Below are 144179 nucleotides of genomic sequence, written 5' to 3' on the forward strand. Positions count from 1 at the left end.
AACTAGTCTGGTCAAAACTAAGCACAGCTTCATATTGGACAGCCGAGAGGCTGCATGTGAGTTGGCTAAATGAGTGGGTGGGGATGCAGGCCATATCAGCTGGACAACTGAAAGGAAACCTCAGCAGACAGCATTGACAATGTTAGCGCCCTGAAATATGAGGTTTTGCTAAATGAAGGCTCAGCATGCAAAAGAGAGTGCTTGCACATGGCTCGCAAAGACCCTACCACATACCCTTCTCCCTGCTGATTTACTCAGGGGTCAGGGGTCAGCAACAAGAGGTGTGTGATCCGAATAATTGGATAATAAGGATAATGTTGAAACAAGACCTTATTGAAGTGAAAGCGATCATATTTACATAGCTTCTAATTGTGACAATCATTTGTTCCCTCATGCAACCAGTTGTGATCAACATACCTTTATTTTCCTTGGTCCACTATTTTGTTTACATACTCCTCCAACATCCACAGCAGGGATGAAGGCAGCATGCTTATTCATTTGTTCCATTGCCATGGATGTCTTGGCAGCCACCCTCAGGACTCCCAAGGCCTGGAAGGCCCCGGTTTACTTTGGCTATCTCCCTGTGGGTCAGCTGCTCCATCTGCGTTGTCAGAGGACGAGGTTGCAGGGGTCACAGGCTGAGGGGATTTGGAAAGTCCAGGCAACCTTCGGAGTGGAAGGCCAGGGTATCCAGCTGCTGCTCCTCTTTCCTCCGGATGCCCGACGACTTGAGCCTGACTCCTTGAGGGAAAGGGGCAGCCGAAGGGAAGTCAAGGTGCCATGGCTCCGCCTCATGCCAATTGCTGAAACTTCCCCATGGCTATTGCAGTGTAGTGCCGGTCTGCGCGCATGGAGTGCACCAACATCCTAATGAAGAGGAACACACGTGTCAGCACCACTTAATCAGAGAGCAGGTGGACAGACTCCTCCGACACGTGTGCCGCTCTATTGAGGACCTCCAACCCCTCTGCCTAATGTCATTCAGCCTCCACTGTTAGTTGGAAGACCGATTCCGAAGGACCCGGGCATAGCAGATGCCTCTTCCCCAGCAGTCCATAAATGCCAGAAAGCTTGGCTGACCTTGTCACTTCCTGCTGCAGACATATGTCTGTGTGGTGACCACCAGCACATGAGACCTTCCTGCACTAGAGCTCATACCCACTGAGGGGTGTGTTCCTAGGCTGGCAGAGGGTGCAGGTGTCTGCTGTGATGCCTCTCCAGGTACACATCACTTCTCTTGTATGCACTCCTGCCTCCTCTCTAGGCTAGGACTTCTGCTGAGGCCTGACAGGGAGTCCACTGCCTTGGACCTTGCCCTCTTCCTGGCGGCACCTATAAGTGAGAGAGGAGAGCGTGAGTGACAGTATGAGCTGCCTTCAACATGGAGACACACGTGGTCCTCAGGTTCCTAGACCATGGGTGGGTCCTTACTGAGTGGAAGTCTAATTCCAAGTTCCCCATTGCCAATTGCCCAGTCCTGCCCCATGCCTGCCAACTGAGCTGCCCGCTCTTCAAATTCCATGAGAGGCCACAGGTATGAGGCCTCTTCTCCTTTTCTTGTTGGTTGTACCTTAGCTTCTCCTGCTCAAAGACAACAGAAAAGATAAGTTTGAGAGGAATTGTTGCAGCCAATTCTACGTTGAAATTTCATGTTCACTTTTCATACTTCCACCCTTTGAGATAACCCTTTGGATTGTGTGGCATGACATGGATGCTCTGCAAGTTGTCCAGGAGGGTTGTGGGCCAGCTCCCTCCAGAGCGCCGAGCCCATCCACATGCAAGGAAAAGGTTCAGAGAAGCATCTGATTTGGGGAGGTTACTGGAGCCAACTGCCCCTGAGCCCATTTCCCGGCCCTCTCCTCAGCCCCATCCTTATCTTCCATAGAGCATTGATCTCTGTATGTGGAGGGGTGAAGAAGGCACAGTGGTCACTCAATCCACCACAGAGTGGATGGACTGCATTGGGACTATGAGGCATGACTATGCATCGAGGCCCATGTACCCTTATGTTAATTTGTGTTGTTGTACTTCCTGGGAGCAACTGAAGCTTTACTTACCCTGGCAAAGTGACTGATGTCATTGATTCTTTTCCAGCATTGTATAACTGACCTGTGCTGGACAGCCTGTGCACTTACAGCATTGGATACTTGCGCCGATACAAGGATGGTTTCCTTGTTGGCCCCCCCTCCTCTCATCAGCTCGGTAGTGTCATGGTCGACAAGGGCGCACAGTGAGGCATCACTGAACTCGAGTACTGGATCTTCAGTTCCCCTTCCTGACATCTCAGCAGGGAGAGCTGATGATAAGGATATCAAGGCGCCTTTTAAATATGGCTCCCGCATATGAATGCGAGGCGCATGGCATCCAGCCCGTCCCGTCCCCCCGTGCTGGCTGTCGTGAAGCCCCGACCACATAACTAATGACAACAGGCACACAAGATTCCGCAGGATTTCAGGTTGGGAAGCACTCCCCATCCCTGCACCTGCCACAGGATTTAGTTCCAGATGGGAAATCCCGCCCATTGTCTCAGACAGCCTCCCCACCACCAGGGTAAACTGAGTGGCCAGTAGTTACTGGTCTTTAAACCCTTTTTTGAACAAGGAGGTGATATTTTCAATTCTCCAGTCCTCCGACACCCGTCCTAAAGAGGGGAACTTGGGGCGCGGTTCTCCGACCCCCCCACCGGGTCGGAGAATCGCCGGGGGCTGGCGTGAATCCCGCCCCCACCGTGTCGCGAATTCTCCGCCACCGGTGATTCGACGGGGGCGGGAATCGGGCCGCGCCGGTCGGCGGGAATCACCCGGCGATTCTCCGGTCCGCGATGGGCCGAAGTCCCGCCGCTGTCAACCCACGCCAGCCGGCGTGGATTGAACCACCTTTGGGACGGCGGGGGACGGCGGCGCGGGCGGGCTCTGGTTCCTGGGTGGGGCGCGGGGTGATCTGGCCCCGGTGGCCTGGCCCGCGATCGGGGCCCACCGATCCGTGGGCGACCCTGTGCCTTGGAGGCACTCTTTTCCTTCCGCCTTCACCATGGTCTCCACTATGGCGGAGGCGGAAGAGACCTCCTCCACTGCGCATGCGCGGGGATGCCGTGAGCGGCCGCTGACGCTCCCGCGCATTCGCCGCCCGGCAAAGTCATTTCCGCGCCAGCTGGCGGGGCACCAAAGGCCTTTCCCGCCAGCTGGCGGGGCGGAAATCAGTCCGGCGCGGGCCTAGCCCCGCAAGGTAAGGGCTCGTCCCCTCAAGTTGTGGAGAATTCCGCACCTTTGGGGCGGCGCGATGCCGGACTGATCCGCGCCGTTTTTGGCGCCGGCCGGCGGACATCGCGCCGATGTCGGAGAATCCCGCCCATGATGTGCATTTCCGATGTTTTAGCATGAAAAGTGGTTTCAGTACACATTTATACACCAAAAGCACGAACATAGCTGGGTTTTGATTTCATTCCCAGTGCACTGAAGCCAAGAGGGGTGAGGCCTCTGGGCAACATCCGGCTTTGAACCGGATGGAGTGGAAAAACCAGCATAAAATCTGTTTGATGTTGGGACAAATCAAATGCTCCTGTCTGTTCCCTTGTATAACATTAAAAATGAGCTCTCCAGGGAGCTCAGCTCAGCTCATGTAGCCGAACATGGACGCACAGTGCTCCTTTGTTGCTGAGTTCAGTGCCACCCACAGCGAGGTGCAACTCACAGCCCGATTTACACTGCTACACGATGCAGGACTAGTCCAGTGCTTCCCAAACGTTTTCCCACTGTAACTCCATTTCTAGCTTTGAAAATTGCTGTGAGGCCTTCGTGGGAGCTGTGGGGGTGGGATGGTTGGCGGTGGAGGGTAGGGGGCCGAGACTGGTGAGAGATGAGGGAAGTGGGGGGAGTGGAAGTGGAATGTTTTACCCTCAGGGATTTTTATAAACCTACCTTTTCACTGGCTCCTTTGGAGTAGGAATTGGCTCTAAAGCATCAGTCATTTTAGTCACACCCATCCTGAAAAAAAAGGGATGATTTAAAGGGACTTCACAGCAGTTAACATTCAGTTAGACCTGCGAAGCTTCCATTGCACTTCAGAGCTCATGATCCCAGAATCACGTCTCGTGACCCCCTAGGGGGTCACCACCCCCACTTTGGGATGCACTGCGCTAGTTTCAGACTAGTATCTCAGGTATAAAATAAGCCTACAATTTGAGGTTACACCTCATTTCTCTCTTCAGTGCTGTATTCCTATCTGAAAAATATCCTCACTAAATAAACAGAATATGCTTTTTTCTATATTCATTCATGGGATGTGGGTGTCGCTGCAAGGCCAGCATTTGTTGCCCATTCACAATTGCCCTTGTGGGCAGTTAAGTGTCAATTACATTGCTGTGCGTCCAGAGTCACATGTAGGCCAGACCCGATAAAGGTGGCAGATTTCCGTACGACATTACCGAACCAGATGGGTTTTTTTAAGACAATCAATCATAGTTTCTTTGCTTTCAATTCCAGATATTTTTCTTCAATTAATTGAGTTTATATTTGCTGTGGTGCTATTTGAATGCATGTCCCAAGGCACAAGCCTGGGCCTCTTGATTACTAATGAATTGCTGACTTCAGCACCATGTGGAAATTCATCTTGAAGGTTAATCCTTATTAATTCATCTGAAAGTAGAGTGCTCCAATACATATGTTGTAATCAGATCCCAAAAGTAGGTCTCAGAAATCAACACCACATCATGCAGGAGTGGAAATACTTGCTGGGATATGTTTAAATGAGAATTTGTTTCTAACAGTTCCAGTGAAAACCAGTCTCAAACTAAGGAACATATACACTTCTGCTTCTTGATCAATAATTCAGACTTGCACCTGAGGCTCAACTATTAGCAAGTCTCTTCCCGAGATTTTAAGGGGCTAGGGGAGCCTCGCAGCTTACCGTGGATGCCTCCAACTACCATTCCTGAACTCAAGATTTGCAAAGGTCAAAGAACACTTTTTTGGTAGCTTCTTGACTAGCGATACAGAGCACAGTGGAACGCAAACATTTAAAAAATGGCAACAAAATCTGAGAGAAAATGCATCTTAAAATAATTTTAATATTCTATAAAATCAAGGTTGTGAAAATCCGCTTTGACAGCTGCTGAGATAGAATGGGTTTCAAAAGGAAACTCTCATGTGAAATAGGATCACATGCTTTCCTCAAAAAGGCTGGCAACCTATCTGCATTCCAGCCCCTTCTCATCAGAAAGCAGGGAATAAATCACCAGCGCAAATCCTCCTGTGATCATACATGGAAAAGCTGAGCTCCACAGATGGTTCTGGGGAGTCAGAACTCCAATTTCACCAGCTGGCATGTGTGGAACAGCTTGACTGCGGACATAGGAAACAGGAGCAGGAGAGGATCTTAATGCCGGTCGAACTTGCTCCATCATTCAGTATGATCATGCCTGATGTCTGCCTCGGCTCCACTCTCCTGTCCAATCATCAGATCTGATTTCCCTGAAAGACCAAGATTATCACAGTCTTAAACATACTTAAACCTGGAACATCCACGCCCCCCCTGAGACAGAGAATTCCAGAGATTCACAACAATCTGAGTGAAGATGTTTCTCCTCATTTCAGTCATAAATGATCAACCCCTTATCCTGGCAACGTGCCCCCGTGTTCTAGATTCCCCCGCCAGGTGAGGCACCTCTCACTGTCTGCCCTGACAAGCTCCTGCAGAAACATAAATGTTTCAATTAGATAGAATCATAGATAGAATCATCGAAGTTTACAGCATGGAAACAGGCCCTTCGGCCCAACCAGTCCATGCCGCCCAGTTTTTAACCATTAAGCTAGTCCCAGTTGCCCGCACTTGGCCCATAACCCTCTATACCCATCTTACCCATGTAACTATCTAAATGCTTTTTGAAAGACACAATTGTACCTGCCTCTACTACTACCTCTGGCAGCCCATTCCAGACACTCACTGCCCTCTGAGTGAAGAAATTGCCCCTCTGGGCCCTTCTGAATCTCTCCCCTCTCACCTTAAACCTATGCCCTCTAGTTTTAGACTCCCCTACCTTTGGGAAAAGATGTTGACTATCTACCTTATCTATGCCCCTCATTATTTGATAGACCTCTATAAGATCACCCCTAAGCCTCCTACGCTCCAGGGAAAAAAGTCCCAGTCTATCCAGCCTCTCCTTATAACTCAAACCATCAAGTCCCGGCAACATCCTAGTAAATCTTTCTGCACTCTTTCTAGTTTAATAATATCCTTTCTATAATAGGGTGACCAGAACTGCACACAGTATTCCAAGTGTGGCCGTACCAATGTCTTGTACAACTTCAACAAGACGTCCCAACTCCTGTATTCAATGTTCTGACCAATGAAACCAAGCATGCCGAATGCCTTCTTCGCCACCCTGTCCACCTGCGACTCCACCTTCAAGGAGCTATGAACCTGTACTCCTAGATCTCTTTGTTCTATAACTCTCCCCAACGCCATACCATTAACTGAGTAGGTCCTGGCCTGATTCGATCTGCCAAAATGCATCATCTCTCATTCTTCTAAATTCCAGAGAATAGAGGTCCAATTTACTCAATCCCTCATCAAAGGACAACCCTCACATCCTAGGGGCCAATCTGGTCAATCTTTGCTGTGTTGCCTCCTTAGATATATGCAGGTCAATACCGGACAGTTCTCCAGCTGTGGTCTCACCAGAGTCTGATACACAATTGTAGCACAGCTTCCTATTTTTGTACTCCAATCCCCATGCAATAAAGACCAATAAGCTATTTGCTTTTCTAATTGCTTTCTGTATCTGAATGCTAATTTCCTGTGTCGCTTGCACGACACCCAAATCTCTCTGACCATCAACATTTTGAAGTTTTGTGCCTTCCGAAAAATATTCTGATTCTCCATTCTGACTACTAAAATGAATAAGCTTACACTTCCCCCACTTTATAGTCCATCTGGTACCTTATGTGTTAGGGTGGTGTGTGTGCATGTAAATAATTGACCACTCATCCCTCAATCAGGCAGGCTCCGGGGTCCTGGGGGAGGCGCGGGGCGATCTGGCCCCGGGGTGTGCCGCCACAGTGGCCTGGCCCGCGATCGGGGCCCACCGATCCGTGGGCGGGCCTGTGCTATGGGGGTACTCTTTTCCTTCCGCCTTCACCACGGTCTCCAGCATGGCGGAGGCGGAAGAGACTTCCTCCACAGCGCATGCACGGGGATGCCGTCAGCGGCCGCTATCTCCCGCACATGCGCCGCCCGGCAATGTCATTTCCGCGCCAGCTGGCGGGGCACCAAAGGCCTTTTCCGCCAGCTGGCGGGGCGGAAATCAATTCGGCGCGGGCCTAGCCCCTTAAGGTTAGGGCTCGGCCCCCAAGATGCGGAGGATTCCGCACCTTTGGGGCGGGGCGATGCCGGACTGATTTGCGCCGGTTTTGGCGCCGGTCGGTGGACATCGCGCCGATACTGGAGAATTTCGCCCAGGATGACCAGTAAGCACACAACACAGTGCAGCCAATCACCAGACAGGACACTACCACTATAAAGCCAGAGGGCACTAGGTTTCCCACTCTCTCGGGACCCAGCCACTGAGACAGTCAGAGTCCACGAGCTAGCACAGTGCAAACACTATGCGGTAGCCAGTAAGTCTGGTCAGGCTACTACAAGGTCTCCAGTCAGTTCAGTATAGTGTCGACCCACAGCTGAATATGTATATCAGTTCTATCGTTGAATAAAACAGTGTTGGATCTTCTCCAGTGTTAGATGTCTGTTTCTAGCTTCCCTGCATCGAGTGCAGTCCACATCTAACCTACCTGCCTAACACATCACACACCATTTGAGGTAGGGCATCATTCAATTGTTTGGGGGCATTTGCCTGAAACTTGAATCATGCTCACCGCTGTTAAGCACTCTGCTTATGCAAATCAAGGGTTTACACCTGCTTCAGGCCCCATTATGAAATTTATTGACAACCAGCGGCAGCATAAGAAGTCAAATGTTTTTATGCTTTCTTGAATGTGGAAGTCAGGAAATGCAGGCCTGCCTGAACCCACTCCCTCCCAAAGCTATCAACTGAGATCAGTGACCCATGTACATTTAGTTGTGTGCAGAATGCACTACATCCAGTTCACAACCTCATTTTCTTGCGAGACTGGGGGACCTAATTGCAGCTGTTAATGCTGGATGATTTTCCAAGTTTTAACCTCGCACCTGATGACATTGAAGAAAACACTAATTTTACGGCAAAACCCTGCCCAAATGTCAGGATGAACTTTATTGCCGTAATATTATTGTAAGCTAACATACCTTTTCTGCCCCTTGTTCCGGAACAAAAAAAAACAAAAAAAATGTGCATACCTTCATTCGCCCATCTTTCATTTTTCAGGTTGGAGCAACTTTTTAAAAATCGGCTTTGATTGATTGCATGAGGCTGTTTTCAATCAATCCAAACATTTACCTTCGGAAATGCTCTGAAAAGTTTACTTTTCCGCTCCCACAAATTGAATCCAGAATCATTAATCATACGTCTTATTTCATAGCTTCCTTGGCATGATAGTCTCATGAACCTTTATATTCGGCACATCATCTTATTTATGTAAGATGTCCTTTCCCTCATTGCCCTCATTATTAAAATATGAATTATTTTTTGTGTGGATCTATTCTACACTTGTTATTTGCTATGGGCCAATATCTTGATTAATATCCTTTTCTATTCACCTCAAAAGTTTAAAAGCCTGCCTCATGGCTCCTTGCAAGGTTTCTTCCCCCTTGACCCAGCAGCCGATATCGTGGACCTACCCGGTGGCTGGACGGCCTCAGGATCATGAGGACCTGCGCTGATTTCCCACCTGGAACAAGTCAAAAGTTGACTGGTGCATTTAAATGAGGACCAGCAGTTAAATTACCCAGCGCTTCTTTTTCTCCAGCGTAGATGAGGTTTTGGACTGATATCAAAACTCCCTTGGTTACAACAACAGTTTGTGGAGTCTTTAATGTAGAACAAAAACATCCCCAGGCACTAAACAGAAGTGGAATCAGTAAAAAATGAACATTTGAGTCAAATAAGGAGATATTGGCTTTGTCAAAGAGATAGATTTTAAGCAGTGTCATAAAGCAAGACAGAGTGACAGAGGTGGAGGGGCTTAGGGAGGAAACTTTAAAGCCTGGGGCTTATGCAGCTGAAGGACAATCACCAGCGGTGTTGGGTGCTCTGAGGTACAGACGAACCAACACGGTTGCGATTGGTACAACGCAGTTTTATTCCAACTAGTTATTTACACATCTGACTTTGTACTCAGCACGTGGTGACTGTGTGAGTGTCTTGTTAATGAGGTCCTGGCCTTGTCCTGTCTCCAGATGGACTGGCCAGCAGGTGTCGTGTTTCTTGTCTTATACTGTGTCTGCTCTTGTCTGTGATTGGCTGTCGTGTTATGTGTGCTAATTGGTCTGTTGGTCTGTCTATCATGATGTGTGTGTTGTGATGTGTGTTTGAATATCATGACAGGGTGGATATCAATGCACAAACAGCAATAGTTAGAGGAATGGCTGTAAATTGTTACAGATATAAGGAGGTATGAGGCCAGTAAGTGGGGTTTAAATTGGAGACATTGAAGCACCGGGAGCCAATATAGATCAACAAGGAAAACGTTGAGGGGTAAGTGGGATGGACAGGGATATGAGCAGCAGAGTTTTGGATGAGCTAATGTTGACAGGACATGGAAAAAGGAGGCTGACCGGGAGGGCATTGGAAAAGTCCAGACATGATAAAAGGATGATGGTATAAGATGGACAGAGGGCGACATGTTATGGAGGTGGAAGTAGCCAGTCTTTATTATGGAGAGGATATGATGTTGGGAGCACAACTCAGGGTAAATAGAGTTCAAGCAAGTTTGTTCAACCCGAGACAGTGGCAGGAATATGGAATCTGTAGCAAAGGGAGGAAGTGGTCGAGCAAGGGAACCGTGGTTTACTAAAGCAGTCAAAACACTTGTCAAGAGGAAGAAGGAAGCTTATGTAATGATGAGACATGAAGGTTCAGTTAGGGCGCTCGAGAGTTACAAGTTAGCTAGGGAGGACCTAAAGAGAGAGCTAAGAAGAGCCAGGAGGGGACATAAGAAGTCTTTGGCAGATAGGATCAAGGATAACCCTAAAGCTTTCTATAGATATGTCAGGAATAAAAGAATGACTAGGGTAAGAGTAGGGCCAGTCAAGGACAGTAGCGGGAAGTTGTGCGTGGAGTCTGAGGAGATAGGAGAGGTGCTAAATGAAAATTTTTCGTCAGTATTCACACAGGAATAAGATAGTGTTGTCGAGGAGAATTCTGAGATTCAGGCTACTAGACTAGAAGGGCTTGAGGTTCATAAGGAGGAGGTGTTAGCAATTCTGGAAAGTGTGACAATAGACCAGTGAGCCTTACTTCTGTTGTGGGCAAAATCTTGGAAAGGTTTATAAGAGATAGGATGTATAATCATCTGGAAAGGAATAATTTGATTAGAGATAGTCAACACGGTTTTGTGAAGGGTAGGTCGTCCCTCACAAACCTTATTGAGTTCTTTGAGAAGGTGACCAAACAGGTGGATGAGGGTAAAGCAGTTGATGTGGTGTATATGGATTTCAGTAAAGCGTTTGATAAGGTTCCCCATGGTAAGCTACTGCAGAAAATACAGAGGCATGGGATTCAGGGTGATTTAGCGCTTTGAATCAGAAATTGGCTAGCTGGAAGAAGACAAAGGGTGGTGGTTGATGGGAAATGTTCAGACTGGAGTCCAGTTACTAGTGGTGTACCACAAGGATCTATTTTGGGGCCACTGCTGTTTGTCATTTTTATAAATGACCTGGAGGAGGGCGTAGAAGGATGGGTGAGTAAATTTGCAGATGACACTAAAGTTGGTGGAGTTGTGGACAGTGCGGAAGGATGTTACAAGTTACAGAGAGACATAGATAAGCTGCAGCGCTGGGCTGAGAGGTGGCAAATGGAGTTTAATGCAGAAAAGTGTGAGGTGATTCATTTTGGAAGGAATAACAGGAAGACAGAGTACTGGGCTAATGATAAGATTCTTGGCAGTGTGGATGAGCAGAGAGATCTCGGTGTCCATGTACATAGATCCCTGAAAGTTGCCACCCAGGTTGAGAGGGTTGTTAAGAAGGCGTACGGTGTGTTAGCTTTTATTGGTAGAGGGATTGAGTTTCGGAGCCATGAGGTCATGTTGCAGCTGTACAAAACTCTGGTGCGGCCGCATTTGGAGTATTGCGTGCAATTCTGGTCGCCCCATTATAGGAAGGATGTGGAAGCATTGGAAAGGGTGCAGAGGAGATTCACCAGAATGTTGCCTGGTATGGAGGGAAGATCTTATGAGGAAAGGCTGAGGGACTTGAGGCTGTTTTTGTTAGAGAGAAGAAGGTTAAGAGGTGACTTAATTGTGGCATACAAGATGATCAGAGGATTGGATAGGGTGGACAGTGAGAGCCTTTTTCCTCGGATGGTGATGTCTACCACGAGGGGACATAGCTTTAAATTGAGGGGAGATAGATATAAGACAGATGTCAGAGGTAGGTTCTTTACTCAGAGAGTAGTAAGGGCGTGGAATGCCCTGCCTGCAACAGTAGTGGACTCGCCAACACTAAGGGCATTTAAATGGTCATTGGATAGACATATGGATGATAAGGGAATAGTGTAGATGGGCTTCAGAGTGGTTTCACAGGTCGGCGCAACATCGAGGGCCGAAGGGCCCGTACTGCGCTGTAATGTTCTATGTTCTATGTTCTAAAGGGGTGAAAGTGCCGGTGGTAGTTCTGACTTTGGTACATAGTGTAAAATGGGTGATATTGAATCAGCCACAGGTTATACATCTCCGGATTTTCAATTCTTCACCCATCCCATCTCCAAGAAAACACCAGGGGCGAAATTCTCCGTAATCAGCACGATGTCTGCCGACCGGGACCAAAAACGGCGCGATTCAGTCCGGCATCGCGCCGCCCCAAAGCTGCGGAATCCTCCGCCCCTTCAGTGGCCGAGCCCTAACCTTGAGGGGCTAGGCCCGCGCCGGACTGATTTGCGCCCCGCCAGCTGGCGGGAAAGGCCTTTGGTGCCCCGCCAGCTGGCGCGGAAATGACATTGCCGGGCGGCGCATGCGCGGGAGCGTCAGCGGCCGCTCACGGCATCCCCGCGCATGCGCAGTGGAGGGAGTCTCTTCCACCTCCGCCATGGTGGAGACCGTGGCGAAGGAGGAAGGGAAAGAGTGCCCCCACGACACAGGCCCGCCCGCAGATCAGTGGGCCCCGATCGCGGGCCAGGCCACCGTGGGGGCTCCCCCCGGGGCCAGATCGCCCCGCGCCCCCCCCAGGACCCCGGAGCCCGCCCGCGCCGCCTTGTCCCGCCGGTAAGAGAAGTAATTTAATCCACGCCGGCGGGACAGGCATTCTAGCCTTGGGACTTTGGCCCATCCGGGCCGGAGAAATGCCGGGGGGGGGGGGGGCGCCAATCGGCGCAGCGTGATTCCCGCCCCCGCTGAATATGCGGTGCCGGAGAATTCGGCACCCGGCGGGGGCGGGATTCACGCCAGCCCTGGCGATCCTCCGACCCGGCGGGGGTTGGAGAATCTCGCCCCAGTTCCACAATCCTTATTGCCACTGTTCTGATTACCATTCAATCACTTTCCTTCAGTACAGACTCACATGTCTTGCCCTCAATTGACTAAAGAATTTTGAGGAGTTGGGTAGAGAATGACAATTTAAAAGGAAAGGTGAGACGATTAAATATGCTGAGGTGGTCAAATGAGGAAAAGGTACTCGAGGGTTAGGGGAGACATCGTATGCCGTTGAATTCTCTCACCAAATGCATTTTCCTATTTATTTCCCTGTTCCCCTTTAAGACCATTCTTAAATTCTATTATTTTTGATCTCCCCTAATAATTACTCCCTCCTTAGCTTTGTATTAATTTTCCTCACTCTTGTGTGTAAAGCTTAGGGATTGTTTTCAATACTAGTGTTGATTTGTATTTATATGAATTATTTTCTTAAATTAATTTAAAGTACCCAATTCTTTTTTTTTCCAATTAAGGGGCACATTTTTGGTTTGTGGAGGTGAGACCCACGCAGACACGGGGAGAATGTGCAAACTCCATGGACAGTGACCCAGGGATCGAACCAGGGTCCTCGGCGCCATGAGGCAGCAGTGCTAACCACTGCGCCACTGTGCCGTCCCGTATTTATCTGAATTATTGTTGTTGTTCTGTTCTCTTGAAAATTGGCTGTACTTACTAAGGAGAATTCAATTGCACCATTTAATCCAATATGAATGTAGAATGGGTCTATTGTGGTGGTAGGAGGTGATACTTAGACAAACCTTAAGATATAGAACACGAGTTCTCTATCTGTTCACACTGGCGGGATATTCTGGTCCTGGCAACAGTGCACCAGTGGGTTTTCCAGCAGCGCAGGGTGGGATTAATGGGGAATCCCATTGACAGCAGTGGGACCAGAGGATGAAAAATGCCACAGGGAGGCTAGAGAATTCCCCCCATCATTTTGGAAAAAGAATAATGACACTTTCCTCTTACTCGCAATCCCTTAATCACCATTTATCACCTTTGGTTTATATTTTTGGTTTCTTTGGAAGATAAACATCAGTCATCTTGCTGCACGAATGAAACCTAACCTCATCCATGAAGAAAATGTCTAGGGAGTCAAATTGTGCAGTTGAGTCGATGGTAATTTGCCTTAGCTTTAGTTTAACCTCCTCTCATGTATCCCCATCACACAGACACTTTCCTTCCTAACCTTTGAGTTGACTCTTATTCCACATTTTTGACAGCACCATTAGTCTATCGACAAAAAACACACTTCTGCCTGCTGCACAGTCAAAACATCAGTAGTTGCTTTAATTTTTTTTAACAGTGGGTAGTGCTGGATTTGAACATTAGTCTAACTTTATGCAGAGCAACAAAGCAGGTCTGTTGTAAATCAAAGTTTCAGTTAGGAAGAAGTTCTGCTTAGTAACCTCTACAGGGAAACCAGAAGCAGCAAACATCCATGGGAACTTTTAAAGAGCCAACTGGGGCGCATACTCGTCCCCACTAACTCAATTTAAAATGAAGATCACATTAAAGTAAGAAAGTAAAAAGGACCTAACTTTCTCAGCAGTTCCACTGGACCCCTGCCACAACAATTGTGGCGACACATTGGAACAACTTTGACAAGTACCAGGACTCAATTTTGCTGGGTCTCAATCTTAGTTGGGAAATCCCGCAGGCGCATTAATAGACCAGCCATATTACAAGGGAGAGGTTGTGAGACGCAGTGGGTAGCATCCCTGCTTCTGAGTCAGAAGCGCTAAGGAAGGTGCAAATAAGAGCGGGAGAGACTCCGGGTCAGACGTACTTCATGCGGAGCTGTGCCCTTCAAGCTATAAACCTGTGGTGCCAGACTAGCAATCTGTTCCAGGAAAAACCCGTTATGGGCACAATCTGCCTCTTGTGTGAAGAGAGACAACATGCTAAAAGGAGGTGAGATTCAGCTTTCCCCACCCAGTATAAAAGTCAGTGCATTAAGTAAGATGGGTCCTTCGGCCTACGTGTCAGGCCTCAGAGAACTGGAGGTTTCTAGCAGTATGGGGCAGGCAAGTGCCCAAGAGTGCACAAGTGCCTGCCAGTTCCTCGCAAATGAAGTTCCTTCCTATCAGCTCTGGAGGGCACCAGTGTGCATGGTCCTTACTCTGTTTGATACTGATATCACTGCCTTAATGGCACATGCATTTTTGGAGTCACAACTATTTAAGCACAGTTAACATAATCACTCATGAATTGGCATTTTGGGTGCAAGGAGGCTTATGGGGAGCGTAAGCACTGGCATGAATCTGTTGAGCTGTGTAGTCTATTTCTGTACTGTAAAAACTTTGCAATACTTTTAACTTTATATTGTTAAATGAAAATATTGGTGAATACTCAATCATACCAGGAAGATCTCAAGCACAGATCTTGTCCAATGTAAATTGTGTCAGCTTGATTCAGTGATAAGACTCTTGCCTTTAAGCCGCCAAATCATTCAATCAAGTCCACTCCCAAATTTGAACAATTGGGCTAGGAGATTCCTCACATCTGATCCTGCTGCCCCACAAATAGGGCAGGCTGTGGCATAGTGGTATTGCCACTGGATTTTTAATCCAGATACTCGGGGTAAAGCTCTGGGGTCCTGGGCTCAAAACTCACCATGGCAGATTGTGGAATGTGAATTTGAATAAAAGTGTTACCTTGGCCAGAGTGTCAGGTTTACACTTCCAGAATGCCATGGTAGTACTGCCAGGGTACCTAGGCGACACTGCCAGGGTGTCAAGTTGGCAGTGCCATGGTACCTGGGTGCCACCCTGCCATGTCCCTGACCACACGGGAGCCTCTAATGCCATGCAAAACCTCCGAGCTGCAGCTGCCGAGAATCACCCCGCTAAACGTGCCCGAAAGCGGACATAGTGTTAAGTTCGCTGAATCACATCCAATCTTCAAAGGCAATTCATTGGCTGTAAAATGCTTTAGAACATCGTGTGATGATAAAACTTGCTGCATAAATTGAAGTTTTTTGTGATTTGGAACAAGTAAAGATGTTGAGCTCATTCTTTTGGAAATAAGTGACTTGGAAATCGCCTAGTTTGAATGTTTCAAAAGAGCGAAAAGAGTGACAGAGTGCCCGAACAGGCAGTGGCGGACCTACATTTTTGGGCCCCTTCGCAACCAGCAACGAGGTCTGGGTAACCACTGTTATCTTCTTCAATGGGGTTGTTCCACGACAGATCACCACAAATGTTTTTAAAATGTAACCACTACATCTCAGATTTTGATTTAAATTGCTGTACTGGATTATCTCACATGTCAAAGTCACTGGTGTGAATAAAAATTTCCAATGCCATATGGTTTTCGAGTTATGGGGGGATGAAAATTAGGGAAATGTTATATACATGCATGATGCATCATAGAATGATGAAATAAAACATAGAAAAGACCACAGTCAATATAATCTTTTATTTTAGACACCTATAAGAATACATACTATATGAAGCACATTTTACAAAATACTCTTTTTTCTGTTTTTTCTAGCAACATATTCACGTACAGTTTTGTCAATGAGAGCTTCCTTGCAATGTCATTTTCTGGAGACAATATGCATAAAGAATCTAAGCGCTCTTCAGTCATGGTAGACCGAAATTTGTTCTTTATAAAGGATAGCTTTGAAAAATTCCTTTCTGCTTCACAGCTCGTGATAGGCATTGTCAAGTACAGCTTAAGCGCAGTAGTAATACTGGGGAACACTTCAATTAGGTGTTGCTCACAAATAAGCTGAAGAACATCTGCGCATTGCATTTTAGATGGCGCGTTTTCTTCTGTGTTCTGGGATTTCCTAAGGTCCATATATTCTTTGAACTGATAACACTCGTTTACTATTTGGCGGTCAATATCATTTTTGTAATACGATATTATCAGTTTAATACTGTCCTCATCAATTTCAGAATTGTTCACCAAATCTGAGAGGAACTTGAACCTTTTCGCAATCTGCTCATATGGGTCAATCCTCTTGCGTAACTGGATTATCAAGCAGTCATAGAGTTGATATAGAACTTCTATCCTAAATTTGTCAGCTCCTTTCAAAGAAGCAATACCACTTGTTCCATCTGAAAGTTTCCTTGTAACAATGCGTTTGGAAGCATCAGAATAACTTGAGGTGATATCTTCACACAAACCTTTTGCTTCTGATTCACAGTGTGCAATTCTATCGGCTGAATTTTCTCTGAGTTCTTTAACAAACGAAAGTAAAGATGATAGCAGAAGATAACCTTCAGATACATCACAACCAGGGGTTTGGAGTTTCTTACTTATTTTGTTGAAACGCTCCAGCACTTCTTCCCAAACGACTGTTAAAATAGCATATTCCAGCTTTACCAACTTGTGGTTTAAATTCTTTGCAATTCGTTTATATTCAGGCTTCTCTTCTGAGTCTTTAAAAATATGTTTGAGAGTTTGTAAAATACCCATATATCCATTTTTAATTGCCCGGACTGCTTCATAGTGTGCAGGCCATCTAGTTACACTTAAGCTCTTTAGAGAAAAATGTAGATTGCCCTGTGTGTTTAAAATCCCCCATCTTCGTGGAGATCCAGAAAAGAAAACATACAGCTCCTGCAAAATGCCAAAATAGTCAACAACTTCAAGTACAGTCGACACTACCTTTTCTCCAACAAGGTTAAGTGAATGGGCTGCACATGGTACATAGTCTGCGTACCTGTTAATGTTTTTAAAGAGTGCTTGCAGCCCTTTCTCCAAGCCCTTCATGTTAGATGCATTATCGTAGGACTGACCACGGATATTTTCAACTGAAAGCTTATGTTCACCCAGGACTTGTTGTATTTTGTTGAACAAGGTCGTGGATGAATGGTTTTCCATCGTTAAAAATCCAGAGTTAAAAATGTTAAAATGTTAAAAATCTCTCACAGGGTTTTCCATTATAGCAGTATCGAACCACAATTACCAGCTGGTCAACATGTGTCAGGTCAGGCGTACAGTCAACAATAATAGAGTAGTATTTGGTGTCTAGGTTGTTGATTTGATTCACAATTTCATCTTGCACATGTTTTCCCATGATTTTTATCAATTCTTCATACACGGGTTTGGATAGGTAAGTAGCATTTACTTTTTCATTTTTACATTTCTCGAGATGTTCATGTAAAAATGGGTCGAACTCTGCAATAAGTTCAATGGCCCCCATGAAGTTTCCATTATTTGGTGAGCCCCACTTCTCCTCATGACCTCTAAATGCCAAACCTCTTTCACTTAAAAACTTTATAACCGCTACAACTCTTTTCAGTACTTCAAAATAGTACTGTACGGTTTTTCTCATCTGTTCTTCAAGTTGCTGATCCACAGTATTTTTATTTGACTTTCTTGTTATCCAACACAACATCGCACTCTTATGTTCCACACTGTCTTCATGATTCTCCAGAGTTCTGAGTACATACATCCAGTCAGAAAACCCACCTGTTGTAAGTGATGTTTGGCATTTAGAAAAGAGTTTGCAAACAAAACAGTATATACAGCCTTTGCTCTTTGAGTAAACTAACCAGGATATCATCACAGTCTGGCCATTTTTCAATCTTTTTTCAAAATATTTGTTTGAGAAACATCTGTTTTGCTCCTTGTAAACCCTGCTTGATTCGGTATATACATCATCTGGTTTTTTATTTTGAAAAAAACCTATGTCTTGCATTAAATAATTCTGTATGAAATCATTATCAACTGTTATGGGCCAGTTTTCGAGGTCACTGTGTTCTTTGAAATCACTAAATTTGCTTCCTGTTTCATGTTTCTGCTCAGTCTCTGCTTGTTCTGCGGTACTTTCATGTTGACCACTGTGATCGTCATCTGTATCAAAAGCGTCAGCAGTGGGTTGAATATTGCTGGAAAGAGCTCCCACAGTTTGTGTACTATCACTGGCTTCAATGGTGTTTGCTTGGCTTGTTTCAACTGTAGGTGTTGACAAACTTGACATTGCAAAATAGTTTGTTAGTTTTGACATTTAGAAATTTCGTCAGATAGCTTTTCATTGAGTTTGCGTTTTTGGTATCCGCTTAAGTACTTTCGTGAACTCATTGTTATTCCTCTAGGGTCTTGACCTCTGTTAAAAAGTGAAAAAAATTACATTAGCCACAGCAGAACAGCCAACTTACCGCGACACTCCACTGTTACAACATCTGTGCTACTGACTCTCAAACTTTGGAATTGTTGAAATATATACAACAAAAAATTAATCAATTTGAGTCGTGCGACTATTGTCGCATGTTTTGAAAGGAAAATGTTTTAGGTCTACTTGCTGAGAAAGGGTTTGTTAAAAACCCCTTCTTAGAAAGTAAAGCGTCATTTTTAAAGATTTATAATAAATAAGCTAAATAGGCTAAACTAGGCTATGTTCAAGCTAGCCTACGCTAGGCTAGCCTAAGTTAGGCAAGACTAGGCCACCAAAACCCATAGGCTAAGGTAATGTAACACAATTTTACCATTATTTGAACACTTTTCATAATAAACACCTGTGATTTAACACAAATTCACCCTTTTATTACTTTTTCATAAATACTTGTAATATAGTATTAGCCTAGGCTATGCGGTCGTAGCCTACCTTCCGTTCACCTCTTCATAAAAACAATAGGCTTCGGCTAATCTAACACTATTTCACCTTTATTACTTACCTTACTTTTCTAAATATAACATTTATTTTTGAGTAGGAGTAATTAAAATATTGTATCCTTATGAACACTATTGAAACAAATTCTTGTCTAGATCACTATCACGAGTGCTATCACGTTGAAAATTCACGTTAGCATTGTGATTGCATTTTCAACGGCTCCCCTTTTTTGTTACGACATGTCATCTACTGTTTGTATTTCTGTCATAAATGTTAATAGTGTTTTAAATTATTTATAATTATTTTATATTAAATATATTTAGAATGAAACATCCTTAATTTGAACGTTTTTTTCGTTTAGGGCTAGTCTACATGATACTTTAATAACCTTTTAATTTTTATTTAAACTATTATTTTGTATTGAATTACACTATATTATTAATATTATTATTTTTTAAAATCCTTCTCATACTGTAGACCCAAAGTTTTTAAGCGATGTGGACTAAAGTCGCTTCTGGGGCCCCTCCGGGATTAGGGGCCCTGAAGCTGAAGCTTCATTAGTTTCATAGTAGATCCGCCCCTGCGAACAGGTGCCGGAATGTGGCGACTAGGGGCTTTTCACAGTAACTTCAATTGAAGCCTACTTGTGACAATAAGCGATTTTCATTTCATTTCATTATGCAGTGTTAATTCTGGCAACTTATTCAGTGTGACAAATGTTTCAACTATTACGGGCACAAGTTAAAAAGAATTAACTAGATTAAAGAAGGGAGTCAAAGGGCATTTTTTCAATTGTAAGTGTAGATAAAGGTGAAATAAGTTGCCTGTGAAGATCAATGAAGCAATCATTGCAAATAATATTTTGAAATATAGTAAATTAACAATTTGAGATTTGACAAATGAGGAGCTGGATTCTCCGTTTGGGAGACTATGTGCTGACACCGGCGTGGAAACAGTGGTGTTTTACTCCTGGAAAAACGGCGCAAAAGCTGCTCCGATCCTCTTTCTGGTGGGGGGCAGTCAGCCCCCAGCTCTAGCTGCGGATACGGCCGGAGAATTGGCAGGTCCGTGGCTGCGCATGCGCACGGCGGCCTGCAGAGGCCGCGCCGTGAAACATGGCGCCGGCCACACGTGGACCCTGCCTGACAAATAGTGGCCCCCTTTGGCCAGGCTCGCCACCCCCGGACCACCCCCAGCAGTGTCCCCAGCCCCCCCCTGCCCGCAGATCAGCTCCCCCTCCCCGCCTTGCTGGGTTCCCGAAAAGAATAGCACAGGCGCCCCACGCCCTCGGGAACACGGCCCATCGGGGATGGAGCATCGGGGGAGGGCTTCAGATAACACCCTGAGGCCGTCCCAATGCCGTGATTGAAGGGGGTGGAGCATCGCAAACGCGGCACCGTCCCTAATTTCAGCGCCAATGGGGATTCTCTGGCCGATCGCCGAACGCGATTTCGGCGTCGGAGACCTGGAGAAACCCGCCCGAGAAGTGTAGCCTGCTTGGGAGAAATAGATAATTTGGGATCTAAGTTCCCAAAAATGTTCAAGGTTTTACCTTGGGATGGATTATCCATTGCCTGCTGCCGTCAGCGGGTTGCCGATCCACTGGGAATGTGGTGCTCCAATCTCCCGCCGGGAACGGCAGCAAGCTAAACGCCCTGTGCCAGCAGCACCATGCAAATCTACAACCCCATCCATTCTAATATAATTAATGGGCTGGAAGATTGAATCTCAACACTCCTGTGATGCTCCAGCCCTCTCAGCCTGGGGTCACGCGGGCGTGAATTGGTGCACGTATTTCCTAGCAGGCCTTGGACACCATGGCCAATGAGGGGGAGCAAGGAAGTAAGCAAACTTGCTGGAGATTGTATGCCTGGACCTTAGGGAGTAGCGGAGAGCAGCTCGGTGACAAGTCCATGGACTCGGGATGCCCCCCTCGAGATTGGGGTGTCCAGCCGGAGACCCCCATTGCTGCATTAATTCATTTAAACCCATCCCCTACCTGCAACTTACGGGCTCCTGGTTGCTGAGACTGCAGATTGCTGACTGCTGACAGTATCCTGCAAATGCTCTGAGGGCCTCTAGTCATGTGGAAATCCACCCAGCCCACCCATCAGGAAACCTCATACCCCAGCAGTATCATCAAGGCGATAGGCATGGCCATGCTCAATCGCCGGCCCACCAGGCATTCTCAACACACACCTCAGAAGCGCAGCCCCACAGCAGAGAAGCAGTGGACACATGCACCATTGCCGCTGGAACCCTCCCTGGCACACAGCCTTTCTCAGAATAAAAGCCTCACCAGTGACACTATCAGCGAGCCCACCCCTGAGGATCACAAGATATCTCCAAGCCCTACCTGTCCACCATGCCCCTGTCCCCATCCATCCCGCTCCCAACCAGGTAACCTAACCAGCTCGCTGTCACAGCTTGTGTGTAAAACCCAGGCTCCACATAACACTGCAGCCAAGTTCCCAGCAAACGCACAACATCCCTCGCTCACCCTTATCTCAAGGACCTGCCCGCACACCAGGCTCTTAGCATGGAGACAAATGGCTGCACAGTATGAACATCTTCACCACACAACCAGGTGCCATCCTCCTGGTGGGATAGAACAAGGCTCACGCAGTGAGGAGACAACAGTAGACCACACTGGGAGAAACAGGACAGGGGCCACAGAGCCTATTGCGAACACCAGTTATGGCAGCCACTAGTACCCCTGTTGGCAGGGATGGGTGGTGAGGATAGATTCACCACATCACAGGTCGGATGCAAATCACTGGGGACAGGGGTGCAGTGCAGACTACATCATCTCAAAGGGGTCGAGGGTGGGTGTGCGGTGGGGGGATATGTTGAGGGTGGTACAGCAGTACAACTCAGGGTGACCATGTAACCTGGTGGCATTGTATGGTCAACGGAATCCTCATCTTGCTGACATTCTCTGTCTCTACCCCTGCCCTGGCACAGACATGGATTTCAGACTGTAGCCAGCTTTGCTATCTACCTAGCCGTTGCTGCCATTGCAGATGCATGATGTATGGCAGCGAGAGTGCCAGGTCAGCCCAGGGAAGACTCTGCACAAGAGGAGCCAGACCTAGAAGAACAGGGACTAACCAGTGAGGCTGAAGTGCCGGCCGTCCAACAGGCCGAGGAGGGGATGCGAAGGAGGTGCCGCATCAGGCATGTGTATACCATCGGCACCTGTCCTTCGAGGAGCCACCGGACCAGGGATATGGCCGCACCTGGCACCTCGGGGGTCTGGAGGGGAACACCCACTCCTGGTGCCCGTCAAGGTGACAAGTCGCTCTGAACCTTTATGTTTTGGACATAAGCGGCGGCGACCTGTCTGGGATCTTGCAAACATCCATGCACAGGTTCATCTGCAATGTCACAGATGCCCTATGGGCCTGGGCATTGAACTACATCACCTTCAACCTGGACCAAGTCCAACAAGATGCCTGGGCAGCAGGAAGTGTGGTCATCGCTGGCATGCTCCATGTCAAGTGGGCGATCGATAGCACACATGTCACCCTTCAAGCACTGGTTCGACATCAGGGGCGAGTTTTTCCATCCCGCCTAGCCAGATTTCTGTTTCAGCACGCCGTCGGGATTCTCCGTTTCGCCGGCTGATCAATGGGGTTTCCCGTTGTGGGGCAGCCCCATGTCGTCGGGAAACACCCGGGCTGCCAGCAAAACGGAGCATCCTGACGGCAGAGAATTCAGCCCCGGGTGCCTCAACGGGAAGGGCTCCCATTCTATGAATGTGCAGTTAGTTTGCGATTGCCAGCCGCACATCATGTACGTCTGTGCCCGATACCCGGGCAATGCGCATGAAGCATACCTTTTGCCGCACTTGTCAGTTACCAGCACCTTCGAGGCCCTCCCTCAGGGGAAGGATTGGCTACAAATGTTACCCACTGAGGTCATGGCCAACGACACCGGTGTGGAGGCCCTAGACCCAGGTGGAGAACCATTATAACGATGCTCACGCAATAACCAGAAGCATCATTGAGCATGCTCAAGTGCGCTTCCGATGCCTGAACCGCATTGGTGCGGTCTGCAATATAGCCTCCAGAGAGTCTCGACCATCATGTGGCCTGCAGTGTCCTTCATAACATCATGAAGCAGGCTGACATGCCGGAGGAGGAGGAAGAACGGTAGGCCTCATCTGACGAGGGCAGTTCCCAGGGAGACCCAGGCGTGGAGCCTGAGCTAGCATGACTGATCGCCAACTTTTGATCCAGGGCAGCCGCAGACGGGACAACCTCATCACCTCCCGATTTAATATAGGATGCCAGGCCATTGGCAACTCTGCCGCTCTGACCAACATCTATCCCCCTCTCCCTACTTCAAACATCTCCCTGCACAAAAAATCCACCCTCACCTGAGATTCTCAACCCTTTCCTCTTCCTTAATCCATCCACCCCTTCCCTTAGTCCTTCACTCCACCTTCCCCCCCCAGCCTTTCATTCCTTACCATTACCACAGATCCCCCTCCCACCCCGAGGGTCAGACCAGCATCACCACAGGGTGTTGGCCCTGGGTTGGCAGTATCAGTGGGTCTTGTCCTTTCGAGGAGGATGATGACTCGCTGTGAGATGAGCTCTGCTGCTCCTCATTGTCTGACAAAGTCTGACTCCTGCCTTAAGGATAACAAGCCACTGGCCGCTCGGATGATCCCTGCATGTATGCCGGCAATTCCTTCTCACGGGCCAAAAAATGTTGCGGGAAGGGTGGGTTTTGGGGAGGGGAGTTTGGGGGGATATTGCAAGAGATGATGAACAGTTACGGCTCACTAACGGGGAATGCTGTGATGCACGCCAGACTCACTCTGCTGCCACCATGCCATGACACTTCTCAGTGGGAATGCAACCATGTGAGATGTTCATGTGTTACAGGCACCTTGTTCCCCACTCGCCCTTCCAACTGGCCTACCCGGCTGCCACACATCACCCAGCCCCAATCCATCCTTCACAACCATGAGATAGAAGTTAGAGGCAGATCAGTCTGCCACCAACACCCTACTTAACCCCATGCCTCCACCCTATCCCCGTAACCCAGTAACCCTACCAAAACCTTTGGACACTAAGGAACAATTTGGCATGGCCAATCCACCTGACCTGCACCTCTTTGGGCTGTGGGAGGAAACTGGAGCACCCCGAGGAAACCCACACAGACACGGGGAGAAAGTGCAAACTGCACACAGACACTCACCCAAGGCCAGATTTGAACCCGAGACCCTGGAGCTGAGAGACAGCAGTGCTAACCACTGTGCCACCGTGCTGTCGACTCCCTTCCTCAGCGAATGAGACATGTCCCTCATTGCCTCGGTTATTCCCTCTGGGACTGTGTCATGTCCCTTTGCGATTGGCTGTGGTCAGGCAATCCCCAGCCAAAACTCTCGATGCCCTCAGCCATGCCCCTTTGTGAATGGGCCAAGTACTGGAGCATCAGAGCAAGTCGATGTGTGCCTGGGACACGTTCGCCTGTGATTGGGCTCTCCTGTCCTGCGCTCAGCCATGGACAGCACAGTATGCCCCAGTCTTGGACATTCTGACACATGGCTCTGAAATCGTGCCCCAGGCTTTCCACTGTGGACATCACCCTTTCAGTGTTGGCATAGGTGACACGCATTGTCGGCACCATCTCCTGGGCGTGAGGTGGCTGGACTCCTCCAGCTGTAGTTGCAGGCGCTGAAAAGCTGTTGACATCCCTTCCTGTTAATTCTGGTTCTGCTTCTCCATCTGCACCAATGATCATAGAATCATAGAATCTACAATGCAGAAGGAGGCCATTTGGCCCATCGAGCCTGCACCGGCTCTCGGAAAGAGCACCCTACCCAAGCCCACACCTCCACCCTTCCCCCATAACCCAGTAACCCCACCCAACACTAAGGGCAATTTAGCATGGCCAATCCACCTAACCTGCACATCTTTGGACTGTAGGAGGAAACCGGAGCACCCGGAGGAAAGCCACACAGACACGGGGAGAACGTGCAGACTCCGCACAGACAGCGTCCCAGCCAGGAATCGAACCTGGGACCCTGGTGCTGTGAAACAACTGTGCTAACCACTATGCTACTGTGCTGCCCACTGGGGTCATCTTTTCCATTAGCGCAACATCTTTCAGGGGGACAGCTGTTCCCTGGGATCCGGTATCCTCCTGACCGTCTGCTCACCCGGGAGCCCCTACCTCCACCTGATATGCTGCAGCATGTTGTGATGCTCACCAGAGGATGACCCAGGAGCCTGATCGCTAACATTACGCACCGAGGTGACAGTCTCTGTAATGGTGGATGGTGCAGGTGAAAGTAGTGGCGAGATGTCTTCTCCAGAGTGGTCCTCCGGGTGTTCTGAGGGTCTGGGTGGGGTACAGCGACCCTGGATGGCCCGGCCTCATCTGATGGTAATCCTGCAAGTCAAAAGACATGGGGTGAGATCTTGGGAACGACTGGTCTTTGGGAGAGGGGTGGCTCACTTGCTATAGGGACATCTGCATTGGACTCTCACTTGTTCGCCATATGTTGACCTCTATTTCAGCCACTTCCCTGTCCTCGACCTCCATTCCTAAGTTGCAGGGCCCTTTCCTTCGAGGGGGTGTGGACCCGAATATCTGGAATGTGCCCTCCTGTTCTTTGGCTCTCTTGGTGATTATGGTCTGCCTTATCCTAGGGGACCTACCGCTGAGGAGGGCGGAGGGGAGCATTCGGTATCTGGGGATCCAGATAGCCAGGAGTTGGGGGGCCCTGCATAAACTGAATCTGACGAGCTTGGTGGAGCAAATGGAGGAGGATTTTAAAAGATGGGACATGTTACCGCTCTCATTGGCGGGTAGAGTGCAATCGGTCAAAATGGTGGTCCTTCCGAGGATTTTGTTTGTGTTTCAGTGCCTTCCCATCGTGATCACTCAGGCCTTTTTTAAGAGAGTAGGCAGGAGTATCATGGGGTTTGTGTGGGCGAATAAGACCCCGAGGGTAAGGAGAGGGTTCCTGGAACGCAGTAGGGATCGAGGACGGTTGGCGCTGCCAAACCTGGGAGCGACTACTGGGCAGCAAATGTGTCGATGATCCGCAAGTGGGTTATGGAGGGAGAGGGGGCGGCATGGAAGAGGATGGAGATGGCGTCCTGCAAAGGAACGAGCCTGGGGGCGTTTGTGACGGCACCGCTGCCGCTCTCGCCGACAAAGTATACCACGAGCCCAGTGGTGGCGGCAATGCTAAGGATCTGGGGCCAGTGGAGACGGCACAGGGGTGCAATGGGAGCATCGGTGTGGTTCCCGATCAGGGGTAACCATCGGTTTGTCCCGGGGAAGTTGGACGGGGGGTTCCAGAGCTGGCATCGGGCGGGAAAAAATTGCTTTCATCTTTTCAAAGAATCAAAAACCATGTGCCAAGTTTCCCAAAGAACGTGTAGGGAGAAGAAGTGTCTGGCATGGAGAGATGAACACAAGAGGAGACGGAGCTTTGGAGAAGAGGACATTACTTTTTCTCTTTCCTCAAACAATCACTTGTGCAAACAATGTGACAATCTAGTGTTGCGTTACTCTTACCACTCATCAGTTATTGCTTACCATTCCAATGATGTCCTGCCATTGGACCCTCTTTTTGAAGTTTATTGAATGACTTGATCGAGGGCAACCTTCCAAAAAAATGCACCAGCACTCACTTTTATCTATGCAATTCCTGACCCAACGCCCGAGGTGGACTGGTTAGACTGAACCACCTTGCAGCTGATTCCGCTCCAATACTGGAATGTCACCAGCAGTTCCACAGAAACTGTGTTCACACCAGCCTCTTTAGTCAAGCACAGCCTCATCCTACACATTTGTTTCTCAGTCAACAGGAGGCAAGCAACTCTGGACAGGGTAAAGGTGCCTGGGTAAATCCCTCCTTCCTCCATATTTTCTTAGCAGCTCTAATTGCTGCTCCCCGATGGTCAGCTGCCTATTGCTAAGACCAGAATGGAGTGGTGAAGTTAACTCTCATGTTCAGCAGCAACCAGTACACCGCAGAGATTCCTTAAGGTTTTGAAGCAACTTGAAGAAGTGCAGCAATTTCCAAATAAGAAAAACCTTTGTATAAATCGAGCAATGGTTTGTTTCAAACAGGACCAGAGTAGTTTCAGGTCAGTGTTCCTGTAAAAGTGTAAAGAGCGTCGTGAGTGACCATTATGCACTAGTAATACTAAGCAGGTCTGGCACTTTACTAACTCACCCGGAAATTCCATTGTTGTCCGATTTATATCTTCAATTTACATATTGCAATAAGGTCATGCCATCAGGCAATCCAACTCACTAAATTAAGTGGGACAGTAAGTGTTGTACCATTCCTACTCCAAAACTGGGTAAAAAATATCCCCTTAGTATCTGAGAATGGAAATTTTATTTGTAAGTGTCTTTTGCAGCCAGAATTCTAACATATTTGTTCCTGTTATTGTCATCTTGGAAGAGTAGGTTGCTGACTCAGAAAGTGGCCCAAACAAATCTGACTCCTTACAGTAACCTGCATTTTTCTCATCGGCATTTGGAAGCATTAGTGCAGCCATTGAATGATGGAGGGTGCATTTAATGGTCTTCATGAGTTAGGGACCAGTTGGGGCACAACAACAAGTGGATTTATCCTGGAGGAGGAGCGGGAAGCTAGTTCCTGATGACCACATGGGTGTCACTGATTATTCCCAGATCCGTGGCCCATCCTGCAAGTGAGAGGCATTGGAATGGCTTTTGTGATGAACGGTTACTGCCTTGTCATCATGTGAGGTGATGTCCCCTTTAAGACCGGGCTTGGAACCCTGGGGATTCCGCCTCTGGCTCCGCCCATCTGTGAGCCATATATAAGGGGCTGCCTTGTGGGCTGTGCAGCAGTTAGCACACGTCTCGACTCTAGCATAGTTCTTAGTCTATTCAAGCCTTCTTTACCGTTTACACTCTAAGCGTCGTTATTGAGGGTACCACAGCTTTGCATCACAGAGTGAGGCAAACTGACAAAGTCCGTTACTTTAATGGGGTAAACAGCAATAAATTGCTTGAGGCATCAATGCCCTGTTAATGCAGTAATGTTGTTAGTTGTTACTTTCACCACAACTGACATGGCAGAGGCTGACTGCAGGTTTGTTTCCAGCTGCTGATACCTGCATCACTGATTCTCTGTCTAGCTGCTGAACTCTAGAGATCAGGGGCGTCATTCTCCGACCCTCCGCCGGGTCGGAGAATCCCACCCCCGCCCCCGTCGAAGTCTCCGGTACCGGAGATTGGGCGGGGGTGGGAATCGGGCCGCGCCGATTGGCGGACCCCCCGCTGGATTCTCCGGCCCGGATGGGCCGAAGTCCCGCCCAAAAATTGCCTGTCCCGCCGGCGTAAATCAAACCTGGTATTTACCAGCGGGACCAGGCGGCGTGGGCGGGCTTCGGGGTCCTGGGGGGGGGGCCACGGGGCGATCTGACCCCGGGGGGTGCCCCCACGGTGGCCTGGCCCGCGATCGGGGCCCACCGATCCGCGGGCGGGCCTGTGCCGTGGGGGCACTCTTTCCCTTCCGCCTCCGCTACGGCCTCCACCATGGCGGAAGCGGAAGAGACTCTCCCCACTGCGCATGCGCGGGAAACTGACAGCGGCCGCTGACGCTCCCGCGCATGCGCCGGGAAACTGACAGCGGCCGCTGACGCTCCCGCCCATGCGCCGCATTTCCGCGCCAGCTGGCGGGGCAACAAACGCCATTTCCGCCAGCTGGCGGGGCGGAAATCCCTCCGGCGTCGGCCTAGCCCCTCAATGTTGGGGCTCGGCCCCCAAAGATGCGGAGCATTCCGCACCTTTGGGGCGGCGCGATGCCCGTCTGATTGGCGCCGTCTTTGGCGCCAGTCGGCGGACATCCCGCCGTTGGGGGAGAATTTCGCCCCAGAGTTCTCTTCACATAGTCCCAAAAAAGGAACTCTGAACTTTGATCAGAATTGTGTGGCACAATGTGTTTGCATGTGTCAATTGATTAGGGCGTGGAACACATCTGGTGCCTTGCTGGAATTCTTTTGTTTTTCTTATCCTCCAGAAAACACAAGGACAGAGGAATGCTGAAGGATATACCAATTTGACAACTTAAGCTGCAGCCCTCTAAATTGTAGCAATTCCCCTTTAAAACGTATTCCCTCAAAGACCAGAACACGACTGGTCTATAATACCTATTGGATAGGGTAGGACTCTGCACACAGCGGGAATCTGACATTGAGAACAGCAAATCACAGGAGGTTTCATTTGCTTCAGACTGAATCTATTAATGGAGATCTTGCATATTCTGTGCAATAGTGTTCTCTCCCAACACAAAAGGCCGACAATGGAGAGAGGAAAATGAATGCCTTGCTATTTTCCAGTCCCCGCAAACTTAAAACTTGCTGTTAGGACTGATCCTGCTTGGCAATAAAGTTAACCCCTGGTGAGAAAGCAAGTAGATGGAAGTATGATCAATCAAAGAGCACAAACCTGTTGGGTCAAATGGTTTCTTCAAGAACTCAAACATTCTTACATTTTTATTTTATCATTCCTTTTTTCTGAGCATTGTACAGCAATGGACTACAGGGCCCCAGATGTCCAACACTGTCTCGTTTAACAAGGTAATTTATTTTTACCAAGATTTCCCATCAGGACCAAATGTCAGTGAATCACACTGGCTTTTTACTGATTTTCCTGCTAGACGTCCTCACTGTAAAATTATTTCCTGATATCCTGGGGTAAAACTACTGTTAGTAATTTATAGGTAATGTGAACAATCTTGATAGTTTTCCTTTTATTCTGGTTGTAGTATTTCATTCCAGAATTTTTAAGAAAAATTATTTTGCATATAAATAGTTTCAGCTGTCTTTCTTTAACTCCTAACCTGTCCCTTGAGGAAGCACAAAAGGCATAAATTGTGTAAGGGGGTGAGGGGAATAGTTCTATTCTACATTCACTGACTCCATTTAGTGTTCTGTTAAAGATACACATTTATAATAAATGCTTCAAAGCCTTTTACTTAAGCTAATTGTAATGTGCTATTATCATCGCATGCATATGTGGTGTCTCCCTACTCATGATCAGTGAGTAACATAGATATTTAACGCCAGTCCAAGTTTATTGTACTCAAAGAAAAACAATGAATTTGAAACATTTTTTGGCTTTGAGTGTATTTTTTTGTCTCAGCCAGGTATATATGGTTGTCATTTTTCATTTGTGTGAAATGTTATGGTATGAGCCCTGCTATGTACTGAGTTAAATGATGTCAGCCATAGTACTAGCGTAAGGACCACAATTGGCTTCAATGTTGTTAGGTTAAGGAGATAAATCATCAGTCATGAATCAAGCTCCTAATCAATAGAAGTGGCCATTATTGAAAAGTACAAAGCTGCGGACATTAGATAATGTGATGGACAGAATGTAGCTGCTCTCTTACTGCCTGTAATCAGTATGTACTTTATGGAAAGAATGTGTGTCTTTTCGTACCTTTGGAGTGTGTATTCTAATTAAATAATTCAGCAGCAAGCTTTTGTGAGTTTAAAATAAAAAAGATAACCCCAAAATTAACGCAATGACATGCATTCGGTCTTACACAGAGACACACACTCACACTCCACACTATCACACTGACAGGCCAGGCACACAGAGATGGGAAAATTCCCAACTCTGTGAACCCGACCTGTCCCGCAAAATGATTGTGAAGGCTGATTGGTGCAAAGGCAGCCTCAGTGCTCCAGCATTGCAGTTTGTTAAACTAATAAAATTGAAATGCCCCAGCCCTCACCTCCTTACACCCCACACCCCATCTATACCAACCTATAGCATTTTGTGTCCTGCACTCACCCCCCATAGCTCCCTCACACCCCCTCTTCCAATCCACACCCCTCTATACACCCCTCATATCTCCATTCTAATCCCTACCCTTTCACCTACCCCCTCATATCCACTATGCCCCCACATCAGTATTTCTCTAAATAGCCCCTAGGCCAACTTAGTGGCAACACATGCCACCCATTCCCCCACTCACCACCCTTTTGCCATGTACTCCTCCATGCCAAGCCACCTAGTATCCTGTTACAGTTCTTTGATAACTTGTTCTTTTGACATCTCTGACAGTTTTTTGACAGATTGACAGGTTTTTGACTGCCTTGGCAGCATTGACAGTTCTTTGACAGTTCCAATGAATTTATGCACAATTATGTTTACTTTTAAAAAAAATTCAGAGTGCCCAATTCATTTTTTCCAATTAAGGGGCAATTTATTACAGCCAATTCACCTACCCGGCACATCTTTGGGTTGTGGGGGCGAAACCCATGCAAACACAGGGAGAATGTGCAAACTCCACATGGACAGTGACCCAGAGTCGGGATCGAACCTGGGACCTCGGCGCCATGAGGCAGCAGCATTAATCACTGCGCCACTGTGCTGCCCTTTAGGTTTACTTTTAATAATCACAAATGGTGCCCTCCCTTTCCGAAAGAGTGCCTTACCTCTCCCAAAGGTGTCCCAGGTCCTTCTCCAAAGGGGTACCCTAACTAGCCAAATGAATGCACCAAGTTCAGATCAGCTTGAATCTGGTCTAATCTGCACACTGCACATTCCTGGCCAACCAAAACCCAACTTCAGTGGAGGCAGCTGGTGGTTTTAATGGTCAAGTACCTCCATAAACCACGCATTTGTGAACCCTGGCCCAATTCCAGTCCCACTTCATGAGGTTCTGCATCATGGCAAAAATCTTGGCCAGATGGTAAGCTTCTTCAGATTGCAGTTATTTTAATTTATGATTTATGATTTCCAGTCTCTCATGTGGCAGGCCTATGGTTTCTTGAATGGATTTGATGATGTAAAGTTGAAGTAATGATCCTCTAAGGGAAGGACTCACAGGAAATTGAGGTTTCTTATAGTCTAACATCTAAGAAGTTGGTTCTCAGACTGGCCGATGACTGATGGTCTTGATGGATCTGCTGGCTGCTGAGTCAATAAGGGCTCAGTCCCTGAAACCAGCTTCGATCATATGACCACTGCATCAACAATTCTGAAGCCCACCAGGTCCAGTTTGGATGGGGGAGGCCATCATTATATAATCTGAAGTTGATAGTGGCAATTGAGTTTTGATCGTCCCCTTTGTCCATTATGGAACACGGAGAAAGGCAATCTGGTCACTCCACAGTCTTCAGGTGCTGGACCATCTTTAAACAATGAGATGTGTGAATTCCACAAACAGGTACTCTCATCTGTGCACATATTTAATTAGGTATCACTGGAGATTTCGATATGATCCATAGATTCCATACAGTGCAGAAGGAGGCCATTTGGCCCATCGACCCTGCACTGACTATCTGGAAGAACACCCCACCCAGGCTGACTGCCCCACCCTATCCCCATAATCCCAGTTAACCTTCACACCTTTGGACACTAAGGGACAATTTAGCATGGCCAATCCACCCAGCCTGTGCATCTTTGAACTATGGGAGGAAACCCTAGCACTGGAGGAAACCCACGCAGACACGGGGAGAACATGCAGACTCCACACAGAAGGTCGGAATCAAACCTGGATCCCTGGTGCTTTGAGGCAGCAGTACTAACCACTGTGCCACCATGCCACCCGAACCTGATATTGTCTGTAGTTCAAATGCCAAAAGTCATATGATTTGCGGCAGTCACTTTAACAGTTTATTTGTGTCCAATCTTAAATATATTGACTGAAACTTCACAATATGACATGCCTGTACTGGGCATGACAATGGGGACAGAATTAGATTGGGCTTTGATGTTGGGAAATATTGACAACTGTGATGAGGATAGTCTTGAACTTCTAAAGGACATAGAAATGTTGATGGATTGGGCAGACAGTGGCCGATGAAGCTCAATGCATGGAAGTGTGAGGTGATTCATTGTGGCAGGAAGAATATGGAGAGACAGTATAAAATAAAGTGAGAAATTCCAAAAGAGGTGCAGGAACAGAGGGACCTCAGTGTATATGTGCATAAGTCATTGAAGATGGCTGGGCATGTTGAGAGAACAGTTAACAAAACATAGGTGTCCTAGGTTTTATCAATGGGGCATTGAGTACAAGAGTAAGGAGATCAAGTTGACATTGTTTCAGACACTAGTTAGGCCTCATCTGGAGTATTGCAGTTGTGTGTGCTATGCTTAAGGAAGGATGTGAAGGCATTGGAGAGAGTAGAGGAGATTCACAATAACAATCCCAGGGATAAAGAACTGTAACTATTAGGATAGGTTGGAGAGGCTGAGATGGTTTTCCTTGAGGAAAAGAAGGCTAATAGGAGACTTGATACAGCAACCAAGATCCTGAGGGATAGGGACAGGATAAAGAGTGAGAAATTGTTCCCAAGGCAGCATCAAGAAGTAAAGGGCACATAATCAAAGTAATGGGCAAAAAGAGTAGAAGTGATGTGAGGAAAAATGTTTTTCACTCAGAGGGTGGTTGGAGTCTGGAAAGAGCTACATGAAAGGGTGGTGGAGGCAGGTTAAACCGAGGTATTCAAAAGGGAATTGGATTGCTGTCTGAAAAGAATGTGCAAGAGAGCCATTGAAGATGTGATGGGCTGAGTGGCCTCCTTTTGCACTGTAAAGATTCCATGATCTGATCTGTGACTAGTCTGACAGAACCCACTACCTCAACTCACACGGGAGGAATAGTTATTTGGGGGAGATAAATGAACCATTGCATCATAATTCAACCAGAGTCAGCACCTTCTCAAGAGGAAGAGACAAAAGGAAACATTTCCATAATATACATAAATGAATGCATTATACTCATTTATAGTCGTCATGGTATAATTCCTTGTAAAGATTCTATGTTACAAATGACCATGATAATAGTACATGTCGTGTCCTATTATTTCCTTGATGATGAAAGTATCTATAGAACACAAAGATGTAGTTGCTACAAGTATTTATTCTTCGCGGTAACCGTGCATTTCTATGTACAAACAATTCCGTCTCCGTTACTGTGATCTGTACTCTTGTCCGTCCTGCTACCAAGTGTCTGGTTCCCGTCCGTCCTCTGATATATATACAGCTAATAATAATAATAATCACTTATTGTCACAAGTAGGCTTCAATGAAGTTACTGTGAAAAGTCCCTAGTCGCCACATTCCAGCGCCTGTCGGGGAGGCTGGAACGGGAATTGAACCATGCTGCTGGCGTTGTTCTGCATTACAAGCCAGCGATTTAGCCCACTGTGCTAAACCAGCACCTGTCCGGTCTGGTTCCCCCTGCTGGTGGGAGTTTATAGCTATCCCTACATGTATTTGTCATTGTCTATGAACAGTGGCACTATTATATATAAATATATACATTGGTACAACTATGTACAATTATACATAAATATGCCTATACACTTATCACCACAGTGCATACTGGAATTTCCAAAATACTACTGACTTCTAGAATCCCTGCACTATAGTCGGAGGGCGAGACAAGACTTTCATTACAAACGCTGAACTTCATCTAAACAAAATAAAGAGATCATTCTTAATGGTTTGAGGGGAGGAAATGTTGTGCAGTATGATGATCCAATATCTCGAATGGTTAGAGAAGGGCATAGTAGAGAGTAAGTGGACATTTGCAGTGTATATGCCAATAATTTTCTAGAATGTGCAAATGTAGTGCATAAGCAGGAGTCACTTTGTGCCCCAGTGATGTCAAGTTACTTCTGATGCATCTGCTTTTATTGGCTAGAATATCCTGGAAAAATGTACAAATTACTGACTAATTGTCTTTTGAGTGTTGAACTTCCGGCTTATTACGTACATCGGACACTAATGGCATGGCCGACTGGGACCCGCCCAGCCATCAAGGTGTCCTCCCCCAATTGGACAGAATCGATCAGGGTGATCGAGACCCTATCGATCCATCGGACCTTCACCTAGGACCACCGAAAAGGACATGAAAGCTAGAAGAATAAATGGTACTGCGTAGCCCACCACTCGCTCCCTCGACTGCAGCCTCGACAGCCAACAACAATTGTGAATTCATCACCAGCCAAGAAGAGAACCATCCACGCCATCCACAAAGGGACCAGAACATTGGGACCAGACCACCTACAAGAACTCCAGCACTGCCAGGCTGCCTGATCTCAGATAAGGCCTTATCTGCTTTGTACTTGCCAGTCACCTGGAAGTTAAGTTAAGGTCGTTTATAGGCCAATGTGCATGAACGTGTGATTGATTAAGTAATTAACCTTGTGCATGTTAATAAACTATTTTTGCGGGCAGCAAGGTGGCGCAATGGTAGCACTGCAGTCTCACGGCGCCGAGGTCCCAGGTTCGATCCCGGCTCTGGGTCACTGTCCGTGTGGAGTTTGCCCATTCTCCCCGTGTTTGCATGGGTTTCACCCCCACAACCCAAAGATGTGCAAGGTATGTGGATTGAACACACTAAATTGCCCCTTAATTGGAAAAAATGAATTGGGTACTCTAAAATAAAAAATAAAAAAATTAAACTATTTTCGTACGAAACAACTTGTGTGATCATTTGTCCACTGTATAGGGGTTAAACACACACTGTGGTTTAGATAAAGAAAGGTGCAACAGCATTCTTTGAAACCTTATCATGTATTCATCCACCTTTTGCAATACACTTTGCAATAACAAATCATCCACCTGATTCGGTCTGCTGTGTGGATTAAAGTAACCACGCTCCTCATTTTCTTCACCATCACCTCCTTTCGAGTTGCTTTCAGCTTCTTTTGAAGGAGGCCAGAGGACCTATCTATTCCCTGATGGCCTGGCCAATATTTCTCCCTTAGCCAACATTACTAAAAAAGGTAATTTAGTCATCATTATAGTGCTGTTTGTGGTTGCTTGCTGTGTACATATTAACTGCCGTTTCCTAAATTATAACATTTCCAGAGTAATTAATTGGTTGTAAAGTGCTTTGGGGTCTCCTGAGGTCATGAAAGATACTGCATAAATGCAGATGTTTCTTCGGCATGCTTGCCTTCATTGGCCGGGGCATTGAGTATAAGAATTGGCAAGTCATGTTGCAGCTGCATAGAACCTTAGTTAGGCCACACTTGGAGTATAGTGTTCAATTCTGGTCGCCACACTACCAGAAGGATGTGGAGGCTTTAGAGAGGGTGCAGAAGAGATTTACCAGAATGTTGCCTGGTATAAAGGGCATTAGCTATGAGGAGCGGTTGAATAAACTCGGTTTGTTCTCACTGGAACGAAGGAGGTTGAGGGGAGACCTGATAGAGGTATACAAAATTATGAGGGGCATAGACAGAGTGGATAGTCAGAGGCTTTTCCCCAGGGTAGAGGGGTCAATTACTAGGGGGCATAGGTTTAAGGTGAGAGGGGCAAGGTTTAGAGTAGATGTACGAGGCAAGTTTTTTACGCAGAGGGTAGTGGGTACCTGGAACTCGCTACCGGAGGAGGTGGTGGAAGCAGGGACGATAGTGACATTTAAGGGGCATCTTGACAAATACATGAATAGGATGGGAATAGAGGGATACGGACCCAGGAAGTGTAGAAGATTGTAGTTTAGTCGGGCAGCATGGTCGGTACGGGCTTGGAGGGCCGAAGGGCCTGTTCCTGTGCTGTACATTTCTTTGTTCTTTGTTCTTTGTTGTTCTTTTTGTTCATCACCCACTGAGCATGCATCCACCAGGTCACTGATACCATTCTCAGGAAAGGGAGAGTACCGAGGATAGTCCCAAGGTAGGCTGCTCCTCTGGATAGACCCACAATGGTCTGTTTCTCCGGGCTTGGAATCTTTCACCATCTGCTCTGTAGACATCCTTCCACCTGTGAAAACATCGGAAGGTTCTGCCAGCGAGCTCTCGTGTGCTGCTGCCCTAAGGGAAGTCATGATAGCTCTCTATGCCCGAATAAGCACATTTTTTTTGTCATTGCTTCGCAGGAAAACGGACTTTATGAAATTAATATTTTTTTAAAAAATGTTTTTTATTACTTTATCTGAGTTACAAAGCCAGAGCTCAGAGCGTGGACAGGGGCACACCCCTAATCCAGCTCCTTGCCTGCTGCAAAAAACAATTCAAACTGAATCCAATTCATGGTCCCCACAAGAGAGACATACCAGACCCAGGCATTACACCTGCCCTCGCGTTCATCTTAGCCAAAATGCCGAGAAGCGATTTATGAAATTAATAATAATGAAGACGGTCTGAAGATGAGTCATATGGACTCGAAACGTTAACTTTATTTCTGTCTCCACAGATGCTGCCAGACCTGCTGAGCTTTTCCACCATTTTCTGTTTTTACTTCAGATTAACTGCATTTTGCTTTTAGTTATAAAATCAATCTTGTCGAATATCTCTTAATTCCTGGGAGAGCATCCTGCATAGTATCCTGCAAAGTCTCCAAAATATTACCCTGGAGATCTCGTAATCCAGCAAAAAGCGCTTCCACTGTTCTCTCCCACAACCCATGAATCAAAGCCTGCATTGATTTAATAGAGGTTTTAAACTCATGGAGCATTAGAGCTATTTCCTCCGGTTGGGGTGTCAATAATGAAGGGGTCATCAATTTAAAACTGTCAGTGAGAGTGAAGAGAGAACTAATAGGAATTGTCATTACACAGCAGTCGGTTGGAGCATGGATTGCTTCACCACAGGGTAAAAGCCATTTGCTTCTTTCAAGGGAAAAGTAAATAATTTGAAGCAGAGAAGATACCGTGAGGAGAGAGCTCAGCAGACTGCTTCAATTTGAACCACTTTCTTCCACAAGCCACACAGGCATATTGGACTGAATTGGCTTCATTAGCTTTGAAGTTCTAGTTCTTCATGCAGGTTATTAAATGTTGCGTTTTGATGTAAGTTTGTCATTGCATTATGTGTTCACAAATAAACAAAACAAGAATACCATCTGATTGAACCAGCCAATCAAGATGCCATTAAGGTGCTACAATTAGCCTTAGTGTGCCCAAGAAAGGGAGAGTCGGGCTTCCTATGCGCCCGGACTTACCTGAGTCTGGTATCCATGCTGTTTTGATTCACATGGGGCGACTTACAGTTCCAGCAACACTCACTCCTGAGTTCCAGCACTGCCGGGACTGCACGAGCTCTCGGCTAATCCGATTGGCCTGCAGCTCTCGAGGGCGGGATGTCATTCAACTGAAGGATGGAAGCCCCCGCTGGGCTTGTTAACGCTGCCCTTAGTGTATTATTGCTGCGGGGCAGCTTTTTTAAAAGTTGATTAGTTCGCGAATGGCTTGCCACCAGCTGTAAAATGCACTTAATGTTTCAGGGCAATAACCCTTCATCAGAAAAACTGTAATGACTTAGACCAGGCCTTTGAGATTGGCCATTTGGAATACGAGTTCTCTGATTAGTGACCCAATCAGGGAATCTCTTCTCTGTATATAACAGGGAGTGTCAGATCCTCTGCAATCCCAATATAGACAGCAAAGTGAATGCACATGGTTGTATTGCTGTTGGTTTTGTTAATAAAATAACTGCCTCCGTGGACTTATTACACAACATCTGCTGGTAGACTTGCCCATTAGGATCTTACACTATGTACTGAAGGTATTAACTGATAAAGACATGGGGCGGGATTCTCCCTTACCTGGCGGGCGGGGGCTCCCGGCGGGATGGAGTGGCGTGAACCACTCCGGCGTCGGGCTGCCCCAAAAGAACGGATTTCTCCGCACTTTTAGGGGCCAAGCCCTCACCTTTAGGGGCTAGGCCTGCACCGGAGTGGTTGCCGTCCCGCTGGCTGGCGTGGAAGGCCTTTGGCGCCATGCCAGCCAGGGCCGAAGGGACTCAGTCGACCGGCGGAAGTCCGCGCATGCGCGGGAGCGTCAGAGGCTGCTGACGTCAACCCCGCGCATGCGCAGGGGGGAGTCACCTCCGCGTCGGCCATCGCGGAGACCTACATGGCCGACATGGAGGGGAAAGAGTGCCCCCACGGCACAGGCCCGCCCGTGGATCGGTGGGCCCCGATCGCGGGCCAGGCCACCGTGGAGGCACCCCCCAGAGCAGATCCCCCCCAGGACCCTGGAGCCCGCTCGCGCTGCCTGGTCCCGCCGGTAAGGGACGTGGTTTAATTCATGCTGGCGGGACCGGCATTACAGCAGCGGGACTTCGGCCCATCGCAGGCTGGAGAATTGCCGGGAGGGGGCCCGCCGACCGGCGCGGCGCGATTCCCGCCCCCGCCGAATCTCCGGTGCCGGAGAATTCGGCGGCCGGCGGGGGCGGGATTCACGCCGCCCCCCCAGCGATTCTGCGACCCAGCGGGGGAGTCTGAGAATCCCACCCATGGTGAGAGAAACATGAGTGAAGAGTGCAAAGAACGAATCAGTTTGAAGGATTGTGAAATGAACAGGCTCGCGTGTGCCGTCCCCCACCCGCTGTTGTTTGGGCAGGGGAGGCATGTGAAACATGAAGGATGGCTAGTGGTGAGCCACCATCTTGAACTGCTGCAGGTCATGTGGTGCAGTATTTCAACTTGAAAATTACAGGAAGCGTCATTAAATTTGACTTGATGCCATATAGTGTGGCCCATCTTAGGTGCCTCGACACAATTGTAATTCTTTTGATATTTTCAATGTACATTCCATGTCAGGCATGCAGACTGGAGGCAAAACATTTCAAATTGAAAAATTACAGAAAGTGCGATGGAATTCAACTTTCCTTCATCTAACATGTTCCTTTCTGAGGTGCCTCAATACCATTTCACTACGCCTGTATTCACAAGGTATATTTACTATCTTGCACATAACCAAAGAGATAATACTGGTTTTCCAGCCCCTCGGTGCACTATGGTTCAAAGGCCTTAGACAGCAACCTTTCCCCATTGCGTCTCTGTGGTGGCTGCCCCAAGCTTTAGTGTATTCCTCAGCACTGGAATGTGCCAGTCTACAACACTCAGTCGGGTCGACACTTTGCCCTGGAAGACCGGCAGGTTTCGGGCAGATCAAATAGCATCGTTCACCAAGTTGATAATCTTCCAGTTGCAGTTGATATTTGTCTCGGTGTCCGTCCCTGGGAATAGCCCGTAGAGCACAGCGTCTTGCATCACAGAACTGCTTGGGATGAACCTCGACAAAAAAACAATACATCTCTCTTCGGACTTTCTTTGGAAAGGTGCATTCCAGAATGAGGTGAATTGTGGAATGTTCTGCCTGCGGAGGTGGTGGAGTCAGAGTCATGAGGGACATTTAAGCGACTCTTAGGCAGGCACATGGACAGCAGTAAATTGAAGGGGTGTAGGTTAGGTGGATCTTAGATTAGGATAAATGGTCGGCACAACATCGTGGGCTGAAGGGCCTGTACTGTGCTGTATGTAATGTTCTATGTTCTATGTAATAGTCGCTTACTCGCCACAGCCCCCTTGAGGGCAACGTGTATATGAGCTGTGCCTCTGGGGATCTGACAGGGCGGCCATTTCTCATCACCGGCCAACCTATATTTTGGTGCTCGCTTGAAAGTTCTGGCAATGAGATGTTCTGCCAAATGACTTTGACAGTCTACTCAGGGGACCCCTGACAGGATTTACATCTCTATTTTCCTACAGCGCTTCCAGCATATTACGTGCAGACCACTGCCTAATAGCACAGTACGAAGTCTTACAACACCAGGTTAAAGTCCAACAGGTTTGTTTCGATGTCACTCGCTTTCGGAGCGCTACTCCTTCCTCAGGTGAATGATGAGGTATGTTCCAGAAACAAATATATAGACAAATTCAAAGCTGCCAGACAATGCTTGGAATGCGAGCATTAGCAGGTGATTAAATCTTTACAGATCCAGAGATGGGGTAACCTCAGGTTAAAGAGGTGTGAATTGTCTCAAGCCAGGACAGTTGGTAGGATTTTGCAGGCCAGATGGTGGGGGATGAATGTAATGCGACATGAATTCCAGGTCCCGGTTGAGGCCGCACTCATGTGTGCGGAACTTGGCTATAGTTTCTACTCAGCGATTCTGCGTTGTCGCACGTCCTGAAGGCCGCCTTGGAGAACGCTTACCCGGAGATCAGAGGCTGAATGCCCTTGATTGCTGAAGTGTTCCCCAATGGAAGGGAACATTCCTGCCTGGTGATTGTCGCGCGATGTCCGTTCATTCGTTGTCGCAGCGTCTGCATGGTCTCGCCAATGTACCACGCTTCGGGACATCCTTTCCTGCAGCGTATGAGGTAGACAACGTTGGCCGAGTCGCACGAGGATGTACCGCGTACCTGGTAGGTGGTGTTCTCACGTGTAATAGTGGTATCCATGTCGATGATCTGGCACGTCTTGCAGAGATTGCCATGGCAGGGTTGTGTGGTGTCGTGGTCACTGTTCTGAAGGCTGGGTAGTTTGCTGCAAACAATGGTTTGTTTGAGGTTGCGCGGTTGTTTGACGGCAAGTAGTGGGGGTGTGGGGATGGCCTTGGCAAGATGGTCATCTTCATCAATGACGTGTTGAAGGCTGTGAAGAAGATGTCGTAGTTTCTCCGCTCCGGGGAAGTACTGGACGACGTAGGGTATTCTGTCGGTTGTGTCCCATGTTTGTCTTCTGAGGAGGTCGGTGCGGTTTTTCACTGTGGCGCATTGGAACTGTCGATCGATGAGTCGAGTGCCATATCCCGTTCGTACGAGGGCTACTTTCAACGTCTGTAGATGCCTGTTACGCTCCTCCTCGTCTGAGCAGATCCTGTGTATACGGAGAGCTTGCCCATAGGGGATGGCTTCTTTAATGTGTTTAGGGTGAAAGCTGGAGAAGTGGAGCATCGTGAGGTTATCCGTGTGTTTGGGGTAAAGCGAAGTGCTGAGGTGACCGTCCTTGATGGAGACGAGTGTGTCCAAGAATTCAACTGATTTTGGAGAGTAGTCCATGGTGAGTCTGATGGTTGGGTGGAACTTATTAATGTCATCGTGTAGTCGTTTCAGTGATTCTTCGCCGTGGGTCCAAAGGAAAAAAATGTCATCGATGTATCTGGTGTATAACGTCGGTTGAAGGTCCTGTGCGGTGAGTAGGTCCTGTTCAAACTTGTGCATGAAGATGTTGGCGTATTGGGGTGTGAATTTGGTCCCCATGGCTGTTCCGTGCGTCTGGATGAAGAACTTGTTGTCGAAGGTGAAAACGTTGTGATCCAGAATGAAGCGGATGAGTGCAGAATTGCGTCTGGAGATTGGCAGTTGTTGGTGTTGAGTACTGAGGCTGTTGCAGCAATGCCGTCGTCATGGGGGATGCTGGTGTAGAGTGCCGAGACGTCCATTGTGACGAGGAATGTTCCTGGTTCAACTGTCTATATATTTGTTTCTGGAACATACCAGCTGCGGAACACCGCCAAACAGATGGGACAACAATACTATGCCACCTATATGCATACCAAGAACAGAAAGCTTGAGAAACTTGGCATCACCACCGGCAGCAACCAAGCCACCCCCGGTGCCACAGTAGAAAACAATACAGGGAAATCTATTGTCAACTTGTCAGACTACACCCTTCAACCAGACGAAATCAAAGTCCTCAGCAGAGGGCTCAATTTCTGCACCACCACCAAAATGGACCCCATCAGTCTCGCGCCAGACACGGAGGAATTCATCAGGCGAATGAGGCTCCGGGAATTCGTCCACAGACCCCAAGAGGCCAACAGCGAACCCAAGCAGACTATCAATGAACCGGAAAAGCAGACCGTATGATCTGCGGTGCGGCAACCGAAGAGGAAAGAGTCGAATTGGACCCCTCCGGAAGGCCGCTGCCTTAGACTCGACATGTATGCTCAAGCCGTCAGGAGTCGCGTCAATGTCAGATTCATCAGTCGCATTCACAAGACAGCCCCGAACGTCACCCAAGCACAACACAATGCCATCCGCGCTCTCAAGACCAACCGCAACATCGTCATCAAACCAGCAGACAAAGGAGGGGCCACTGTCGTACTGAACAGAACTCCTACTGCAAAGGAGTATACCGACAACTGAACAACCAAGAACACTACAGACAGTTACCCGCAGATCCGACCAAGGAACACATCCGCCAACTTAACAGACTGATCAAGACCTTGGATCCAGATCTTCAGAGCACCCTACGTGCTCTCAACCCACGTACTCCCCGCATTGGAGATCTCTACTGCCTCCCGAAAATACATAAGGCCAACACACCAGGCCGCCCTATCGTTTCAGGCAATGGGACCTTGTGTGAGAACCTCTCTGGCTACATCGAGGGCATCTTGAAACCCATCGTACAAGGTACGCCCAGCTTCTGTCACGACACGACGGACTTCCTACAGAAACTCAGCACCCATGGACCAGTTGAACCAGGAACATTCCTCGTCACAATGGACATCTCGGCACTCTACACCAGCATCCCCCATGACGACGGCATTGCTGCAACAGCCTCAGTACTCAACACCGACAACTGCCAATCTCCAGACGCAATTCTGCAACTCATCCGCTTCATTCTGGATCACAACGTCTTCACCTTCGACAACAAGTTCTTCATCCAGACGCACGGAACAGCCATGGGGACCAAATTCGCTCCCCAATACGCCAACACCTTCATGCACAAGTTTGAACCAGACTTCCTCACCGCGCAGGACCTTCAACCGACGTTATACACCAGATACATCGATGACATTTTTTTCCTTTGGACCCACGGCGAAGAATCACTGAAACGACTACACGATGACATTAATAAGTTCCATCCAACCATCAGACTCAGCATGGACTACTCTCCAAAACCAGTTGCATTCTTGGACACACTCGTCTCCATCAAGGACGGTCACCTCAGCACTTCGCTTTACCCCAAACACACGGATAACCTCACGATGTTCCACTTCTCCAGCTTCCACCCTAAACACATTAAAGAAGCCATCCCCTATGGACAAGCGCTCCATATACATAGGATCTGCTCAGACGAGGAGGAGCGTAACAGACATCTACAGACGTTGAAAGATGCCCTCGTACGAACGGGATATGGCACTCGACTCATCGATCCGACAGTTCCAACGCGCCACAGCGAAAAACCGCACCGACCTCCTCAGAAGACAAACATGGGACACAACCGACAGAATACCCTTCGTTGTCCAGTACTTCCCCGGAGCCGAGAAACTACGTCATCTTCTTCACAGCCTTCAACACGTCATTGATGACGATGAACACCTTGCCAAGGTCATCCCCACACCCCCACTACTTGCCTTCAAACAACCGCGCAACCTCAAACAAACCATTGTTTGCAGCAAACTACCCAGTCTTCAGAACAGTGACCACAACACCACACAACCCTGCCATGGCAATCACTGCAAGACGTGCCAGATCATCGACATGGATACCACTATTACACGTGAGAACACCACCCACCAGGTACGCGGTACATCGTTGTGCGACTCGGCCAACGTTGTCTACCTCATACGCTGCAGGAAAGGATGTCCCGAAGCGTGGTACATTGGCGAGACCATGCAGACGCTGCAACAACGAATGAACGGACATTGCGCAACAATCACCAGGCAGGAATGTTCCCTTCCAGTCGGGGAACACTTCAGCAGTCAAGGGCATTCAGCCTCTGATCTCCGGGTAAGCGTTCTCCAAGGCGGCCTTCAGGACGCGCGACAATGCAGAATCGCCGAGCAGAAACTTATAGCCAAGTTCCGCACACATGAGTGCGGCCTCAACCGGGACCTGGAATTCATGTTGCATTACATTCATCCCCCACCATCTGGCCTGCGAAATCCTACCAACTGTCCTGGCTTGACACAATTCACACCTCTTTAACCTGGGGTTACCCCATCGCTGGATCTGTAAAGATTTAATCACCTGCTAATGGTCGCATTCCAAGCATTGTTTGGCATCTTTGAATTTGTCTATTTTTGTGTTTCTGGAACATACCTCTTCATTCACCTGAGGAAGGAGCAGCGCTCCGAAAGCTAGTGACATCGAAACAAACCTGTTGGACTTTAACCTGGTGTTGTAAGACTTCGTACTGTGCTCACCCCAGTCCAACGCCGGCATCTCCACATCATGACTGCCTAATAGACTTGTGGTCAAAGGTGTTTTCCTGCATAAACTTTTTCACAAGGGTTTGGTGGAGCTTTGCATGGCAATGTGGATGGACCCATCCTTTGCAACGTCAGGGACATGTAGAATCTCAGCAGATAGTGACATATCCACCCCGACACCAACTCTCCATTTGGCCCTAACCCTCCCTTCAACCCCTCTCCCTTCAACAACCCTTCCTTCACACCACCCTCCCTCCCACCAGTGTGAATCACGCGTGTGGCTAACGATGCCCTCTCTGTGTCTCCTCGGGTAAAGCTCTTCCACAATCGACGGGAGAGGGCGTGACTGGCGGAGGCATGCCGGACTTAAGAATCCTCACTACCTTCGGGGAACGGGCCCTGGACGTGGGTGGCCGAGGACAGAGTGATCACCAACACGGAGGTTGGCGGAAGTCGCAGAAGTGAGGAACCACTGGGCTCCACCCGAGAACCTGATGTTGTTATCGCCTTACTGACTGACCCATCCCTCCCACTGACCACATGTCCATTCTCCCGCAGGTCCTCCAGCCGACGGTGCCGGCCCATCCTGGGTGGCCCCCTCTCCAGACTCCCAGGAGAACACCTTGGAGGAGAGCTCCGAGGAAGACACGATCGATACATCACAGCTGTCATCCCTACCTTTCACCAGCGCAGACACACGCACCTCGATGGGGAACATTTGTCAGGCTCCTGGGGCACAATCTGATGAACACCACACAGCTGCTGAGACACATCAGATGGAGACAGGAACTGGCAGGCGAGACAGTGGTCGGAGGTACCCAGCTGGATCCCAACCTAATGCTGAGCCTGTGGTACGGGTTTACCCAAAGCTGATGGAGACGTTGGGGTGCGGCTGGAACATTCAGAGGGAGATGTCAGCGACACTCCAGCAGGCCCATAGCTGCTTGGAGGAGACCGAGAAGCTACAGGCGCAGGGCATGCCGCCGGCAATGCATGGCACCGAGGCCATCACTGCTAGTGTGATGACCGCAGTGGAGGGCCTGCTGCATGATGTCAGCACCATACTGGGGGTGCCCTGGGTGTTCTCTAGTCGGTGACGGCCATGGCTGAGGGTCTCGGCAGAATTTCCAACTTGCTGGGGGATGTTAGCCAGTACCAGGCTGACCTTGATGAGGTGCTGCGGGACATTTCCCGCTCTCAGATGGGAATGGCAGAGGTGCTGTGGAGCTTTCCAATGCAGGTGGGCATTGCTGAGGTGCTGCAAAGCATGTCCCAATCACTGAAGAGCATTGCAACACCATGGTGCAAACATCAGGGAGCCGCCAATGCTGACAGATCCGAATGATGCAGGGGCAGCCGGGGCTCGAACCAGCTGCCCCTCTGTCCCGAGGTAAACCCCACGGCCCCATGGGCATCGGGCGGGAGGAGAGGGCGCTGGATGCCAACCCGGATCAGTCCCATGGAATGGGGATGGTGGCCACCAACTCCCCCGAGTTCCACTCCTCTGATGAGGCCACTTCTTGAGGTCAGCACATGGGTTAGAGTGGCATGTCTGTGCATGTGCCGTCAACAAGTGCACTGGGGCCCCCAGATGATGCCCGCCAGGTGCAGCCGCTAGCTGCCTTCATCTCTGTTGTACGTCCTGGGGACACACCTAGATGCAGCAGTAGAGGGAGGAAGGCCAAATACATTGAGAATCACTGAGGGCACCGGAGGAGGGAGGAGAGGGCGGTGGGGTAGGTCGGGGGGATGCGAGTAGGTGAGGGGGTGTGGGGGGGGGGTTTGGGAAGAGGGTGGTGGCGCCATCGGGAGAGTGGGGAATTGTATGACACTTAAAAAATCCTTGAGCACAACCAGTGTGCCCACCTGTCACTTTCTACTGCAATGCGGGCTGACCTCTGAACCCTTGGCCCATCTCTCCAGGCTTCCCCCCGGCACATCACGTGCAGGTGATGGATGTGAGCGAGCACCCAGCAGACAGGCGGGGGTCAGATTATGGAATATATTGAGGAGCACCAGCGCTCAGCACTCTGCGGGGTATCATCACCTCTTGTCCTCGACAGTGACCCGCTGACGGTATGAGGGCCTCCCTGGCTCTCCGGGCTTGCTGGGCCCTTGCCACTGCCACCGATCCTGCAGCCTCCGGCTGGTCCTCCAGTTATTCCCTGCGATCGTCCTCCAGCCCTTGCAGACCCAGCACCACCTCATCATTGTCATACCTGCTCCTCATCCTCCTCCTCCTTGGACGTGGCCACATGTTCCTCATCACCAATCTCCAGCTCATCGCCCTGCTGAATTGTATGGAAATGGGGCTTAAGTCATGATAATTGGTTTCTCGCCATGTTACGGCGACATCCTGATTTCGCCTATGGGAGTGGGCCGGTTGCATCGCAAACTGTTTGATGCCTATCGTGGTTCACGTTTTCGGCCTCTCTCGCCATTCACCGGCCTCGTTTCGCTCGAACGCGAGGCCCTTGTCTTAAGGACGTGATAAAAGTAACTTCTACCTTTAGCATGAGTTGCTTTGCTACTCAAGATAGGTGGTGAGGAAAAATGGATGGAGAAGTAAACAAGTTTTGCCAATGTGCTTTTCGAAAGGAGATACTTCTTTAAATATAGTACTTTCTTAAACACAGAAACATTCCTATTTATTTCCCTTGGCATATAGTGCACTTGGATGTACAATGTTAAAAGTCCTTTTTTGGAGGAAAATGACTTCAATTGGCCAGAACTCTCTTTGGTCATCTGGTAGTTTTTAAAGAAAATTATTTGTATATATAAAACATATGCCTGTGCGAATAGAAACAGAACTCTGTATTCTGTTCCAGTGTAAAGCAGGGCTGCTCAATGTTCCAGTTATATGAATTTGTGTATTTTGTGGTGGAAAATGAGCTAAATGTATCTACAGGCTTGGGCTTTTGAATTTAGTAATCATGTCAACAACACTGCACTATATTAAAGGCCACCAATATCCAATGGATTTCTTTCTATGACATTAGATTCACTGGGAGTTAAATTGAATAACTAGGAAAAAGGGTGTAGAATTCGCACCCGTAAATTGAAAAGCAAGCAGGATGCCAACATCATGCTGTATGCTCATTTTTATGGTTTCTGTACATAGCCAGAACTTTCCCCACTGATCATTGGCCATGTGCATCAGTAGTGAACCCAACTAGCACGACATAAAGCTCACCTGCACAACTTTAAAGTGACTGCTACAGGTGCTGGGATCAAGAAGAATGGTGCTGTTCAATAAAGAATAATGGAGGCTCTCCAGGCACTTGCTCAGAAGCAGAAGCAAGAGACAGCCACAGTGGTCAACGCCAGGGATATTGCGACAAGAACATAGATGCAGTGCAGGAACAGGTTGGATGATGTCGTCTATAGAAACATAGAAACCAAGAGCAGGAGTAGGCCATTAGGCTCTTCGAGCCTGCTCTGCCATTCAACATGATCATGGCTGATCCTCTATCTCAATGTTATATTCACACTTTCTCTGCATATGCCTTGATGCCACTAAAATCTTTAACAAATTACCTATCTCTTTCTTGAATACATTCAGTGACTTGGCCTCCAGAGCCTTCTGTGGTAAAGAATTCCGCAGGTTCACTACCCTTTGAATGAAGAAATATTTCCTCATCTCCAGTTCTAAGTGATCTAACCACTATCCTGAAACCGTGGGCACGGTTGAACGGCCTCGTCACACCTGACTTGGTGATGGGACGAGGCCGTTAAGTCTTGCGAGAGTCCTCTCGTGAGATTTGCGATCTTATGAATGCCTCGTGAGATCTCGTGAGACGTCACAACCTGATTCACATATTTAAGAGAGCTATTAGGCTGGTGGAAGGTGGGGGTGACAGCTGTCATGCCTCGATGGTGGTCTCCTCGCAGCCCTCCTCTGAGGTGTTCTCGTGGGTGGTCACCCCGGATGGCCTGGCCCCATCAAGTGGAGATCCTGCAGGAGAAGGGACATGTGGTCAGTGAGAAGGGGGGAATCATTTTGGCTCACTGACTTGAGGCCGGTCATCTGGGTGAAGGGGCAGTGGATCAAGGACCAGTGGATCCTCACCTCTGCGGTGCCGGCCAACCTTGCTGTCGGTGACTGCGCTCTCATCGATCAACCCTGCAATCTCCAGGGCCAGCTCTTCGTAGGGGGTGAAGACTCTGATATCTGGAACTCTGCCGCACATCTGGGCCCTTTCTTGCCTATTATGGGCTAATGTCTCCTGCGGGGCAGAGAGGGGGGCATTGCGAGACGCGCGTTTGGTGCATCAGGGGGTCTATGGCAGGTGGCATGTGTAGGCACCGCACTTACACATGGGGTGGTTTAGCACAGTTGGCTAAACAGCTGGCTTGTAATGCAGAACAAGGCCAGCAGCTCGCGTTCAATTCCCGTATCGGCCTCCCCGAACAGGCGCCGGAATGTGGCGACTAGGGACTTTTCACAGTAACTTCATTGAAGCACGAGGGGACATACCTTTAAATTGAGGGGAGATAGATATAAGCCAGATGTCAGGGGTATGTTCTTTACTCAGAGAGTAGTAAGGGCGTGGAATGCCCTGCCTGCAACAGTAATGGACTCGCCAACACTAAGGACATTCAAATGGTCATTGGATAGACATATGGACAATAAGGGAATAGTGTAGGTGGGCTTTAGAGTGGTTTCACAGGTCGGCGCAACATCGAGGGCCGAAGGGCCTGTACTGCGCTGTAATGTTCTATGTTCTATGTACTTGTGACAATAAGCGATTATTATTATCTGGACTTGGCGGCTTTGTGCTTTTGAATGCCAGGTTGTGCTGGGGCATAAGCACAGTGATTGGATTTTGGTGGGGGTGGGGGGGGTGGGGGGGTGGTGCAAGGTGCCAGCATATGACTTGGTGGAGGGGGGATGGGTTGGAGGTCAGAGGGTGGCAGAAACTGATGCTAGGGGGCCAGTGATAACTTACCCTGCAGTTCGGTGGAAGTCATTGATCTTCTTCCTGCACTGTACGGTGCTCCTCCTGGTCCCGCTTCCAGAACCAAGAGCCACTGCCTCCCAGGCGGAATTTCCAGCTCTGCTGCTGGTCCTCCGACATCCTCGGGGAACAGGATGTTGCAACCATGGCATCCAGAAGCCTGGCTGGGTTGGCATGTTTGTGTGCTAGCTGTGAGTGAGTTGTGATGGGGACATTTAAAAGTAACTCCCGGGCAGCACGGTGGTGCAGTGGTAGCACTGCAGTCTCACGGCGCCGAGGTCCCAGGTTCGATCCCAGCTCTGGGTCACTGTCCATGTGGAGTTTGCACATTATCCCTGTGTTTGCGTGGGTCTCGCCCCCACAACCCAAAGATGTGCAGGGTAGGTGGATTGAACATGCTAAATTGCCCCTTAATTGGAAAAAATGAGTTGGGTACTCTAAATTTTTTTTTTTTCTAAAAGTAGCTCCCCCTTGTCAGCGGAGATCTGCCGAGGCGTGGGGCTGCCGAAGCAGAAGGCAAGACAGCCAGTGATGGCGTGTAGCTTGTGGGGTCTCATTTATGGCGATCTCGCCAACGCGGCCATTGGGAAACACCCAGCCAATCGCACCTGAAATAACGCTTAGAACTTTTTCCGTTAAATCGTACCCAGTGGGTCTGATTCTGATAAATTGGGGATCCTATATTTCCCCCAAGTGGGGAGTTTAAAATGGAAGCCATTAAATGTACAGCACCAAAGGCAGTCATTTGGCACATGATGCCTGAGCTGCCCTTCTGAGCGTGTTATGCAATTTCCCTTCCCTATACCTTCAGTTTTCTTTTTCAAATATTTATCCATTCTCCTTTTAAGAGTGTATATCGATTCTGCTTCTGCTATTATTTCTAGTAGATCAGTCCATGTCCTAACAACCATCTTTGTTAAAAGAAAAAATCTAACTTCTAACTTTTAACTAGTGATAATCATAAATGTACACCCTCCAATTACTGACTCACCGACAAGTGAAAATAGTTCTTTCCCATTTCCATGCCAGATTGGATTAGTGCAAACATGCTGACCTTTGACTTAGCGGGTTATGGGTGTCAAACCTGACTGCAAGACCTAACCACATAATCGAGGCTGACACTTCTTTATAATAGGGGAGGAATGTTGCATTATCAGAGGTGCTGTTTAAGAAGAGTATGGGAGCTCTCACAGAGTCCTGAACAGTACATCCCTCAACTCACATCACTAAAGCAGATTAACCAGCTAAATAAAAACAGACCTCGAAGATATCCTTTTGACCTTGTGTTCTAATGAGAAGAACTCGCATTTCTCCAGTTATTTTCTCGTAACAGACCCTTGGAATTGTTGCTATCATTTTAGCGAATCTCTTTTGTATCCTTATCATGGCCTTGACATCCTTCCTCAGCTAAGATGGGCAGAATGTGCACATTATTCAAACTGGGTCCTAACTACTCATTTGTATAGGTTCAGTATTACTTCTTTGTTTTGCATTCTATGCTGCTTATCATAAAACCTAAAATCCCCAAAATTATTTTTATTACAGCTTTATTATATTGTTCTCTGAGTTCTAATTGTCTGCCTTTTATCAATTAGTCCATATGTCCTCCCGATTTTTATTCTCCAATTGCTCATATTTCTTCAGATTACATTTTGTGATGGTACAGAACCTAACCCTGCATGTTTTTATAAAAATACATCCTTGTGGCTATTTTTTGTAAAAATGTGTTCATGGAATGTGGGCATCGCAGGCTGTGTCAGCATTTATTGCCCATCCCCAATTGCCCTTGAGGAAGCAGTTAAGAGTCAACCACATTGCTGTGGGTCTGGAGTCACATGTAGACCAAACCAGGTACGGATGGACATTAATGAACCAGATGGGTTTTTATGACAATTGACAGTGGTTTCCAGATTTTTGTTGAATTCAAATTTCACCATCTACAATGGTGGGATTTGAACCTGGGTCCACAGAGCATTACTCTGAATCTCTGGTTTACTAGTCCAGTGACAATACTACTATGCCACTGCCTCCCCTTAAACCATTAGACTACACTCTACGACTGAACAAGGATGCCACGCCAAAGATGGCTGACCCTCTCTCTGCGAGTTATCATTTGTGAGTCTCCAGAACAAAATAACTCACTTCTCATTTTCGGGAATGCCATCACCTCATTGTGTCCATAAAGGAGCCTCTACCAGACCATTTGGGGCTGCATAGCCCAATTTCAAAGGGAGCTACCAGAAGATCATTTGCATTTGACAAATCACACTTGCTAGCAGAGTCTGTGAATGTACAAAGTCTAATGGCCATAACTTCTACCCAGCGGTGTAAAGCCATTAGAATTACAAGAATATAAAGCGCACTTACCTGTTCTGGAAAACTTCATTGAAACGTCCAATGGCTGGAGCTGCTTGGTACCTGCAGCGAAACATGCACAGGGCGATGCAATACTGGTGTGTTTGGAGAGGCCACGCCCCACTTTTGTTACTGCACTGGCTGCTGGAAAGCAGGTAGATTTAAAGGACCCAGTAAAACTGACAGGCCAGGGAGAATGTAACTATCCAGGTAAATGGATGAATTTGGCAGGTTGGGGTGGGGGTGGGTGTGGAGCGGGTTTTGGGGATGGGGGTGTGTGGGGGGGAGGGGAGGGTCAGATCGGGGAGGGACAGAAGTCACGTTGGATCAGTGGGGAGTCAGGTTGGATCGGGGGCCGGGTGTTCAGGTTGAGGGGGCTGAGTCATGTCTGGAGAGGTGGCTCGGTTCAGGCCTAGGGGGTGCAGGGCAGAGGTGTCCCCTACTGGGCTCGGTCCGGGTGTTTCAAATAGTTACGCTGAAGTTAGAAGTGGTTATTGGTGTAAAGCTAATAGAACCATCCTAAGTTAGCAATTTAAATTGTTTTGTCGGATGGTTTCCAGTGCAGCACAATCGTCCGGGGAAATGAGCCCTTCTGGACAATTGTCGAATAGACCCTTACCTGGGAACTTCTGAGAGGGATTCCCCACTGCATCTTCGGGGTAATTCCCAAATCCAATGTGGTGGAGACAGGAATTTAGGGGACATTACTCCCCAAACACCAGACCCTCACAAAATAGGGAGGATGTTGCAAACCGTCCTTTGTGTTTTTTTTTTGAATGTATGCAATAAATTAACTTTCTGAGTTAATCCAACCTCATTTACTATGGGGTTATTAGTAGAATTCAGAACACACAAAAATCAAGGGGTTGGGAAATACGCCACCACTTATTTAAAAGAAAAACAATTCAAAACATCCACGACAAGTGGTAAGAGGAAAAATCAGTGTCTTGAACTAATCCCCCCCTGTCAACAACAATTCCATCGTTATTTTTTATTCAATCTACTAACTTGTCTATGGCCTCTATCTGTTCATTGCAGTGAAACACGCTATTTATTTAATTGCAATTTTATAATTGTGCCCGTTAATCCCAAAGTCAGATAATTCATTTATATTGAAAAAAAATCAATGGACCCACAAAGATAGGAGTCCAGCACACCAGGTGCAAAAGATAAGGTTGACGTATTTGCAACAATCTTCAGTCAGAAGGGCCAAGTGAATGATCCATTTCAGCCTCCTCCAGAAGTTTCCAGCATCAGCAATGCCAGTTTTCAGCCAAATGGAGCTTAGCAGCTAGACAGGCTGAACTCCAAAGATGAAGTGAGAGTGACTGCTCTTTACATCAAGGCAGCATTTGACCATGTGTGGCATCAAGGAGCCCTAGCAAAACTGGAGTCAATGGAATCAGGTGGAAAACTCTCCACTTGTTGGAGTTATACCTACCACAAAGGAAGATGGTTCTGGTTGTTCGAGGTCAATCATCTCAGTTCCAGGACATTACTTCAGGAGTTCCTGAGGGTAGTGTCCTAGGCCTAACCAATTTAGCTGCTTCATAAATGACATTCCTTCCATCATAAGGTCAGAAGTGAGGATGTTCACTGATGATTGCACAATGTTCAACACCATTCATAATTCCTTACATACTGAAGCAGCCAATTCCGAATGCAGCAAAACCTGGACAATTTCCAGACTTGGGCTGACAAGTGGCAAGGTACACTCAGACCGCAAGTTCCAGGCAATGACCATCTCCAACAAAGGAGAATCTAACCATTGCCTCTTAAAATTCAATGGCATTGCCATCACTGAATCCCTCACTATCAATTCCTGGGGAGGTTACCATTGACCAGAAACTGAACTGGACTAGCCATATTAATGCTGTGGCCAGAAGTGCAACCCAGAGACTAGGAATCCTGTAGCAGGTAATTCACCTTTTCACTGCCCAAAGCCTGTCCACCATCTACAAAGCACAACTCAGGAGTGTGATGGATTACTCTCCACTTGCCAGGATGAGTGAAGCTGCAACAACATGCAAGAAGCTCCAAGACAAAGCAGTACGCTTGATGGGCACCCCTTCCACAAACATTTACTCCCTCCACTACCGACACACAGTGGTAGCAATGTGTACTATCTACAAGATTCACTGCAGGAACTCACCAAGCATCCTTAGACAGCACCTTCCAAATCATGACCACTACCATTTAGAAGCATAAGGGCAACAGATAATTGGGAACATCACCACTTTGAAGTTCCCCTCCAACCAACTCACCATCCTGACCTGGAAATATATTGCCGTTCCTAACATCACTGTGGGTATACCTACACTACATGGACTGCAGTATTTCAACAAGGCAGCTCACCTCCACTTTCTCAGGGGCAATTAAAAATTGGCAATAAATACAAGCCTAGCCAGCGACTTACACATCTCATAAATGAATTTTAAAAAAACTATGCTTCTTTTTATTATGAACCTGTAAAGTGGACAGGCAAGCAAAGACCAGCCTGTCCATCAAGCTTGCTCCACGCCATGATGCTCGATCCAGAATGATTCTTGATATATGGCATCATTACAAAGGCCAGCATTTATTGTCCATTTATATTGATCTATGGGAAACAGTGCTGCTTCTGTTATTCTTTCCCAAAGATCGTTTATTATGGATTCTTCTCTGTTGTGCAACCTTTAACCCACTTCTTAATCATGTTGTGCATTTTATTTAATGCTTTACTGAAGTCCAAGTAAACAACATCCACTGCCCTCCCCTCATTAATCACCTTTGTCACCTCCTCAAAATACTCAATCAAGTTAGTGAGGCACGACCTCCCCTTCACAAAACCATGCTGTCTATCACTAATGAGTCCATTTGTTTCCAAATGGGTATAAATCTTGTCCCTGAGAATTCTCTCCTCTGCCATTGAATAAGGTCATGGCTGAACAGTTTGTGTTTAGAAATCCATTCCCATCTTTTAGCCTCCCAACTTGGAAAACTTTAGCTGGTTCATCTGCCATTTACAGCAGGAGGGTGATGCCAATGCATGCTCTGTGGTCCCCATCTGATCCTTGAAAAAGTTGGTGGGATGAGTGGTACAGGTGCAACAATCCAAAGGATCACATCTTTGAGGAAAGCATTATGTTGCCAACAATTAAAGCACATGAGGTACCCAGAAGAAAATGTTTACAATAAGTCTTTCTCTTCATCTCATCTATACCTCAGGAGAATGCACAAACATGCTCAAGTTTTTAAGTACTTATAGAGTAGTTTTAAAGATTGTAAAAGCATGTGCATATGATGAAATATTCTGGCATCATCACTGCACTGTTTGCAATCTGTATTTAATTTCTGAGTGGCATGATAATGGGCTTTCAGCATAAAATCTCATTGACTCAGATGATCAAGAATCCTCCAGTCGAACAATCTATACAATCCCAGTGGAAGCCAACAGATGCTTACCAATATCTACACACAGCCAAGTTTCTACATACATTCTGGTTGTTCCAGTGCATCAGAATGTCCATTACCTCAATGGCAATCCAGATGTTAAGTTATTTAATTCGTCATACAGAGGTATCTCAATATTTGTAATAAATTCAGTTGTGTAATATGACATGTAAAGCAGCTGTATCAGAGGAAGGGAGGTCTGCTGTATCGTTGCACATGGAGCACTCAAAACAAGTCCAAATACTGGAGGACAGTTCTGATCACTATTTTCAACAATCTTTTTACGTAGAATTATATAGGATGTACAGCACAGAAACTGGCCACTCGGCCCAGCCAGTCCATGTTGCTGTTCATGCTCCACTTGAGCCTTTTTTTCATCTGAATCTACCACAGCATACCATCGATTCCCTTTGCCTTATGTGCTTGTCCAGTTTCCCTTCAATTGCATCTGTACTATTCACCTTAACCATTCCGTGTGGTATCAAGTTTCATCTACCTCTCTAGACTTGCACCTTCCAAATCATAAATGACCTCCCTATTTTTCCAACCAAAATGTAATAACTCACATTTATCTGTTTTGAATTTCATTTGCCAATTGCTTGTCCATTCTGCAAGTTCATTAACATCTTCCATTCATTTGTTGCAGTCCTCCTCAATATGAACTATCCCCCACCTGGTATTATTCCAAATTTAGAAATGGTGGGTGGGATTCTCTGTTGGCTGATGCCGAAATCAGGAAACGTGATTCGGCAGAGAATAGGTTTTCAACGGCTAAATTGTGGCAGACGCCAATTTGATGCCAAATCGCAATTCTCCGTCACCTCGACAGTGGTGTCAATGTGGTCCAGAACGCATGTGCAGTAGACACCGTTTGCATGTCATTAGCGGTTCACTTGTACTTTTAAAAATCATGAAACTTGCGTTGAGGCTGGTGAGGGAGAGAGAGGGTGTACGAAAAGTGTCCAATATCGCCATAGTTTGCTGACAGTTATGCCGCTGGCCAGGGGGCTCCTGCCAGGGTGGGGGGAGTAGCAGGGGGTGGCCAGGAGGTGGGCTATGTGGTCGGGGTGGACAGGCACGGAACACCATTGCCACAGCCGAAAAGGCAGCCATGCAGCTGTGCACACTGTTTTAAGAAAATACATTTTTTTATTCTCCTTTTTCACATTTTCTCCCAAATTTACACCCACCAGCAATAAACAACAATCAGTAACAAATATGTCAATCCCCATATCAATAACAACAATCCCACCCTCCCACCAAACCCCAAACATTAGCCTGCATGTTAACACAAACAACTGACAAAAAGGAATTAGGGATCACCCAAAGTCGCCATTAACACACACAGCCCCCCTCCCCCAACCCTTCCACCCACCCGCACCAACTAATGTTCGATGTTATCCAGTTCCTGAAGGTGCATAATCAATAATGCCCATGAATTGTAGAACCTCTCCATCCTTCCCCTCAGTTCAAACTTAACCTTCTCAAGAGTCAAGAATTCCAACAGGTCCCCCCACTATGCCAGGGCACAGGGGGGAGAGGTTGCTCTCCAACCCATCAGGATCCACCTTCGGGCGATCAATGAGGCGAAGGTAACAACATCTGCCTCCACACCCGTTTCCATCCCTGGATGGTCCGACACCCCGAATATGGCCTCCTGAGAGCCCGGGTCCAGTTTCATGTGCACCACTTTAGAAATTACACTAAAAACCTCCTTCCAGTAATCCTCTAGCTTTGGACAGGACCAAAGCATATAAAAGTGATTAGCGGCCCCCTCGCAACGTTCACACACGTCTTCTACTCCTTCAAAGAATCGGCTTATCCTCGCCCTCGTGAGGTGTGCTCTGTACACCACCTTCAGCTGTATCAGCCCCAACCTCGCGCATGAGGTGGAGGCATTCACTCTCCAGACCACCTCACACCAGAACTCCTCCATATCCTCTCCCAACTCTTCCTCCCACTTTGCTTTGATCCTTTCCAGTGGTGCCTTCTCCTCTTCCAAAATAGCTCCGTAAACTGCCGACACTATCCCCTTCTCCAGTCCCCCTGTCGTCAGCACCTCCTCCAGCAGGGGCCGACTCCACCGAGAAGCTCTGTATCTCCTTTCTGGCAAAATCTTGAACCTGCATGTATCTAAACATTTCCCCCTGCTCCAGCCCATACTTCGCTTCCAGCCCTTTCAGTCCTGCAAACCGACCCCTAAAGAAATAAATCTTTCAGTGTCTTAATCCCTTTCTCTTGCCATTTCTGAAAATTTCCATCCCACTTCCCTGGCTCAAATCTGTGGTTCCCCCTAATCGGCATTTCACTTGACCCTGCCCCCCAACCCGAAGTGTTGCCGAAACTGTCTCCAGATTCTCAATGAAGCTATTATTACCGGACTCCCTGGGTATTTCCCCGGGGCCATCGGGAGAAGCGCTGTTGCTAGTGCTTTCAATCCCGACCCCCTGCACAAACTCGCCTCCATTCTGACCCACTGGGAATCAACCCCTCTGATCCAGCTCCGCACCTTTTCCACATTCGCCGCCCAGTAGTAATACATCAGGTTCGGAAGACCTAAACCCCCTGCCTACTTTCCTCTGTAGCAGCACCTTTCTAACTCTGGCCAACTTCCCTCCACATATGAACAAAGTAATACTTCCCTCAATCTCTCTGAAAAAGGCATTTGGCCGGAAAATCGTCAGGCATTGAAAAATAAACAGAAATCGCGGCAACACGTTCATTTTAACCGCCTGTACCCAACACGCCAGTGACAGAGGGAAACCATCCCACCTTGCCGGATCAGCTTTCACTCTCCCCACCAAACTAGAAATGTTGTACCTGCGGAGCCCCCCCCCCCACTCCCGGGCAACCTGCACCCCTATGCCCTACGGAATGGCAGCCCCCCCACCCCTGCCCCCATCCCCGGCCGAGACATCACAAAATACTCACCCTTGTCTAGATTTAGTTTGTACTCCGAGAAAGACCTAAACACTCGAAGCAGCTCCAATATTCCCCCTATCGACACACTCGGTTCCGACACGTATAACAGCAAGTCAATGGCATATAAGGACACCTTATGCTCTATCCCCTCCCCCCCCCCTCGCACTATTCCTTTCCATATCCCCGCACTTCTTAATGCGATGACCAACGGCTCAATCATGAGTGCAAGCAGCAGGGGGGGACATAGGACATCCCTGCCTAGTCCCACGGTGGAGACAAAGGTATCTCGAACTGATGTTGTTTTTGCGGACACTCGCCCTCGGCTCCTTATATAGTAGCTTTACCCAGTTCACAAATCTTGGTCCAATCCCAAACCGCTCCAGAACTGCCATCAAGTACCCCCATTCTACCCGGTCAAACGCCTTCTCAGTGTCCAATGCCACAACCACCTCTGTTTCCTTCCCCTCCGCCGGTGCCATAACGGCGTTCAATACCCTCCTAATGTTTGAAAAGAGTTGCCTCCCTTTCACGAACCCCGTCTGATCTTCACCTATCACCTTCGGGAGGCACTCCTCCAGCCTACCCGCCAGTACCTTCGCCAATACTTTTGCATCCACATTCAGAAGTGATATGGGCCTATACGACCCACACTCCGTCAGATCCTTATCCTTTTTTAGCAACAGGGAAATTGATGCCTGCCCCAAAGTTTGTGGTAACACTCCCTTCCCTATCATCTCTTCAAACATCCCCACCATCAGGGGTGCCAGCTTATCCTTGAATTTTTTATAATCTTCCACCGGAAACCCATCCGGCCCTGCCACCTTCCCTAACTGCATCCTCCCAATCGCATCCTTTATCTCCTGCTCCACTATTGCTCCTTCTAATGTAGCCCTGTCCCCATCCCCTAACCTCGGGTACTCCAACCCATCTAGAAATTCCTGCATCTCCCGGCCTCCCCAGGTGGCTCTGACCTGTACAAAATTCATAAAATTCCTCAAAGACCTTGTTAATCAGATCCGGAGCCACCACCAACTTCCCTGCCCTATCCCTCACCTGAACAATTTCCCTTACCGCTGCCTCCCTCCGGAGCTGACCTGCTGACCTGCCTTATCTCCATGTTCATAAACTGCACCCCTTGCTCGTCTCAGTTGGCGCACTGCCTTCCTGGTGGACAGTCGGTCAAAGCTCGCCTGTAGTTCCTTCCTCTTTTCCAACTTTGCTGGGTCCCCATCTTCTGCATAACTCCTATCTACCTCCAACATCTCATCTATTACCCTCTGCCGCTCCAACCACTCCCCTTTGTCCACCCTGGTCTAAACCAATTCACCTCACCCCTCAACACCGCCTTTAGAGCCTCCCAGACAACTGCCTTCGACACCTCACCCGTACAGTTGAAACCTACATATTCCTCAATTACCTTTTCAATTTTGTCACAGAACCCTTGGTCCCCCAAAAGTCCCACATCTAATTTCCACCCCGGCCTCTGCGCTACCCCCTTCTCCAGTACCATATCCACCCAATGCGGAGCATGATCTGACACTGCAATTGCCGAATATTCTGACCCCTTAACCCCAGCCAGCAAAGCCTTCCCCACCACGAAAAAGTCGATCCACGAGTATACCTTATGAACTGCTGAGAAAAACAAGTACTCCCGTTCCCTCAGGTGCAGAAACCTCCAAGGTCCACCCCTCCCATTTCCACCATTAGCCCAGCTAACGCCTTCGCCCCCCCCTGATGGGACCAGTGAGCGCGGCCGTGATCTGTCCAACCTTGGCTCCTGCACCAAGTTCCAGTCCTCCCCCACTATCCGTTCATGTGTGTCCAAGTCGGGGATGGCCCCAAACACCTTCTTTGCGAATCCCCAATTGGGACCGTATACACTTAACAGTGCCAGTAACCTCCCCTCCAGCGCCCCTGTCACAATCACATATCTACCCCCCTGATCTGCCACCACCTTGTCCACCTGGAAGCGTACTCTTTTGCTGACCATTACTGCTACCCCTCGAGCCCTTCTGTCAAATCCAAAGTGAAACAACTGACTAACCCGGCCCTTTTTAAGTCTCACCTGGTCCTTCACCCTCAAGTGAGTCTCCTGCAGCATTGCTACATCAGCTTTCAAACTTAAGATGCGCAAGCACCCTTGACCTCTTGACTGGACCTCCTAACCCCTTCACATTCCACGTGACTGTCCTAACTGGGGGTCTCTCACCGCCCCCCCCCCTTCCTATCCACCATCATCATACCACTGGGCCCTGCCCCATGAGCCTGATCCGCCCCTATTCATTATTAACATCGAACCCCTTCCCCCCTCCCAAACCCCACCCCCCCCTACATTTCCTCTCGAAAAAACATCTCCCAGCATCAATTCCCCCACCCCCCCACCCCCTCACTCGCCTTGTAGGCCCATTGAAACCTGCTAACCAGGCTCCAATGTCCGCAGCCCTCCTCTCACCTCACCTCCGTTCACTAGCCGACTTCAGTTAGCTAGTGCGGGTGGCTCCCCCCGCCAAGGTACACCGACCCCTCTCACCCAGTCCCAGAGAAAGAAAAAACAAAAACAACAATCCAACCCATACCATTCACTAAAATAAGATAAAACCATTGCAACACAGAATGCCAATCAACCCAACCAATAACTTCAACTCTGTAACAATGTGAAATGAAGTAAATTACAATACACGTCAGTAAAAAGAAAGTTATAGCATTTATACATTTTCCAGCTCCACACAATCACAGTCCACAGTGTCTCTTCCAGCTCCCGCTCCTCACGTCTGTCCCAAGCCTTCTGCCCTCACGAACACCTCAGCCGCCTCCGCTGTCTCAAAATAAAAGTCTTTGGCATCATACGTCACCCTCAGCTTCGCTGAGTTTACCATACCAAATCGCACCCCCTTTTTGTACAGTGCCGCCTTCACTTGCCCGTACGCCGCTCGTCTTTTTGCCAACTCCACCGTCAAGTCCTGGTAGATCCGAACTCCAGCACCGTCCCACTGCACCTCACGCTTCTGCTTCACCCAGCTTAACACCTTCTCCTTCATGCAGTACTTATGGAAGCAGATAATTACTGCTCTTGGCGGCTCATTCACTTTGGGCTTCGGCCTTAATGACCGATGAGCTCGGTCCAGCTCATACCGGGAGGGGTTCTCAACCTCCCCTATCAACTCCGCCAACTTCTTAGCGAAGTACTCTGTTGCCCTTGGGTCCTCTGGCCCTTCAGGCAAGCCCACAATTCTCAGATTGTGCCGCCTCAAGCGGTTTTCCAAGTCCTCGAGCTTTGCTCGGAGTCCTCTGTTGACCTCCACCACCCTCCGCAGCTCGTCCCCCATCGAGGTGAACTGGTCGATGTGCTGTGACATGGCCTCCTCCACTTCCTTCATCTTCTCGCCTCTCTCAACTCGGCCGATGTCTTTGCCACAGCTACTCTCACTGGGGCGATTGCCTCCTCCACCAATGACTTCAATGTGACCGCCACCTCCTTCCTCAAAGCCTCCATGGGCCTTGCAAACTGCTTTTCCAGCTCCACAGCCATCACCTCGGTCATCTTCTCCACCGTAAGCAGTGCGGCCCCACCATGCGGTCCGGCAACCGCCATCTTGTCAGCACTTTTGCTGGTCCTCTCATTCAACGGCGAGCCCGCGTTTCCTCCCTTCTACGACGCTGCTTTTCGCATCCTTTAATGACTTATTATTTTTCCTTTTTTTTTCACCCTTCTTTCCTTCAATCTTTTTTTTAATAGGAAAACAAAAAATTCTTCCTTCAAAAAAAGAAAAAAAAAACTTTCGCCATGTTTCTTTAAAACTTCTTTCTCTTCTTTTTTGTATTCCTCCAGAATTTCCCTGGGACCGAACTTCAGTCTTCTTACAACATTCTAGGCAGGAGCCACCCGATGTGGGACATCTCACCTGCACCGAGGCCTGGCTTCGGGCCTGCCGCCTCGACCTCCATTTGGCTCCGCCCCCGCAGCTCCGACCTCCGCGCATGCTGGGCCCGACGCCTCAGCACCAGCCGCCCGTCACCCGCGCGGGGTTCCTCACCGGTTTTCAAACCGGCCGCTCTTTACGCCCGGGACGGCCCCAAAGGCCGACAATAATCGGGGGGGGAGAGCAAAGAATCGGGGAAACCCCCGAAAGCGCCGCAAATAGTGTCCACCGGCAGGAGCTCCTCTCGATGCGGCCGACCCGCTCGCAATGCCACCGGAAGTCAGCTGCGCACACTGTTGACAGCCCACTGTGAACCTAGGGCTATGGGTAGTATAGGTGTCCCCCCAGGCCACCCCCCTAGGTACCCTCTGGCTCCAGCCAACCCATCAGCATTATGGGCACACTCCAGCACAACCAGTGCCATCTTGTTGTCTGGGATGAGTGTGTGTGGGGATTGTAATGCGTATATGTGGCTGCAGCTTGTCAGCCTCCCGAGTGTTAATCATGGACCCGGTGAATCCCGCACAGTTTTTCTTTGGAAACGGTTGTGTTTCACGTGGCGTCGGTGATAGCCTCTCCACAGTCACTGAACGGTCCAGGTTCAGCACCAGTTTTGCTGTCGTGATAGTCCATGAATTCGGCCCCAGCGTCAACACTTAGCCTCAGGAACGGAGAATCTCGCCTGGTGTTTTTGATTCTAAAGTCCAAATTATTAATATAAATTGTGAACAATCGTGATCCCAGCACTGATCTTGAGGAATATCATTTCCCATTTTCTGTCATTCTGAAGATCTACCCTTTACTCCCACTCTTTACTGTCTGGCTTGAAGCCAGCGAACTATCCATTCCGCCATTTATTTCCTGACTCCAGCATGGAAACATGCATGGGAAATAGAAGCAGGAGGAGGCCATTCGGCCCTTCAAGCCTGCTCCACCATTCATTATGATCATGGCTGATCATCAAATTCAATACCCTGATCCTGCCTTCCCCCATTTCTCTTGAATCCTTTCGACCTAAGTGGTATATCCAATTCTTTCTAGAAATCACACAAACCATCACTGACCTTATTCACTAGTCTATTAAGGCCTTTTGAACATGCAGAAAAATTATGGGCTGGAGAGTAGCAGAGTTCCCGATGTGGCGGAGAGTCCAACATTGGTCAAAGAACGGGATCAGGTCTCTCTTATGGTGGGGTCTCTGGTGGGGTCGCTGGAATGGGGGCCGGTGGGGGGGGTCAGGTCACCCTCGTACTGAGGGGAGGGGGGTGACGCAGAAAATCCCATGGTGAAGGGGTGAGTGAAATGTGCTGTGGTGGGGCAAGGGTTGGAATTGTGTTGCGGGAGAGAGGGGGGGGCACGCGTCAGACTTTGCTATCGGGTCGACTGCTAAAAATGGTAGTAAGATAGTGGGATTCATGAGGGAACCCCTCGAAATCCCTGCCATGCATAAATTTGTATGGAAAGGGATAGGGAATCGCCTCTGGATTTTCACTCCCAGCGCGAGCGCAAATCCATATCTGGCAGGAGAACAATAGTGTCCCAAACGGTGAATTCCAGCCCACACCTACTGTATTATCATTACCGACTCTCTCTTATCTTTACAAAGAAAATACTAAGATTGGTCAAGCGAGATTTTCCCTTCTGAAATCCATACCGACTCATCATTATTATATTTAGGTTTATGGCTCTGTGACCTGTTTTCCTTTTCTCTTTCTGATTATTAAATATCAACTTCTCTCATTGGAAATGAACATTTTCGATATGAACCAATCAGAAAACCTGGAGGGAAGAACTGAAGGAGTGTTGGAACATTTTTTTCACTGTGGCTGAGGTAGTAAACCTCCGCATCTTGAGGGGCCGAGCCCTCACCTTGAGGGGCTAGGCCCGCGCCAGACAGATTTCCGCCCCGCCAGCTGGCGGGAAAGGCCTTTGGTGCCCCGCCAGCTGGCGCAAAACTGACTTTGCCATGTGGCGCATGCACGGGAGCGTCAGCGACCGCTCACTGCAATCCCGCGCATGCGCAGTGGAGGGGGTCTCTTCCGCCTCCGCCATAGTGGAGACCATGGCGAAGGCAGAAGGGAAAGAGTGCCCCCACGGCACAGGCCCGCCCGCGGATCGGTGGGCCCCGATCGCGGGCCAGGCCACTGTGGGGACACCCCCCGGGGCCAGATCGCCCCGCGCCCCCCCCCCCCCCAGGAACCCGGAGCTCGCCCACGTCGCCTTGTCCCGCCGGTAAGAGAGGTGGTTTGATTCTCGCCGGCGGGACAGGCATTCCAGCAGCGGGACTTCGGGCCATCGCGGGCCGGAGAATCGGCGGGGTGGGGGGCGGCCCGCCAACCGGCGCGGCGCGATTACCACCCCCGCCAAATATCCGGTGCCGGAGAATTCGGCAACCGGCGGGGTCGGGATTCACGCCAGTCCCCGGCGATTCTCCGACCCGGCAGGGGGGTCGGAGAATCTCGCCCCAGGTTCCCGTCTAATCTTCACCCCATTTTGACATACAGTTGAGATTACGCCATGATGTAAAAATAGTACAGAATGGCCACATTATTAATTTCGTTCAATAGACAAAATAAGAAAACTCCTAATTTTAAGAACCTAACTCAATTTTAGCAAATAACGCTTAGCATGCTAGGTTTTCTAATTGTAATTCTAAGGTTTATCCATTCAATTTAATGCATTCCTTTCCGTGTTGCAATTGTCAAAGTAAAGACGTTGGATGGAATTTAATGCGCTGGGAGTGGATTGGGGGTGAAGGGGGCCATTTGATTGGACGGGAATGTTCGGATTGGAGAGCCTATCACCTTCTATCCTCTCCCCAATTACATCACATTTAATACCCTGGTACGCCAGCCTGCAGTGTGGGGGGGATTTCACTGTGCTCGGGCATCCTATGCCCAATGGAGGGACACACAAAACAAAGAACAAAGAAAATTACAGCACAGGAACAGGCCCTTCGGCCCTCCCAGCCAGCTGGCGCGGAAATGCGGCGCATGCGCGGGAGTGTCAGCGGCCGCTGAAAGTTTCCCGCGCATGCGCAGCGGGGAGAGTCTCTTCCGCCTCTGCCATGGTGGAGGCTGTAGCGGAGGCGGAAGGGAAAGAATGCCCCCACGGCACAGGCCCGCCCGCGGATCGGTGGGCCCCGATCGCGGGCCAGGCCACCGTGGGGGCACCCCCCGGGGTCAGATCGCCCCGCGCCCCCCCCCCCCCAGGACCCCGGAGCCCGCCCACGCCGCCTGGTCCCGCCGGTAAATACCAGGTTTGATTTACGCCGGCGGGATAGGCAATTTCTGGGCGGGACTTCGGCCCACCTGGGCCGGAGAATTGAATGGGGGGTCCCGCCAACCGGCGCGGCCCGATTCCTGCCCCCGCCCAATCTCCGGTACCGGAGACTTCGGCGGGGGTGGGGGCGGGATTCACGGCGGCCAACGGCCATTCTCCGACCCGGCGGGGGGTCGGAGAATGACGCCCAACATTTCACAGATGAAACATAAGGGCTGGTTTCAATACGGAAATGCCGCATTGCCTTTTAAGCTGACACCCCCAAACCCCCTCACCAGGTACTGCCTGACTAGTCTGCTAACGTCATAGGAACATAGGAATTAGGAGCAGAAGTAGGCAATTCAGTCCTTCGAGCCAGCTCCGTCATTCAATCAGATCATGGCTGAGAGCTTCCTGGTCTCAAATCCACCTCCCCACCTGTTCACCTTCTCCCTTTAACCTGTATTTTATTAGAAATATATCTGTCTCCTTCTTGAAACCATTTAATGGGCGGGATTCTGCCTTAATCGGCGGGACGGGCAACTCCGGCGGGAAAGAGTGGCGTGAACCACTCTGGCGTCGGGCCGCCCCAAATGTGTGGAATCCTCGGCACCTTCAGGGGCTAGGCCAGCCTCAGAGTGGTTTACGCCGCGCCGGCCGGCGTGGAATGGGCTTGGCGCCACGCCAACTGGTGCCAAAGGGCCACCGCCGGTCGGTGCGAGTTGGCGCATGTGCGGGAGCTCCAGCATGTGCTGGTATCATCCCAGCGCATGCGCAGAGGACTTTGTGTCCGCACCGGCAATGGCGGACCGCTACATCCGCCGGTGTGGAAGAATCGAGTGCCCCCACGGAACAGGTCCGCCCGTGGATCGGTGGGCCCCGATCGCGGGCCAGGCCACCGTGGGGGCACCTCCCAAGGCCAGATCCCCCCGCATCCCCCCAGAGAACCCCGGAGGCCGCCCGCGCCGCCAGGTACCGCCGATAAGGACCTACTCTAATTTACGCCGGTGGGACCGGCAAAAAACGGGCGGTCACTTGGCCCATCACGGGCCAGAGATTCACCAGGAGGGCCGCTGCCAGCGGCCGCTGACCGGTGCGGCGCGATTCCCGCCCCAGCCAAATTCCCTGTGCCGGAGAATTCGGCAGCTGGCGGGGGCGGGATTCATGCCGGCCCCCGGCGATTCTCCGACCCGGCGGGTGGGTCGGAGAATCCCGCCCAATGACTCTGATTCCACCACATTATTGGGCAGCGAGTTCCACAAATTCACCATCCTCTGCGAGAAGTAGTTCCTCCTCATCTCAGTTCTAAATCTACCATCTGAACCTATATCCATGGCATCTCATTCTAGATTTCCCCACAAGAGGAACATTTGGTCTACATTTACTTTATCAATCCTTTTTGGTCACATTATCCAATAGAATAGGAGTTCCCTACCTCGGGGAACTGAAAAGGATAGAGCAGAGTACTGGACTGGAAAACTTTATCGACTTTGCTTCTAATTTCTGCACTTCTCTCACTTCAGAAGATCTATCCCTGACTCCCTGTTCCTCGACTTCTCGGTCTCTAAATCTGGGAATAGGCTACTGACAAATATTAATCATAAACCTACCAATTGCTCGGCCCAGGACTGCAAGAAACCTCAGAGTCGTGAACACCGCCCAGTCCATCACACGAACCTGCCTCCCATCCATTGACTCCATCTACACTTCCCGCTGCCTGGGGAAAGCGGGCAGCATAATCAAAGATCCCTCCCACCCGGCTTACTCAATCTTCCAACTTCTTCCATCGGGCAGGAGATACAGAAGCCTGAGAACACGCAAGAACAGACTCAAAAACAGTTTCTTCCCCGCTGTTACCAGACTCCTAAATGACCCTCATATGGACTGACCTCATTAACACTATACCCTGTATGCTTCATCCGATGCCAGTGCTTATGTAGTTACATTGTATATGTTGTGTTGCCCTATTATGTATTTTCTTTTCTTCCCTTTTCTTCCCATGTATTTAATGATCTGTTGAGCTGCTCGCAGAAAAATACTTTTCACTGTACCTCGGTACACATGACAATAAACAAATCCAATCCAATCCAACTCCCATATGGTTGCCCCAACTACACTTCCTCATACCATGCTTCCTGTAAGGATCCCATTCAATTCTCCCAATTTCTCTATCTCTATCTTTTTTTTTCTCGGGGCAGCATGGTGACACAGTGGTTAGCACTGCTGCCTCACAGCATTAGGGTCCCGGATTCGATTCTGACCTTGGGTTACTGTGTGTGGTTTGCACGTTCTTCCCGTGTCTGTGTGGCTTTCACCGGCAGTTCCGGTTTGCTCCCACAATCCAAAGATTTTGATTTAGGTCGATTGGTCATGTTAAATTTCCCCTAGGTGGGGTTACGGGGATAGGGTGGGGTTGGGGCCTAGGTAGATGCTCTTTCAGAGGGTTGGTGCAGATTTGATGGGCCAAAAGACCCCTTTCTGCACTGTTGGGATTCTCTGATTCTATGATGGTGCATGCGAGCACTTCTGATATGTCCTCCTTTTCCCTCAACCAAAGATTTCCTCACATCGGAACTAACAGGGTACTCAACTGTTTCTGAACCACTTCATGCACATCTGCTCTTGCTCCTTCCCTCCCTTCCAGAATCACAATATTCTCACATTCCACTCCACCAGCCTCCATATTCAAGGGATCATCCTCTGCCATTTCCGCCATCTCCAATGTGAAGCCACCACCAAGTATATCTTCCCCTCCCTCTGCCTTCAATATTCCAGAGGAACTGTTCCTACCCTGTCACCCTATTCCACTCTTTAACCACCACCAACACAGAGTTTTTTGAGGATGTAACTGGAATGGTAGATAAAGGGGAACCTGAAGATGGATTTCCAAGAAGCATTTGACAACATGCCACGCAAAAGGCTTATGTGTAAGATAAGAGCTCATGGAGTTAAGGCTAATATATTAACATGGATGGAGGATTTGTTAATGAACAGGAAGCAAAGAGCAGGGATAAATGGGTCATTTTCAAGTTGGCCAGCTGTGACTAATGGCGTGCCACGAGGATCAGCGCTGGGGCCTCAGCAATTTAAAATCTATATTAAAGACTTATATGAAGTGACCAAGAAAAATGTATCTAAATTTGCTGCCGATAGAAAGTTAGATGGGAATGTAAGCTGTGAGGACGCAAAGAGGCTGCAAAGGGATAAGACATTTTAAGTAAGAACAAAAGGAGCTGTGAGTTTATTAACTTTGGTCACAAGAATAAAAAAGCAGAATATGTTTTACAAGGCATGAAAGTTGCAAATGTTAAGGATCGTGGGTGTACTCGTACAAGAAACACAGAAATTGGCATGCAGGTACAGAAAACAATTCCGTAGGCTAATCACACTTTATTGCAACAGGATTGTAGTACAGGAATAAATAAGTCTTACTACAATTGGACAGGGCTTTGGTAAGAATACATCCAGGATATTACTCAAAACGTTAACTCTATTTCTCCCCACAGATGCTGCCAGACCTGCTGAGTTTATCCAGCATTTTCAGATTTTGTTATGGAATATTATGTGCGGTTTACACCTCCATATTTGTGAAATGATATGCTTGAATTAGAGACAGTATAGAGAATGTTCATTTAAGTTTGGAAGAGTGAGAGGTGATCTCATTGAATCATACAAGATTCCAAAGCATTCAGCAGAGTGGACACTGGAAAGTTGTTTGCCCTGGCTGGGGGAGTTGCAATCGTTTAGGACTGAGATACATATAAACATACAATATAGGAGCAGACGTAGGCCATTTTTCCCCTCAAGCCTGCTCACCTGTCCAGGAAGATCATGGTTGATCTGTTTGTGTTTTAAATTCCACTTTCCCATCTACCCCCTGTTACGACCCCCTCAGGGGTCAATGGTCTCAGGGGACTATGCTCCATCCGGTTCCCTGCAATTGCCTCAAATTCTGGGCTCCCCCTGTAATTAGGGGCGGGGTTTCCCCTTAACAAGGGGGAACCTCACAGTATAAAAACTCCGACCTGGTTGCATGTCAAGGAAGGTGGCCCTTCGGGGAGATAAGTTGTTAGTGGTGTATATTGTGTTACCCTAAATAAACCAGTAGCTCATTTTACCCTACCGTGCGTTTCAGCATCTCTTTCATTGGATCTACACCCCTGATAACCTTCAAATCACATGCCTAACAAGAATTTATCTGCCCCTGCCTTAAAAATATTCAATAACCCCACCTCCACTGCCTTCTGAGACAGCGGGCTCAATTCAACCAAATGGGAGCAAAGTCCCATAGAGAGCGCATTTAGCCCTGTGTCACTGTGCCGGGAAACACCATGGCTATTCAAAGAACAAAGAACAAAGAGAAAAAAGAACAAAGAACAAAGAACAATGAACAATACAGCACAGGAACAGGCCCTTCGGTACTCCAAGCCTGTACCAGTCATGATAGTAACCTTGGCCAAAACCCTCAGCACTTCCTTGCGCCGTATCCCTCTATACCCATCCAGCCATGTATTTGGCAAGATGCCTTTTCAACGCCGTTAATGTATCTGCTTCCACAACCTCCCCTGGCAAAGTGTTCACCATCCTCGGTGTAATATAACTGCCTTGCACATCTCCTCTAAACTTTGCCCCATAGACATTAAACCTATGCTCCCTGATGACTGAGCCCTCCATGCTGGGAAAGGGTGACTGCCCATCCACCTTATCCATGCCCCTAATAATCCTGTACACCTTCCATGCCCCTCATAATCGTGTAGACCTATTCAACGAGACTCGACTTGTATAGGGGGCCTCAATGGTGAACACAAGGCCGAGGCCACATAAAGCCTTGTTTTGAACACTGCCGAGTTTTGCTCGCCGGATCTCCCCAGTGTAGAGAGAGATCGGGATGCCATTTGTAAATTGTGTCCCATTCTCTGAGGCTCCCAAACGATCACAAATGTGGACCAGTCATAACGGCACCTGGGGGGGATTTCCAAGGCCATTGGAGACCCCTAGGTGGTCGGGGACAGGGCAGCACCCTGGCACTCCCCCTGGCAGCTGGGCACCTTAGCACTGCCAGCCTGGCACCGTGGCAGTGGCACTGTCAGGATATCCAAATGGAACTGCCTGGGTGCCAGGGACACTGCCAGTGTAGCAGTGCCCAGGTGCCATGTTGGCACTGCCCGGTTTTGGGCCTGGATGGAGCCTTGCCAGGTACAGCACGGGTGGTGGAGTTTCCCGAGTGATGTGTTGGGTGCTCTGGATCCGTGGAACACATACAGGCCACCAACACTTAAAATAGTGCAACACTATTTTATTAAGTTAGAAACGGTTGAACATACTTTCACTGTGGGTTAACACGATGTTAGATTAAACTAAAGACCTATGCCTGTCCTAACCAGTCTATGCACTCAGCACATGGTGAAGATCTGTGCTGTAAGCTGTAAGCTCTGTCCTTCTGAGAGGCTGCATCCCGAATGAGCGGGAAAAGTGATGCACTCTGTCTATATAGTGGTAATTGGCTGCAGTGTTGTGTGTGTTGATTGGTCTTGCTGTGTGTCCATCAGTGTGTGTGTATCTGCACCATGATATACTGGTGTATATTATGACATCCCTCCTTTTATAAAAAAATGTATGTGTGTGGCAATAAATAATGTGTGGTGAGAATGTTCCTAACTACATGTGGGGTGCAAAGACATATTTACAGGACTACGTACACGAGAACTAAGCTATTTACATGGGAAGGTGCCTGGTGCAGAGAAGCAGTATGCAACAAGAGTAACAAGATCAACACTATATACAAACCAGGGAAACGATCAAACAAAGCAACAAAACAATTCAGAGAGTCCATAAATTCGAAAAGTTCATAAATCTAGTCTCTGAGGTGGGCGATGAATTCTGGTTGACCGCCTCAAGGGGGGGTCGAGAGCCGCCGGTTCAGGAGCGGGCTGGACTGCGTCAAAGTCAGGGGGAGGTAGAGTGACAGAGAGCTCTGCAAAGTCCGTGGCAGGGTCAGCAGGAGGACGAGGCGACACTGGAGGATCACGTGGCGAGCGTGGAACAAGACGAAGAGTGCATCAATTGCAGTGCAGAATAGAGTCATCCGGTAGACGTACCAGGAACGAGCGAGGGGCCACCTGCCAAAGGACAACAGTGGTTGCAGACCAGTCACCATCCGGAAGATGGACGCGGACGTTGTCATCTGGAGCCAGAGCAGGGAGATCAGCTGCACGGGAGTCATGAGCCGCCTTGTGCTGTGCACGAGACAGCTGCATCCGGCGAAGGGCCGGAACGTGGTTGAGGTCTGGGACATGGATGGAGAGCACCGTCGTCCTCAGGGTGCGACTCATGAGTAGCTGGGCTGACGACAGGCCAGTGGACAGTGGGGCGGAGCGATAGGCCAGCAAGGCAAGGTAGAAATCAGACCCAGCATCGGCAGCCTTGCATAGGAGCCATTTGACGATATGTACTCCCTTCTCTGCTTTGCCGTTGGATTGGGGGTACAGGGGACTGGTCGTCACATGGGCAAAATTGTACCGCCTAGCTGGCGAAGCAGAGGCCATTGTCCGACATAACCGTGAGCGGAATGACATGTCGAGCAAAGGTTTCTTTACATGCACGAATGACTGCAGACGAGGTGAGGTCGTGCAACCGTATCACCTCCGGGTAATTCGAAAAGTAGCCCACGATCAGGACATAGTCTCTACCCAGCGCGTGGAACAGGTCGATGCCCACCTTGGTCCATAGTGACGTGACCAACTCATGGGCCTGCAAGGTCTGACAAGTGGGGCAGTTGAGCACTGTGTTGGCTATGTCCTCATTAATGCTGGGCCAATACACTGCCTCTCGGGCCCGTCGGCGGCACTTTTCCACGCCAAGTTGGCTCTTGTGCAGTTGTTCCAGGACAAGCTGGCGCATGCTATTCGGGATGACAATGCGGTCCAGTTTTAGAAGAACCCCGTCTACTACCACCAGATCATCTCTGACATTATAGAGTTGAGGGTATTGGCCCTTGAGCCACCCATCTGTTAGGTGGCACATGACACGCTGTAGCAAGGGGTCAGCCGCCGTCTCGCGGCGCATTTGGACGAGGCGTTCATCCGAGGCAGGTAGATTGGAGGCCACGAATGCCACATAGGCGTCAACCTGGCAGACAAATCCCGCAGGGTCACATGGAGTGTTGACTGCCCTTGAGAGAGCATCAGCAATGATGAGGTCCTTGCCTGGGGTATATACCAGCTGGAAGTCGTATCACCGGAGCTTGTGAAAAATACGCTGGAGGCGAGGCGTCATGTCGTTCAAGTCCTTCTGTATTATATTGACCAGCGGGCGATGGTCGGTCTCGACGGTGAAATGAGGAAGTTCGTAGACATAATCGTGAAACTTAACCACACCGGTCAGAAGGCCTAGGCACTCCTTTTCTATCTGCGCGTAGCGCTGCTCCGTGGGGGTCATCGCACGTGACGCATATGCAACGGGGGCCCATGATGAGGCCTCATCATGTTGAAGAAGCACGGCTCCAATGCCGGATTGACTGGCATCGGTCGAAATGTTGGTCTCCTTTGCTGGATCAAAGAAAGCTAAGACGGGGGCCGTGGTCAGTTTTGCCTTGAGTTCTCTCCATTCGCGCTCGTGGGCAGGGAGCCATTGGGAGTCTATCGTCTTCCTGACCAGGTTCCTGAGAGCCGTGGTATGAGAGGCGAGGTTAGGGATGAATTTCGCTAAAAAATTGACCATGCCCAGAAACGGAGGACCACCTTCTTGTCCTCTGGTGTTTTCATAGCTGTGATGGCAGCTACCTTGTCGGCATCCGGCTGCACACCCAATTGGGAGACGCGGTCCCCGAGGAACTTTAGTTCTGTCTGACCAAAAGAGCATTTGGCCCTGTTGAAGTGGAGGCCATGCTCATGTATACGTCTGAATACGCGCTGGAGGCGACTAACATGCTCCTGCGGGGTTGTGGACCAAATGATTATGTCATCGACATAGACGCGAACACCTTCAGTACCTTCCATCATTTGTTCCAAAATCCTATGGAACACTTCTGATGCAGAGATGATCCCAAACGGCATCCTGTTGTAACAATATCTGCCAAAGCGGGTGTAAAATGTGCAGAGTTTCCTGCTGGATTTATCGAGCTGGATTTGCCAGAATCCTTTTGAGGCGTCGAGTTTGGTAAAGAGCTTGGAGCGAGCCATCTTACATGTGAGCTCTTCGCGCTTGGGAATTGGATAATGCTCTCTCATAATATTGCGATTTAGAATCTTGGGATCAATGCAAATTCTCAATTCGCCGGAAGGCTTTTTCACACATACCATGGAACTGACCCAGTCGGTCGGTCCCGTGACTTTGGAAATCACTCCTTGGTTCTGGAGGTCCTGCAGCTGCTGCTTGAGGCGGTCCTTAAGGGGTGCTGGGACCCTGCGAGGTGCGTGCACCACAGGCGTGGCATTCGGTTTTAATAAAATCTTGTAGGTGTACGGGAGCGTGACCATACCCTCGAAGACGTCGTGGTGCTGGTTGATAATGGCGTCGAGCTGCGCCCTGAAGTCAGTGTCCTGGAAAGGCAGATGCGTCAGCAGGAGAGAGAGAGTGAACTCTCCGAACTAGGTTCGACAGCTTTCATGCCTGCGCGCCAAGCAGGGAGGCTTTCGAGGAGCCCACGATTTCAAAGGGAAGGATGGCTTTGCGTGACCTGTGCGTCACTTCAAGTTGGCATGAGCACTGGCTTTTGCTCCCGGACGCACGGCGCCCCCCTGGGCTGCGTGGCACCCCGCCGCGGCAGGCCCCCAGACTTTCCCGCTAACCCCGCAGGCCTGCGCGGCAAGACGGCCCGCTATCGCCGCCGGCCAACGCTGCTTCTTCTGCGGCCAGGCGAATCATCCCCGCGCGTGCTGCCAGGCCCGCACCGCCACCTGCAAAGGGTGCGGCAAAAAAGGCCACTATGTCGCAGTCTGCCAGGCCCGCGCCGTGGCCGCGGTCTCCAGCGACTATCGGCAGCCTTTCTTTCAGGTCCCGGCCGTCCAAGGCCTACTGCCGCCCTTCTATCCCCAGGCAGCGTGCGACCCACGGCCGCGGCCATTTTGTCCCCCGGCCACCACGCTGGATGGGTGGGCGCCGCCATTTTGTCCCTCGCCGCCGCCATCTTCGGCATCCCCGGACTCCATGTGCGACCCGTGGCTGACGCCATCTTGGATGGGACCTCAAGCCCCCAGCACAGCCGACTACACGGTGCCCGACCAGAACTCCCCTTTGCTGCAGCTGGCCTCCGTTACCCTGGACCAGGGTCGGCCCCGGATGCTAGCGAAAGCCACTACAACGATCGTCATCAACGGCCACGTGACGTCGTGCCTGATCGACATCGGGAGCACGGAAAGCTTTGTCCACCCCGACACAGTAAGGCGCTGTTCTCTTGTCACCCATCCTGTAAACCAACGGATCTCCCTGGCCTCCGGGTCACACGCAGTGGAGATAAAGGGGTTCTGCCTAGCGAACCTCACTGTCCACGGCAGGGAATTCCGCAATTTCCGCCTGTACGTTCTGCCGCACCTCTGCGCAGCCACCCTTGTTGGGCTGGATTTCCAGTGCCAACTACAAAGCCTGACCTTTAAATTTGGCGGCCCTATACCCCCCTTACTGTCTGCGGCCTCGCGACCCTTAAGGTCGACCCGCCTTCCCTGTTTGCGAACCTCACCCCGGATTGCAAATCCGTCGCCACCAGGAGCAGACGGTACAGTGCCCAGGACCGGACCTTCATCAGGTCCGAGGTCCAAAGGCTACTGAAGGAAGGGGTTATTGAAGCAAGCAACAGCCCCTGGAGGGCTCAGGTAGTGGTGGTAAAGACCGGGGAGAAACATAGGATGGTCATCGACTATAGCCAGACCATCAACAGGTTTACGCAACTGGACGCGTACCCTTTCCCCCATATAGCCGACCTGATAAACAGGATTGCGCAATACAAGGTTTTCTCCACGGTGGATCTCAAGTCTGCCTACCCCTCCGTAATGGTGACCGCCAGTACACTGCCTTCGAAGCGGATGGGCGGCTCTATCACTTTTTAAGGGTTCCCTTCGGTGTCATGAACGTGTCTCGGTCTTCCAACGTGAGAGGGACCGAATGGTTGACCGGTACGGCTTACGCGCAACATTCCCGTATCTTGATAGCGTCACCATCTGCGGCCATGACCAGCAGGACCTCGACACCAACCTCCGAAAATTTCTCCAGACCGCGAATATCCTTAATCTGACCTACAATAAGGATAAATGCGTGTTTAGCACCGACCGTCTAGCCATCCTAGGCTACGTTTTGCGAAGTGGTGTCATAGGCCCCGATCCTGAACGCATGCGCCCCCCCCCATGGGGTTCCCCCTGCCTCACTGCCCCAAGGCCCTAAAGCGCTGCCTCGGCTTCTTTAGCTATTGTGCACAATGGTTCCCTAATTACGCCGACAAGGCTCGACCCCTGATCCAGTCCACAACCTTCCCCCTGTCGACGGAGGCCCGCCAGGCCTTCTGCCGCATCAAAGCGGACATCGCAAAAGCCACGATGCGCGCCGACGACGAGTCCCTCCCCTTCCAGGTCGAGAGCGACGCGTCCGACGTAGCTCTGGCGGCCACCCTCAACCAAGCGGGCAGGCCCGTGGCTTTCTTCTCCCGTATCCTCCATGCTTCCGAAATTCGCCACTCCTCAGACGAAAAGGAGGCCCAGGCCATAGTAGAAGCTGTGCGACACTGGAGGCATTACCTGGCCGGCAGGAGATTCACTCTCCTCATGGACCAACGGTCGGTGGCCTTCATGTTCGATAATGCGCGGCGGGGCAAGATTAAGAACGACAAGATCTTGAGGTGGAGGATAGAACTCTCCACCTACAATTACGAGATCTTGTACCGTCCCAGGAAGCTAAACGAGCCTCCTGATGCCCTGTCCTACGGCACTTGTGCCACCGTGCAAGTGGACCGCCTCTGATCCCTCCACAAGGGGTCACTCGTTTCTTTCATTTCATTAAGACCCGCAACCTGCCCTACTCCATCGAGGAGGTCAGGACAGTCACCAGGGACTGCCGAATCTGCGCGGAGTGCAAACCGCACTTCTACCGGCCAGAGAGAGCGCACCTGATAAAGGCTTCCCATCCCTTTGAACGCCTCAGCATGGATTTCAAAGGCCCCCTCCCCTCCACCGACCGCAACACATACTTACTGAACGTGATTGACGAATACTCCCGGTTCCCATTCGCCATCCCCAGCCCCGACATGACCGCAACCACCGTCATCAAGGCCCTCCAGGGCATTTTTACACTGTTCGGTTTCCCCGCATACATTCACAGTGATAGGGGGTCCTCCTTTATGAGCGATAAACTGCATAAATTCCTGCTCAGCAAAGGCATCGCCTCCAGCAGGACGACCAGCTACAACCCCCGGGGTAACGGGCAGGTAGAAAGGGAGAACGGAACGGTCTGGAAGACCGTCCTGCTGGCCCTTCGGTCCAGGAATCTACCAGTCTCCCGATGGCAAGAAGTCCTCCCAGTGGCCCTTCACTCCATTCGGTCGCTGCTCTGTACTACCACAAACCAGACACCTCACGAACGTCTCCTTGTTTTCCCCAGGAAGTCCTCCTCCGAGACCTCGCTCCCAACCTGGCTAGCGACACCCGGACCCATCCTGCTTCGGAAACATGTGAGGGTGCACAAGTCGGACCCGTTGGTCGAGAGGGTCCACCTGCTGCATGCCAACACCCAGTATGCCTACATAGCGTTCCCCGACGGCCGCCAAGACACGGTCTCCCTTCGGGGCCTGGCGCCCGCCGGAGACCCACGGCCATTGCCCCCACCCCCACCCTCCCTGCAGCACCTGGCCGGAGGGTCAGTACTGCCGCCGCCCCTACCCAGCGCCGAACAGGCACCGCCGCCCCCTACAGGCGTCCCTCCCCGCCCACTTTTCGCCCCAACAGCGCCACCTAGGGGTGACGAAGCTGCCTGGGAGGAAGACACCATGTTCCCGGAGCCGCAGCCGCCGGGGCCCCCACCAGGATCATCACCGAAGCCCAGACGCTCCAGAAGGACGACCAGGCCACCCGATCGTCTGATTGCTGCACCATAAACACTTTTTCTGTTACCCTCGTCATCATGGTACCTCCATACCTGGTCCTACCATGCAAAAGGCGACAGTAACGCTGGCCAGCACCCCGCTGGGTTCTTTTTAACAAGGGGTGAATGTGGTAATACCAGGTATTGCAGTACCTGAGAGGTGGATGTCCATTGGCTAGACCTAGGAGTCAACCATTGGCTAACGTACATAGCTCCGCCCTGAGAGGTGGGGTATAAGAACCAATGCCGTCCCAGCAGCCTTCACTTTCTGTATTGAAGCTGCTGGGTACAGTTCTAGCTGATTAAAGCCTATTAGTTATGACTCACCTTGTCTCGAGAGTAATTGATTGTGCATCAGTATGTAAATGGCCAAGTTCAATAAAATAAATGACCAATTACTTAATGAAAACAGATCTGGTTCAAATTGAGGTAACGCTAAGTCAATGATTAAAAGTGGATTTAGGCAACCATCTTGTGCTTGCAAGTTGGACTATCATCATGGGAGTACTGAATGCCCTCCTGTAAGGTTAACAGCTCAGTTTGGAAAGGTAAGAAAGAGAATACAGGCTGCATAATAGTCATGAAGACTATCCCTTTACAGTACGCGGCGAAGCATGACGACTTCTTTGATGAAGAGCAACATTGCAGGGGCTAAATGGCTGACTCCTGCACTTATATTTCTATGATTCTGTGGATATATGAAGACTGCAATTTGACTAGATTTCAGATTAAAGGTTAAATGATACACAGCATTTTTCTATTACAGCGTCATTTAAATTCCCAGCCATTCTGCACAGTTGCAGTAGAAAATAGTGGCACCATCTGGCTTCTTCCAAGGACTGGGTAGAAATGGTGCCAGACGGCATCTGTTAGAAGTGAATTACTAAATCATTAATGTCACTTACTTTTCCAAAGGCATCCTAGTGGGTTTCTAGCTATACTCATGGCAATATCAGATAACAAGTTCACAATGGAAAGCTACTTTTATCATTCCTTTATTACCAGATCAGTGATGTGACATTGCAGAGTCACATTTAACATCACCCAGGGATCAGCAGATCTACAGAGCAAATTGGAACTGGTACCACAAGTATATTTGCAGATTCATTTCCCACAAGCATGTGAATGACCATACATTGCTGCAATGGCTAGATGTCTGATGCAAAATATGTCCAAATGGTTGACATCTAATTTTGTGTTTCTGTAATTCTGCTGTGATAAGAAGTATAAAGCAGCGTGATTAGGGCTTTCATTTGGCGTAAGTTGCAAAAACCGTGAAGCCTGGGCTTAGTGACACAGATCAATGAGTTTTACAGTGTTTAGCACTGACTTTAGGAGGCGATGATAAAGTCTTGCAGGATGATTTCGGGTGGCGACCATGGAGTGAGCGGTCGCACATTTGGTGGCTTAAGGCAGATTTTTTTTCGGTCTTTTCCCCACCTGAAGGGTGAAGCATTTGAGTGCAAGAGGTGCAGAGGAGTGCCTGGGGAAGGTTTTACTCCTCTGGGGTGGCTGGTGGATGGATCCGCAGAGTAGGAGCGGTGCAAGAAGGAAAGAGCTGCTGGAGCAGGAGAGCGCCACAGGAAAAGATGGCGGAGGGCAAGAGGGCTGCGCTGCCTGCCCAGTGGTCGGTGGAGCAATTGATAGAGTTCCTCAATGAACAGTGTCAGCAGGAGAGGAAAAAGGCCCTGGAAGACTGAGCCAGCATACTGGAACTGCTTAAATCTGGGATGGAGCAAGTGGAGCTGAGGCTGGAGTCAGGGCCTGGCGGTCCACAAAGTGGAGGAGGTGGTGGGGAAGCACAAGGATTGTGGTTTCTGACCACTCACAGGGGGAAAGCAGAGCGGGTGGAGATGGCAAGACTGTGGATGGGATTTTGAGGGTGGACAGGAGATACTTGAAGGTAGGGCTGTTGAAGGAGAGGCAGAGGCTCCAGATGGAGTTTAGGCTAGTGTCTACGGGGAAGGCGGTGGGGCAGTTACGGAGGGCCACAGGAGCCGGGGGCGTGAGGTGGTGACGGTTTTTAGATGGGCTGGAGTTTCCGAAGTAGAGGAGGGGCTGGTTCAGGGACTGGGGGCCCCAATTGGGCTGAGGGAGGTGATGGAAGTATGGAGACGATGGGGCCGGACGGGTTCCCAGTGGAATTTTATAAAACATTTTGGGCGGACCTGGGCCACTGCTGGTGAGGGTGTATAATGAAGCAAGGGGGAGGGGGAAACTCCATCCCTGCATTGTCGCAGGCTTCCATTTCCCTGATATTAAAGAAGGATAAGGATCCAGAGCCGTGCGGGCCGTACAACCCTACATCATTACTGAATGTAGATGCCAAGCCGTTGGCAAAGGCGCAAATCGAGGACTGCGTCCCGGGGGTGATAGGTGAAGATCAGATGGGTTTTATAAAGGAGAGGCAGTTGAAGGTGAATGTGAGGAGGCTGCTGAATGTAATCATGCCTTCGGAGGGGCAGAAGGTGGAGGTAGAGGTGGCGATGGACAGAGATAAGGGGCGTCATTCTCCGACCCCCCGCCGGGTCGTGAATGGCCGTAGGCCGCCGTGAATCCCGCCCCCGCCCCCGCCGAAGTCTCCGGTACCGGAGATTGGGCAGGGGCGGGAATCCGGCCGCGCCGGTTGGCGGGACCCCCCGCTCAATTCTCCGGCCCGGATGGGCCGAAGTCCCGCCCAGAAATTGCCTGTCCCGCCGGCGTAAATCAAAGCTGGTATTTACCGGCGGGACCAGGCGGCGTGGGCGGGCTCCGGGGTCCTGGGGGGGGTGGCGCGGGGCGATCTGACCCCGGGGGGTGCCCCCACGGTGGCCTGGCCCGCCATCGGGGCCCACCGATCCGCAGGCGGGCCTGTGCCGTGGGGGCACTCTTTCCCTTCCGCCTCCGCTACGGCCTCCACCATGGCGGAGGCGGAAGAGACTCTCCCCACTGCGCATGCGCGGGAAACTGACAGCGGCCGCTGACGCTCCCGCGCATGCGCCGGGAAACTGTCAGCGGCCGCTGACGCTCCCGCGCATGCGCCGTATTTCCGCGCCGGCTGGCGGGGCAACAAACGCCATTTCCGCCAGCTGGCGGGGCGGAAATCCCTCCGGCGTCGGCCTAGCCCCTCAATGTTGGGGCTAGGCTGCCAAAGATGCGGAGCCTTCCGCACCTTTGGGCCGGCGCAATGCCCGTCTGATTGGCGCCGTGTCGGCGGACATCGCGCCGTTGGGGGAGAATTTCGCCCAAGGTGTTTGATCGGTGGAGTGGGAGGTGTTGGGGAAGTTCGGGCAGGGGTTTGTGGATTGGGTCCGGTTGCTGTATAAGGCACCGGTCATGAGCGTGCGGACATTGCTGTGGTTAGGAAATAGGTGGTGGGTGAGGGTTTTGGCGTGGGGTGGAGGTGGCATCGTGTAGGGAACGAGTTTAAGGGCTTTGCTGTCAGTGACTCTGCTTTTCTCAATGATCAGATACTCCGTGATCCCAGTGGTGGGGTTGGCCTTGAGGTTATGGGGGTATGGGAGCAGTGGAGGCAGCATTTGGGGCTGGAGTGTGCCTCGGTGAGGGCATCGATCTGTGCTAATCATAGGGGAGCTGGATGCGAGGTTTCGGGAGTGGTAGCAGGTGGAGATTGAGCGATTTGGCAATCTGTTCACAGGGGGCAAATTTGCAAAGCTGCAGGATCTGGAGGAAGAGTATAGTTGCCCCGGGGGAACGGTTTTAGGTACCTGCAGGTCCGAGACTTTGTAAGGAGAGAGGTGTCATCCTTTCCTGGGCTGCCGCCCCTGGGGTTGCAGGACAAAGTGCTGTTGAGGAACGAGGTAGGGGAGGGCAAGATGTCTGATGCCTATAAGGAGTTGATGGATTGGGAGGGAGCCTGGTTGGGGATATAAAGCGTAAATGGCAGGAGGAGCTGGGAGGGGAGGTGGGATCCGAGATGTGTGCAGAGGCTTTGCGGAGGGTGAACGTGTCCTTGTCGCGTGCGAGGCTCAGCCTCATCCAGTTCAAAGTGATTCACAGGGCACTTATGACTGTAGAAAGGATAAGTAGGTTCTTTGAGGAGGTAGAAGATAGGTGTGGGTGGTATGCGGGGAGGCCCGCAAATCACGTCCACATATTCTGGGCAAGTCCAAGAATGAGTGGGTTCTGGCAGGGGTTCGCCGACGTGATGTCCGAGGTGCTGGGTGTGGAGGTGATGCTGAGTCCAGAGGTGGCGATATTCGAGGTGTTGGAAGACCCGGGAGTCCAGGTGGTGAGGGAGGCTGATGCTTTGGCCTTTGCCTCCCTGATAGCCCGAAGACGGAATTTGCTCGGGTGGCGGGACTCAGAGCCGCCGAAAGCGGGATTGTGGGGGAGTGACCTGGCGGAATTCCTGAGGCTGGAGAAGTTTAAGTTCACCTTGAGGGGGTTGGTGGATGGGTTCACCCGGAGGTGGAAGCCGTTTATTGATTTCTTCAAGGAGGTTTGAAGGGTCAGCAGGCATGTGGGGGAGACGCATGTGGTGGTGGGGGGGGGGGGAATGGCGTTTGGGGGGGGTGGGGGTGTAAGGAGGTTAAAATGGGGAAGGTGGGGTGTGAGAAGGTGGGGTGTTGGTTGTTTGCAAAGTTGTTTTTCTGCTTTTGTTTGTTTGTCTGACAGTGCCTTGAATAAAATATATTTTAATAAGTCTTGCAGGACTTCATGGTTGCAGTGAAATTAGGAACATTCCTTCACACTCAGGGTTAGTGGAAATCCGTAAATCTCTTCACCACCGCCCTACCTCCCCCAGAAAGACCCTGGAAACTGGTTCAATTGAAACTTTTCTGTTTGGGATCGATCGATTTTTATTGAGTGAGGATATTAAAGCATGTGGAACCGAGGCAGGTCACTGGAGTTACAAATCAACCAAGAAACAGTTGAATGGCAAATAAATTAATGAATGAAAATTGGCACAATAAATACGGTCCCATAAACAGCAATGACCGGAGGATGTTAGTTGAGGGATAAATGCTGCAAAAAACTCCCCACTCTTCTTCAAATATTTTCATGAGCTGCCATGTTCACCTGTCAGGATAAATGGGCCCCTGGTCAATGTCTCGTCTGAGAAATGGCACTTCCAGCATAAACCATTCCCTCTACACTGTGCTGGACTGTCAGCCTAGATTATATCCTCAAGGAATGGAAATGGAATGCATGAGCTTCTAACCAAGAGGCAAGAGTAATACCACAGAGTGAAAGCTGAAGTTAGCTGTGAACTCTCTGCCAGCAACCAGAGACATTCATCTAAACATGGCGACAAAGGTGTTCATTGTCTACAATTGCAGTTTATTTGCTGTAATTCCCAACCTACTACCCAAAAAAGGCATTTTTCCCCAAACAAAATGAGTCTGAGTTGTGAATGGTTGAGAAGCTTCTCTAAACCTCAGAAGCCTGAGGTGAGGAACATGGAACAGCCTAAGTGCCCTTTTCTCTGTTCTTACAAGGTATCTACCATTTTTCAAGAGTTTCCATGTCTGTTTTGCCAGAGTTATGTCATATGAATGGGAAAACTCTGCTGGAACCGCACCTGGTAGTGTTGGTATCCCCACACCAGACAGGAACTCCAACACTTTTTTTCTTTAATTAGTAAAACTGTGAGGAAAGGATACTTTGCTCCAGGAGTGATTCCACACCCAAATAGGGACATGATGCTGAGTATTCTCCGATCCCGCGCCGTGTGGGAGAATCCCCGGGGGGGCGCGAGAATCCGGGGCGAAATTCTCCCCCAACGGCGCTATGTCCGCCGACTGGCACCAGAAACGGCGCCAATCAGACGGGCATCGCGCCGGCCCAAAGGTACGGAATGCTCCGCATCGTTGGGGGCCGAGCCCCAACATTGAGGGGCTAGGCCGGCGCCGGAGGGATTTCCGCCCCGCCAGCTGGCGGAAATGGCGTTTGTTGCCCCGCCAGCTGGCGGAAATGGCGTTTGGTGCCCCGCCAGCTGGCGCGGAAATACAGCGCATGCGCGGGAGCGTCAGCGGCCGCTGAAAGTTTTCCGCGCATGCGCAGTGGGGAGAGTCACTTCCTCCTCCGTCATGGTGGAGGCCGTGGCGGAGGCGGAAGGGAAAGAGTGCCCCCACGGCACAGGCCCGCCCGCGGATCGGAGGGCCCCGTTCGCGGGCCAGGCCACCGTGGGGGCACCCCCCGGGGTCAGATCGCCCCGCGCCCCCCCCCCCCCCAGGACCCCGGAGCCCGCCCATGCCGCCTGGTCCCGCCGGTAAATACCAGCTTTGATTTACGCCGGCGGGACAGGCAATTCCTGCGCGGGACTTCGGCCCATCCGGGCCGGAGAATTGAGCGGGGGGTCCCGCCAACCGGCGCGGCCCGATTCCCGCCCCCGCCCAATCTCCGGCGACCGGAGAATCGGTGCCAATCATGCCCGCGTGTCGCTGCTGCGCTGGTCATGTGCCGTTGAAAGCGCCCCCCCCCCCCCCCCCGGCGTTTCTCCACGACTCGACTGGCCGAGTGCGTGCCGAGTTTGGCTGAGTCCTGCCAGCGTGGGTTACGTATGGTCCTACCCACCGGGACCTCGGAGTTCTGGCTGCGGGGGTTGTCCTGGTGGGGGCGTGGTGGGCTCCTACTCTGGGAGTGTCTCCACAGTGGCCAGGCCCGCGATCGGGGCCTACCGATCGGCGGGCTGGCTAATTCTGGTGGGGGCCTATGTTCCCCCGCGTCGGGCCCCTGTAGGGCTCTGCCATATTGCCTGGGGGCGGGCGCGGAGACGGCAACTCACGTGCATACACCGACCCGCGCCGCCTGTGGCGCACCAGCGTTCGGAGCAGCGGACATCACTCAGGCTCCGTTCTAGCCCCCTAGGAAGGGGTGCATGCCTGGGCCTGGAGGCCCGTTGACGCCGGAGACGCTCGCGCCGGTTTTGATGCCGACGTCAACACTTGGCCGGGATTTCAGAGTATCCTGGCCATGGTGTATTACATTTTAAAAAATTATGAACACAGTATTAAACGACCTTTATACCACCCAAATCCCATGACCTACCTACGTAGGTTTAATCGCAATGAGCCTCCCTCCGTGAGGGAGACTATGTTCTCCCGCTGGAGCATAATTGCACCAGTTTTACGCTCCCCTTGCGGTCGTAAAGCAGGATGCAATTCGGTGTTCCATGCCATGAAAATTTATGCATGGTGTGGAATACGAAGGATTCCCAGGGAATCCCGATATTGGGCCACCGCTCAAAATGGCAGCCCAATAAGGAGGCCCCACAACTGGCCACCACCAATGCGCGCCACAAATCAGCCCCCGGTCCCCCTCCACTGCAAATCGGCCCGAAGCCCCCCCCCCCACACACACAGCAGTCCTACACTCCCGGATTGCCTGGGTGCCCCTCATTACCCCCAAGTATGGAGGTGTCCCAACCCACCCACCTCCAGGAATCCCTGTAATAGGGGGACCACCACCAAGGGACCCCTTTAACAGGGGATCCCCACAGGTATTCCTGTAATAGGGAGATCCCGTCGTAGGCACACCCTGCCTAAAGGAAACCACCTCCACAGACCCCAGACCCCCCCCCACACACACACAATCAGTCCCCCGCCCCCCCCCCCTCCATTCGTGTCTCCTCCCCAGCCACAGAGCAGTCCAGATAGGGACAGTGGGAATCATTATAGCTTTAATACTTACATTGCAGCTTCAAATGTCTTTCCTTGAAGGAGATCATCTGTGCCTGCATCTGGTTCCCACAGATCCATTATCTGCAAGCCATTGTGGGAGTTCAGGGACACGGCCGATGCCCCTGACTCCTTCATGTGCGGGAAGTGTGGCCAGCTGCAGCTCCTGTTAGACCGCATGATGGCTCTGGAGCTGCGGTTGGACTCACTTTGGAGCATCGCGATGCTGAGGAAGTCATGGATAGCACGTTCAGTGAGTTGGTCACACCGCAGATTAGGATTGGTGAAGGAGACAGGGAATGGGTGACCAAAAGGCAGAGAAAGAGCAGGAGGGCAGTGCAGGTGTCCCCTGCGGTCATCTCCCTCCAAAACAGGTATACCGTTTTGGATACTGTTGGGGGAGATGACTCACCAGGGGATGGTAGTAGCCAGGCTCATGGCACCGTGGCTGGCTCTGCTGCACAGAAGGGCGCGAAAAAGACTGGCAGGGCTATAGTCATAGGGGATTTAATCGTAAGGGGAGTAGACAGGCGTTTCTGTGGTCTAAAACAAGACTCCCGAATGGTATGTTGCCTCCCAAGTGCACGGGTCAGCGATGTCTCAGACCGGCTGCAGGACATACTGAAGAGGGAGGGTGAACAGCCAGTTGTCGTGGTGCATATAGGCACCAACGATATAGGTACAAAATGGGATGAGGTCCTACAATCACAATTCAGGGAGTTAGGAGATAAGTTAAAAAGTAGGATCTCAAAGGTAGTAATCTCAGGATTGCTACCAGTGCCACGAGACAGTCAGAGTAGAAATTTAAGAATAGTCAGAATGAATACGTGGCTTGAGAGATGATGCAGGAGGGAGGGGTTCAGGTATTTGGGACATTAGAACCGGTTCTGGGGCGGTGGACCATTACAAATTGGATGGTTTACACCTGGGCAGGACTGGAACCAATGTCCGAGAGAGTGCGTTTGCTAACACTGTTGGGGAGGTTTTAAACTCATGTGGCAGGGGGATGGGAACCAGATTAGGAAATTAGAGGTCAGTAAAGAGGCAGCAACTAAAGCCAGTAAGGTAATAAACTCATTGTAACTAAGGGGACGAGTAGACAGGGAAGAGATGATGAACTCAAAGGGACAGGTGGGCTGAGGTGCATTTGTTTTAATGCGAGAAGTGTAGTAGGTAAGGCAGATGAATTTAGGGCTTGGATTGGTACCTGAGAATATGATGTTATTGGTATTACTGAGATTTGGTTGAGGGAAGGGCAAGATTGGCAACTAAATATCCCAGGGTATAGATGCTTCAGGAGGGATAGAGAGGGTGGTAAAAGGGGTGGAGGAGTTGCATTACTGGTCAGAGATGTGATCACAGCTGTGATTAAGGAGGGCACTATGGAGGATTCGAGCACTGAGGCAATATGGGTAGAGCTAAGAAATAGGAAGGGCGCAGTAACATTGTTGGGACTTTACTACAGGCCTCCCAAAAGCGAATGTGAAGTAGAGGAACAAATAAGTAGACAGATTATAGAAAAATGTAGGAGCAATAGGGTGGTCGTGATGGGAGATTTTAACTTCCCCAACATTGAATGGGACTCATGTAGTGTTGGAGGCGTAGATGGAGCAGAATTTGTAAGGAGCATCCAGGAGAGTTTTTTAGAGAAGTATGTAAATAGTCCAACTAGGGAAGGGGCCATACTGGACCTGGTATTGGGGAATGATCCCGGCCAGGTGGTTGAAGTTTCAGTCGGTGGTTACTTTGGGAATAATGATCACAATTCCGTAAGTTTTAGAATACTCATGGACAAAGGCGAGAGTGGTCCTAAAGGAAGAGTGCTAAATTGGGGAAAGGCCAAGTATAACAAAATTCGGCTGGAGCTAGGGAATGTGGATTGGGAGCAGCTGTTTAAAGGTAAACCAACATTGGAAATGTGGGAGTCTTTTAAGGAAAGGTTGATTAGAGTGCAGGACAGACATGTCCCTGTGAAAATGAGGGATAGAAATGGCAAGATTAGGGAACCATGGATGACGGGTGGAATTGTGAGACTAGTTAAGATGAAATAGGAAGCATACATAAGATCTAGGCGACTTAAAACTGATGAAGCTTTGGAGGAATATCGGGAAAGTAGGACAAATCTCAAACGCGCAATAAAGAGGGATAAAAGGGGTCATGAAATATCTTTGGCTAACAGGGTTAAGGAAAATCCCAAAGCCTTTTATTCGTATATAAGGAGCAGGGGGGTAACTAGAGAAAGGATTGGCCCACTCAATGACAAAAGAGGGAATTTATGCATTGTACTTTGCATCGGTATTCACCAAGGAGAGGGCCACGACGAATGTTGAGGTTAGGGATGGATGTTTAAATACTCTTGGTCAAGTTGGCATAAGGAAGGGGGAAGTTTTGGGTATTCTAAAAGGCATTAAGGTGGACAAGTTCCCAGGTCCGGATGGGATCTATCCCAGGTTACTGAGGGAAGCGAGGGACAAAATTGCTGGGGCCTTAACAGATTTTTTGCAGCATCCTTGAGCACGGGTGAGGTCCCGGAGGACTGGAGAATTGCTAATGTTGTCCCTTTGTTTAAGAAGGGTAGTAGGGATAATCCAGAGAATTATAGACCTGTGAGCTTGACGTCAGTGGGAGGCAAACTGTTGGAGAAGATACTGAGGGATAGGATCTATTCACAATTGGAAGAAAATAGACTTATCAGTGATAGGCAACATGGTTTTGTGCAAGGAAGGTCATGTCTTACAAACCTAATAGAATTCTTTGAGGAAGTGACAAAGTTAATTGATGAGGGAAGGGCTGTAGATGTCATATACATGGACTTCAGTAAGGCGTTTGATAAGGTTTCCCATGGCAGGTTGATGGAAAAAGTGAAGTCGCATGGGGTTCAGGGTGTACTAGCTAGATGGATAAAGATCTGGCTGGGCAACAGGAGACAGAGAGTAGTGGTGGAAGGGAGTGTCTCAAAATGGAGAAGAGTGACTAGTGGTGTTCCACAGGAATCCGTGCTCAGACCACTGTTGTTTGTGATATACATAAATGATCTGGACGAAGGTATAGGTGGTCTGATTAGCAACTTTGCAAATGATACTAAGATTGGTGGAGTTGTAGATAGCGAGGGGGACTGTCAGAGAATACAGCAAACTATAGATAGATTGGAGAGTTGGGCAGAGAAATGGCAGATGGAGTTCAATCCAGGCAAATGCATGGTGATGCATTTTGGAAGATCCAATTCAAGAGCGGACTATACGGTCAATGGAAGAGTCCTGGGGAAAACTGATGTGCAGAGAGATCTGGGAGTTCAGGTCCATTGTACCCTGAAGGTGGCAAAGCAGGTCGATAGAGTGGTCAAGAAAGCATACAGCATGCTTGCCTTCATCGGACGGGGTATTGAGTACAAGAGTCAGCACGTCATGTTACAGTTGTATAGGACTTTGGTTAGGCCACATTTGGAATACTGCGTGCAGTTCTGGTCACCACATTACCAGAAGGATGTGGATGCTTTAGAGAGGGTGCAGAGGAGGTTCACCAGGATGTTGCCTGGTATGGAGGGTGCTAGCTATGAAGAAAGGTTGAGTAGATTAGGATTGGTTTTGTTGGAAAGACGGAGATTGAGGGGGGACCTGATTGAGGTCTACTAAATTATGAGAGGTATGGACAGGGTGGATAGCAACAAGCTTTTTCCAAGAGTGGGGGAGTCAATTACAAGGGGTCATGCTTTCAAGGTGAGAGGGTGAAAGTTTGAGGGAGATGTGCGTGGAAAGTTTTTTACGCAGAGGGTGGTGGGTGCCTGGAACGCTTTGCCAGCGGAGGTGGTAGAGGCGGGCACGATAGCATCATTTAAGATGCATCTAGACAGATATATGAACGGGCGGGGAACAGAGGGAAGTAGATCCTTGGAAAATAGGCAACAGGTTTAGATAAAGGATCTGGATCGGCGCAGGCTGGGAGGGCCGAAGGGCCTGTTCCTGTGCTGTAATTTTCTTTGTTCTTTCTATTCAAGCTTTCGAATAGTGGTAAGCAGTTGACAGCTTGTACAAACCATCTGCAGCTTTGATCCATTCATATCCCTTCACGCTTCTGTGGCCTAAGTGGTGAAACCCTATTGCTTGTAAACATGACTACATCAAAGAGATATAAGTGCATTCGAAGTACTAACTGCATTCCAATCACTTAAGCATGTCATTTCACTGCACTTACCTCTCTTTCATGTGGTCAATGTTTACAAACATTGGTGTCCTCCTGCATCAGTCACTGACTGCGAACAGGTCACTGAAAGTGTCCCTGGGGGGACACCTCTATGACCTGTGGCACTAAGTTCACAGTGGGCTGTTAGTGGTGTGTGCAGCTGCATGGCTGCTTTGCCGGTTGCGGCAATGATGTTTCCTACCCGTCCACCCCGACCCCACAGCCCACCTCCTGGCCACCCCCACTACTTGCCCGGCCCTGGCAGAAGCCCCCTGGCCATCGGCACAAATGTCAACAAATTATGGCGATGTTGGACACCTTCCGTACGTCCTCTCTCTCCCTCAGCAGCCGCCATGCCGCTTTCACGATTTTTAAAAGCACAAGTGAACCACGCTGTCGAGAACTCAGCCCATCAGAGGCGGAGAATGGTGGAGGCCCCGGCGAATACTGGGTCGGACCCGCGAACGATATGCAAACGGTATTTACTGTACGTGCGCTCCGGAACACATTGACACCACTGTCGAGGTGCTGGAGCATTGCGATTTGCCATCAAATCTGTGCCTGCTGCGATTTCGGCGTTGGGACCGATTCTCCGCCCAATCACTTTTCCTGATTTTGGCATTGGCTAACGGAGAATTCCGTCCCAGGTCTTTCAGATGAGGTGCTGTCTGCCACTGGAATAGATGCAAAAGTTCACACAATATTATTGAGAGAAAAGCAGCGGAGTTCTCAGCCAACGTAGATCTCTCCAACAAAACTGATAACCTCAATGACCCCATTGCTGTGTTTGGGACTTTGGGAGGGATTCTCCGACCTCCCGCCGGGTCGGGGAATCGGCGGGTGGCGGCGTGAATCCTGCCCCCGCCGGCTGCCGAATTCTCCGGCGCTGGAGAATTGGCAGGGGCGGGCATCGTGCCGCACCGGTCGGCGCCCCACCCCCAGTCTATTCTCTGGCCCGCAATGGGCCGAAGTCCCACCCGTTCTATGCAGGTCCCGCCGGCGTAAATTGGAGCTGTTCCCTTACCTGCGGGACCTGGCGGCGCGGGCAGGCTCCGGAGTCCTCAAGAGAGAGTGTGGGCCGATCTGGCCCCGGGAGGTGTCCCCACGGTGGCCTGGCCCGCCGATCGGGGCCCGCCGATCCGCGGGTGGGCCTGTGCCGTGGGGCACTCTATTCCTACGCGCCAGCCGTGTAAGCCTTGCGATGGCCGGCGCAAAGGTGAACCCCCCCCCCCCCCCGCTCATGCGCGGGGATGACGTCAGCAGCTGCTGACGCTCCCGGACATGCGCAGACCTGCGCCGGCCGGCGTGGACCCTTTGGGGCGGCCCGACGCCGGAGTGGTTCCCGCCACTCCACTACGCCGTTTCTGCCCGCCACGCCAATTCCCAGAGAATCCTGCCCTTTGTTGTACATAAAGGGCGGGATTCTCCAACCCTCCGCCAGGCCGGAGAATTGGCGGGGGGCAGCGTGAATCCCGCCCCGCCGCCGGCTGCCGGATTCTCTGTCGCCGGTTTTTTGGCAGGGGCAGGAATCACGTTGCGCCGGTCGGGGGCCGTTGGCAGTGGCCGCCCCCCCCAGCGATTCTCCGCCCCGCGATGGGCTGAGTGGCCACCTGCTTTCATCCGGTCCCGCCAGCGTAAATCAAACCAGGTCCGTACCGGCAGGACATGGCTCTGCAGGCGGCCTGCGGAGTCCTCGGGGGGATCTGGCCCCAGGGGGTCCCCCATTGTGTCCTGGCCCACGATCGGGGCCCACTGATCCGCGGGCGGGACTGTGCCGTGGGGACACTCTTTCCCTCCGCACCGGCCGCTGTCAACCTCCGCCATGGCTGGCGCGGAGAAGAACCCCCCTGCGCATGCGCTGGGATGATGTCAGCACACGCTGACGCTCCCACACATGCGCCAACTCGTGCCGGCCGGTGGAGGTCCTTCGGCATCGGTTGGCGTGGCGCCAGCCCCGCCGGCGCCGGCCCAACCCCTGAAGGTATGGAGGATTCCCCACCTTCCGGCGGCCTGACGCCGGAGTGGTTCACGCCACTCCTCGGCGCGGTACGGCCCACCCCGCCAGGTAGGGGAGAATCCCGCCCACATTCTCTGCTGTGTTTCACACATACTTAGTTGGCTGTAAAGTGCTTTTGGACATTCTACACTTGTGAAAGGCATCATAAAAATGTAAGTTCCCTCTTTATTAAACACTCTTGTAAAGCCTGACTGTTGTAGTAAGTATGGGGTAAAATATGGCTGGTTTCAAAGTCTTTTCTGCATGAAAGCAAGACAAATTAAAGTCTATTATTTATTCTTAATATTGAGCTTACTTCAGAAAATGTTTTTTGCTGGAAGACTGTTTTACCTTAATTTATATAACCTTACCATTTCATATGTAAACGTGTGACAAGTAAAATAGTAGGCTATTTTAATATAATAGCCTACAGCCTTGCACTGAAGGATATTGCACAGTTGGATGTCAAATACAAAAGACACATATCTTGTGATTTTGAAAGAGTCCATAATTCATGTGGTACATGCTCACTGCTGAGTTATAGCAGCTTTAAACGCAAGTAAACCATAACTTGTATCTAATATCCTGCAATCCTATCAAATGATTCTTAACTTTTTTCATTAAAGTTCATAAGGTGAAGACTGTAAGTCCTACAGAAAGGAATTTTATACTCCATAAAGAATATTTTCCCCACTGCATAACCGTGTAATGCCTGGATTACACACACCATGTGCTCATACTGGCACGCAAACCCATTACATTAAATTGTCATCAAGGGAATAACATTCAACACAAGCTTTTATTCATGAATCACAAATATTAATTTAACAGGAAGTAGTAGTGTGTGCATTTGACAACAAAATCTCTAGTGCACTTTTAACTGAACTGAAATGATTAATAACATAGCAACAGCATAACATTTTTATCATCAATTAAAAAACTTAATTTTGGTTATAAAAATATAAAGATCTAAAAAAACAAAGTGAATCATTTAAAATTGTCACTGCAGTAGTCATACAGACCAGGGAGTAACATTAATTTTAAACAAAGATTGAAGAGAGCAATTTATTGATCGACCGGTTAAATAAATGTTCTCTTTTGCAACAGTGGGGTAAATTCTTTGCCGCTCACCTACGCTTTCCACGGCTCCGAGTCCCACCAACCCAACAAAATCCATCTCCAGATTATCAGGGAGGCAAAGGCCAATACATCGGACTGTCTCCCCCTGGACACCCGGGTCTTCCGACACACCAAATATCACCTCCTCAGGAATCGAAACCCCAACACCCAGCACCTCAAACGTAATAATGATAATAATACAATAAGAATCTTTATTGTCACAAGTCGGCTTACATTAACACTGCAATGAAGTTATTGTGAAAGTCCCTAGTCGCCACATTCCGGTGCCAGTTTGGGTACATTGAGGGACAATTCAGAATGTCCAAATTATCTAACAGCATGTCTTTCGGGACTTGTGGGAGGAAACCAGAGCACCCGGAGGTAACCCACGCAGACACAGGGAGAACGTGCAGACTCTGCACAGACAGTGACCCAAGTCGGGAATCGAACCTGGGACCCTGGTGCTGTGAAGCAATAGTGCTAGCCACTATGCTACCGTGCCGCTCTCATCACATTCAAGAACCCCTGCCAGAACCTCCTCAGCCTTGGATATGCCCAGAACATGTGTACGTGATTCGCAGCCCCCCGCCCCGCCCTCCCCGCCACGCATTGCTCACTCCTATACTCCACCCCACGAAGAACCTTTTCATCCTCGCCAGCTCATGAAGCCCTTAGCACCACTTTAAACTGGATTAGGCTTAACCTCACACATAACGAGGATGCGTTCACGTCCTGCAAGGCGTCTATCCACATCCCGGCCCCCACCTCCCCTCCCAGCTCCTCTCATTTGCGCTTACTATCCTCCATCAGGGTGCTCACCCTCTTGTCATGGAAGTGTCCCTTTAAGAAAGGATCTTGTCTTATCAGATTGCTTCAGTCATGTCATTTTGTGGGTGGAGCTGAGCTGTGGCAGTGAGGTTTGTTTTACTTTTGCTTTCATTTTGACTATTGTGGACTACAGACAGAGAAGATAAGTGTTTTGGCCTGCCTCTCTCTATTTACGTTTACATATCTGTTCCAGTAAAAACCCATTGATTATAACTACCTGCTTGGTAACTTAAAATATATAGTTTGCTTTCTGGAAGGGTTTACCCCTGCTGCTGTGATGGGATCCGAATCTCAGGAAAAGCCAGTCTTATTCAAGTGAGAATCCAGAGTTCTGGACCACACCCTTGAAAAGGGGTTTTTGGTTTATGGGATTTTGTTTTTGAATTGAAACAGTTAAGGGGGTATTCAATAAGTGGTATACATAGATTACACTAGTTGTGGGGTATCTTTATGTTTGTAATTGATAAAAATATATTGCTGTGTGTTTATATATATGTTCACTAAGTTCTTAGAATAAAGCTTGTTTTGATTAAAGTATCTAGGGAGTCTGTTGAATCACACCTGAAGGGAAGGCTTTTGTGCTCATCCTAGCCAAATTCAACATAAAGATTGTAGGTCAGGTGGACTTCATAATAAATATACTTTGGAGTTTCTAAACCCTGGCCCATGACACTCTCCATCAGTTCCTTATAAATATCCAACACTTACCCCTCCCCGATGTAATCCTCCGATAACAGCTTGGCTTGCAAAACTGGAGGCGGCAGCCCCGGGAAGGACCGTACGTCTTTCCTCTCTGGAACCTGCAGGTTCCTAAAATTATTCCCGTTGCGCAACTCATACAATTCCTCTAACTCCGAAAATTTGCCCCCTATAAACAACTCCCTGAAGTGCTCATTCCTCACCTGCTGCCACCCCCGGAATCTCACGTCCAGCCCCGCCGGCACGAACCTATGGTTGTCGCAGATCGGCGGCCACAATGACGTACCCTCCAACCCCAAGTGCTGCCGACACTGCCCTCACACCTTTAAAGCCGACACTACCGCTGGCTAACAGAATACCTGGCCGGCAAGAATGGCAAAGGCACCAACAACAAGCTCTCAATCACGTTCCCCTGGGGGCAGCACGTGGCGCAGTGGTTAGCACTGGGACTGCGGCACTGAGGATAAGGGTTAGGATCGGAGCCCTGGGTCACTGTCCATGTGGAGTTTGCACATTCTCCCCATGTCTGCGTGGGTTTCACCCTCACAACCAAAGATGTGCAGGTTAGGTGGATTGGCCACGCTAAATTGCCCCTTAATTGGAAAAAAAATAATTGGGTACTCTAAATTTATTTTTTAAAAACGTTCCCTATATGATGCCGCCTTCACCAGTCCCCAAACCGACGTCTTCTCCACAGCCCATTTCCTCACCATCGCAATATTTGCCGCCCAATATTAATTAATCAAATTTGGCAATGCCAGCACCGTGTAATTTCAAGAAGGAATTAGATATAGCTCTTGGGGTTAAAGGGTTATGAGGGGAAGGTGGGATCAGGGTATTGAACTTGATGATCAGCCATGATCATAATGAATGGCGCAGCAGATTAGAAGGGCCGAAAGGCCTCCTCTTGCTTCTTTGTCTATGTTTCTCTCCATACTCATACACTGCCCTTCTGCAACTAATCCACCACCTTCCCTGTAGATACTAACCCAAACTCAATCTGGAGCCTCTGCCTCTCCTTCAGTAACTCCACCTCCAGCACCACCAAGTACTTCATGTCCACCTTTAAAATCTCATCAACCAGCCTTGCCCTCTCCTCCCACTCCGCCCTCGCCCCCTGTGCCCGAATCAAAATAAACTCCCCTCTAATTACAGCCATCGTGGCAGCTGTGACCTCCACCGTGTCGTTTAACTCCACATAGCCCTGAATGGCAGCCTCACCCACTCACACACCCTCATCCACCAACAACCCCACATCCAACCTCCACTGCGGGCGTTGGGCTTCCCCCTGAACTACCAGCAAATCCACAGGCGGCACATGGTTGGAAACCATAATCACCAAATACTCTGAGCCGGCCACCCCCGCCAGCAGCTCCTTATCCGTCACAAAAAAAATCAATCCGGGAATACACCCAATGCACATGGGAGAAGCATGAAAACTCCTTCACCTACGGCCTCCCAAACCTCCATGGGTCCGCTCCCCCCCCCCCCCCCCCCCCCCCCCCCACCACCACCCGTGCGCTACATGAATCCCCACAGTTCTCGCGCCCCTGCCGACACCCTCAATGACTTTGAACTCGGCCAGTCCAGACCAGGATCCAGGACCGTACTGTAGTCACCCCCATAATCAGCCACCCGTGTCCAGTCTGGAATCTTCCCTAACACCCGCCTCATAAAATCCATGTCATCATAATTCGAGGCATAAATGACCACCACATAACTACACTCCGGATCAGCTAAAATGCTCCCCACCTCAAAAGCCCACCCACTTGTTAACGAACACCTCCACACCCCTTGCCTTCATAACCAGCCCCGAGTGGCACACCTGCCTCACACATCCCTTCCTCAGCCTCATATGATTTCCCCCAGCTTCAGATGTGTCTCCTGTAAAAATTCCATGTCCACCTTCAGACCCCTCAAATGCGTGAACACATTTAACCGGCCTGTTCAGCCCACTCACATTCCACGTAACCAGACTGGTTAGTGTGCTCCCTTCTGCCACCAATCAGCCATATCTCTTTTTGAGCCAAGCCCCATCCCATGTCACGCACCCCTCCAGGCCCACCCTCAGATGTCTGTTGCCATCTCCGTCTTCCTAACTGCGCCACACCAACCACACCCACGTCAGCAACCCTCCCCCTCCCCTCACCCCCTCCACCCTCACACAAAAAACCCGCTCCATCCCCCCCATGCCTTCCTCCTGACAACCCCCACTGCCCTCCCATTATCTACCCCGCCTAGCTGGCATTGTAGTCCCCACCCAAGGACTCTGACTTCCCCTCAGAAGTCAGAGGCCTCCAGTCGACCCCTCAACCCCCAATTCTCTCAATCAGCAACAAAAAAAAAGGCACATTCAACATCACCGCCCCCTTCAAAACCCACCCCAAACTACCCATCTTACAAGGAACACAAAGCTCCTCTCCAAAATTCAGTGTCCTCATACTACTCCCAGTCCCTAGTCCCTCCTAAAGTCCATTGCCTCCTCTGGCAAGTCAAAATAAAACTCCTGTTTCTGATGTGTCGCCCACAAGCGGGCAGGGTACAAAACCTCAAGCTTCACCCCCTTCTTAAAGAGGGCAGCCTTTATCCAGTTGAACCCGTCCCTCCTCTTCGTACCCAGGTCTTGGTAGACCCACAGCTCACTCCCTTCCGAGCTGTACCTCTTGGTCTGCCTCGCCCATTTCAAGACCCTTTCTTTGTCCAAGAATCGATGCAGCGGCACCACCATCACCCTTGACAGGTTTCCCACCTACGGCCTCCTCCTCAACGCCCTGTGCGTCCGATCCATCTCGAGGGGCCGGTCGAAGGCTCCCTCCCGCATCAACCTCTCTAGCATCCTTGTCATATACTTGGTGGCCTCCACTCCCTCAGGCATTCCGATAATCCTCTCCAGGTACTCCAGGTCCTCTAATTTCTCTCTCAGCCACTTCTGGCTCTCCAAGACCAACCCTAACTCTGTCTCCAGCGAAGCCATCCACTCCTCATGCTCCCCCACTGCCTCCTCCCACCTTCTGAATTGCCAGGCCCTGAACCTCCAGACTTTGCCCTACTCTCTTAACTGCAGCTGAGCAGCTCCACAATCTTAGCCAGGTCTTCCGAAGTCTCCTTCCTCTGCTGCTGGAGTTTTCCAGTCAAAAACTCTACCAGCTGCTCCGGACAGGCAGCGCTGCCCACTTTCCTACTGCCATCTTAACCTGTGGCACACCACGAAAACTGTCTTTCTCGTGACACTTCTCATCCTCTGATCCATACACTGACCTCACCAGAGGAGTATTACCTTCCCTGCGCCCTCACATACCTTTTGGACTCAAAAGAACCCCCCAAACTGGTGGGGAAGGACCAACGAAATCCACCTTGAGATGGAGCCACCAAATGTGCGACCACTCACTCCATGGCCACCTCCGGAAGTCAGCCCATTGCAACATCTAATTGTTTCTTAAACGTACTGTGGTGGCTCGAGCCCGACATTGGAGGCTTCCAGTGTAAACAAGGGATTTACTGATGAAAGGCAAAGGCAGATAAGTAACAGGCACAGAACCTTAATATAACGGGTCTAATCACTTTGGCTCTGGCGTCCACACTGACCGGGTCCTGGTTCTGAAGAACTTGGCTGTCAAATCTGGATTGACATAGATTTTGGCTTTGATACCTTTGCTCCGATCCAGTTATTTATGAAAATTTCTAACCAATTGAGCCTAGTCTTCTATAACCAATTGCTTTCCATCAGACTGGGTCTGTTCCCTTCCAGCAAACCAAGGGCAGAATGGCCTTGTGCTCTTTGTACGCCACAGGTGTGTTGGTGGTTCCAAGGATTTTCAAGTTTTCCCCAGTGTACGTGACAAACTTGACTTTAGTACTGTTCAAACTTAAAGGCTGAGTTCCTGCACGGATATATTGGAAAGTCTGCTCTCCCACAACGATCACTGAAGCACTGGTATTGACTTCCATTAAGACAATTTCAATCAGAGCCGTCTTATTCATTTGGACTGCATTCAACTGATACATTGCATGCTCTTCTTCAGAGCTTTTCCTCATTATGTTCATTGGCACTGTGGATTGCTGCTGCTGTTGATTTTTTTGCAGTGGCTCTTTGTCTAGTGTGGCAACATGCTTGATGTGCCCCCTGTGATTGCAGCGGAAACACAATCTCCTGAACATGACAGGTCTCATGGGGATGGTTTGCCAACAACAGCAGAAGTGCACCGCTGATTTGGGTCGACGCACTTCCCGGTCCTTTGACTCCGGTCCGGTCCCGATGACCATGTCTGGTTCTGTGCTGTGCCTGATGATCTTGCCACATAACTCGCAGCCATACTGCCCCATACTTGGTTGACGTCTCCTTGAGTCACGCTTTGTAGCCTCGTGGTGCCTTCTCAGATCAATCCGTCGCCTGAGCTATCTCGATCGCTTTGGATATTGAGGTTTTGGATCCCACAAGCCAACCAATCGCGCAACATGTCACTACGCTCAGTACCAAACTCGTAGTGCTCAGTGGGGCTGACAAAACCTAGCTATAGAACAAACACTTACGGTCTCTCACTGCAGAGTTACATTTATTTATTTTTTAATTTAATTTTTTTAAATTTAGCATACCCAAATCATTTTTTTTCCAATTAAGGGGCAATTTAGCATGGCCAATCCACCTAACCTGCACATCTTTGGGTTGTGGGGGCGAAACCCACGCAAACACGGAGAGAATGTGCAAACTCCACACGGACAGTGACCCAAAGCCGGGATCGCACCTGGGACCTCGGCGCCGTGAGGCAGCAGGGCTAACTCACTGCGTCACCATGCTGCCCCAGAGTTAAATTTATAACGTTGGATGATAATCGAGGGCCTTCGGTTGAAATGTTCTTTGACCAATTTCACTATCTGGTCAAAGGTCTTTGAGTCGGGAACCTCCAGGTGTGGTGATATCATGGTTGTGTTGTAATTCATCGACTGACCACGAGGAGCCTCATTAGTATATAAGTGAATGTTAAAGTCAGCTGACATTACACTGGCTGGAGGAAGTTGATGAGAGAGTTTGCTTTGCATGACTTTACTGTTTTTCATCTGTTGTCTTGTATATAGTTTACCCACAGTTAAAGTTAATAAATCATTTCTAACTTTAACTACAAGTGTTCTTGTAATAAATCAGGCCATCTGGTGAGAACATTACACCATGGACATTACACCAGGGGAGCGGTGATGGGGTTGCTCATGAAGTCCAGCCCGTGACTTTCTGGTTGTGGTACATCTCAGAATTGGCAAGTGATGCCCATATAATTTTTTTTAAATTCCCAATCAAGGGGCAATTTAGCATGGCCAATCCACCTACCCTGCACATCTTTGGATTGTGGGAGACCCCGCAGACACAGGGAGAATGTGCAAACTCCACGCAGACAGTGACCTGGGACCAGAATCAAACCCAGGTCCTCAGCGCCGTGGGGAGCAGTGCTAACCACTTACTCTTGGTGCCCATAAAATGATGCCCATGCAGTCAATAGCATTCTGCATCATAGAGTCTTGTGCCTGCATCACTCAGGCAAAAGAAAATGAAATGTATAGATCCCTTTGTTAAGAAAGGAATATAGGAAATAGAAGCTGGACTAGCCCCTCAAGCCTGCTCCACCATTCAATTAGATAATGGCTGATCTTCTATCACAACACCATTTTCCTGCTCCATCCCCATATCCCTTCATGTCTTTAATGTCTAGAAATCCATCAATCTCAGTCTTGAACAAATTCAGTGACTGAGTCTCCACAGCCCTCTGGTGTAGAGAATTCCAAAGATTTTCCACTCTCTGAGTGAAGAAATTCCTCCTTGGTAACACAGTGGTTAGCACTGTTGCTTCACAGTGCCAGGGTCCCAGGTTCGATTCCCGCTTTGCGTCAATGTCTGTGCGGAGTCTGCATGTTCTCCCCGTGTCTGCGTGGGTCTCCTCCGGGTGCTCCGGTTTCCTCCCACAAGTCCCGAAAGACATGCCATTAGGTAATTTGGACATTCTGAATTCTTCCTCTGTGTACCCAAACAGGCGCTGGAATGTGCTGACTAGGGGCTTTTCACAGTAACTTCACTGCAGTGTTAATGTAAGCCTACTTGAAAATGAAATGAAATGAATGAAAATCGCTTATTGTCACGAGTAGGCTTCAATGAAGTTACTGTGAAAAGCCCCTAGTCGCCACATTCCGGTGCCTGTTCGGGGCGCCAACTGGTGACAACAATAAAGATTATTATTATCATCTCAGTCCTAAATGGCCGATCTCTTATTCTGAAATTGTGTCCCCTGGATTTAGATCCCCCAACTAGATGAAACATCCTTCCTGCATCTACCTTGGCGAGCCCTGTAGGACTGTTATATGTTTTAGTTAGATTGTCTATCATTCTTCTAAGTTCTAGCAAATACAGGCCCATTCTCCTCAATCTCTCTTCTATGAATATCATGCCATCCCAGGAATCAGTCTGATTAGCGGTCGTTGCACTCCCTCTATGGCATATATATGTCCTTCCTAATTGTTTGCTGCACCTGAATACTAGCTTTCAATGATTCATGAAGAAGGAAACCCAGGTCCCTTTGGACAGCAACACTTCCAATCTCTCACCATTTAAAAATAAATCACAGCGTTTCTGTCTTTCCAACACAAGTGGATAATTTCACAATTTTCTATATTATATCCCATCTGCCATTCATTTAGACTGTCTAAATCCCCTTGCAGCTTCTTTGCATCCTCCTCACAATTTACATTCCTACCTGTTTTTTGTGTCTCAGCCAACTTGGAAATATTACATTTGGACCCAACATCCAAATCATCAATAAAGATTGTGACTAGCTGGGGTCCAAGCACTGATCCTTGCGATCCCCACTAGTCATGGTCTGCTGACCTGTTAATGATGCATTTATTCCTACTCTCTGTTTTCTGATCATTAACCCCACCAAGGGTCAAAGGGCGTTTGGCTGAGCAGCCGAATCTCCCACAGCATGACAGGGCTGGAAAGTCCCAGCCAATGTATTTATTTATTTTCTGTACCATTTCCTTGTATAGAAAATAAAGTCCCCTTTGATTACTCTTTTATCCATGTTACCTGCACCTTTTATTTATACCATGCCGTACATTACACTAATGTTTGCAGTCCCTTGCTGTTTCTTCGCTCCACCCAAACTGATTCTGCATCTTGATCTCCTGATCTAAGATCCTCTCTCAATAACATACTGATCTCATTCTTTTCTAAATGTTGAATACCCTTGAACATTCAGCTCCCAACCTTGGTCATCATGGCAACTGGATCATTCCCGTTTACTTCTATTTCTGCCATCAATTTATTTACCTTGTGAATGTTGCGTGTATTCAGGTAAAGTGCCATTATTTTTGTCCTTTTAACCTTTTTCTGTATTTTAACCTTATATGCTGCTGGCCTTTGCTTCCACTATCTTCCAATTTTGCTTACTACTTTTCTCCTGACCAGTATCAGCATTTTTCTTTCTCCCAGTTGAATTCACTCTCTCTTTTCTATCTGCGTGCCAAACTAGATGAAACCATCCCAATTAGCACTAGCGAATCTCCTGGCAAGAATATTGGTCCTACCCCTGCTGAACTGTAATCTGCCTGTCTGTACAGGTCCCACCTGCCCCAGAACCAGTCCCAGTGTATGCATAAATACCGATTAGCACTCCTTTTGAAAATTGTGAACCTGGCGGTAGGGCTTCTGTGGGAGCCGAGGAGGTGAGTAGCCATCTTTGCTACAGGCAAAGAGCCCGGGGGCACTGGACCTGCCACATCAGTGTTCGGTGGGGAACCTTGTCTAGGGGTGGGGGACCCTCCACAGGGGTGGGCTACCATGGGAGGGTGGGGAGGAGGCACTGGGGGGGGGGGGGGCAACCGTGCGCGGCACCCCCATGCCAACCCCTGGATCATGTGTACCCTTCCTGGAGCAACCCTTGTCTCTGCCCGGCAGCCCCACCAACCACCCAGAATCCCCACGGACTGCTGAGGCCTCTGGCCGTGCAGCTGAAGGTTATTGCTAATAGGGAATTGTCAGTCGAGCACTTCACACAACCCAAGTGGATCCCAGTGGGTGAGCAGGCCAAATAGCATGTGGGAGTCATTTCCTAGCACCCCAATCACACCTTGACGCCTGGACACTGTGCCTGAACACTGCGGGAGGCAACACCACACATGCAGCAGCCAACATCTGAACACCCAGGAGATGGGACACAGTTCCAGGGACATGTCCACGGCTGGAGGATGGGTGTGTGCCAAGCGGACGGGGAGCTGCCTGGGGAGATGGGCCAAGGGTTCAGAGGTCAGCCCGCATTGCTGAAGAAAGTGCACAATTGCGATTTACAATTCCCCACCCTCCTGATGATGCTGCCCCCATCACAAGCCCCCTCACTCCTACCGACCCTCCCCCCCCCCCCCCCCCCCCCCCAATGCCCTCTGTGATCCTCAATGTGCTTGGCACTCATAGCTCTACCACTTTGTCTAGGTGTGTCCCCAGGATTCACATCTGAGGTGGAGGCAGCCAGTTGCTTACCATGTCCCGTGGCTTTTGATGCCCTTGGCGGGTGTCCTCTGGGGGCTCTGAGGCCGGAGGGCCCTGGCTCACTTGTCGGCGACACATGCATGGCTTCATCAGAGGTGTGGATCTCTGGGGAGCTGGTGGCCACTGTCGCCACTCCATGGGACTGGTCCAGGTTGTCACCAGCACCTCCTCCTCCCGCTCAGTGCCCACAAGGCCCTGGGCTTCACCCCGGAAGTGCAGCTGGTTCGAGCCCCGACTGCCCTGCATCATCTGGCTCTGCCAGTCCTGGCGGTTCCCCATGGCCCGCACCATTGTGTCGAAGCCCTCGGCGATGCTCTTCAGTGACTGCGTCCTAGAATCATAGCATTTACAGTGCAGAAGAAGGCCATTCGGCCCATCGAGTCACTACCAGCCCTTGGAAAGAGCACCCTACCTAATCCCACATCTCCACCCTATCCCAGTAATCCCACCTAGCACCCAGAGAAAACCCACGCAGACACGTGGAGAACATGCAGACTCCGCACAGACAGTGACCCAAGCCGGGAATCGAACCTGGGACCCTGGCGCTGTGAAGCAACTGTGTTAACCACTGTGCTACCGTGCTGCCCTGCAGTGCCTCAGCCTTGTCCCGCAGAACTACATCAAGGTCAACCTGATACTGGGTGACATCCCCCAGCAAGGTGGACATTCTCCTAGAACCTCAGCCAAGACCGTCACCAACTGTGCGACGTCTTGGACATCTTCACTCATGGTGCCACATTGTGCATCAGGCTCTCCACTGCGGTCACCTCCCTAGCAGTGCTGGCCTCGGTGCCACGCATTGCCGGCGACATCTCCTGTGCCTTTAGCCTCTGGGACTCCTCCAAGCAGCAAAGGATCTGCTGGAGGGACGCTAACATCTCTCTCTGAATGTCCTGGCCACACCGGGATGCCCTCTTCCAGAGCCTCAGCATCAGGATGGGACCCAGCTGGGTCCTGGAATCTAGCAGACCTCAGACTGCTGTCTAACCTGGGGGTTCCTGCCTCCACCTGATGTACATCAGCAGCAGCGTGGTGCTGACCAGATTGTGCCCCAGAAGCCTGTCCATTAACATTTCCCACTAAAGTGCCTGTATCTGCGCTGGTGGAGGGTGGGGTTAACAGCTGTCATGTGGGTAGTACGGTGGCATCCTCAGAGCTCTCCTCTGAGGTGGTCTCCTGGGAGACTGGAGAGGGAGATACTCAAGATGGGCTGGCTCCGTCAGCTGGAGGACCTGCAGGAGAATCGACATGTGGTCAGTGGGAGGGATGGGTCAGTCAGTAAGGCAATAACAACTCACATTTGACAGGTCCTTCAGGTGGAGCCCGGTGGTTCCTCACCTCTGTGTCGTCCACCAGCATCCACGCTGGTGACCGCCCTGTCCTCGGCCACACCGGTCACCTCCAGGGCACGGTCCTCAAAGGTAGTGAGGATCCTGATGTCAGGCACACTATCACCAGTCTGGACCCTCTCCCGGCGATTGTGGGAGAGCTTTTCCTGAGGAGACACAGAGAGGGCGTCGTTAGCCACACACGTGGTTCACAGTGGTGGGAAGAGGGTTGTGAAGGGGGTTATCATAGAATCATAGAATTTACAGTGCAGAAGGAGGCTACTCAGCCCATCAAGTCTGCACCGGCTCTTGGAAAGAGCACCCTACCCAAGGTCCACACCTCCCCTATCCCCGTAACACACCTAACCAAAGAGCAATTTAGCATGGCCAATTCACCTAACCTGCACATCTTTGGACTGTGGGAGGAAACCGGAGCACTCGGCGGAAACCAACACAGACACGGGGAAGACGTGCGACAGACAGTGACCCAAGCCGGGAATCGAACCTGGGACCCTGGAGCTGTGAAGCAACTGTACTAACCACTGTGCTACCATGCCACTGTGCTGCCTTTGAAGGGAGAGTGTGTGGATAGCCTTGTGGGGGCAGAAAGAGGGCCAGACTCGGGGGTGGGGGGTGGGGTATTGGTATCTACTTACTCTTGCTGCCCAATGTAGGTCATTGACTTTTTTCCGGCACTTGAGGCCAGTCCTCCTGTTCATAATCCCGGCGCTTACAGCCACATGCACCTCCTCCCAGGTGGCACTGGCTGCCCTATGACTGACCCTTCTGAACCGTCAGGAGAACAGACATCCCTCCTGGCCTCCACAGGGTCTTGCAGCCTCCCCAGGTCAGCGTCCCCTAATCTTGGGGCTGGTCTGCTGGGTGCGATTATTGCGAGCTGGCTGGGGTTGGCTGAGCAAGTGCAGCTTAAGTGCTGCTCGAGCTTGTTAGCGGGGGGCTGGCAAGCGCGGTGCCTGTGAATCAGCTGAATCACTCATTTATTCCAAGTCCTGCATAGTTAGTAATAAACAAAGCTTATTCCTACCGTGTTTCACGACTTATTTATAAAATAGGGAGTGAAATAGAAATGCGTTCAACAGGATACATACAGATGATGACTCACATGAACTTATGAAGGTGGTTTGTGTGACTTCCCTCCCCTGTGATTGATTCAAGATATGAGACCTTATTTGATGCATTGAGTTTGCCAGTTATCTGGTCCACATATCATGTGGAAAGGAAATATATCTTTTAAGGTAAGTTTAATCTCGCCGGTCCAGACCAAGTTACCTTCTGCTTCGCATCAGTTTTTGTGATAGGTAATTTGGAGTTGTTTGTTCTACATGATTTCAGGTTGTGACTAAGTCATGATGAATCATATTCCATTTACCCTCTGTTTGTAGCCTATCAAAACATCACTAATCTGATTTGTTGGCTAGAATACAAATTGTTTAAAAAGAGGTCTTCACCTCTGAACTATTAAACTGCTGAAATTTTGCGTAGGCACTTATTTTTGTACCAATAACCCAGTGGCATCATGGAAGAAAAGCTCCAATACGATCACATCATAAAATCCCTACAGTGCCGAAGGAAGCCATTCGGCCCATCAAGTCTGCACCGGCCCTTGGAACGAGCAGTCTACTTAAGCTTAAGCACACGCCTCCACCCTATCCCCGTAACCCAGTAACCCCACCTAACCTTTTGGACACTAAGGGCAATTTAGCATGGCCAATCCACCTAACCTGCACATCTTTGGACTGTGGGAGGAAACCGAAGCATCCAGAGGAAACCCATACTGACACAGGGAGAAAGTGCAAACTCCACACAGACAGTCACCCGAGGCTGGAATTAAACCAGGTTGCTGGAGCTGTGAGGCAGCAGTGCTAACCACTGTGCCACTGTACCATCGACTGCCACCATGTTTGGTTATTGTGCAGATAATCTAAATTTACCACAATTTAAGCCAAACTCGCAAATTTATTCATTTGCACGCAACAATTCTTCTTTCTAGTTATCTGAAGTTTTATATTTTCTACAATAGTCAAACTTCCACAGCCCAGAAATTACCTGTATTAATTTTTTGATGGGATGTAATGCAGAATACCATTACACAACCATATCCATTTTAGAATGGTGAACGTGTTGTTAGTTTTTAGTTGAAAGAAATTATTACAACTAAATTGCAATACAAAGCACAAAACATCAGTAGTTGCTAAAAACTCATTTCCCTAGCCCTGGCCCTGAAATCCCGGGAGGGATTCTCTCAGTCCGGGACCGGGCCAGAGAATTCCCGCGACCGGCGCGAATCGCACCACGCCGCCCCGATGCCGGCCTGCGATTCTCCGCAGAGCGCGGCGCCAGTCGGGGTCCGCTCTACGCGGCCGGCCCACCGATTCTCGGCCCAGGATGGGCCGAGCGGCCGTCATAAAAATGCCAACAAACGCCAACGTCGTCCACACCTGCTCTCAGCCGGCGGGAACTCCATGTGGAAGGGTCGGGGGGGGCGGCCTGTGGGGGGGAGGGAGGGGAGTGGGTACGACCCCGGTGGGGGGGGCCTCCGATGTGGCCTGGCCCGCGATTGTGGCCCACCGATTGGCGGGCCGGCTTCTCTGGCTGGGGGCGACGGCTTCAACACTTAGCCTCAGGATCACCGAATCCCGCCACCCATTGCTGTCTTGTTGCTCCCTCATTTACCAAATGCCTCCTTCAAGTTCATTTCATCCATGAGACCCATCATCGAGATCCTTCGTTCCCACCAGCTCCTAACCGCTCACTGGCTCCCACTCTGGTGACATTGTAAAAGCTTCCCTCTCCACCCTTTCAAAATTGATGTAATCAATCTTTCTGTCTCTCTCCCCCTCTCTCTCGCTCAAGAGTCCACCTTTGACCTCTCTTCTGCCTCTAGAAATGATGGCACTGCACTCTCCCTTTCCTCTTTACCCTGTCCTTGAAGGTATTGCTGCATCCTTGATCTACACTCATCGCTCCTGCAATTACCTGTCTGTATCTCCCAAATCAGCTCGATTTCATGGACCAAATGTAGAAGTCCATTTTCCAAGGACGAAAAGAGGCAATCAAGATCCTTTGCATTGTATCTCCATTCCCGATTCTGGTTCCGGGTTGCCCTTAAAGGGATGGCCACTGCACCTATGCAACACTCTGAAATTTCCAGGCTTCCTCTCCAGCATTTAACAGTGCCTTCAACTGCAATAGGTTAGCACAGAGGGGCTGTATAAATAATTATACTTGGAAAGCTCTCCAGTGAGTTGTTTAATTATTTTCTGGGCTGTCAAAACAGGCTACAATTAAGTGGAATATATTCCACAACTGAAGGAAACGATTAACCAATTTTTATTAGAATAACTATTGCAATTTCCCTCAACTGCTGTAAACAGCATTCCAAGACATAACAAGTAATGTCTTACAATACAGAATTCCTATTTCTTTAACCCACAACTACAAAAGGTCAATAGTTAATGTGCCATCATTCATCCACTATTTCTGCAATTGCAACTTAATGTGGAGTGTGATAAATAAGATTTCTGAGTTACTGGTACAAATTACCAAGTGGATATGTAGTGTGGCTATAACAGAGACCTGACTCAAAGAAGGTCAGGCCTGGTGTTAAATATTGCTGGATTCTCCATGCCTCCATCAGCAGTGAATCGGGACTGGTCCCCTCTGGCGCTAGGTGCCATTCCATGGCACTTGGAAAAACATTTTCTGGGGAGATTGGGTCCCACACCTGTGAGATCGGAGCACCATTTTTCAAGCGTCTCCGACTGAACGGGATTCCTGGGGCGAAATTCTCCCCCAACGGCGCGCTGTCCGCCGACTGGCGCAAAACACGGCGCCAATCAGACGGGCATCGCGCCGGCCCAAAGGTGCGGAATGCTCCGCATCTTTGGCGGCCTAGCCCCAACATTGAGGGGCTAGGCCGACGCCGGAGGGATTTCCGCCCCGCCAGCTGGCGGAAATGGCGTTTGTTGCCCCGCTAGCTGGCGCGGAAATGCGGCACATGCGCGGGAGCGTCAGCGGCCGCTGACAGTTTCCCGGCGCATGCGCGGGAGCGTCAGCGGTCGCTGTCAGTTTCCCGCGCATGCGCAGTGGGGAGAGTCTCTTCCGCCTCCGCCATGGTGGAGGCCGTAGCGGAGGCGGAAGGGAAAGAGTGCCCCCACGGCACAGGCCCGCCCGCGGATCGGTGGGCCCCGATCGCGGGCCAGGCCACCGTGGGGGCACCCCCCGGGGTCAGATCGCCCCGCGCCCCCCCCAGGACCCCGGAGCCCACCCACGCCGCCTGGTCCCGCCGGTAAATACCAGGTTTGATTTACGCCGGCGGGACAGGCAATTTCTGGGCGGGACTTCGGCCCATCCGGGCCGGAGAATCCAGCGGGGGGTCCCGCCAACTGGCGCGGCCCAATTCCCGCCCCCGCCCAATCTCCGGTACCGGAGACTTCGGCGGGGGCGGGGGCGGCATTCACGGCGGCCTACGGCCATTCTCCGACCCGGCGGGGGGTCGGAGAATGACGACCCTGATCTTAGTCGTGGGGAAGGGAGAATCCCGGCCCAAGGTGTTCGGGAAAGATAAGAAAAGAAGGAATCGGGGAAAGGTAGCAATACTGATTGAGGCAAACATTGCAGTGCTGGTGTGGGAAAATGTCCCAGAAGACACAAGAACATAATCTATTTGGCTAGAGCTAGGGACCAAAAAGATGCAATTCCATTGCTCAGTCCAGAAGGAGTGGGGCCAATTCGGGACCAAAAAAGGAGATTAATATATGGAGGCAGGAGGCATGGTTGCAGCAGTACTTACATCTACTTGTGCCAAGGAACGAGATACTGTCAAGGTCATGGTGAAAGAGAATATAATTCAGACACTTGAAAGGGTTTAAAAGTAATAAGGAGGAGGTATTGTATAGGCTGTCAGTACTTCAAGTTAATGAGGCACTGTGACCAGCTGAGATTCATCCAAGGTTACTGAGGGAAGTGGGAGTGGAAATTGCAGAGGCAGCAGCTCATTGGTAGTGCCAAGGGAGTGAAGAATTGCAAATGTTACACCCTTGTTCAAAAAAGTGTGTAAAGACAAGACCATAAACTACAGACAGTCAGTTTAATTTTGGTGATGGAGAAGCTTCTGGAATTGATTATTTGGGACAAAGTTAATAGTCACTTCACATGGAACATACCCCCCATTGTATAATGTGGCACTATTACTGTGCTAAATGGGATAGACTTCGAACAGATCTAGCAATTGAGAACTGGGCATCCATGAGGGGCTGTGAGCCATCAGCAACTGCAGAATTGTATCACAATATGTAACCTCATAGCCCCCACTCTACCATAAAACCACAAGACATAGGAGCAGAATCAAGCCACTCGGCCCATCGAGTCTACTCCGCCATTCAATCATGGCTGATGTTTTTCTCATCCCCATTCTCCTGCCTTTTCCCCATAATCCCTGATCCCCTTATTAATCAAGAACTTATCTATCTCTGTCTTAGATTTGGCCGCCACAGGCTTCTGCGGCAAAGAGTTCCACAGATTCACCACCCTCTGGCTGAAGAAATTCCTCTTCATCTCTATTTTAAAGGATCGTCCCTTTGGTCTGAGATTGTGTCCTCTGGTTCTAGTTTTTCTTATAAGTGGAAACATCCCCTCCACGTGCACTCTATTCAGGCCTCCAAAGCAGGGAATCAATGAAGAGTGTAGAAGAACATGCCAGGAGCAGCACCAGGCATACCTAAAAATGAGTTGTCAACCTGTTGAAGCTACAACACAGAACCACTTGTGTGCCATACAGCATAAGCAGCAAGTGGTAGACAGAGCTAAGCGATTCCACAACCAACAGATTAGATTTAAGCTCCATCCTCAATAATTGGGAGCCCAGTACATCAGTGCAAAAGATAAGGCTGAAGCGTTTACAACAATCTTCAGCCAGAAGTGCCAGGTGAATGATCCCCTTCCTGGCCTACTTCAGAATCCACAGCATCAAATCTATCAATCTTCAGCCAATTCATTTCATTCCTTGTGATATCAAAAAATGGCTGAAGGCAACGGATATTGAAAAGGAAATGGGCCCTGACAATATTCTGGCATTAGACTTGTGCTCAGAACTTGCCATGTCCCTAGCCAAGCTGTTCCAGTATAGCGACAACATTGGCATCTACCAGGTAATATGGAAAATTGCCCAGGTATGTGTTGTAACCAAGAAACAGGAGGGGGTCAGCAACAGCGCTATCACATGGCACTTACTCAGGAATAACCTTCTCCCTGATGCTCAGTTTCAGTTCCGCCAGGGGAACTCAGCTCCTGACCTCATTAAAGCCATCAGACAAGAGACAAAAGAGTTGAACTCCAGAGGTGAAGTGAGAGTGGCTGTCCTGGACACCAAAACTGCAATTGACCGAGTATGGCTTCAAGGAACCCTCGCAAACTGGAACCAATGGGAATCCAGGGGGAACTCTCTGCTGGTTGGAGTCATACCTGGCATAAAGGAAGATGGTTGTGGTTGTTGAAAGTCAATCATCTCAGTTCCAGCACATCACTGCAGGAGTTCCACAGGGACCTGGGACCAACCATCTTCAGCTGCTTCATAAATGACATTCTTTCCATCATAAAGTCAGAAGTGAGGATGTTCGCTGATGTTTGCACCATGTTCAGCACCATTTTTGACTCCTCAGATAATGAAGCAACCCATGTCCAAATGCAGCAAGACCTGGACAATATCCAGGCTAGGGCTGACAAGTGGTAAGTAACATTTGCATCACACAAATGCCAGGCAATGACCATCTCCAACAACAGATAATCTAACCATCGCCTCTTGATATTCAATGGCATTACCATCGCTGAATCCCCACAATTAAAGGGGTTGGTTTAGCACAGTGGGCTAAACAGCTGGCTTGGAGTGCAGAACAATTCCTGTACTGGCCTCCCCGAACAGGTGTCGGAATGTGGCGATCCGGGCATTTCACATTAACTTCATTGAAGCCTACTTGTGGCAATAAGCGATTATTATTATCAACATCCAGGACAAATCAGCCACTTGATTGACACCTCTTCCCCAAACATTCAATCCCTCCACCACTGGCGAACAGTGGCAGCTGTGTGTATCATCTACAAGATGCACTGCAGTAATTCACCAAGGTTCCTTAGGCAGCACATTCTAAACCCACAACCACTACCATCTAGAAGGACAAGAATAGCAGGCACATGGGAACCCCACCACCTGGAGTTTCTATCCAAGCCACACACCAATGTAACTTGGAAATATATCGCTGTCGCTGGGTCAAAATCATGGAACTCCCTCTCTAACAGCACTGTGGGTGTAGCTACACCGCATGGATTGCAGAGGTTCAAGAAGGCAACTCACTACACCTTCACAAGGGCAATTAGGGATGGGCAATAAATGGCCAGTGACGCCCACATCACATGAATGGATTTTTAAAAATTGCAATGTAATGAACTTCCAGAAGGCATATGATAAAGTGCTTGCTACACAACAGATTTTTAGGCAAAATTATAGCTCATGGAATAAAAGGAATGAGATTGCCCGGGGGACAGGAAAGAGGGACTAAAGGTTTATGGATGTTTCTCAGACTGGAGGAAGATTTTTAGTGGAGTTGCTCAGATGTCAATATTGGAACCCTTTCTCTTGTGATACATATTAATGGCCTGCACATTGGTGTATATGGCACACTTTCAACAGTATTGTGATCTGTGAGGAGAAATTGTAGAATTACAAAAGGACACAGACTAATGGTGGACTGGGTAGGCACGTAGGAGATGCAATTCAACACAAAGAAGTGTAAAGTGATTGATTTCGTAGGAGGAACGTGGAGAGACAATATCAAATAAAATGTACAATTCTAAAGAGGATACAGGAGCAGGAAGAACTGGCTGTGTTTGTGCATAAGTTATTGAAGGTGGCCAGGCCGATTGAGAGAGTGATTAACACAGCATACAGCTTCCTAGGTTTTATTATTAGGGGCATATAGTAAAAAATCAAGGAAATTGTGTTAAAGTTGCATGCACCACTGGTTCAGCCTCAACTGGATTATTGCATCCACACTTTCGGAAAGATATGAAGGTATTAGAGAGAGTACAGAAACGATTCATGAGAATGGACCCAGGGATGAGGAACTTCAGTTGTGTAGATGGATTGGCGAAGTTGGAACCAAAGAGAAATTGCTGGAAAATCTCAGCATGTCTGGCAGCATCTGTAGGGAGAGAAAAGAGCTAACATTTTAAGTCCAGATGACTCGTTGGAGAAGTTAGGAATGTTTTCTGAGGAGAAGAGGCAGATTGAGAGGAGATTGGAGAGAAGTATTCAAAATCATATAAGGCCTGTGTTAATGTTGCAATCCTGTCACACTGAAGTGCATGCTCTAGTTGTAAGTGAGAGCAGCTGTTACTGCTTGGGGAAAGGTCAGGGCATCATTCTTAAGTACATATAAGAACCAGTTTCCACCTATAAAAGGAAGAAAAGGGTGTATGTGCCTGTGTTCTTTTCAATATGTGGATAAATCTATGTTAAGGAAAGATTGGTTCCAGATTCCTTCTTTGTTCAGTGAATGAGCAGAGATTTATAAAAATCTGGGTAGAGCAGTTAGGGAAATCTGTTCCCAATGGTGGTACAATTGAGGACAAGAGGGCACAGATTGGCAAAAGAAGATTGGGGGCATGAGGGAAATCTTTTTTACACAGCGAATGGTTAGAATCTGGAATGCTTTGCCTGAGAGTGTGGTGGAGGTAGGTGCAATCAAGGCATTCAAGAGAAAATTGGATTGTTATCTGAAAGCAAGAATATGTAGGGCAAAGGGGAGGACATGCGGGATTGGCTCTTACAGAGAGCGGGCAAAGACACAACAGGACAAATGGCCTTATGCCTGTGCTATAACTATCCTGTGATTCTGTGAACTTCACTTTCTACATTAGAAAACATATTTTATGCGGCAACACACACATAATAATTGTTCACAAAACTGCCTATCGAGAGTTTAGAAGATTTTTGTGGACAGTTCTTACGATCAGGGAAAATGCATGACAGCAAGGTTTGTGAAGAAGGAAAAGGAAAGAGATAATAAGGTTTTTCTTTTTAAATAAAAAGGCAATCACTTTTCTTGACCTATAAAATGTTAAAAATGTTGCGACGCAAAACCATATTTATTGGAAAGCAAACTCCGTGATGAGACAGTGCTAACCTTTCACTTCCATGTGGTTGGAATAGAATAGAATCATGGAATCACTCCAATGCAGAAAGAGGCCATGTAATCCATTCAGTCTGCACCAACCATCTGAAACAGCACCCTGTGGTGTTCTTTGTGGTTCTGATCCAAGGATGGCTGGCATAGTGTTCACAAAGACCACAACTAGCTTTTGTATTAAACAAAGCTAAAGATGTATTTACACTACTTAATTGGATTCAACACTTACTCCTATATAATAAACAATTGATAATAAACATACAATCTACACTCATCTACTACTTATCTCTACACTAATACAATAACTATGATCTGCTCTCACTCACACTATCTTTCCTACAGTCTGTCTTCTAGCCTTCTCTACACTCTCTCCCAGAAGGCTTAGCATCGATTCTTTATATAGTTCTGCATCTAGCTCCCTCTAGTGGTTGATTGGGACATAACATCACCCTTACAGTTCTGTACATTTATCATAATGTCACACATGCTGCCTATCCCCACCTTATCCCCATAACCCACCTAACCTTTTGGACACTAAGGGGCAATTTAGCGTGGCGAATCCACCCAACCTGCACATCTTTGGACTATGGGAGGAAACCAGAGCACCAGGAGGAAACCCACACAGACATGGGAGAATGTACAAACTCCACACTGACAGTGGCCCAAGGCTGGAATTCAACCTGGGACCCTGGCATTGGGAGGCAGCATTGCTAACCACTGTGCCTTCGTGCCGCCCCTTAAAATGTTTAAATGGGGATTGATCCCTGAGAAGCTGAAAGCGATGTATCATTTAAGGGATACCATGGGCGGGATTCTCCGAAATGGAGACAGATTGTCTGTGCCATCGTGAACGCAGTCGCGTTTCACGATGGCGCGAAACGTGCATGGGCACTACTGATTCTGGCCCCCATAGGGGGCCAGCACGGTGCTGGAGCGGCGTGCCAATTTTCAGGCCCAGCGCAGGGCTCAGAGAATCCCGCCCAATGAATGATTGTCTCAGGTTAGGTGGATTGGCCATGCTAAATTGCCAATAATTTACACCTTCCATTTGGTGAAGTCATATTGGCTGCAAAATCATCATTTTTTTCAACATAAACCAGTGAATGGTAACCTACATTTAAAATCAGTATTGTTTGATCATTTTTAGAAAGTTTTTTGTTCTGTGGGACAATTTCAATCAGTGTAGGAGAGGTGCGAATACAGCTACTATTTATACTGTTGCCTTCACAGATGTTTCAGCAGTTGCACGAACATGTTGGATAAATAGAAACAAATGTGGATGTTACAAACTCAACTTAACCTTGTGCCACTGAAATGTTGGATATATATTAAATCTGGCGTCATAGTCCTTGGGGCACACGGGAACTGAACCTGCAAATATAATTACAAGGCCAATACTACCAAGTGGTAGTTCCAAGGGACAGGGACTCTGAATGCCTTATGTTCCCATGTCCCTGCTCAGTAAAGGACCTTGTCTAGAACTATAGGCCCTTACAACTACTAAAGTGAGATCTACCAGACAATTGCAGTTGGGCTCCTCATCAACGGGTCTAGGCAATGGAATTTGCCCCTGTACACATTGGGCTGAAGCACTCACTAGGGTTTTGATGAGTAACCCTGCCACCAGTGGGGATCCTACAGGCAGGTGTCTTCCAGTTCTAAGAAAGCTAGGTACCCTGCTGTTAACTCTGCAAACTCTGGCAGGGTCAGTGCTGGAGGGAACTAACAGGTACAGTCCTGACATAGCTGCCATCAGGGCACCATAATACCAGTCAATCGGCAGATACTCAACAATATGGAGGTGGTTCTGATACTGGAGACAGTCACATAAAAACTTCTGGATTGCTTAACCACGAACAAAGCATGGTCATCCAAACTGTATTCAAACTTCAATCTCTGGTGTTTTGCGTGGAATGAAGATAATGAGTTAAATAAGTGTTTGGTGGCCAAAACTCAGGACCAGCGGATAAAGTTAAGGAAATTCAGGTAAAGCCAATGCATAAGTCTCTTATTCCCAAATTTGCCTGGGAAAGAATATTGCATCACAACCCACATATTATTGTTGCATTAAAAATTAGAAGGAAATTCTGGGCCAGTAATTATTTTCGAATTCAGCTTCAAAATCAGCTTTTTTTGTTTCTATCCCCCAACCGCATGCCTGTACCTCACTTAGTATCCTGGTGTACAGCAGCTATAAATATTGCCATGACCACAATAATAACCACACTATAAAAAAACAATCCCTCGCCGACTTACCACCAGTGACTCTTAAGCAATATGGGAAATAATCCTTTCTCTCCTCATTCATGATCCAGCTGTACCGGCAAGCGCATCCCTGAAAGAAAGCTAAGTGAGGGCTACCGGGACTGGGATTTGAAAAATCTCCAACTGAAGCAATAATGTATGAGTCAGATTTGAAGATATTGGAATAATTTCAGCTGAGAAATCTGGCAGCCTGAAGGTCGCCAAGAGTCAATATATAAACGTGACAATCATTAATAGTCAGTTGTTAATGCCAATCAGTTATCTTTGCTTCAGAACGCATCTGTGATGATTATTTTCCCAGTTTAGGCAAACTATACCTAAAGAAGCAGCCTGGACAAAGTAATGTCATCCTTTACATAAATCAGGCCTTTCTGACATGTCACAAATCATTTTGCAATTGCCAACTTTTTCAGGAATGCTGTAAACTAAACTGGAAGAGCAAAGCTTTATAATGGAGAAAGATTGCACTTTGATTACAAGTTTCAGGGGTTGGTTTCAGTGCCAAAAATGGTAATAGCAAACAAGAAAATATGTGTTAACAAACACTGAAGTCACATGTTACATAAGTGTCTAAACTCTGCATCTTGATTCCTGGTTCTGAGTTATAGTCTGAGCACGAAGACTCTATTAACTGACAAAATTAACTTTTTGGTAACTGTTAGTACAGACAGTGGTAATGAAAGTAAAATAAGAAAAGGGTAAGGGTAATGAGTGAAGAAAAAGATATTGGACTGCATTTTACTTGACCCCACTGCGCATGTTTCCAACGGGGAACGGTACACATAAAATAGGGCAGGTGTCCACCCCACGACCTCCCCACCCACCCCCAAGCTCATCCCCCTAAAATAAGGAAGGGGTACGGAGGAATTAGGAGCAGAAGTAGGCAATTCAGCCTTTTGAGCCTGTTCCACCATTCAATCAGATCAATCTTCCTGGTCTCAAATCCACTTCCCTATCTGTTCCCCATACCACTTTAACCCGTTTTTAAAATCAGAAATATATCCAACTCCTTCTTGAAACTATTTAATGACTCAGATTCCACCGCACTATGAGGCAGTGAGTTCCACAAATTCACCACCCTCTGAGAAGTAGTTCCTCCTCATCTCAGTTCTAAAACAACCACCTCTCAATCTCTACCTGTGACCTTTCGTTCTACGTGGCCCTACAAAGGGGATCATTTGGTCTACATTTACATTATTAATCCCTTTTAGTATTTTATATACCTCAATGAGATCCTCTCTCATCCTTCTAAACTCCAGCACGTGCGAGGCCAAACTGTTTAATCTCTGCTCAAATGTCAAGATGGACAGGGGGGTGCCAAAATTGAGCAGCCCACCCATTATATTTAACAGATAATCAAGAGTCAATTAAACTTCTTACCAAGCCAGTTGACCATGACAATACACTTCCCACACCAAAGAATGGTTGACATGTAAACCAAGCGGAGTGTAAACAAGCTGCCAATAATTCCAGGGGTGAGGAGTTTCAGTCGTATAGATAGATTGGAGAAACTGGGACTGTTCCCCTTGGAGAAGAGAAGGTAGAGAGAAGATTGGATAGAGAAATTGAAAACCATGAGGCGACTGACATGAGTAGCTATAGAGAGAAACTGTTCCCATTGGGGGAAGGATTGAGAACCAGAGAGCACAGGTTTAAAGTAATTGGCAAAAGAAGCAATGACATGAGAGAAACCTTTTTTTATGCAGTGGGTGGTGAGGATCTGGAATGCACTGCTTGAGAGTTTAGTGGAGGCAGATTCAATTGTGGCATTCAAAGAGAATTGAATCATTATCTGAAAAGGAAAAAGTTGCAGGGCTAGCTAACAGGGAGAATAGGCATACATTTGTCATTTACTGATTGGCAAGATGTAACAAGTGGTGTGCCAGAGATCAGGGGCGAGATTCTCCGACCCCCCGCCGGGTCGGAGAATCGCCGGGGGCTGGTGTGAATCCCGCCCCCGCCGGTTGCCGAAGTCTCCGGCACCGGATATTCAGCGGGGGCGGGAATCGCGGCGCGCCGGTTGGCGGGCCCCCCCACTCGATTCTCCGGCCCGGATGGGCCGAAGTCCCGCCGCTAAAATGCCTGTCCCGCCAGCGTAGATTAAACCACCTACCTTACCGGCGGGACAAGGCGGCGCGGGCGGGCTCCGGGGTCCTGGGGGGGGGCGCGGGGCGATCTGGCCCCGGGGGGTGCCCCCACGGCGGCCTGGCCCGCGATCGGGGCCCACCGATCCGCGGGCGGGCCTGTACCGTGGGGGCACTCTTTCCCTTCCGCCTCCGCCACGATCTCCACCATGGCGGAGGCAGAATAGACTCCCTCCACTGCGCATGTGCAGGAATGCCGTCAACGGCCGCTGACGCTCCCGCGCATGCGCCGCCCGGAGATGTCATTTCCGCGCCAGCTGGCGGGGCACCAAAGGCCTTTTCCGCCAGCTGGCGGGGCGGAAATTCGTCCGGCGCCGACCTAGCCCCTTAAGGTTGGGGCTCGACCCCCAAAGATGCGGATTGGGGCGGCGCGATGCCCGACTGATTTGCGCCGTTTTGGGCGCCAGTCGGCGGACATCGCGCCATTTCCGGAGAATTTCGCCCCAGAGCTGGGTCCTCAAATTTTAACAATTCTGTAAATGAAGGAACAATAGGATAAGTTTTCTGATGACACAAAGATAGGTAGGAGAGTAAGTTGTGAAGAGGACATAAGGAGGCGACAAAGAACAAGAAGGGCTATGAATAGGTTTACTGACTGGGCAAAGATCGGGCAAATGGAATGGAATGTGGGAAAATGTGCAATTGTCCTTTTGGGCAGGAAGGATAAAAGAGAGACATAGTGGGCGGGATTCTCTGTGAATTGGCACGATGGCCTGAACCTGGCGGCAAAAATGGCGCAAATGACTCCGTCGTCGGACCCCACTGAACATCGCGAAATCTCTGGACGGGAATGGGCTAGCACCGGCGGGACGCCATTCGCGACGGCGTCACCCATCACGGACGCGCGCAGCGTCGCAGCACAAAGGACAGCCCCCCCCCCGCGTCGCAGCACAGAAGACTGCCCCCCCCGGAGACCATTCAAAATGGCCGCCCACTGCGCAGCGCCGAGGTTCCAGGAGCGGGACATCGAGGCTCCTGGACGCAGTGGAACAGAGGAGGGAGGCCCTGTACCCCGGACACGGCCGCAGGGTCACACCACACCTCAGCCGCCGCCTGTGGAGGGAGGTGGCAGAGGCCGTCAGCGCTGTGGCCGTGACAGCAAGGACAGGCGTCCAGTGTCACAAGAAGATCAATGACCTTGTCAGGGCAGCCAGGGTGAGTACCCCTCCCCCCCAAACCTCCGATGGGTGGCACAGCCCGAGGTACAACCAACATGGCTGCACCCACCCATGCAGGCTGCAGTGGCAGGATGGGTTGTGAACCTCTGCCAACATACACACAACCGCTGGTCCGCATGTATATGTCTGCCTAACACTGTTGCCCTTTATCCCTGCAACCCTCTCGCCCCCCACAGGAGAAGTGCGCACACAACAACCGTGAGCGTGAGAGGACCAGAGGCGGTCCACCCGAACTGCGACCACTCACCATCCATGAGGAGAGGACCCTGGAACTTGCAGGCGGACCCGAGGACCGGGAGATTGCGGATGCAAAGGTCGGGGCGCACCACCAAGTGAGACCCCCCACTGCCTGCCCCCCTTTCCCCTTCCCCATATCCCCCTTCCCCCATATCCCCCTTCCCCCATATCCCTCTTCCCCCATATCCCCCATATCCCCCTTCCCCCATATCCCCCTTCCCCCCATATCCCCCATATCCCCCTTCCCCATATCCCCCTTCCCCATATCCCCTTCCCCATATCCCCTTCCCCATATTCCCCCTTCCCCCATATCCCCCTTCCCCCATATCACCTTCCCCATAATCCCCTCTGTCCCCTTCCCCATATCCCCCTTATCCCCTTTCCCCATATCCCCCTTATCCCCTTCCCCCAAATCCCCACTTCCCCCATATCCCCCATATCTCCTTCCCCAATATTCCCCCATATCACCCTTCCCCAATATCACCCTTCCCCAATATCCCCCATATCCCCCTTCCCCCATATCCCCATATCCCCCATATCACCCTTCCCTCATATCCCCCTTCCCCCATATCCCCCATATCCCCCTTCCCCCATATCTCCCTTATCCCCCAAATCCCCCTTCCCATATACCCCCTATATCCCCTTCCCCCATATCCCCCCTGCCCCCTATCCCCGTCTGCGTGTCCAACCATGCATGCTGTATTGTGTATTGCAGGACAAAACGTCAACCCACCCGTCCCGCGGATGGCGACCGCCCCCAGGACGATCTTGGGCAGCCACGAGCCAGGGACAGACCCGGCCCATCAAGCACATGACGCCGCCAGGACGATCCAGGGCGGCCATGAGCCAGGGACAGACCCGGCCCATCAGGCATACAACGCCCCCAGAACGATCCAGGGTGGCCACGAGCCAGGGTCAGACCCGGAGCACCAGGGAGATGACGCCCCCATCTAGTGTGAGTGCGGCGACGCCGGTGGGCCAGACCCAGCGATGAGGGGAGCAGCCACAGGAACAGGCCCCTGTCGCAGCCTACCCAAGACACACCTACCCAGGACACACCTACCCAGGACACACCTACCCAGGACACACCCACCCAGGTCACTGACGCCCAGGACACCGACGCACAGGACACTGACGCACAGGACACTGACGCCCAGGACACCAACGCACAGGACACTGACGCCCAGGACACTGACGCCCAGGACACCGACGCCCAGGATACCGACGCCCAGGACACTGACGCCCAGGACACTGACGCCCAGGACACTGACGCCCAGGACACCGACGCACAGGACACTGATGCCCAGGACACTGACACCCAGGACACTGACGCCCAGGACACTGACGCCCAGGACACCGACGCACAGGACACTGACGCACAGGACACTGACGCACAGGACACTGACGCACAGGACACTGACGCCCTGACACCGACGCACAGGACACTGACGCACAGGACACTGACGCACAGGACACTGACGCCCAGGACACTGATGCACAGGACACTGACGCACACGACACTGATGAACAGGACACTGACACACACGACACCCACACACAGGGGACGGATGGACAAGAATCACCACTCCAGGGGTCCCTGGACTTAGGGTCGGATGAGGAGCACGACACTACGCCACTGCTATCTGCTACACCCTCCACCATCGCAGAGACACTCACCTCGGTTGGGCACTTTAGCGATGAGGCATCTGGGACACTAACTGGTGCGCACAACACAGCCGTCCCGGTACAGCAGGTGGAGGCAAGAGCAGCCGAGGGGCCGAGCGGTCGGAGGGCAGCCCGGCACAAGCAACCATCTGCTGCCACGTGGGTCCCGGGTTCCTGGAGGTACCACACCCACCCTTAGACCCGATGCAGTCACGGACCAATGGACGATCGAAGGGGGTGACGGCCGTCTTGCGGCAGCTGCAGATGAAGGTGGAGGAGTCCACCCACGTTCAGGAGCAGGTAGTGGTGCCGGTCATGCATGCCACCCAGGCTGAAACCACATGGGTGGCGTCGGCGGTGGAGGCAATGGCTGCGACGGTGTCAGACATGGGTCGCAGTATGCAAGGCCTGGGGCGTTCTGTGCGGGCGGCGTCCGTGGCCCATGACATGGCTGCCCTCTCACAGGAAGCCATGAGCCAGAGCCAGCAGCAGATTGCAGAGGCGCTCAATGCCGTGGCCCAGTCTCAGCAGGCCATGGCGCAGTCCCAGCAGGCAATGCCCCGTCTCTGCAAGCCGTGGCCCATTCTCAGCAGGCCATCGCTGAGGGCATTGGTGCCATTCCCAGGTGCTGCCCAGCCTCCAGGACTGGCAGCGCCAGGTGTCGGGGGAGCATCGGATGCTCGGTTCTTTCACATCCCCGACGCATGTAGAGGCCTGGGAGCCATCGGGCACCCCAAGAGAGGAGGAGGTGCTGGGGCCCATTCCGGGTCCCCCTGTAGGGGAGGTCCCAGAACACCGCGACACCTCGACTCCCCCCCTTCCGTCCCAGGTGCATCTGGTGGGCAACGTGCAGGACAGGCTGGCAGCTCGCCATCCCAGTCGCCCGAGCCACAGCCTGGCCCATCTCGGCCGGGCTGCTCCAGGAAACGGCCGCCAAAGGGGTCCCTAGTCACGGCAGGAATCACAGGAGTCCACCTCCAGTTCTGCTGTACCATCTGGGGAACCACCTCTATGTAGTCATAGGGCCCGTAAGGCCACAAAATTAGAACTGAGTAGGTTGGGACGGGTGCAGGGCACAGATTAGTTATAGGGGCTAGGGCACGTGTATGAACTATTTGTTATTAAAATCACTTTCACACCTACAGAAGCTGCCTCTGTGCTCTGTCCGATGCGTGTGGGGATGTGCGGCAGTGGGTGTGTGAGGGGTGATGGAACGTCGGCCTCAGGTGAGTGTGCCCCCCCCCCCTCGGGTCGCCCTCGCCATCCCCCGGGCAGACGATGGGACCGTGCCCTGCAATGTCACGGCCGCATGCAGGGACGGTCCGGGTGGAGGGTGGTACTGTGGCCATGGGTCAGACATTGTTCAATGATGTAGAGCCCAGAGCTCATCGCAGAGAGGGTTATCATCATCCTCCATGGCCTGCAATAGACACGCTTCCACCGCCGACCGTGTGAGCCCGGCCCATTGTGCAGCAGGTGGATGTGCAATGGAGGGGTGGTGTGCATGCGGGTGGGGTGAGGGTGGTTGGTGGTGGGTGGGTGGGTGGGTGGGGTGAGGGTTGTAGGCTGGTGGGTGGGTGGGGTGAGGGTGGTAGGCTGGTGCCGTAGTGTGCTGTCTGTGCCCATACTCGCCGATTCCCACGCCTCCCTAGTCCTCTCTATCACACCCCTGGTCACTGCATGGGCATCGTTGTAGTGGTTCTCCGTGTCAGTCTCTGGCCTCAGTATAGGTGTCATCAGCCATGACCGCAACAGGTAACCTCAGTCGCCCAGCAACCAGCCCCTCAGCCAGGGGGGCGGGGTCCCTCGAACATGGTGGGGATGAAAGATTGCGCCAATACGAATGAGTCATGTAGACTGCCCGAGTACCGGGCGCAGACGTGCAGCATCATCATGCGGTGGTCACAGACCACCTGAATGTTCATGGAATATGTCCCCTTCCTATTTGTGAACACGGCCCTGTTGTCCGCAGGTGGCCGCACGGCGACATGCATCCCATCGATCACCCCCTGGACCATGGGCATCCTGGCTGCCACAGTGAAGCCCGCTGCCCGGGCATCCTGGCTGGCCCGGTCCACAGGGAACTGGATGTAGCGGTCCGCAATGGCATATAAGGCGTCTGTCACTGCACGGATGCACCAGTGCACCGATGCCTACGAGATGCCGGACAGGTCCCCACTCGGCACCTGGAATGACCCCGTGGCATAAAGGTTCAGGGCCACCGTAACCTTGATGGCCACGGGGCGAGGGTGTCCTCCCCCAGTGCCACACGGTGCCAGGTGTGCCATCAGGTGGCAGATATGGGCGACGGTTTCCTGGCTCATCTGGAGTCTCCTCATGCATGCCTGGTCCGTGAGGTCCTGGTACGACGAGCGGGGCCGGTACACAAGGACTTAGTCCCCTGAAGGGAGAATCCCGGCTATAAGATCCTGAGTGGTCTTGACACGGTGGATGTAGAAAGGATGGGTGAATCTAGAACTAGTGGTTACTGTTTTAAAATAAGGGGTCACCCATTTAAGGCAGAGATGAGGAGATTTCTCTCAGAGGGTCATGAGGCTTTGGAACTCTCTTCCTCAAAAGGTGTTGGAGGTAAAATCTTTGAATTTTTTTAAGGCAGAGCTAGATAGATTCTTGATAAGGAAGTGGATGAAAGGTTATCGGGGTAGGTGGGAATGCTGAGTTGAGGTTACATATTGAATGGCAGAACAGGCTCGAGGGGCTGAGTGGCCTACTCCTGCTCTTAGTTCATATGTTGGTGTGTACTGGGACAAGGTGGGAAATTTGCAGAGAGTCAGAATGGACATAACAGGCTGAATAGCCTCCTTTTGTGCTGTGACCATAAGACCATAAGACATAGGAGCAGAATTAGGCCACTCGGCCCATCGAGTCTGCTCCGCCATTCAATCATGGCTGATATTTTCTCATCCCCATTCTTTCTGTCTTAAAGACACTCAATGAATTGGCCTGCACAGCCTTCTGCGGCAAAGTTCCACAGATTCACCACCCTCTGGCTGAAGAAATTCTTCCTCATCTCTGTTTTAAAGGATCGTCCCTTTAGTCTGAGATGGTGTCCTCTGGTTCTAGTTTTTCCTACAAGTGGAAACATCCTCTCCACGTCCGCTCTATCCAGGCCTCGCAATATCCTGTAAGTTTCAATAAGATCCCCCCTCATCCTTCTAAACTCCAACGAGTACAGAGCCAGAGTCCTCAACCGTTCCTCATACGACAAGTTCTTCATTCCAGGGATCATTCTTGTGAACCTCCTCTGGACCGTTTCCCAGGCCAGCAGATCCTTCCTTAGATACAGGGCCCAAAAATGCTCAAATACTCCAAATGTGGTCTGACCAGAGCCTTATACAACCTCAGAAGTACATCCCTGGTCTTGTCTTCTAGCCCTCTTGACATGAATGCGAACATTGCATTTGCTTTCTTCACTGCCGACTGAATCTGAACGTTAACCTTAAGAGAATTGTGAACAAGGACTCCCAAGTCCCTCTCTACTTCTGATTTCCTAAGCATCTTCCCATTTAGAAAATAGTCTATGCCTAAATGTCTCCTTCCAAAGTGCATAACCTCACAATTTCCATATTGTATTTCATTTGCCACTTCATTGCCCACTCTCATAGCCTGTCCGTATCCTTCTGCAGCCCCCTTGCTTCCTCAATACTACCTGTCCCTCTACAGATCATTGTATCATCTGCAAACATAGCAACAGTGCCTTCAGTTCCTTCTTCTAGATCATTAATGTATATTGTGAAAGGTTGTGGTCCCAGCACAGACCCCTGAGGCACACCACTAGTCACCGGCTGCCATCCTGAAAAAGACCCCTTTATCCCAATTCTCTGCCAGTCAGCCAATCCTCTATCCATGCTAGGATCTTACCCTGAACACCATCGGCTCTAAACTTATTTAACAGTCTCTGATGCAGCACCTTGTCAAAGGCCTTCTGCAAATCTAAATAAATCATGTCCACTGGTGACCATTCTATGATTCTATTTCACTAGGGCCCATTTTGCACAGCTGCCCAAGATGAAACTTTTTAATGCCCATCCTAAAGTTACCTTTTACTGGTATAAACTTCATTATCACTCACTGTATCACTCACCTACAGTTTTGTATATTGCTCTCTATTTCTGCCTGTAACTGTTGTGCTTGGATGGTTTTTAATAATGATTAACTGTTCCATCCATTCTCCAAAATCATTAAGGCTCTTGAAATGTTGAGGTCAAGCACTCCTAGTTTTATGAAGCACAAAGTGCATATAACAGTACCTAAGTCTACTTAAAAGCTACTTATAGCCACATCTGATAGTCAAGGGCTCAAACAAATTCAGTTTACAGATTGATTAAACCCGAAGAATCCAATTCTCATTACGTTCTGCCACTTTTTATAATGTTCTGATCTACAAGATCCTTGTCAATATATCCTTATAGGCTACACAGACTTGATTGTGTCTTATTTATCTGTAACTAGTGAGCAATTTATGATAATCCTGATTGAATGAGTGAAGACATAAGTGATGCGACCATCAATTCACTCAAAGACTTGTGTCGGAGTAAAACAGTGGTTTTAATTAACTATCAACTTTGCCTGCCTGCGACTGGTACATACTGAGGACAGTCCCACGAGGCGGTCGAGTGTTCGGCCGGAAATGCAGTGAGGCTCTGGAAAGCGACCTCCAGCTGAAGTCGCCAGTTTCACCGTCTCGTCCAGGTCCTGGGCCCCTTTCTCGAGCAGTCGCTGCCGCACGTAATTTGATCTGACCCCCGCAACGTAGACATCTCGGACGGCGAGCTCCATGTGCTGAGTGGCCGTAATGGCCTGATAGTTGCAGTTGCGTGTGAGGGCTTTGAGGCCGCGCAGATAGTCGTCGAGTGACTCCCCGGTGCGCTGACGTCGAGTAGTGAGAATATGTCGCGCATAGACCTCGTTCACAGGCCGCACGTAGTTGCGCTCGAGGATTGTGAGAGCGGCGGTATATGAGGTGGCCTCTTCGAGTTGCACAGAAATGCGGTGACTCACCCGTGCCTAGAGGAGACTCAATTTTTGTTCGTCCGTGACGGATGGCGTCAACGACGCGGCAAGATAGGCCTTGAAACACAGCAGCCAGTGTGAAAACATTTCCTTCGCCTCCACGGCCTGTGGATCGAGCTCCAGTCTGTCAGGTTTGAGGGCTGACTCCATAATTGTTTTTGTTCAGATAGTTAATTAAATTGATGCGACCATCAATTCACTCAAGGATTCGTGTCGGAGTAAAACAATGGTTTTAATTAACTATCAACTTTGCCTGCCTGCGACTGGTACATACTGAGGACAGTCCCACAGGCCAGCTACTCTTATACTCCTTCAAAGGGGCGGAGCCATGGGCAGAGCCCGTACATGCTCCAACATCCTCCAACATCTCCCCCTGTGGGTGAAGCCATACAATGGCCCACAGATAAAACCCACAGAGTTTATAACATAGAACATAACTGGCGAATTAACTGTATTTACAAACATAGAACATAACTGGTGAATTAACTGTATTTACATTCACCACAATAAGTAGCTTCCAGTTTTTCAGGAATACAACATTGAACGCGGAAAATCTATTTGCCTCATCAATTTCTTCAGTGAATGAGCTGAGTTCCTCACTCAGAAACTATTTTCCTATTGGGCTAACAAGATCGGTATAGCTGCTTTATTTTTTATCTTGTTCAAAATATTGGGCAGAAATAGGATAAGGCCGGAAAATGCCCAATTTGCACATCACAATGAACAAATAAACTGCAACTTATCGCTACAATGCAGGCAGCACACAAGCTTTGTGCTGCCTGTTCATTATAAACATTGCAAACTACACCCAGTGTTAAGCGCACTTGTGAATAGCTGCATGCTTGAGTCGGGTGTCGCAAAATCTTAAAGAGGCCAATCAGAGTTCAAGCTAAAAGCAAATTACCACCGATGCTGGAATACGAAACAAAAACAGAAAATACAGGACAATCTCAGCACGTCTGACAGCATCTGGGGAGAGAGAAGGGAGCTATTTTTAAAGTTGGTGAGCTGAATTTACTTTTCTAACTGGGGACAGGGGCAGGGGGGCGTTATCAATGCTTTCTCCCTGCCCCTTCTCCAACCCCCTTAAAATTAATCCCATGGTATTTAAAATCAATAAATCAAGTAAGCCGGGAATAAAAATGCTGCTATCAGTGATGATGACCTTGAAACTACTGGATTATTGGAAAGACCCCTCTGGTAATGCCCTTTAAGGAAATAATTTTGCTGTTCTTACCCTGTCTGTTCTATATTTGACTCAAAACATTCAGAAACATGGTTAACCCTTAGCTGCCTTGTGAAACAACCTAGCAGCCACTCAATTGTCAGGAAAATGCTCATTTTCACCTTTTCAAAGGTAAAATTGATCAGTATTAAATTTTGACTTTGTCAAAGACACTCAGATCCAGTGAATGAATGAATTCGTCCTCCACCATCACATCTTCTGCCTATCAGTCATCCAGCCTGGTCTACTGCCACCCAAGCTGAGCGGGATTAGTCTGAAGCGAGGCTTTGTAGGGCCATAGCTACTCTAGGTTGTTCTACATGTTCATCTACATGGAAAATCAACAGTCTTCTGCCAGATATGCTGCAGCCACGAAGGGAGAATTGCATAGGAATATTAAGTTAAGCAAAAACAAATGAAAGGCAGGTACTAAGAGAATGGATAACAGTTGACTGTTTTATGAACTATTTGATAGTTGGTAAATAAAGTTAATTTAGAATTTCTGTTTTGAGATACCCTTAATTTCAGCATTGTGGACAAGACAGTGATGCAATGGTCACTAACTGATGCAAGATAAAGTGTAGGGCTATTGTTGAATGGGGAATTGGTTTGGGGTCACTGTGGAGGTGTGGGCGAATGTAGGGTGCTCTTTCCAAGGGCCGGTGCAGACTCGATGGACCAAATGGCCTCCTTCTGCACTGAAAATTCTATGATTCTATGATTTACCTGTGAGTGTTCTTTTAATCAGGCAATCCAACAAGAACATTACATTGGTGATTGGAGAATTGGGTTTGGGGTCACTGTTGGTGAATGGGGAATTGGGGTTTGGTTCATTTATGGGATGTGAACGTTGCTGGCTGGGCTTTCATTTATTGCCCATCCTTAATTGCCCTTGAACTAAGTGACATAGTCAGCCATTTCAGAGAGCATTTAAGATTCCACCACATTTATGTGGGTCGGAAGTCACATGTAGGCCAGAACCGGTAAGGATGGCAGATTTCTTTCCCTGAAGGACATTAGTGACCCAGGTGTGTTTTTACAACACATGTCATGTTCATCATTAGACTTTTAATTCCAGGTTTTTATTGAATTCAAATTTCACCCCCTGCCATGGTGGGGTTCGAACATACATCCCCAAAGCATTATCCTAAGTCTCCTTGTTACTAGTCCAGTGACAATACCACAACAACACCCCCAATTCCAGACATAGTTACAGGTGTAGATTTTGAAGCAAACGTAAGTGGTTTTCCTCTCTGAGAACCATCTATCTCCTGGGTGGTTGCCTCCCTAGGATCATAAAATTGCAATGTTGATGCTTCTGGTAGTGACTGTTTCAGTTCTTAGAAGAGTTATGTCACAGGAAAGCAACAATGGTTTCTCAACAATTTACTTAGTGATAATGATTTTTGAGCAAAATTGGGAATGTCTGGAGACAGGAGATTCAATCCACTCTGACGTTTCAACTTCATTGCAGTCTGACCAGTAGGTCAAGGGTTGTCTCATGTCATGTTGCACAATCTAAGACTGTTCACTATATTGTAACTGTATTTAATGGTAAAACAGACTACCGCTGCACACCAAGCTGTGTGCGTTATAATGATATTAAGGCACCAATTGCTCATCATGGATTATGCAAACACATTATGGGTTCATTTATTAAGACCAGACACATGTGAACATATATACAAGGGCCTTCCTGTTGGCATCAAATCAATGTCACACATTGACTGATTCATCATCTGTCTATTTGCAATACTTCCTGTAGACTCCACATACTCCTAATGCCGTCACCAATATTCTTGCCAAATGGCATGCAACAGGGTCGCACACAATGGACGTACCGATAATTTCTGTGTTAATGGCACAATGTAATTTTGCTTCCACAACAAAAATACTGACACGACAGAGCCAATTTTTTCTGTCATTCTCTCTTTACCAGTTGTAATATCCTGTCATATGGTTGACCATCAGGTAGATTAATGAATGAACGGTTTATTAAAGTAAGAAACTATATACAGAAAATGAGATAAAAGCTACCATGTTACAAAACTCCAAACTCCGAACTAACTGGGGCACCTGCGCTCTACCCCCAGGGTTCACACGCTCCAGCCCCATTGACATATCCGGTCGCACGAACATCCAGGAACTCACCCCCTTAAAGCGGCATGCTATTACCCCAGTAATTATTATTTCCCATTGAGGCTTTTAATTATAAGTAGATGTTTGACTCTGCCAATCATAGAATCATAGAATCCCTACAGTGCAGAAGGTGACCATTCGGCCTATTGAGTCTGCACTGAGCCTCTCAAAGAGCACCCTACCTGAGTCCACTCCCCCCCCCCGCCCCCCGACCTATCCCTGTAACCTCACCTAATCTTTTGACACTAAGGAGCAATTTTAGCATTGCCAAGCTAACTCTCTCGATTTATGGAAACCCTAATAGGATCTTATTTACACAGATGTTTTCCTATTAAGGATTAACTTTTATTCTTACTTCCATATGTGATTACAGCCATCCTGAAATCTTAAGAGCCAAGATGTAATGGCATATTTTTAATGAACTTCCCTCAATAAATAGATGATTGCTTCATATTAAAGTCTCCTGGGCTGTAGGGCCAGTCTCAGTTCAAAGGTTTAGTGGTCATTACTTTTGAATTATAAATCCCTAATAATTAGGACGCAAAATCCAAAAGTTAATATTATTACAATAAAAAGACAAACCAATGCTGGTATTCCATTAGCACAATTCATGTCAATTCAATTAACTATTTTCTTACACAAGTGAGGGAAGTTCCATTGTGAGAGTGATATTGGAGGAGGATGGCTTAAAGGCAAAGTAGCACAGAGGTCACAGAGGAGGGGCGAAAGTTCATTTTGATTAGGACCATTTCAATGCTTTGGCAGGATTGGAAGCTGTAGCCATCTGGGATGGCCACGTCCCGATTACAAAATGGACACTTGCAAAGACGGCAGGGAAAATTGGACAATGCTAAGAAACAAGCAGATGCAAGCCCTGTCTGTTGATTACAACCGTAAACGCTCAGACAGGACAGAAACTACCAAATGATTTACATTCTAATGAGCCATCTCCGGGGACGAAAGGGAAACATTTAGATACACAATGTTAAGGCAGACTCCCCGGCGCCAGAAGAAGCTAAGACAAAGCAGACTGACAGTCACCAGGACACGCCCAGCGATCAGGGAACCACCCTATATTGGAGGAAAATCGATACCGATGATTGGGAAACACCCAATTAGTTGAGGCCAAGTTCAAGGCCCGTCCAAAAGAGCGCAAAGCCCTTTTGAGTATAAAAGGTGTCCCCCAAGGGAGAACGCTCTCCTTTGGCCTTGGCTCTCAGCGAAGAGAGAGACCAGCCTAGCAGTTACAGCAGACCAAGTAAGTTCCAAGTCAACGCATGCTACGAGATAGATGCTCCTAGTTGCTACCCTGTAAACAGCTCAACCCAGCAGCCTCAGAACCGAGCAACGGCCATTGTTCCTCTGACTGAGTGGGCGCCCGAAGGTAAGTATAGGACTTAGTAATAGCTAGCTACTGCGCGTACTTGATAAGTATGTACCTGTCAGGCAGTGAGGAAGTGATCGAGCAAGGGAACCATGGTTTACTAAAGCAGTCAAAACACTTGTCAAGAAGAAGAAGGAGGCTTATGTAAAGATGAGACATGAAGGTTCAGTTAGGGCGCTCGAGAGTTACAAGTTAGCTGGGTAGGACCTAAAGAGAGAGCTAAGAAGAGACAGGCGGGGACATGTGGGGCGAAATTCTCCACCAACGGCGCGACGTCTGCCGACTGGCGCCAAAAACGGCGCCAATCAGACGGGCATCGCGCCGGCCCAAAGGTGCGGAATGCTCCGCATCTTTGGGGGCTGAGCCCCAACATTGGGGGGCTAGGCCGGCGCTGGAGGGATTTCCGCCCCGCCAGCTGGCGGAAATGGCGTTTGTTGCCCCGCCAGCTGGCGGAAATGGCGTTTGTTGCCCCGCCAGCTGGCGCGGAAATGCGGCGCATGCGCGGGAGCGTCAGCGGCCGCCGACAGTTTCCCGCGCATGCGCAGTGGGGAGAGTCTCTTCCGCCTCCGCCATGGTGGAGGCCGTGGCGGAGGCGGAAGGGAAAGAGTGCCCCCACGGCACAGGCCCGCCCGCGGATCGGTGGGCCCCGATCGCGGGCCAGGCCACCGTGGGGGCACCCCCTGGGGTCAGATCGCCCCGCGCCCCCCCCAGGACCCCGGAGCCCGCCCACGCCGCCTGGTCCCGCCGGTAAATACCAGCTTTGATTTACGCCGGCGGACAGGCAATTTCTGGGCGGGACTTCAGCCCATCCGGGCCGGAGAATTGAGCGGGGCGTCCCGCCAACCAGCGCGGCCCGATTCCCACCCCCGCCCAATCTCCGGTACCGGAGACTTCGGTGGGGGTGGGGGCGGGATTCACGGCGGCCAACGGCCATTCTCCGACCCAGCGGGGGGTCGGAGAATGACGCCCGAGAAGTCTTTGGCAGGTAGGATCAAGGATAACCCTAAAGCTTTCTATAGATATGTCAGGAATAAACGAATGACTAGGGTAAGAGTAGGGCCAATCAAGGACAGTAGTGGGAAGTTGTGCTTGGAGTCCGAGGAGATAGGAGAGGTGCTAAATGAATATTTTTCGTCAGTATTCACACAGGAAAAAGACAATGTTGTCGAGGCGAATACTGAGATTCAGGATACTAGACTAGAAGGGCTTGAGGTTCATAAGGAGGAGGTGTTAGCAATTCTGGAAAGTGTGAAAATAGATAAGTCCCCTGGGCCAGATGGGATTTATCCTAGGATTCTCTGGGAAACTAGGGAGGAGACTGCTGAGCCTTTGGCTTTGATCTTTAAGTCATCTTTGTCTACAGGAATAGTGACAGAAGGCTGGAGGACAGCAAATGTTGTCCCCTTGTTCAAGAAGGGGAGTAGAGACAACCCAGGTAACTATAGACCGTGAGCCTTACTTCTGTTGTGGGCAAAATCTTGGAAAGGTTTATAAGAGATAGGATGCATAATCATCTGGAAAGGAATAATTTGATTAGAGATAGTCAACAAGGTTTTGTGAAGGGTAGGTCGTGCCTCACAAACATTATTGAGTTCTTTGAGAAGGTGACCAAACAGGTGGATGAGGGTAAAGCAGTTGATGTGGTGTATATGGATTTCAGTAAAGCATTTGATAAGGTTCCCCATGGTAGGCTACTGCAGAAAATACGTAGGAATGGGATTCAGGGTGATTTAGCAGTTTGGATCAGAAATTGGCTAGCTGGAAGAAGACAAAGGGAGGTAGTTGATGGGAAATGTTCAGACTGGAGTCCAGTTACTAGTGGTGTACCACAAGGATCTGTTTTGGGGCCACGGCTGTTTGTCATTTTATAAATGACCTGGAGGAGGGCGTAGAAGGATGGGTGAGTAAATTTGCAGATGATACTAAAGTCGGTGGAGTTGTGGACAGTGCGAAAAGATGTTACAAGTTACAGAGGGACATAGATACGCTGCAGCGCTGGGCTGAGAGGTGGCAAATGGAGTTTAATGCAGAAAAGTGTGAGGTGATTCATTTTGGAAGGAATAACAGGAGACAGAGTACTGGGCTAATGGTAAGATTCTTGGCTGTGTGGATGAGCAGAGAGATCTCGATGTCCATGTACATAGATCCCTGAAAATTGCCACCCAGGTTGAGAGGGTTGTTAAGAAGGCGTACAGTGTGTTCCTTTTTATTGGTAGAGGGATTGAGTTTCGGAGCCATGAGGTCATGTTGCAGCTGTACAAAACTCAGGTGCGGCTGCATTTGGAGCATTGTGTGCAATTCTGGTCATCGCATTATAGGAAGGATGTGGAATCATTGGAAAGGGTGCAGAGGAGATTTACCAGAATGTTGCCTGGTATGGAGGGAAGATCTTATGAGGAAAGGCTGAGGGACTTGAGGCTATTTTTGTTAGAGAGAAGAAGGTTAAGAGATGATGTAATTGAAGCATGCAAGATGATCAGAGGATTGGATAGGGTGGACAGTGAGAGCCTTTTCCCTCGGATGGTGATGTCTAGCACAAGGGGACATAGCTTTAAATTGAGGGGAGATAGATATAAGACAGATGTCAGAGGTAGGTTCTTTACTTAGAGAGTAGTAAGGGCGTGGAATGCCCTGCCTGCAATAGTAGTGGACTCGCCAACACTAAGGGCATTCAAATGGTCATTGGATAGACATATGGACGATAAGGGAATAGTGTAGATGGGCTTTAGAGTGGTTTCACAGGTCGGCGCAACATTGAGGGTCGAAGGGCCTGTACTGCGCTGTAATGTTCTGTGTTTTATGTTCTATGCTAGTGTTGTTTGTAGAGTTTATGCATGAGTAGATTTGACTGTGTGTAAATAAATGAGCATTGCTTTTGAACTTACTAACTGGTGTATCGAGTCTTGATTAGTATTCGGTTCTGAACCTTGTGGCGGAGTCGAAAGATACCTGGCGATTCTTGAGCATACATGATTAAATAGAGCCAAATTAAGAACCAACCAAAAGTTAGCAACAAAGCCTAATTGCAAAAATTCAAATATGAAGTTGTGAAAAAGTTGGTCATAGATTTGGGAGGTGGCAACACGTTCGAGGACTTCCAGAGGAAACGGAGGTTAGACTTGACAAGAACTGAGGAATTAAGAGTCGATTTTCGGTCCGGGGTGATTTTGCAGTTTTAAAAGGGAGTGGTGCATTAAATGAGGAAAGGGAACCAATTTGCCAACTAACATGGGTCCAAGAGGGGAAGTTGCATGGTGAAGCTTTTGAATGGGAATACGGTTAAGAGGGCATCATAAACAAGATGAACTCAGAAATGACATGAGGGCCAAGAGAACAGAAACTGGAGAAAGACAATGGTTCAGGGCTAGAGCAGAAGGAACCTTGAGGGGTGGTGGGTTAGGGGAAGGTAAGGTAATATAAACAGGCACTATTTCAGACATTGTAACTACAGGATGTGTATCCATCAACAGAATTTTAATATATTGTAGAATAAAACTCTTTGGAGAGCTTAGCAATGAGGAAGCTCAAATTTAGCAAGTTTTGTCAACAATGTCAAATAAGTGGACAATTCCATCAGATCAACAAACGAGTTGTTAAATAATCTAATTTGCATCTTTCCTTCTTTACCCAAAATCTCTTCAAAGTATTTAATGTTATTAACATGGATCTGTTTACATACTTTTGGAGTACAGGATTCTTTACTTGTAGCTCCACCAACACACTTGAACAATTGGACAGCACTTCAAGAATTACCCTCCTTTCAACAGTCAATGTTTTGCATTCTCTCTCAGATACCATAGTTACAGATAAATAAAAAGGATTGTCTCAACCACTCAGAAAGTTTACAAAAGCTACACTTTCACGCTTATGCTGGTAATTTACACCATACGCAGCCATAATTGTGTTTCACCATGGTGTTTATTAAATCCACATTACAGACACCCACGCTCCTGGCAATGCACTCAAACCCAGTCTGCCACATAGAGCATTTCCTGTGACTGCTGCCATGGCAACAAGCACTTACTTAGTCAATGCGCCATACATAAATTGCCTCGCACTCCACAGAATTCCAGAACCACGACTACCAGCCTAATCCTCTGCCCCCAAACCCTAAGCTGTATGTCCCAGACACACACCTGTGCTTCCCTGCAATGTGATTTGGTGACAGACAGTAAATTTAAAATGTGATGAAAATGTGGAGGACAAAAATAAATAATCAAATTAAAAAGAAACTCAGGCTAACAGCCAAAGGGTCTCGCAACCAGACTGTGTCGCACCTTATCATCCACACTCTGAATTTGACACACCACTTAGAAGCTGCAGCTGCCCCTGATTGACAGCAGCTTCACTCCATTCTCTTTTAGAAGTTGCTGATAGTTCTGACTTCTTTCATCTTCCACCGTTCAGGCTTTACCTATTCAGTCACACGTCTAGTGTGTTGAGTGGGATAGTTCGAGCAGTACAAAATTGGGTGTCCATGAGGGGTTATGGGCCAGCAGCAGCAGAATTAAATACTACCACAATTTAACACCATGACCTGACACGTTCACTCAATCTATCATTGTGGCAGAAGACCAACCCTGGGTCAACAACGACTTGTATTTATATAGTACTTTGAACAAAATAAATCACCTCCAGGCTCCCCACAGGCTGGTGAGCATTCTGTGAGGCGGGAAGGGCGGCGAATGGGGGGGAGTGCGAGGCCGGAAGAGGGTGCTCGCTAATGACATGCTAATATATTAAAATGAGGGGCGTGATTCTCCGCTCCCGCGCCAGTTTGGAGAATCGCCTGGGTCGCCAAATTTTCCCGCGACGCCGGTCCGACGCCCTCCCGCGATTCACGGAAGCGGCCAGATCGGCACAATCGTGTTTTGCGCGGCAGGGTCCAGTGAATCGCCCGAGACAGCCAAAATGGCGATTCACCGGTACCCCCGCGATTCTCAGTGCCGGATGGGCCGAGCGGCCTGCCCAAAACGGCGGGTTCCCCCCGGCGCCGTCCACACCTGGTCGCTGCCGGCGGGAACAGCGCGGGATCGTTGGGGGGGAGGGCGGCCTGCGGGGGGGGGGGGGGGGGGATCCTGCACCGGGGGGGGCCTCAAATGGGGTCTGGCCCGCGATCGGTGCCCACCGATCGTCGGGCCGGCCTCTCTGAAGGAGGACCTCCTTTCTCCCGCAGCCCCGCAAGATCCGTCGGACATCTTCTTGCGGGGCGGACTCGGGGAGGACGGCAACCATGCATGTGTGGGTGACGCCAGTTATGCGGCGCCAGCCGCGTCATGTATGCGGCGCCACCTTTATGCGGCGCCAAGGCCTGGCACGTGTAAATGGCGCAGTGCCGCTCCTAGCCCATTTTCGGGCCCTGAATTGGTCGGGATAAGGGCCGTTTCGCGCCATTGTGAACCTCGACGGCGATCACGACGGCGCGAACACTCTGACTCCATTTCAGAGAATCGCGCCCGAGGTTCCCGGGCTCCGGCAGCATAATTGACACTACTCAATTTATGGGAGGGGGTAAAAATGACAAAATCTAATCACATTGGAGAGAATTGCGTTTTTCGATTCTGTCCGGATTTTGAGCCCGCACCAAGTTTCTTATGGGCAGAGAGCCTGAGCTCAAAATCCCCCGAGGTTTCTATAGATTTTATAGCTCACAGATCAAAGCAAGTTCCGTAATTTGTTTCATGTTAAAATCTTTATTGCACTTTCTCTTCTCCCTGTGTTCATTATTGAATGAATGTCCTTTGCAAAAACAATCTAATTTGAGAAACACGCAACCCTACCTGCCAGTTCAATAATAAATACTTTAACATATCTGTACGTTCAAGTACTATAAAATAATATTTTAGTGCTTTTTATGTTGTAGGAAGGGGTGTGGATTGGTCGGAAATACATTTTCTTTCTTTATCTGACCTGGCACTCAAATAACAGAAGCTTTCAAAACTCCACCTCTGGAAATAAGGAAAGATAAAGGACTGTTATTGTATAAAATCTGATGCACAGGATGTGAACACTATTGACTTACCTTTGAAATCATCAACCAAGGAAATTAGTAACGATCATTAACTCTTCCAGTCCTTAATTATCTTTGCTGTGTTTGCTGCATTTTCCCAGACCTCTCTCAAACACAGTGACAAGAAAAATATTAACAAAAATGGCTATACAAAGCAATTCTATGTCAACATGATAGGAACAAAAGGCTGGGTAGCATAACGAGTTGGAATCCCAAGAAATGAGAATATACGGGCTTGTGCCAATGTAAACTCGCATGCCAGATGATAATTATTATTCTAATTAATGTGTTTAGCTATTGTTACCGTAAGCGGTTTGTACTTCATTCTTTTTCGGTAATGGCTGAGGAAAATATAATGCGGAAATGTAAATCTCGATTACAAATCATTCCCTCAGTTTTGCACCTGACAGCTTATCAGAATTCTCGATACGTCACACCATTAGAATACCTAAAAGCACAGAAAACAATGCCAGTTGTAAACCATCCTTATTTGAGGGAAACATATTAGCTATCGCATACCAAACTAAAAGTACAAGAGGTTTGAATTCTGCACCTAGGCCCTATATGCCCAGGGATAATAGAATTGTAATATTTAGGTCAATCAAAGCATGTCTGTGAAGAGTTAATGGGAGAAGTTTAATGAAAAAAATTTCTAAGTGTCATTTTGGGCGCAATTGGTGGGGTGTTTCTCGGAGGCTGCATTGGCAAGATCGCGGCCTGTATTTAACGGTACTTAGTGCCTGAAATGAGCCCCATGAGCTTCTCGCCATTACTGGCTGTCTCGCCGTCTGATTTGTGACACACATGCCTCAGCAGCTCACCACTACCAAGGGGGAGCTGATTTTAAACGCTCCCTCGCTCCCTCACCACTCATTCCCAGTCAACACACAAGCATGGCAGGGTGCAGTCCTCAATGATGTGGAGATGAGTCGGAACACCTTGTTCCCTCGAGTGGGTGGGAGAACCAGCAGCAGAGCCACCAATACCACTCCCCCCCCCCCCCCCCCCCCCCCCACATACACACAAGTCACTGGCTGACACCTCGCACCCTTCCCATATCCAATCTTCTTACTTGTTCCTCAGCACCCCCGGTACCCACCAGTACAACCACTACATGTGCAATTGCGGTGCCCACACATACCACCTTCTTTCAACCGATGTGCTCAGCATCTGTATGGTGCTCACCAGATTGTGCCCCAGAAGCCTGGAATGGGGGGAGGGGGGAATAGGGGTGTGATAGTCACCACTGTTGTATTATAATGTATATATGGGTATTACAGTAAGGCCCCTGTACTACAGGTACGGTGGTAGATCCCTGCCTGCTGGCTCCGCTCAAGAGTCGAAGTATAAATGTGTGGGCTCTCCGAACAGCAGCCATTTCGTAAGCTGCTGTAGGAGGCCACACATCTCTGTGTAATAAAGCCTCGATTACATTCTACTCTCGTCCCGTCGTAATTGATAGTGCATCAAGGGGAAAGGAGGGGAATGGGGGGGTGGAGGGGTTGAGCTGACGGACAAAGCCTCATCATGTGAGAAGCAGGCAAGGTTGAGGGCCGCCCCAGTCCTCCGGGCATGGTGGAACCTTGGCACTGCCTCTCCTCCGGATCCTCCTGCGACTCCTCCCCGGGCTCGCGCACTGTCCCCTCCTGGTCCAGCTTCTCCTCCTCCTGAGACAAGGTCGCATGTCCCTCTCCCTCCTCCTCCTCCAACAAGTCACCCCGCTGCAATGCCAACTGACCACCACAAAGCGGGAGACCGTCCAGGGGGTGTACTGCAGTGGGCCACCAGAGCAGTCCAGGCATCAGAACCACATTTTGAGCAGTCCGATGCAACTCTCAATGACAGCGCAGATGGCAACATGGGACTTGTCATGATGGGCGGGATTCTACGACCCCCCGCCGGGTCGGAGAATCGGCGGGGGGCGGTGTGAATCCCTGCCCCGCCGGCCGCCGAATTCTCCGGCACCGGAGATTCGGCGGGGGCGGGAATCGTGCCGCGCCGGTCGGCGGGCCCACCCCCGGCGATTCTCCGGCCCACGATGGCCCGAAGTCCCGCTGCTTCTATGCCAGTCCCACCGGTGTAAATTGAACCAGGTCCCTTACCGGCAGGACCTGGTGGCGTGGGTGGGCTCCGGGGTCCTGGGGGGTCGCGGGGCAATCTGGCTCTGGGGGATTGGTGGCCTGGCCCGCGATCAGGCCCCACCAATCCGCGGGCGGGCCTGTGCCATGGGGGCACTCTTTTCCTACGCGCCGACCATCAGCCTCCGCCATGCCGCTGACGCTCCCGCGCATGCGCGGACTCGCGCCAACTGGCAGAGTCCCTTCGGCCCCGGCTGGCATGGCGCCAAAGACCTTCCACGCCAGCCGGCGGGCGCCAATCACTCCGGGGCGGGCCTAGCCCCTAAAGGTGCGTGCCTAGCCCCTACAGGTGCGGAGGATTCCGCACCTTTGGGGCGGCCTGACGCCGGAGTGGTTCACACCACTCCGCCTCGCCCCGCCGGGTAGGGGAGAATCCCGCTCATAGTCTCCAATTCAATCTCCAGCCTCCACACTGGCGTCATCAGCCAGGACCTCAGAGTGTATCCTTCATCCCCAAGAGCAAGCCCATCATCTGAAAACGCCGGGAATCTCCGGGTTTTCCAGAATGTAGCTGTCCTGCACACTCCCTGGGAAGAGTGCACATGCGTGCATGATCCGGAAGTGGTGGTCACATACGAGTGGAACATTCAGGGAGTGGAATCCCTTCCTGTTAATGAAGGGCACTCTCTGATGCCCCGGTGTGCGCAAGGCGACATGCATTTCATCAATTGCCCCTGGACCTGGGACATCCAGGCGAGGTTGGAGAATCCTGCTGCCCGGGCATGTTGATGGGTTTGGTCCAGCTCAAATTTGATATAGTGCCCTCACTTATGGGCTATAGTTTGTGAAATGCCGCACTAAGTCCCCGCTCGAGCCCTGGAATGAACTGGTTGCATCGAAGTTTAGGGCTGCGATGGCCTTCACGACTACCAGGAGTGGGTGTCCTCCTCCTCCACGGGGTGCTATGTCCACGTGGATGTGGCACTGGTGCCACACTCTCTTTGTTGAGACAGTTTCCTGCAGCATATGCAGTCCATCAACTTATCGAACGCTTGTACACCTTGGGCCGTCGTTGGCCTCCCCCTCTGGGTTCCTCCTCGGCCTGATGGGTGTCCTCCTCCTCACCGGGAATGGCTTTCCTCCTTCTCCACTGGGTGCCAAATGTGCAAGGATAATGGGGAGGATTCTCCGACCCTTTGTGCCGGAATCGCGTCCGGCGCGGGTGTGGAGATTAGCTGGTCGCACCTAAACTGGCGCGACGGCGCTTCCGCGATTCTCCGCGGTACCGGTCGACATGGCATCGTTCGGGGGCCGATGGAACAGGCCCCTGCGGCGATTCTCCGCGGTCGATCGGCTGAACTCCCACTGGCTTGGTTTACATCTGGTACCACCCGGCAGGAGCTTGGACCCGCGGCCGCGGTGGGGGGGCGTGGGGTATCTGACTCCTGGGGGGGGCCACAGCGGTGGCCAGGGCCGCGATCGGGGGCCACCGATTGGCGGGCCATCGTGATCTGTGGGGGACCTACCTTATTCCGCGCGGGCCCGCTGTGTGGCTCCACCATGTCGGCGGCGTCCGCGCTGCGCACATGCACGGCCACGCGGTTTGGATAGCAGGCCCCGCCACCAGCCAGAGCTGCGGGATGCATGCCGGGGCCCTGCTAGCCCCCTGGAAAATGGAGAATCACCCCGGATTTTCGAGGCAAATGTCCGGAGTGATTCTCGCCCGTTTTCCGGTGGGCATGGGGACTTAGTTCCCAAAAGGGAGAAGCCACCCAAAGTTTCCTGCGGCACATGTTATCTGCCATCTCCTAAAAAGACCAACGATGCCTGGACACCTTGGGCAGTCGCTGGCAACCCGCTTTGTGTTGTTCTTCAGCCTGATGGGCAGCCAGGACTTCAGGGTGTGTGGCGGCCCCCTGCACTTGAGGCGCCGCCCTCAGCCTTCATCAATAGTGATGCCTTTTCTTGCGTCTGGCTGCCTCCAGCATCTGGCTGCCTGGCCTGTCACCAGCACTGTGAGGGCATCCTGTGTGTGACCAACACCACCATCCATTTAGATATCTGTAAGGAACTGGAGAAGGAAAAAGACCGACAATCATTTAGGACTTCCACCCCGGGATCCTCAAATCCCCCCAGCTTCCCCCACCCTTACATGTCCCGTCTTCAATCAGAGTGCCATCCAATGAGCCAGTTGTGCTGGAGAACCCCTGACCATAGCAGGAGCCCATAGACCACAGAACCCTGCCGGGAACATTGGGGAGACCGAGCTCAGCTGTCCTCACACTCATCCTTTAGTCACGAGGATATCCCATGTGCTGAAGCCCAGCTCTTGAGTGTCTGATTGTTGGCTGCTGCCTCTTTGGTGCTGAAGCTTCTCAAGTTCAGGCAAACTATTCAGGCTTCAAAGTTTGATTGAAATGTGATTCAATAATTATGCGGAGACATGGCACGTGTACCCACGAGGATTCACTTGAGAGCTGTGAAGTGCTCTCACAGATAACAAGGCCAATTCCTCATTAGCAACAGCCTTTATCTGAGAAGCTAGAGGCTGCTTACAGTCAAAGGGAATCAAAGTGACCTTCAGCATATAACCAAGAACAGGGCTCTGTCCTGGAAGTGTTCGGTAGGACAGACAGGCTGCAGCTGTAGTTGCCCCTGCTATGGGTATCCACAATATTTAAAGATAACTTGAAGGCTTTATTGATGAAAAGCCACTCAACTCCTCTGCTGGCCCAGCGACGACCTCTGATCTGGAATGTTTCAGCCCTCCGACCTAGTCCAATCCCCCTGAGGGGTGCCCCCCACTTCCCCCACCCCGAGCACTGGGCTAGTGCCCTTGAGCTGCATGCTGGAAAATGGAAATGGCTACTCATATCCTCACTTCCCCTCAGCTGCCATTGCAGCAGCTTCACATTGAAAACAAAAGATGCTCATGTGATTTCCTGCTGGGGAGCCTGTTAATTCTCGGGAGGCCGTTACATTAGACTTCAATCACGCTAATTGGATGGAAATTCATGCAAATTGGGGTCAATGATATGCTCGCCGGTATGGTCACACAGCGGTTAGCACTGCTCTCTCACAGAACCAGGGACATGGGTTTGATTCCGGCCTTGGGTGGCTGTCTGTGTGGAGTTTGCACATTCTCCATGATTCTGCATGGGTTTCTTCCGGGTGCCGGAGGGTTTCCCCCCACAGTCCAAAGATGTGCAGGTTAGGTGGATTGGCCGTGATAAATTGCCACTAGGTGGGGTTACAGGATAGGTTGGGGATCAGGCCTAGATAGGGTGCTCGTTCAGGGGGCTGGAGCAGACTCGATGGGCTAAATAGCCTCCTTCTGCACTGTAGGGATTCTGTTCAATGATTTTATATTTGGGTGTGGTCCGGAATTCACCATCGGGAGCGGACCGTTTAGATGGCAAACCGATTCACACCTGCCGCAAATCTCGATTTTGGCCTTTTCCGCTATTTAACCGGCACGCCCAGATCCGTGCTGGGTGCATCGCAGTGGTAAAATCGTGCCCAATGTGAAATTGTGCACACTATGAAATCAAGCCTAATGTTTATTCACGATGGATGAAGGTCTCCTTTTTCAATTATTTGTTTTAAAACCCTAATCACCTAACAAGGATTTCCCAGGTAGGTTTGCAGGACTTCCCAGCGGTGTGGGGTACCTTGAATGGGAATTCCCATTGACAGCAGCAGGAGCAGAGAATCCCACTGCCAGCCAACATCACACTCCCTTTCGCTGTCATTGACTATTGACAGCACTGGGAGGCCGGAGAGCCTCCCCATTGAAGGGAAATATATAGAGCTTGCATAGCTATTTGCCTGCCTCATCAATATGAAAGCTGCAATGGGATGTCTATGTTACTGTCCCCAGCAATAATGGTAGAAATGCATTTCTAATGTGATTGATCATTTTTTAATTGAATATCAAATGTAGCTAATGTCTTTTTACATGTGGAAATATTAGCCTAGATCATCCGTTCTCAGGAGGGCCGTACCAGAAGTACCCCAAAGGTTGCACTGGCTTCCTCTGAAATCCCCACACAAAGACTGCATGGGTATTGACCCAGCGGTTTTCACTTATGCTGGGAAATTCGCTGTGTCAGGATCTTCTGAAACTATGATTTAAAATCCGAGACTTCAGATAGTTCCGACTCAGTTAGGACAATTGAATCCAGTTCTAACTTCTGGGTAACTATAGAACTGCTCCTCCCCCCACCCCACCCCCCTCCACCATCCCTCACTGCACACCACAAACTATCCATACTGATTAATCCATCAACCCTGATCTACCCCTGACCTCCTGATTATCTATGTCAACTTCCTTCCCCGACGCCTGACATCTCAACTGGACTAGCCATTGTTGTGATCCACTGTATTAGGGGATGTAAGGTAGGACCTGCACTACAGGTTCGCCGGTAGCTCCTGCCGGCTGGCTCCACCCAGGGAGAACTGTATAAATATGCATGACCTCCAGTGCCCTGCCGTTTCGCCAGCTGCAGCAGGAGGCCACGCATCTGACTGTAATAAAGCCACAGTTGTACCCAACTTTAGTCTTTGTGCAATTGATCGTGCATCAATTTATTACAGTCAGATTTTCCACAGAATGGATATCAGAATTAAGCCCGATCGCCTGCAGCTGGATCCTCACTCGCCCAACGCCAGGAAAGACTTTACTCACTGGCTAGCATGTTTCGAGGCTTACATCAACGCGGCGGACCCCACGCCAATGGATGCTCAGAAGATAAACGTCCTGTACTCCAGACTGAACTCCAGCGTGTTCCCGTTGATCCAAGACGCCACGACTTACACAAAAGCAATGGAAATCCTCAAAGAACACTAGGCGCAGAAGGCGAACACGCTCTTCGCCAGGCATGTACTCGCCACCCTCTCCCAACTACCTGGTGAGTCCATCGAAGACTTCTGGCGGGCCCTAATTCCACTCGTCCAGGACTGTGACTGTCAGGCCGTCATGGCCACCGAACACTCAAATCTCCTCATGCACGATGCCTTCATGACGGGGATTGCGTCGGACTGCATCCGAGAACGATTGCTGGAAGGGGCCACGCTCGAACTGGCAGAGACGAAAACCTTGGCGCTCTCCATGACGGTCGCATCCCATAACGTACAATCGTACCTCTCCCGCCGCGCTGCACACCCTTCTACCCCTTCCTATCCCTCCTGGACCCCGCCGCCGACCTCCTCAGCCGGGGCCCTGACTTCGCAATACGCCTGCGCCGCACGCCGATCCACGCACTCCGGGGGTCCCCGGTGCTACTTCTGCGGTCAGCAGAAGCACCCCCGCCAACTCTGCCCGGCACAGCAGTTTGTAAAGCCTGCAGTAAAAAGGGCCAGTTCGCGGCTGTGTGCCAGGCCCACGCAGTCGCTGCGATCGCGCCC

General features: G+C 49.8%; 1 protein-coding gene across 4 annotated transcripts; it reads right to left on the reverse strand.

Moving 5' to 3' along the window:
• Positions 1–15971: 15971 nt before the first annotated feature.
• On the reverse strand, positions 15972–115793 carry LOC140426262 (zinc finger MYM-type protein 1-like). Of its 4 annotated transcripts, none has more exons than XM_072510801.1 (4): positions 115671–115793; positions 104182–104378; positions 25395–25536; positions 15972–18624 (listed from the first exon to the last, which is right to left on the reverse strand). In XM_072510801.1, the coding sequence occupies exon 4, from the start codon at positions 17394–17396 to the stop codon at positions 16008–16010; it is 1389 nt and encodes a 462-aa protein (XP_072366902.1). In that variant the 5' UTR covers positions 17397–18624; positions 25395–25536; positions 104182–104378; positions 115671–115793; the 3' UTR covers positions 15972–16007. The 4 variants fall into 4 exon arrangements, with proteins under 4 accessions (XP_072366902.1, XP_072366900.1, XP_072366903.1 ...); XM_072510799.1 differs by having other exon boundaries at positions 25355–25536; XM_072510802.1 differs by lacking the exon at positions 25395–25536.
• Positions 115794–144179: the final 28386 nt, after the last annotated feature.

The sequence above is a fragment of the Scyliorhinus torazame genome, chromosome 7, assembly GCF_047496885.1.
Source record: "Scyliorhinus torazame isolate Kashiwa2021f chromosome 7, sScyTor2.1, whole genome shotgun sequence".
In the NCBI taxonomy this organism is placed as follows: domain Eukaryota; kingdom Metazoa; phylum Chordata; class Chondrichthyes; order Carcharhiniformes; family Scyliorhinidae; genus Scyliorhinus; species Scyliorhinus torazame.

Coding starts and splice junctions, on each gene's coding strand:
- LOC140426262 (XM_072510802.1), bottom strand. CDS start 17,396: ATGGAAAACCATTCATCCACGACCTTGTTCAACAAAATACAACAAGTC.